Below are 144,179 nucleotides of genomic sequence, written 5' to 3'. Positions count from 1 at the left end.
AGGGTAGAGATCATTGTCCCACAGTACTCCCCCCCCCCTTTTTTTAAAGAACTCTGAATCAAATCTCCTTTTTTTAGTTTTTTTCCTGACCATTATCCATAACAACTTGTAACCAACATTCTGAACAAAGACAAACATCCATAATCCATTTTTTGGAAATGTGTACATAGTTTTCTAGGATATTTCCTACTGATTGGAGGCACTGATAATCTTATGGGGACCTAAAGAAAATTTATAATTGTGGTCAAGTCCTGACTGGAGGGTTCTGTGAGGCTTGATCATCTCAGCCAACAGTCTTGAAACTGTTCTGGATGTAGAACTCAGAGGAAACTCCAACAGAGGTCCTCTGAAATGTTGGACCATCTGAGCCATTTGCTCCTATTGGAGATTTTTCAGAAGGCCTTTCTTTATCAGACTTGATTTTCTTAACCCAGAATGAACCATTTCCTGTGGATACAAAAGTAAAACCTATTCTCCAAAGAACATATAAATTTTGACTTAAATTTTGAAGTCAAGCCATTTTCAAAATGCATATGTTGGATGAATCCAGTAGCATTTATAATCAAATGTCTTTTAGCAGCTGTTTTTCCTTCCTCAGTAGTCATACAATTCAAAGACAACACAATAACATAGAGTATCCAGACTCTCTGTGTATTTTCCATTGTTATGTGGGCTTTAATTTTAAACTCTATTTATTTTCTTTTTAGTTTTAATTTATAGTTTTTTTGAGATAGGGTTTCTCTATGTATCTTTGGCTGTCCTGGAACTCACTCTGTAGACCAGGCTGTCCTCACAGAACTCACAGAGATCCACCTGCCTCTACCTCCCAAGTGCTAGGATTAAAGGTATGTGCCATCATACCCAACTTCTCTCTCTCTCTCTCTCTCTCTCTCTCTCTCTCTCTCTCTCTCTCTCTCTCTCAACTTTAGTCTTTTACTTTTCTCTTCCAAGTCTATTTCTTTAATGCATATCCCTTTTTCTGACCATATTAGTCTTTAAGTTGCTAAGTGAGCTGTGGTTTTGTCAGCTGGATCCACCCTATTCCTTGGCATTCTGAAAGTCTAGCCTCATGGTTAGAGGTACCAGCTAGAGCTATGTTTATTGCCACAACTCTATGGAGTATTAAGTTCCCTGCCACCACCAAAAAGCATGTGGTCAGCTATTCATCAACACCATTTAAGTGTTCCATGGTGGGGCTGAGTCAGGAAATCTCTCTTAAGTGAGACATGCTTACCTCTAGCAGAGCCCAACCGAGAAAATGTTGCTACCAAGAAGCCAAGCTTAACTCTGTTCTTTTATATCTAGAATTACTTCCCAAGCTCTCTCAGTTTTTAAGTGGATTTAGCTGTCCATATTGGTGCCACGTTTTGGCAGAGATTTCTGTCCCGCCCCATTCCAACTATTCTCTTTCTTTCCATCTAATAAGCCAACCAGTTTATAATTAATGTAGACCTCTGTGTGTTCCTTTGGGACTGAATGACTGCAGGAGCAGGTGGGATAGAAACATCTGTCAACAGTTGTCTTTAGAACCAACAGCTACATAGGCACATGTCTCGGCAGGTTTGTGTTAACCTATATCCTTCATCAGAGGAGAAAAGTCTTCTGCCTCCAGGTCTTTGGGTCTACTCGAGCTGCATAGCTGTCCCAGCCATGATCATGGTCCTTGGAGATCAACCTATACCAGGACAGGCCGGGTTACTTCTGTACTGTTGACAGCACAGCTGTCTCTTTGTGGTCCAGAGAGACTGATTCTAGGATCAGTCTCCCTGAGTACCTGAATCCTAGCAACCTTAAATCCCTTGTATGAAATGGGAGATATTTGCATGAAACCTGCATATCTTCCCAAACACACCAAATCATCTCTAGCTGACTGAGAATATTTAATACAATATAAATGTTATACAAATAGCTGTTGCACTATGTTGCTTAGAAAATCATGATCAGAAAACCCATCTTTATACATTCCATATGGTTTTAATAAGTCTCTAATTTCTGACCCAAATGTGGTTGCATCAGTATGGCCATTCTGCAGACATCAAGCCCCTCCACTGCTTCTGACCCTTCTACTGGAATGAGGGGTCTTTGTTGGTCATGCAAAACACCTCAGCCCATATTCTTTTCTGTTTTTTCAATGGAGTTGAAGCTTAACAAAGAAACAAGCAAAAATGCATATCTAGGGATCTGCTTCTAGAAAGCCCACACTGTGACAGCCTGGGGCCCCAGGAGCTTGGTTAAGTATGGCAGGCAGAAAAAAACTATACTGTGAGTATCTGATTGCAAATTTATGCCAATTAATAGTGATACTATGGGTTGGAAACTAGAGGATACTACCCACATGTGGGATGTGGCAACACAGCCTCACACATTAACTCACTGGAATGCCCACAGTACTCAGTGTTTTAGGGGCCATGAGTAGAGAACAGGGACAGACACCTTGAGCAACTGGCCTGAAGTCCCATATATACACAGTATAAACAAGATCCAGATACTTGGAGTCTGGATTCAGAGTCTATTCTTCCTTATCCACCCATTCACACCATCACCACCCCACTGGTCTGAAGTAATTATGCCCCTAGGCTTCAGTTTCTTCTTTTATGTCATGTTTGGATAGGACAGCCCCTAGAGCTCTCCAAAGCCACTGTTGGGTGTTCTTGCTCAGTGTATCCATAGTAACAGAGTGAGTAAAAGGCTTAGGCCATGAAATCAGAGGTCACTACTGTCACCATGCCTGGAAATCTTGGTGCCATTCTGGTTTGGCTTTACAGGAAGAAAGACGAAGGACTCTGAAGGAGGTTTTTACCTTGCTTCATGCTCTTTGGGAGCAGGAGGAAGACACTCCAAAGTCCACCCCAGTGCCTCCTCCAGGACACAAAGAGAGACTCTCCCTAACTTTGCACTTAGGATCAGACGATCAGCCAGGCACTGAATGCTTATGCAATCATTAAATTCAATGGCGGGGGCTTTTTTTCTCATTTTTTTATTAAAAATTTCCATCTCCTCCCCTCCTCCTCCCCCTTCCCTCCCCTCCCTTCCACCCATACCCCCACTCCACCCCTCTCCAAGACAAAGAGCCATCAGGGTTCCCTTCACTATGTTAAGTCCAAGGTCCTCCCAGCGCCCCCTAAGTCCAGGAAGGTGAGCAACCAAACTGACAAGGCTCACAGTGAGCCCCTCCATGCTGTAGAGTTCATGCTCATCACCGTTGTCCTTGGTTTCTCAGTCCTCCTCCACCGTCAGCCACATTCAGAGAGTCCGGTTTGGTCCCCTGTTCCATCAGTCCCATTCCAACTGGACTTGGTGGTCTCCCGTTAGATCTGTCCCACCGTCTCAATGGGTAAACGCACTCTTCACGGTCCTGACTTCCTTGCTCATAATCTCCCTCCTTTTGCTCCTCATCGGGACCTTGGGAGCTCAGTCCGGTGCTCCAATGTGGGGCTCTGTCATTTTCTCTATCCAACACCAGGTGAAGGTTCTATGGTGATATGCAAGATATTCATGAGTATGGCAATAGGATCTGGACATTTCTGGCACCCTCTCCTCAGCTGCCCAAGGAACTAGCTGGGGGCGTCTTCCTGGATACCTGGGAACCCCTCTAGGGTCAAGTCTCTGCCAACCCTAGAATGGCTCCCTTAATTAAGATATATAATTCCTTGTTCCCATATCCACCCTTCCTATATCCCAACCGTCCTATTCCCCCAAGCTCTTCCCATCCTCCACTTCACACTTTTCTCTCCCCATCCTCCCATCCCCCCATCCCTCATCCCACCCCACCCCCAAGTTCCCATTTTTTGTCCGGCAATCTTGTCTACTTCCAATATCCAGGAGGATAAATATATGTTTTTCTTTGGATTCACCTTCTTATATATCTTCTCTAGGATTTTTTTTTACAAATTATAGGGGCTTAAAGTGGTAAAGTCACTTCCCTAAGGCTACAAAGATGGTCACCAAGTCAGCATGGGCTCATAACCCAGCAGGCTCCCATATGAGTGCTCACCGTCTCTGCCATCTTTTGCATATGGTTTGAGTTTGTCACCCAGGGTTTTACATGGAAAGTTTTCATCCTAGAGGTAGTGTGTTTAGAAGTGGGACCTAGTAAGAGGTTCTTAGATCATTAGGGCCGTTCACCTAGAGGACATTAGAGTTCAGGAAATTCCTAGGGTAATTATCTCAAGCAGGGCTTTAGAGATGGGCCAAGTCTCTGCCTACCATCCCCTTGCTCTGGCTTCTGGATTTTCCTTATAATCCCTCCCTCCCTCTTGCAGGCGTTTCCCCTACAATGGCATCACCATTAGGCACGTCTTTTTCTCATTCACAGAATGATCTGGTGATACTAACTGAGGCACTACTCTCAGGATTAGAACAGCCATGAAGATGGGTGTTGCTCAAAGTAGAACGACAGAGATAGCAGTTGTAATACAGTTATAGAGAAGAGGAATGGTTAGAGGCAATGATTGAAACAGTCTCAAAAGACTAGAGGACCACTTAAAAGGAGGAGGAAGCAGGGAGGAGAAAGGGGGAAAGGGGAAGGGAGAGAAGGAAGAAGAGGAAGATGAAAAGTCACAAAACACAGAAAAGACCTGAGAATCCGTCACTGCACAGAGTGTGTCCTCTAGACTCAATCCTCACGCCTGTCTTGTTAGAGAGCTCAGAATCATTATGCCTACTTTACAGATAAGCAAACAAAGGTCTAAACTCAGAAATATCACCCTGTGCCAAGAGGCAGTAGAGTGTAAACCGGTGCATCTCACACTCCCAGCTGCCTCATTGTAGCCAACCAAACAGCACTCCCACGGGAATGGCCATGTCCTTCCAACTTTGCAATGCCCATTCCAAATGACTTGTTATAGCTAATGAGTTGACCCTCCTGTCCTCTGAATTAGAAGAAAGCCTAGAATTAACTTCCCTCAGATAAGAGCCTTTATAAATAGTTTCCAAGGAATGGCCTCTGCTTTATTGGAAAGGTCAGCGTGAGACTGGTTGTCACCATTTGTTGACATTTCCTTTTAAAAGAACATAGCATACATTCTTGGGCAGGACTCACACATTCTTACATTTTGCTTTCTTTTTTGAACTATTTATGGCAAAAAAATGATTATTAGAAATGCTAGGTGGAAGCCCAGAGTTCCTTCTCTCTGTGACGGAGGCACCAAATGTCAGCCCTCCAGAACCCTGGAAGTAGCTTCTCCCTCCTCCCGGCCCTAAAGACCTCACAAATGTTCATAATGATATGCAAAAGCACGGAATAGGTGGTTAGAGCATGATGAGGGGCAGGGGGCACTATGCAAAACATTCTGCATGCAGTGTGCATTGAAATTTCACTATTACCTTATGACCTAAGTCATACATTAATCGTATTTTATTAAGGTAAGTAGTAGGCCAGGAGCACTCTGCCCTTATGAATGGATTTATCTATTCATGAATACATGGATGAATGGATTCTTGACAAAACAGTTGTGTTATAAAAACAAATACTATATGGCTCTCTTGTTCTCTGTCATCACATAAAGTCACTACTATTAAGATATTAAGCCAGGCCGGGTGGTGGTGGCGCACGCCTTTAATCCCAGCACTTGGGAGGCAGAGGCAGGCGGATCTCTGTGAGTTCGAGACCAGCCTGGTCTACAAGAGCTAGCTCCAGGACAGGCTCTAAAAAGCTGCAGAGAAACCCTGTGCAGAGAAACCCTGTCTCAAAAACCCAAAATAAATAAATAAATAAATAAATAAATAAATAAATAAATAAATAAGATATTAAGCCAGGAAGCCCGCCACCTGGAAGCTGAAGACATGTTGGCTCTTTTCCCTTGGACTTTCCAGTCTCCAGAACTGAGAACCACGTGAACTTACTTCTATTTTTCATACACAGCTATGTCCCACATATCTTTTTACCAAAAAATGAACTCTGTCACCCAGGAAGCAAATGTAAAGAACTCTTAAACACAGTCCTCCATGAATCCAAACAAGGATTCCCAGACTGGGAGTAGCTGGAAGTCACTTGCCAAAGGAAGCACATGCATGTGGGAGCCTGGGGAGTCCAGAAGAAGGCATCAGATCCCCTGGAACTGGAGTTACAGGCATGTAGGCGTTAGGAACTGAATCCTGGTCCTCCACAAAAGCAATAGACCCTCTTAACTGCTGAACCATCTCTCTAGCCCCCATCTAAGAATTTTTTACACAACCATAAATATGCAAGCATATAAAATAAGTATGCCGATCAATTACCAATAATAAATCGTAAATAATTTTATTGTAAAACCATATTTTGACATATATATAATTTTAGAATTTATTAAATATAGGTTATGGGCAGTAGGGTGGTAGGTGTAGCGGTATGAGGTAGAAGACCTAGGAAGTTTGTTGATTCAATGAAAATAATAAGACAAATCAGTACGAAGATTATGCTCATCTTTTAGGGGAATGGATAAGTACTACCTGTTTTAGAATAAGGTAGATTAGTCTTTGTTGGAATGAGTGGAACTTGTTAGTGATGAGACCTTTGGAAGGAGATAACATTGAGGAAAACATAATGATAACAATAATGATTGGAAGTCCTATTATTCTAAGGATAATGAAAGAGATAAATAAATTTCATTCATTTTGTTTCTCATGGATTGTTGTTTGTAGTGTTCTATAAGTTTAGGAAGTTGAGCTCTTGGGTAAATTTGGGAAGAAATTTTTAATTGGAATAAAATAAAACATGTAATAGTTTAGAACAGGACAATAAAAACTCATGTAGATGTATCTAGTTTTTTTTCACATTGTGGAGGATTTGGGTCTTGAACTTTACACACTAGTGAGGAGAATGTGCTTGTTTATTTTTACATAAAGAATTAAATTTTGGCCGAATACTTAAAATTGCAGAGCAGGGAGAATCACCAATGTTTTTCATAGTTGATCAACATCTTTACTTAATAACTGTCCATTCCTTTTTGAATAAAAACATATTATGCAATGGTCGAAGTATGTGTAGGGCCGTTTCAGACATTGTTGGAAGTTTTATCTTAATCTCAAGTCAAAATTAATTTAGTGATTTTGCATGTATGTATGTGTGTGTGAGAGACTCAACTCACTGACTTAAACAACAACTTTTTAAAACAAGCATTTTTTGCACAAAACAATTCAAAAATACACTCACTTGATCCTTACATGGTAAAGAATGATGGTAGAAAATATTTCAAAATCCTTTGTTTTCTATAGTTAAACCATTAAGTTTCTGAAAGCTTGGAAAAGTTTTAAGGCACAATACAAAATCCTGCAATTTATAATATATGAGAATCTTGAATCTGAGAGGAGACCTGCCTTTCAGGCCGCTTCCATCATCATGGGACATGATGGGCACACAAGGTCAAAAGTGCACTCGTTCCATGTACAGAATCAAGGCTGTAGTGAATGAGAGCTGTTTGATTTTGAATTTAATTTTGGTTGCTGAGATTTTTTTCTCTGCCAGTGCCTTGCTGTGGTCCTAAGGTATCACATGAAATTGACAGTCATTAGGATTCTCCTGTCTTGTTTTTGTTTCTGATAACACTCCTGCCTTCGCTCCAGTACCTTTCTCCTCACACTCCATTGCAGCGGGGACAGAAAGATGCCTCTTTTTAACTAGCCAAAACTTGTTTAAAAGATACAAAACAAAAAGAAAGGAAAATAAGAAAAACGAAACACACTTGAAAGACGGGGCTAATTGGATACAGTCTACCATGGGGAATAAAGTTTGACAATGGCTCCATGGAGAAGCCAGCACTGAGCATCAGAGGCTCTGCTGGCTAGGAAGGGGATAGAAGAAGGAGAAAAGGACTTGGCCACTGTGCTTTCGTGACTGTGTGCCTGACATTCAGCAGGTTTTCTGAGTCAAGAGGAAAACACCAGCAAGGGCAGGTGTAAGCTTCAAGAAACAGCAACTAGCACTTAAACTGGCTTCCAAGTTAGATTAATTGGTTCATATAGTAGAGAAACCCATGTTTGTCTGGTTTCAAGTTTTCATTAGCTGACATTTGGGTCAGCAACAAACAATAAATGGAACACTGGTTTCAAAAGATGACATCATCTAGTGACATCATTGCTGCCTTAAGTTTTCTAAGCACATTCTATGACATTCACACAAAGATTGAGTCACCATGCAATGAGTGTCTCAGAATGCATCCCCATTGTTAAGATCTCTAAAATTGAACATAAAGAAAGAAAAATAAACTTTCAATAGTGACTCAGTCTCTCAATTCTACTTTAAAGAATGCAGTATCCAAACAACGGCAGGTCTATCTACATCCTTCCCAGCTCATCAACAGAAAGGGAGGTTCTCTTCTTCAGTCTTCCAGCACCAGACCTCACCCCAGGCCCTGAAGCCTCACCCAGATTACCTGCCCATAGTTTCCCACAAGGCTAAGGCTCGTAAGGTGGTATTGGTCAGCAATAGATCACATATTCATTGGTTCTGGCTCACATGACCTCCAATGACAGCAAAGAGAAGAGGAGGGTTAATGAGAGGCAAGGCAGAGGGGGTCTTGCAACAAGGCCTAGGACTGAAGGAGCTGGGAGAGAACTATGACTTGGCTCTGTCACTTCCTCTTGATTCCTGGTGGTTTTTCTTTGGCAGGTAGGAGTCAACTGAGAAGTCTATGCAGTACTCTTGTCTCCTCATTCTGCTAAACAAGAATCTGTTCCAAGAATGGCAGACCAGGAGCAAGTAGGTGGATACAAAAAGGCATCCTGTTTTGTTAATGAGAATCGGCAGCCCTGAGATGATGTCAGTGAAGAAAACTTCCCCCCACCTAGGGAGACTGCTAATGAAGTTTTACTTTTCACAGCCCCAGTGAAAACAAAGCAACAGCATGAAATGGCATCCTTTGTTGAGAAGGTCTCAAGTCCAGAGAGGGCCATTTGGCATGGGACCACAGCAGAATGAATGCAGCAGGCACCTTGCAACAAATACTGGCATCATCAAGCATGCCAAGTTGACTAAGAGTTTTGAAAAGAGTGGCTAAGATCCTAAATGGCTTTGTGGAAGTGAGAACCCATAAGAGACCCCAATTATGAGTCTCCTGCACAAATCTACAGGAGACACAACACAAAACACATCACACCTCTACAAAGATCATGTGATAAACATAGGAACATATGCTATGAACATTTGATTTGGAAGTAGTCTGTAGCCCCATGCTCCCTCTGTCTTTCCTTTTCCCTTGCTGTTCAACACAGCTGATTCTTGCACAGCTACTTCAGGCTTCATCTTCAGACCCCAACTTGAATGTTACTTTGTCAGAGAGGTCGGGCCCATCATGGATTTCATAAGGTCTTCTTATTAGTTGCTTTTCTATTGCTGTGATAAAATACCATGACCATAGAAACACACAGAAGAGAAGGTTTGATTGGGCTTTTGGTTCCAGAGGATTAGAATCCATAATGGCAGAGCAAAGGGTCAAGAACCTGGAACAGTAGCTGAGACAGAACAACTCTGGCCACAGACAGGAGCAGAGAGAAAACTGCAAATAGTCTTGGAAAGTCTATCCCCAAGTCATAAGACAATGATCTTATAGGCTCTAAAAATTTGTTATTTGTATTTTAATAAAACACTCATTGTCCAGTAGCCAGGCAGGAAGTATAGGTGGGGCAATTAGGCTGGAAGTATAGGCAGGACAATGAGAATTGGAGAATTCTGAGAAGAGGAAAGAGTCAGTCTGCAGTCGTAACACAGACACAGAAGAAGAAAGATGAGAATGCCTCGCTGATAAAAAGTACCAAGCCACATGGCTAATATGGACAAGAATAATGGGCTAATTTAATATATAAGAATTAGTTAATAAGAAAGGCCTGAGCTACTAGGTCAACTAGTTTATAATTAATGTAAGTCTCTGTGTGTTTCTTTGGGACTAAGGCAGGACAGAAACCTCTATCAACATGTTCCTGATGACATACTTCCTCCAGCAAGGCCATTATCCCTGAGTCTCCCCAGACAGCACCAGTCGGGCACCAAGTATGCAAATACCAGACAATAAGGAGCATTTATCAGTCTGATTTCTCATAAGAGTGTCATATGATATTTGCTTAATGACATGTGCACAACCTGCTTCAGAAGGAACTCCATAAGAGCAGGGCCTTGGTCTAACCTTAGTTATTCATAGATGGCCGGCAATAGATGGTCACCAAGATATGGTCTTTAGCAGCATCTGACCCTCAAAGACTTGTTGTAAATGCAATCATTCATCCATGGCCTCTTCTCACAGATACTTGAGCTATGCCAGACTCTTTTAAAAATACTTTCATCTTTTATTTAAATATATGTGTGAATTCAACACATGAAATCACTGGACCTAGAGCTACAGATAGTTGTGAGCCACTCAGCATGAGGTCTGGGGACCAAACCAGAGTTCTCTAGAAGAGTAGCAAATTTTCTTACCTACTGAGTCATCTCTCCAGCCCCTCACAACAAACAGACTCTTTGCATATGCTCCAAACTCTTGCAGAGGCTGTTTCTCTATCAAAGGCAGACTTGCTCTCCACTGCCATAGGTCTGGACTACCTAGTAAGTAACATTCCTTCTCCAAGGCCACTATGGCCTTGTTTCTATAGCCTACATACACCCCCAGCTCTTCTACAAGAATAAATGATAAAACACACACACATCATGGAGACAGACAGTCCATGTTCAACCTTTGCTCCCATACATACTAATATGAAAGCATAGGAGAGTCTTTAGGCTTTCAGGACCTATTTCCTGTGGGAAATGGTAGTAATAATAACTTTGACTAATAGCAGTTCTATGAGAACTAAATGGGAAAAAGTATTCAGCTCCAGGACCTATGACATGGCAGGATCTGACATTAATGGCAGTCCATATCTACACATCACAGTTAAGGGGGCAGCTTAAAGCAGTTTCTCTTTACATTCTCCAGACTTTCACTTTGCCTAGAACATAATAGATACTCACCAAGTGAGCACTGAATTACATTGGATGCCATTCTAGCACTATGCAGGCATTTAATGGCCTTCTACATAGTGCCTTGCCTACAGCTATCCCAAGAAAGAATCCCCATGTGGCCCATGTCTTCCACAAAAATCTAAGAAGATGCATCACCAGCCATGAGAATATAATCCCACCCATGTTCCCACTGTGAAATGAATTGCTGTCCATTGACTTCTAGCCTGTGCCCTCTGCCCTTCAGGCCCATTTTTTATCAGTGTGAACTAGCAAAAGGAACTACAAAAGACAGGCAGGAAGTAACCCTGGCGTGGTATCCATCTCTCTCTCAGATGGGCACTTCATAGGCAGGAAGTAACACTGGGACGGTATACATCAATCTCTCAGATGGGCGCTTCACAGACTGAACTTCTTAAGCTGTTCAGAAAATACAAGACTTAATGCTTCAGCCTTTTGCTGCCTGGAACTGCCAATGCCTCCTGTCCTCAGCCTTAAGGACTGTGTCACATTTAAGGTCATGACTACGGGTCATAGAGGAGCCAGGAGTCCTAACAAAATATTATTTGCTTCCCTGGTTTCTGGTGCATTCAGCAGGAGCCTTCAGTTCCCAGAGGTCAAGGGTTCTAATTGGTTCTTGTTCGAACCCATAACATCACTAGTACCACAGAACTGATCATTTTATCAGACACCTAGGTTGGGTCCAGCAATGCTGTCCGAGTTCTGACTCTGCTTTCCTTATCCCGACATTATGGATATTTTTCTTTTTAAAACTGTGTTTTTGTTGGAAAGTTCCGTATGTCCTCTCTGAAGTCTTCCAGAATTTACTGGCACCTAAGGAGGCCCCTTAAAAAGTCAATGGCAACAGATGAAATATACCTGCAATGGATACACTTGACAGACAGGAAATGAGATGAACGAAATCAAACCAAAAGGTGATGGAATGGGAGGGGAACGTGGCGACAGTCCTCAGGCTGCAGAGATACCACCCAAGGACCACTCCTCATTCAGCAAGTGGTTGTTTGCTTGGCCAGTGTCCTCCATTCCATGGATTTTAGACATGTTTGCACACTCAATGGGAAAATGGAAGAAATAGGTCATTGAGACCTTTCATTTTTCTCATTCCTCTCATATAAACATGAAGAAATTAAAACGCTGCTAAGTTAGGATAACCCAAAGATAGTTCAAGCCTTCATTTTGGCCACTTCTTTCTGTTTGATGCAGATTTCTGCTCTTGCAACAGATGAAAATACTTCTTTCCATGGCAACACCATGTAGAGATATGGCAGTTTTTATTTTAAAAAGAAAAAAAAAAAGGCCGTGCTGTTTATCCTGAATCTAAATCAGACTCTCTTTCCACTTTTCTCTCATCCACAGCTACACCAGTGTTGGCAGGTTCCCTCAAGGGCATGTGAGGATGCTTTCAACATTGGGTACTCAAGGCCAAGTTCTCAGCTTACTGTCCATGGCACCCCACCATTGTCATGACTCCCTCTTTATTTTCATATCCTTCAATGGCTCACGTATTACCCTCTGTGCTAACACTACTGAGCTGTTTAACATAGGCACCTCAATGTATTTGGCTTTCATGGAAACCTGCTGTTTTATTACAGTCAAGTTCAACCTGACTTCACCACTACATCCATAAGCTGACACACTCATGTGTGGAAATACATAGACACACATATCTCTTCCCTATCACAAGCAACCAGACAAAAAAAGTCAAATTTTACTGAAGGTCTAAGAAGAGTACACTGCCAAGGGGATATCACTTGTCATGTGTACTTTATAAATTCCTCAGAATTCAGGGGTTACCTGATGTATCCTTTCGCAAAACTGTCTAGTTGACATCACCTCTTCCTCCTTATCCCTTCCGCAGTCTCACAGCCTACTGAACAGAATGAAATCCAGGGACTGAGCTGAGAACTCTCCATGACACCAGATCATTGGGCAAATTCTGACAATCCATCAATCCAAGACCAGAGAAACGTGGACACTGATCTCAGTTCATTGGCACCACTGACTGCATGAGGGAACATGCTAGTTCCTTTTTACTGGAATAGTCTTTCACATTGCCTAAGTGATGTAACATTCAAGGTTTCAAGAGTCAAGGAGAAAAATAAATAAAATAAATCACTATTGAGAAAACTTGGGCATTTCAGGTACTTTGTTGTTGTTCAAAGAGAAAATGGTAATAGTGTCAATCCCTCTGTGGTGCACTGAGATTTACACAACACACACATGCTAGCGCACATAGAAATTCATCTTAGCAAAAGAATCACTGTTCATGAGACCTATATTTGTGACAGATAGAAATCAGCACTAAAAATCACAGCCAATAAAAATGCAGAGTTATAGATCATATTCCCAGAGGATACATCTCTAACACAACACCTATACCCAAGGCTTGGGAGTCATTGCTGAAAATGGGCAGAAAGATTGTAAGAGCAAGAAGAACAGTAAGTTTGCTGCAAGAGTGTGTCTCCTAGGAATGTCAGAAGCTACACCCATAAAGTCTCAGCATTACTGTCTAAATATGAGCTGAATATAGATAATAATACAATAATAATAATAAAAATAATAGACATGCTAATATGGACGGGGCCAGGGGAGCTCAGGAGACCTTGAACCTACACGAAGAACTACAGGCAACTAAGAGATGCTGAGAGTAAGAACAAATAGTCTTCCCTAGGAAAGGGCACACCAACTGATTATCCAACACCAAATAACAAGTAACAGTATGAAGATTAGCATGTTGGATTTATGTATTTGTGTATGTATGTCTTTGTGTAACAACAATTAATGAAATAGGCAATTAATATGAAGGGGAGCAAGGAAGGGTATGTGGTAGGGGTTTGAGTGAGGAAAGGGAATGAGGAATGATATAATTATACCATCATCTCAAGTAATCATCATCATCATCATCATCATCATCCTACTACTAATAATAATAACAAATAGCAAAAATGATCAGCTCATGATTGGCTCTGTCTTCTTTCTTCTGGGATCTTTCTCTCCTCCATCATCCTGAGGCCCAGTGTAGAGATGGGGGGGGCAGAAATAAATCTCACCCAGTGTATAGCACTTTATTCTGTAAGCCTCTGATATTTCAGGGTTATATAATATCTGTCTCAGATAACTGACAATTTGACATAACCTAAAGCATCTGGGAAAAGACTCACAGTTGAGAAAATGCCTAGATCAGGATGGTCGGTGGACATGTCTGAGGGGAATAGCTTTAATTATTAATTGATGTAAAAGGTTCAAGCCCACTATGGGTAGCACCATTCCCTAGATGAATGGTCTGGAACTGTGTAAGAAAGTCTTGACATGAGTCTTCCTTCCAGCCTCCATGCAACACCCTCCATAATTTCCTTCTGTGTATTTGGCTATAAAGGAATTCCTTGGTCAGAAGTAATAATGTGTGGAATAGCAGGCAGGCCTACCTTCCTGTTCCTAGCTTGACTTCCCTCAATAAAGGACTGTGACCTACAATTGTAAATGAAATAAAATTTTTCAACTCCAAAGCCTCTTTGCCCCAATAATAGAAATGAGGCTAGAACATTACCTTGGTATAAAGTAGTCTAAGAATACTAATGAATTCTAATACACATCTGGTCTTTTTGTAGTGCTCAAATGTCAAACAAAAAGATCAACATCTATCTCTTTATACAAGCATTAACATATTATAGCATCATTCACATTATCATGGTGTTAAAAAGTCATTGGTGCCTCTCAATTGTTCTACCTTGGTCTCCCAGGACCTGACTGAGACTTCCTCACTGATTGCTTCCTGTCCCATATTCTCATTTGCATTCAACAGTCCACCATGATAATCTTCTCACTCTCAAAGAAGCCATATTATTTTTAACCTTGTCTATGCTCCTACCTGGAATTCTCTGGCCTACCCACCTTCATTCTCCACTGCATTATTCAAATGGCACCTCTTTGTTGAAGTCTTTGGGCACCCCCAATGAGAATTATGAGCAGCTCCAGTTATTGGGTGTGTTCTTTGAAGCGTGCATTTTCTTTTTCAGTAATTTGCAATATTAGATGTGTTTATAAGGTTCTTTAATGAAATCACTTCCCCAGATAGACTATGTTCCTGGCCAATGGAACTGCATCTAATTTATCCAGCCACCTAGACTGCCAAATGCTTAACCATGGTAGATATCCACGGTATGTTATGGATGAAGGAACGAGTGAACTGTGAATGAGGAAGTTTTTCTAGTCTTTGACTCCTTACTATTCTTGAGAAATAAAGTTGCTGTTTCCATTGAGCAAGAATTCAGAGAACTCTCCTCATTCAATCTGTTACGTCAGAAAACACAAAGTCATTATATTTCTGGCACTGTTGATACAAGTACCTCAGGATGGCACCTCATTCTCTTAGGCTTTCTGGCCATGCAGATAAAGAAGTAAAATCCAGAACTTCTTTGAACACAGGCTCAGACCCAAAAGCTCGTAAGAGGAATGTGAGCACTCACCAAGCTGGGCTGCTTTTCCACGGCTCACAGTTAACGCGTTCATGAGCTAAAATGGACTGTTCATGTTTTGGAATGTGTCCGGATGATGCCCAGAAATGGAGTACTGGATGCTATTTTCTCTCCACAGCCGACTATGGCTTCAGGCATTCCGGGGGCATAGTCTGAGCAGTTCCATATAAACAACCCCAGAGGCCCAGAGCAGGACCCCTCTGTTTTTTTAGGCCACTAGTCAAGACATTGGCTGTGCCACTGGTCTTATGGCCAGGGGTTAGAGGGCAAGGGGCTGGGCCAGCTGCCACGAGATGCACCGTGATCAGCAGGTCTCTGCTTGTTGTTTCACAGGGCTCTCGGATGAGTCCTAAAAAAACACCCTCATCACAAGTCACAAGAAAGAGGAGCCCAGGTGAGATAAATTGATACCACCAAGGGGTCACATTCTCTCGGATCTTTGGATTCAAATCCAGCACAGCCAATGACTAGTGATGTGAAGTTGGGCCTGTCACCACACTTCCCGAAGTCATATTATCTTCAAACAGGAAGTGAGAGAGAGAGCTGGGGAGATGTCTCAGTCAGTGAAGTGTTTGCTTTGTAATATGAGGATCTGACTTCAGTTCTCAGGACTCATGGACAAACAGCCAGGCATGGCAGCTTGAATTTATAACCACAACACTGGGGATGTAGAAACTGGTAGATCCCTGGGTTCACTAGCCATCCAGTCTAGCCAATTAGGTGCGCTTCTGGCCAATGAGAGACCCTATTTCAAAACTCATGATGGCTGGCTCCTGAGGAAATTTCACCAGGGGAAGTATCACACACATACACACACAAAGGTAAAAAAATCCTTTCTCCTTGCAAGCATATTAAGTGATGCAATGTTTAGGAAGTACCTACCATATAGCAGGCTCCTCCTGATAGTAAACATCCCTCCACTTGTGTTTGTGACTTTTCTCATGACCAGCAGCAACAGCTTAAAGGAGATAACATTTTGGCCCTTGGTTTCAGAAGGAATAGTCCAGCATAGTAAAGAAGGTATGGTAGCATAGTGGATCTGTCCATGGTGTCAGGAACATGTGGTGTCTGCTTGTTAAAGCTTGGTAGACCAGGAAGCAGAAAGTTCAATAGGAATTGATATAACCTTCAAGGCCTGTCCCCAACAACTCACTTCTGCTAGCTAGATCCTACCTCCTAAAGGTCCAAAGACACTCAGACTTAAACCATGAAGTATTCCTACTCCTTCTTCTGATCAGGCAGTGGACTCAAATCGTCAACCTAAGTCTCAATAAGTAACAGGATATTCTAGTTTTATTCTGTTGCTATGAAAGAATTGATAAAAACCAACTTGGGAAGTATGGTGTTTATTTCAGCTTATGCTTTCTGGTCACAGTTCGTAATCAAGGCAAGCCAGAGCAGAAACTCAAGAAGGACCTGAAGAAGAAACGACAGGGGAGTGCTGTATACTGCCTTGCTCTCTGGCTCATGCCCATAGCTTTCTTGTATAACCTAGACTCAACCTACCCAGGGATGATGCTACCCACAGTGGACTGGTCCCTCCTACCACATTTGGAAATCAAGACAGGCATGGTTACAGGCCAATCTGATTGAATCAATTCTGCAATTAAGTTTCCTTCTTCCCAGGTGACCCAGGTTTTGTCAATTCAGCAATAAAAACTAACCATGACAGAGTATAAGTCAGGCTCTCATTCTTACTTTAGCAGAAGGGACCAAGTTTTATGACAGTTAGGGGTGAGCTCCATGATAAGCAATATAACATGGTAGAGATGGCAAAAATATTAATCAATGGACCACCCTCTTCTGCAAAGAGCATCTCCTAAGGACCAGGCACTGGGGGTGCATAATTTACACTCCTGTTGGTAGTATGGCCTTAATAAGTTGTTGATTTTTACAACTACTCTAATAGAAACAGGGGATACCATCGTCATTGGGGTGGGAGGTGTTCGCGCGTGCGCACACATGCATGAACATGTGAAAAAATGCTTAAGATCAACCTTCACCTTGATTTTTGAGACAAGGTATGGTGTTTGCATGAGATGTGCCCATAGCCTCATGTATTTGATTACAGGAAAGGACAAGGAAGCAACTCGTTTAATCAATTGTGTGTTATGGCCTAGATGTGAAATGCTCCCCCAGAACTCATGTGTTGCACATTCAGTCACCACTTCATAGAACTGTTTGGGAGATTCTGGAAACACTAGGGTATGGGGCCTAGGTGAAGAAGAAAGTCCATCTGTGCCCCAGACCCTTCCCTCAGGCCTCTGATTCTTGTTACTCTTAGATCAACAGCTTTCTCCTCCACAGCTTCCTACTTCCATGATGCTCTGGTCTCTCCATGAGCCCAGAATGAAGAAAGACAATAACTGTAGACTAAAATCTCCAGGACCATGAGACAAAATGTATCTCTCCCCCTTATGTTAATTATGTTAACTATTTTGCTAAGTTTTATATCATTTTTCTTGAAGATTAAACTTTCCATCTGGAAAGAAACTTTAATAGACACAAAGTGGTTTACAAAGAGATATAACAGGATATGCTAAGAGAAGATGAAGCATTCTACCTTGCAAGGAAGCTCCATAAGACTAAGAAGGTAAACAACCCAAATACTTCAGAAGTGCCTGAAACTGACCAGTTGTTCGCGATGCCCTGCCTCTCCGGCATATGTTAATAGTAAGGACTTGCTGAGAGACACTCTCTGACAGATTAGCTGCCTAGAAGAACTGACCTGCATACAACTGATCTATATGGAAATAATACTCTCCAACCTGTTAAGCTGCCTATAGACTGTAATGATATGCCCCATGGTTCCAGCTTTCATAAGCAATAACCTATGCTGGGACAGGCTTTGGTTATGCAACCTGTCTGTGTCATTTCTGCTCATTTAAGTCACCCCTCACCCACATTCCTGTAAGTACCCCAAGAAAACTCATTGGTTTACCAACTTGTACTTTGGTGGTATCCATACTTTGGTCTGTCATTGGTTCCCTACCTGGAATGAGTAGACATTTATTTATGTCTTCCCAGGAACAGTGCCACACAACATACCAGAAAGAAAAACCTAACACAACCAACAGGTTTCTTACATCTTATATAAGGATCTCAGAAAGAATCAACATGTCTGGCCTGTTGGTCAGATATTTTCCAGATGCCTTATAATAAGCGTTTTTCTTTCACTCTCTCATGGTGCTTTGCCACGTGGGACTGGTTTAATCCTAATGACATCCTAGAATGTGCTTATGTAATTGTCTACCGACTTTAAAGATGTAGCAACTGAGCTTCATGGAAGCTGTGTGGTCATCCAGCACAGCATGTCTAGTTGATGTCTAACTCCAGCCACTGCATTCTCAGTCATGGTCAGAGACTATGTCTCCATGATAGCCAGTATTTGTTCCAACTCTCAACACAAGATCTGACCCCCCTCTTTGGCCTGGGAATTTAGTGGCACTTTTTCCAAATATTTATGGAACAGCCTCAAACTTCACCATGGGAGCAGAAGCCAGCTTACACATGGGTCGAGCATGTGGATTTTATTCTGTCACGGAAATTCTGATCATCTCCTGGGACTCTCCTTCAGAGGAGCTGGGTGTTGATAGCTGAATCTCGAAGGGACAGTCCCCAGGCTGGTGTGTGGGAAAAGATCGGCAAAGTGGCTAAATCTTTCGGCATTTGCACATTGAATAAACTGATCCTTATTGATTCAAGAACCAGGTTTTTATTTCTGCCACTTTTTTATTTTCCTTATTTGTTATTTTCTAAGAAATCGGTTCTTAAATACTATGTGGTTGATGCTGTCCTTGAACTCATGGTCCTTCTTGCCTCAGTCTCTCAAGCCTTGGATTACAGATATGTCCACCACACAACAACTAAAGACTGAAACCTAGAGAGTTCTCAGTTCACAAGGTTAGGAGAATGAGATAACATCAGTATGATCTGATTCCAAACACTTCTCCAGCCCTGAGCACAAACCTATAGCATCATGAGAGGCCTAGTATAGAATTTGAGGGGTGTTCAGAGGCTTTTGCTCATGTGCCCTAAATTCTGTTCCCCAACAAAGTAGCCACAGTGGGCTTAGCCAAATGCAATAGTACCCAGCTGAAAACCCGTGCAGCTTTTCAGTGTTGAAAAAAAACCATCCATGTCCTTTAGTGCAGTCCATAAATATTGTGAGATCTTTCTTGCCTGTGTTTACAACATCCTCATCCACCATCTCTCCCTAGTTTTACATATCCAACCCATTAAACAGCTAAATTCTGGCTCCTCAGATAGAGAAAATTATCTTCCTGCCTTGGGGCCTTTGCACTTCCTACTTCTACTTTCAGACAGACTTTCTGAATCACTCCATTGAAGGCCCTCTTCTTCCTGCTCCATCCATAATTTAGTACTGCACAACACTAGACACTTACTTGGTGCATTGCTTTGTTTGGTTGTTTATTGTCTCTTTCACCTTCTAGAATGTAAATTCCAGGAGAGCAGTGACTTTGTGGAGCTCGCAAGTGTCTTGTCAGCATGTAGAGTGGTGACACAGTTAACGTGTGCTGATAAACTAATGAGCGATGGAAATCCAACACACAACCCATGTGTGATGGTATACACATGTAATTCTGGGACTTGGGAGGCTGAAATAACAGGCAGCAACAGGACTATGGACCTTAGGCCAGCCTGGGATGTATAGAGAGTTTCAGAACAGCCTGAACAGCATAGAGAGACTTTGTCTCAAAAAAAAAAAATCTAGAAAGAAAGAGAGTGAACAGGAGGGAGGAAAGAAATAAGGGAGGTTTCACCACTGGAACTTGTGGGAAAAGGAAGCAATAAGCCCTGATTTTCACAGCGTGTGCCCCAGAGTAAAAGGGGGGATTGACAAAAAAGAAGCCACTCATGGTTCGGGGGGCAGCAGGTGATCTCATTTCTGTGCCTCTCTTGGAATGAGCTATAAGTATCCTCACAGCACCAGCTGCTTGGGGCAGGGACTTAGAGTACAAACAGGGCACTTGCTGGTGTCCCAGCTCAGTGAGTTGAGCTGAGCCCCCTGGAAGTCCTGCTGTGGTACTAGATCATGCTAATCCTGGGTCAAACTCTAAGTGCAAACTGGGTTTGAAGTTGCTATTCATCAAACTCTTGGTTAAGTTTAATGACACACTTGTAATGGTCTTGGGGGAACATTTTCATTTTGCTTAAGTCAATCAAGCTGCTGTCTTGTGATGGCTGCCTCCAGGCACTACACTTACTTTTTAAATGAAAGTACAAAGATGTAGGACAGTTCCAAGATAAGATAAACCATCAGGACTAATCAGGAGAGCCACATTCTTCCTATAAGTCATTTTTATATGACCACTCATCTCCACTCTGAGAATGCACTGCTTGACATGGACCTCTTTTGGGTAGACCCCAACCACACTCTGGGTTCTAGTATCTTCTCAGAGTAAGGAGAAGTGAACCCAAGACAGAAATAAAGGGGTTCTTGGAGCAGGGTGGAGTAATGGGGATATTTACAGAATCAATAAAACATGTGTGTATGATGAGAGAGCTGCTTGTTCGTCCCAGCTGGCCGCCCAGAACCAAAATAATCACACAGAAACTATGTTAATTAAATCACTGCTTGGCCCATTTGCTCTAACTTCTTATTGGCTAACTCCTACATTTTACTTTAACCCATATCTATTAATCTGTGCATCACCACAAGGTCGTGGCCTACCAGCAAAGTTTCAGCACATATAACTCCGGCAGTGGCAGCTCTTCACAACATCCCTGACACCGCCCTTCTTTCTCCCAGCAATCAGTTCCGTCTTCCCCGCCTACCTAAGTTCTGCCCTATCAACAGGCCAAGGCAGTTTCTTTATTCATTAATGATAATCACAGAACACAGAGGGGACTCTCATATCACATGTGAAAATGGAAGAGCATGTGTTGGGATGGGATAAAGATGAAATGAAAGGGAGAGAGGGCACTGCATTCATGCAAGACCCATAATCTCTCTCCAGTAGTGGTCAGCTGTCCTGCAAACTACAACACCATGGAAGGTTTCTGCATGAGTAGCATCAGTCCTATCTACAAGTCTACTGAAAGCACAAATTCTCAAGCACTGCTGCAAACCTACTGCTTGAGAACACCAGATGGTGTACTGGTTACTTTTCCATTGCACTAATGAAACACCATGACCATGGCAACTTGTAGAAGAAAGAGTTCACTGGGGCTCATGGTTCCAGAGATAAGATTCAGGACAACAGAGTAGAAGCATGGAGCTTAGAATAGGAAGCTGATCCACAATCAGGAAACAGACTGGAAACTAGAAATTGTGCAAGACTTTAATCTCTCATTGTCGCTCCCCTTGCAGTGGTATTATTATTCCTGCAAAGCTACACCTTCTAATGCTACACAAAAAGCATCACCAATTGGGGACAAAATATTGAAATATATGAGATTGTGGGAGTCATTTCATTCAAACCACCAAAGATGAGTTCACTATTCCATGCAAGAAAGCCTTGCAGGTGATCCTGATGCATGACCAAGTTTGAGGGATACAGTTTCTGTCTCTAGTACCCTCTCACTCCAAGTATCCAGCTTACAAGCCTGTCTGGAGAATCTATTGCCTTTTTGTATCCCTTCATAAATCTTATGAGTCCTGTTTACTAGACCCCTTCATTCCTGCTATGCCTAGACTGAGCCATATAGCTGATGCAAACATGTTAACGATAGTCATCAAGTGAACTATTGACCCTAGTTCTTTAGCCCTCCCTATTTCCAGAGCCCTTTTCTCATGAAGCCGTGAAGTTCTTCCACAAAAGGCAGACTGGTAATGCTACCCCCTCTGTGTGATTTGCACTTTGGTCAAAAGGATACTAGCAAATGTATTTGAGCAAGGCCTTGAGATATACATACACTTATGCAGGCATACCTTAGTCATCCCTGCATTTCTCCAGGGACGTGATTCCCCTTCAGCCTGGTCCCAGAAGGAACCCAGGTGAAACAGACCTAACTTGTCCATTTAAGCTGATGTATGATTCCTAGTGTAATGTATGATTCCTACTTCTTGTTTGCAAAACGTAAGACTCTGGGCTTATTTGTTACCCAGTAATAACAGCCTGGTGCATTGAGCATCAGTGGGCTTGGTTGCCTGACTAAACTTGCAGCATAGGCCTTCTGATATCCCGTGCCTTATGGTGAAGGAGGATTTTTTTACGTGTTTTTGTAATAAGATTTTAAAAATACAATGTTTTCTCTCATTTTACATGCTATCCCCATTCCCACTTCCTCCCTCCTTCTGCCTCATTCTTATCTCCACCCCACTCCCCCATCTACTCCTTAGAAAGGGTAAGCTTCCAAAGGGGAGTCAGCAAGTCTGACACTTTCTTCAGGCAAGACCAAGGCCCTCCCCCATATATCTAGGCTTAGCAAGGTATCCTCCAAAGAGAATGGGCTCCTAGATGCCAGTTCAAGCAACAGGGATAAATCCGGTCCCACTGCCAGTGGCCCCACAGACCACCCAAGCCTCACATTCAGTGGGGCCTAGTTGGTCCTATGTGAGTTCCCCTGCTATCAGTCCAGAGTCAGTGAGCTCTCACTAGCTCCAGCTGTTTTTTGTGGGTATCACCATCATGGTCTTGGAATTTTAGAACTTAATTAGATGGGAAGAAATATATTTGGGGAAACCATGCTGGCAGTGGGGAGGGTTCTTCTCTCCAGCAAGCTGAGTCCTGGAGTCAGGTGATACAGAAGATGCTAAGGGTAGAATGAGAGATAAGATGTAAAAAAAGAATAATGTTTTGGGCATTAGCATCAGAAGGTAGAGATATAGTAATGGACCAGGTTAATTAGGGTTGAAAATAAAGGATATAGTGTCAGACTAGAGTATCCCCGTCTGGCAGAAGCTGATGGGATGCTATTCACCTGAAGGGAAAGATTTGCTTCAGGCTCAGATCATCCACCCAGTTTTGCTATACAACTAGTTGTTCCCTGGGTTCTTTCTTAGATGGGGGACATGTTAGTAAAGTGCCATATGTGCTTTCAACCAGCTGTTTGGAGACCTGGATGATGAGACAAGGCATGGGAGTTTAAACCACGGTATGGTGATAGGGGGGAAGGAGGCTACTCCTGGTCATCGGTCACTTGGCCTCCTGTTGACATCCCAGAGGCATGCATCTTTTAGGTTGAATGCTCTTGAAAGAAGAAATTAAAGAAATCTCTGGGTAGCCAGACGTAGGTACACAGATATTTTCAGTATTAATTGGACAGAGCCTTAGACGTACAGTAATAGACCCTTCATTCTCAGTCCCAATTATCCAAGCTTGTCTGGGACATAACAGTATTGTAGCATGACTAATAGAAACCCAGAGACAGATATTGGGATTCAACCTGAAGGTCAGAAAAGCAAAACAGTCAGCCACTGGTTTTTACCTCAATCTGGAACGGCGATCCTGCCTCCAGGAATCTCAGAATGAGGCTGTACTATCCACCTCACCTCAGTGCCATAATCAGGGGATACTTAGCTATGAGATAAGAAAGTATGGAATAACAACTAGAGGGAGAGAGGGAGGAAGAGAGAGAAGAGAGAGAGAGAGAGAGAACTGTTGACTGAGGGCTTGCTGTACACTAGGCACTATAGCTAGTAGTTTATATAAATTACCTTAATCATATTCCTGATGTTGTATATTTACACTCAGTTTATAGATAAGAGTCTTAAAACTCAGGAACGTGAAGCAATACTCTGTCCAAGTTTGCTTTCTGCTGCTGGAATAAAAACACTGAACCAAAAGCAACTTGGAAGAAGAAAAAGTTAATCTGGATTATACTTCTATGCCACAGTCCATCAGTGAACTATGCCAGGACAGAAACTCAGGCAGGAACCTGGAGGCAGGAACTGAAGCAGAGGCTGTGAGAGCAATTCCACTTACTGGCTTGCTCCCCATAGTTTGTTGGGCCTGATTTCTTTACAATCAAGGGACCATCTTTTATGCCCAGGGTGGCACCTCTCACAGTTGACTGAACTCTCTGCCACCAATCATTAATCAAGAAAATTTTCTATAGACATACCAATAGGTCAATCAGATGAGGGAAGTTTCTCAGTTGAGGTTTCCTTCCTCCAGGTGACTTTAGCTTATAGCAAATTTGACCAAACCTAACTAGCACTAACTAAGAGTACACAGTTGCCTGAGCAGAGGACCTAGAGTGGAAGCCAGGCTTACCTAAAGTCAAGGTTCCACACTGGTGCTACCATCCATCACAAGAGCTTCTCAATTGTTCAACTGCAGGGTAGCTCTGTCTCTCTCCTGGGTTAAGTTTTATAAACAAGCATATCAAGTATCTTCTCATACCTGGTGTCATCCTCATTTCATACATGGAAATAATAAGCTAAGTGAGGACTGAATGACCGAACATACAATGTGGTAATTTGAAAGAAAATGGCCCCAAAAGGGAATGGCGCTGTTAGAGGGTGTGGTTTTGTCGAAGTAGGTAGTGTCTTGTTAGAGGAAGTGTATCAGGGGCCATTTCGGGCCTCTCCTTTCTTACAGGGTTTTGAAGTAAAACCATTGAGAACCGAAAATTTTAATGTAACTAAAACATTGAGTGCTAATCTTAGAGACTCAAGGTCCAAAAAGCACCATAGAGTGCCCCCATTGTTCCTTGCTTATCGCTAACCGCAGGTGTTCTAACCACTGACCTTGCAACTACACCCCAGCATAGCTGCCGAGGCTGCCGAGTCCCTCCTTCCCTTCCGCCCTCCCTCTGCCCACAGTTCCTCACTGGAGAACTATTTAAGAATGAAAAGCTTGCTTCAATAAACTGAGACCTTGACAAGTAAACTCTGCTTGGTCCCGTTCTCTCTCTCAACCCATGTCTTTTCAGATAGCGCCTCTTCAGACCCTGAATAACTGACCCACTGGGCGGGTTACAGAAGTGTGTCTCTGGGGAGCAGTCTTGGAGGTCTCTTTTTGCTCAAGCTTCCCTCAGTGTGACACCCAGATCCACTTCCTATTACCTTCAGATCAAGGATGTAACCAGCACTATGTCTGACTGAATTACTGCCGTTCCTTTCTTGCCATGATGATAATGGACTAAGCCTCTTTAAAACTGTGAGCCACAGCCAGTTAAATGTTTCTCTGCTCATGGTGTCACTTCACAGCAAGAGAAACCCTAACTAGATACACAAGTAGCAACACAGTCAAGATTTGAATCTGTCTCATTTCAGAACCCCTATCCCTAATCAGTAGGCCATCCTTCATGTTGTCAGTGTCCACACACTATGGTCAAATCACATTCTCAAAAATGCAAATTATAAGTTATTTAAAAAGTACTCTGAAGAATACAGCTTTCATGGAGCCACAATATACACCCAAAATCTCACAGTTGCAAGTGACTCTGGTGACATATGCATCTATGGCAACCTTGAAGCATAGAATATACTTTGGTAATGAACTCTGTCCCCAGACATATCTATACTGGGCCAGCATCACAGTTTACTTCTGAAAACATCAATCATAAAAGATCATGGCTTCTGAGTGTGTCTGTCTTCCATCATGGTCTCCCCATTTAGCAGTTTTATCCTCTTAGGGCACATAATAATAGGCTTTTTGGCCAACTTGACACAAGGTAGCATTGTCTGGGGAAGGGAACCCCCTCAGTTGAGGAATTGCCTCCATTGGTGATACCAGAATACCAGAATGACCCCCTGTGAAACAAAATCCAGCCCAGACAAAGTGGTATAAGCCAGTCCATCCAACATCAGGAGGTCTAGGCAAGAGGATTGCAAGTTCAAAGCCAGCTTGAGATAGACAGAGATCCTGTCTGAGTAAAGCAAGTGCTGGAGGTGTAGCACAGTGGTTGAGTGCTTGCCTGCCACATGCAAGGTGCCAGGTTCTAGTCCAGAAAAAGTCAACAGAAAAGTAAGTCACTGTAGCTGAGAAGCAATTTTTAAAATATATTTCAGAGGTCCCTGAAAAAGTTATGTTCATAGGCATGACCCAGAAAGGTGTCTGGCAGGGACTGGAGAGAAGAAAGCACTGGAAAGTTAGTGTGTAATGCACTTGGAGGTTCATGTTGGGAAGATAAGGAACATTCTAGATATAAATAGTGCTACATAACACTAAGTACATTTAATGTCACTGAATAGTAAACTGGAAAATGGCCAGTGTGGGGATTGGAGAGAATACTCAGTGATTGAGAGTACTGGCTGCTCTTTCAGAGGACCTGGGTCAGGATCCCAGCACACATGTGGTGGGTCAAATCATCTGTATCGCCAGGCCCCAGGAATCTGACACCTTTTTCTAATGTCCACAAGTACTGGGCATGCACAAGGTACACATACATACATACATACATACATATATACATACATACAAACATACATACAAGCAAAACACTCATAACATTCAGTAAATAAATTGTCAAAAGTTTAAAAAGCAAGAAACTTTTTTTTCTCTTGACACAGCTCTCAATCTGTCTATGGCTCTCCTGAGCTTACAAATAAATGTAGTTTTTCCCTTCTTGTGGGGTATGTGCTTTTAAACAGCCCTCAGCTCTTGTCTATGGATAACAAGACCCAGTTACTTTGGGAGCAGCCTGTTTGAATAGGGAACTTGTGAAGCTGCCTAGATGCATGGGCCCTCCTCTTTCCTTCCTCCCACATGCCCAGCCTGCACTCTGCCCTGGTCTTTCTGTGGGATTTGACCTGGCCTGGCCTCTGGCTTCCACCCAGCTGTTGGTAAAAGTTTGCTTGCTCCTCCCACGTGACCCCAGGAACAGAGAAGCCATTTAAGCCATATAAATACTGGCAGGCTCAAAAAGTAAGTCTCCAGCCTCAAAAACATGTCTCTGTTTCCTTTGGCAGATTGGCAGATCCCGTAATATTTTCAGATAAGAAGGTAAACAGTGGGTGGAGGGGATTAAGGCGTCCTAACAAGGCCAGTGTCTTTATAGAGAGAGAAAGAAAACTTACTACTCAAATCATTTCCTTTGGGGGAAAAGGAAAGAACCAAGCCCATCAGAGCCCCCGAAGCTGAGAGAAGTGGGGGAGGGCTAAGTGGGCACTTCTCTCTGTTTTTTCAAGAAAAAAAAAATGAGGACAACGAGGACAGACTGGAAGATACAGTCTTGTACACGTCACCCTCAGAGCTTAGAAACAAGGACGAGGGTGAGAAAAGAAATTTACTCAAAGCCAGGCAGTGGTGGTGCATGTCTTTAATACCAGCAAGGCAGGCAGATCTCTGAGTTCGAGGCCAGCCTGGTCTACAGAGTGAGTTACAAGACAGCCAGATCTACACAGAGAAATCTTGTCTTGGGACAAAAAAGAAAGATAAAAAGAAAGAAAAGAAAAGAAACTGATTGAAACCTCAGTCTGAATTCTGGAGTGCAATGGTCTTTGAAAGTGCCAGCAAATCCACTCCTTACAAAAAGAAATAAGGAAGTCAGACCCTTGCTTTATGTTCAACCCTCAGAAGCTGGGGAGGCAGGGAAGATGGAGTCAAGTGTGGGTACTTGCCGAGCTTCTATGATAGTCGGGAAGAAAGATAATAAGCCATAGAAGATCTTCAGGTCTCTCACCCCCAAGCCTTCCTGTGTGTGTCACTGAATTCCAGCTCAGGGAAGCATGTATTTTTTAGGACTTATGATGCCCTCTACCTGGATAGGAGGTCTAGGGAGGAGGGCAATTCTGTGTGTTCTGTTTACTGTCTGTATGTCTTAGCACATACTAGGTACTTAGGAAAATATGTATGAAGTAGACGAACAACTCTAGCCAGAGCCTGACCTTTTATTTTCTTTCTTTCTTTCCTCTTTCTTTCTTTCTTTCTTTCTTTCTTTCTTTCTTTCTTTCTTTCTTTCTTTCTTTCTTTCTTTCTTGTTGTAGCTTGGTGTGACCACAGATGCCACTTTGTGGGACCTTAGGAAATACACATTTTCAGATCATATCTATTACTGAGCTGATGGGCTAATCCCCACCCCACGTTGTAATAATGTGTCAGGAATCCAACGTCTCACACCCCCACAGCAAGGCCACCTTCCCCGTGGCTCTGAAAGCCAGCTTTATAAACGGCTTGCCCTGTCCTGGGCTTGCAACCGCTCTGTTATGACATTGAAACCTAATTGTGTTGACCTTGGTCTCCAAGGTAAACAAAGTATGTGGAGGAAATGTTTGGACGTGAAGATCCTGTTTGTTTCCCGTTTGACCTACAGGCTGGGATCCTGAATGGTTCCCTTCTCTTCCTTTTAAAGTGCTTCTGATATGCAGCGAAAAGGGACAGTCCCTAACTACTGATCCTTTTCAAAATCAGACGCAGACATACAGTTGGGACTCTCAGTCTCATGAAATTGCACTTACAAAGAAACACCAGGAGCTATGCCTCTCCAGGGGCTCCAAGATACTGAGGAAGAGCTAAGGGGACATGAAGGAGGGATGAGTGTTGTGGTCAGTAGTTGCTGATATATTGTGGAGTTTTTGTTTGCATTTCTTATAGTGTGTATATATGTGTGTCTTGTGTGTGTGTGTGTGTGTGTGTGTGTGTGCATGTGTGTACAAACAGGAGCAAGAAGTCAATGCCACGGATGTTCCTCAGTTGCTCTCCACCTTATGTTTTTGAGAAAGGGTCTCTCACTGAGCCTGCCTCTCATTGATTGGCTAGATGGCTAGCCCAGTGAGCTTTAAGGATTCACCTAAGCCCCACCCTCAGCCCTGCAGGTGGGTTACAGACTTAAGCTGATGTGCCTGACTTTTAATGTGGATGATGGGTATGCAAACCTGGTCCCTCCTGTGAGGCAGGCACTTCATCAGCTGAGCCATTTTTCCAAAGTCGTGTGTGTGTGTGTGTGTGTGTGTGTGTGTGTGTGTGTGTGTGTGTGGTGCTAGCAATTGGAGATTGAACTTTGGACCTTGTGTGAGATCTTGCAAATCTGAACATTGATTACATACCTGGAGCAAAGTTAAGACTTTTCAGTGGTCTCACTGAATCCTTTCAGTGGGTCCAAGACAAAAGCCCATTTTCTCCCCTTTACATGTGAGAAAACAGAGGCCCAGGGATGGCCCAAGGACACACAGCTGAGGTGGGTAACAAGAGTATGTCTTGGTGCCAAAGCCTTAACCACAAGGTAATGTTGCCTCTCTAGGCTTGTTCTCCCTGGTACCGTAGCATTCCTTCCCCCAAGTATGAGGGTGGTTTCTTAATTAAACAGTCAGATCTTGGGCCTGGAGAGGAAAGACAATAAATGGTTGGATGAAGACCTTTCTTCTTAGAGTTTCCATCTGGGAGACAGCAGACAACAAAGGCTGGAGCTGGGAGTGGAGTTTGGAGACGGGCAAATGAGCTTGACCTTCTCCCGCAGGATACAGAGCCCAGAGCGGGGGTCCGATGGGTGCAGGGCATGGCCAGACCTGTGTGCTGGAAATCACATGCCAGAAGTGGCATGCCAGGCCTCCTGGTGTCCCAAGCAAGACACACACTGCTGAGCTGTGCTGAGCTGAGGAAGTTGTCTCGCCCCGCAATTGGCATTGTTGGTAAGGACCTGCCTGGCAAACCATGGCCTCCTCATAACCCAAGTCTGGAAAGCTGGCTTCTGTTGCATTTGGCAGAGAGGGCCCTTGATGAGCATCAGCAGCGAAGGAATGCAGAGTTTGTCATGCTTTCCAATGGTAAAAGGCTCTGCTTAATCAGGACCACAGCTGGACCATTGTATGGGGGCTTGGGAATGAATCCAGGGCTGCCTGTGTTTTCTCACACACGTGGTAACAGATGAGCTGAAGTTAGACTCATCCTTGGCACACAGGATCTTAAACCTCTGAGCATGATCCCTGGAAACCTTGGTATCCCACATGTGACCTGGGTATCAATCATGTGAGCAACTCCTGCCATCCATCAGAAATACAAACTCCCAGGCTGCGGATATGGCTTAATGGCTTAAAGAGCTGGCCACACAAGTTCTGAACCTAAGATCTGATTCTCCGAGCCTATGGGAAGTCAGACATGGTTTCATGCACCTCCAATCCCAGCAAGATGGGAGTTGAAGACAGGAAATCCGCAGGAGTTTGCAGGCCAGAGAACAAAAGGACTGCTTCAAAAATACACAAGGTTAGGTTAGCACCTGATGTTGTCCTCTGACCCCCACCACACACACACCACACACACACACACTAGCACATGTGTGAGCACCCTCCCTGCAACTCACAAAGATAAATTATAAAAGAAAGGAAAGAAGTTCAAACTCTGGGCTCCACACAGACCTACTCTATCCAAGCGTGGCTTTACCATGCTCCCACACGAAGGAAGTTTAGACATGCTGTCTTTGACCATTGCCCTGATCAGATGAGCCAGACTTCCTGAAGCCGTACTTCGCAGTATGTGTGCTCCTGAGACGGAGATGCATGGCGGAGTTTGTTTACCAGCACAGGAAACCTTTGAGACACCCTAAAAGACCAATCATGCTACCGTTGAGCAATATCTCATATGTGTCTCCACAGTAAACAGCGCCACAAAAATTCCCCTTTGAAGGCATGTAGAAAGCATCATCAGATGATTCTTTGACCCCTGCTAAGGCTGTCTATAAGCAGAGTGGGCGGCCTGGTGAAGAAGAAGAATAAAGGTATCCTGAGCAATCCAAGAGTTTCATTGCCATGCCTTAACTCTGGTGGAAACAGAGCCTGCCATCTTTTGATGGGTTACCTCTGTTATTCCTTGGGAAAATTAGCTGTGGGACTGGAGATAGCTTCAGTGGTTAGAGTGTGCTCTGCTCTTGCAGAGGACCTAAGTTTGGTTCCTAGTACCATGGTGGAAAGCTTAACTCCAGCTCTAGAGGACCTGACAAGTCTAGTCTCAATAGACACCTTTACTCATGTATGTACCTACACATACAAACATACATGCACAAACATAATTTTAAAAAAAGAAAAAAATCAAATTACTTTGTTTTTTTGGGATTTTCTTCTGGATAAAAAAGCATACTTACCCTAAAACTAAGTGTCTTAGTTGTGGTTTCTATTGCTGTGATAAAACACAAACACCTGACAAAAGCAACTTTGAAAGAAAGGTTTTATTAGTCTTATATTTAGAGGGTAACAGTCCCATCACTGAAGGATGTCAGGCAAGAACTCTTGCAGGGCAGGAACCTGGAGTTGGGAACTAATGCAGAGGTCATGAAGGAACACTGCTTACTGCCTTGCTTTTCATGACTTGCTCAGCCTGCTTTATTATAGCACCCAGATGCTCCTGCCCATAGGAGGAATTGCCGACAATGAGCTAGACTCTCTCACACCAATAATCAAGCAAGCAAATGGTCCCACAAGTTTATCAACTGGTCAGTCCAGTGAGGGAATTTTCTCTCAGTTGAGGTTCTCTTTCCCAAATGACTCTAGCCTGTGTCAAGTTGACGTAAGACTAGGGAATCACACTAAATCATTGTGAATCCAGAGTTTGGTCTGGTGTGTGTGTGTGTGTGTGTGTGTGTGTGTGTGTGTGTGTGTGTGTGTTTCATGTATGCACATGCATGTGCAGTATATATAGGTACATGTGTATGTGTGCAGAAGTGTACACAATGCATTTAGAGGCCAGGGATCAACATTAAGCATCTTCCTCAATGGCTCTCTATCTAAGATTCTGAGTCAGGGTCTCTCACTAAACTTGAAGTTTGCTGGTTTGACTAGACTGGTGGCCAGTAAGCCAGAAGAGTCTCCTGATTCCTCCTCCCCAGTTTTAGGATTTCAGATAAACATGCCATACTTCTCTTCTTATGTGAGCTTCTGGAGATCTGAGCTCAGGTCTTCCTGTTTTACACCATGCCCTTTACAACTGAGCCATGTCTCCACCCCAAAGTCTATTTTCTTGATGACACTCTCTCAGCCAACGGAAAACCCTAAGGGCTGTTTCCTTCCATCTTTCCCCACCCTTCACACCTTGCCTGCCAGGACCCACAAACTGATTCCCCTTCTGCTATGCCTGTTCCTCTGCTCTCTGCTCCATGAAGCAATCAGGAGGTCCCAGAAGACCAGAAACCAAAGATGCTTGAAGTCCGTGAAAGCTGAGACCAGCCTGGTCCAGCTGCTCAGCTGCTGTAAGTAATGACTACAAACACAAGTGGATCAAGACAACAAAAATTTATTGTCTCCCAGGTCTAGAGGCTGGGAAATACTAAATCAATACTCACTGGGCTAAAATTGTCCTGGAAAATCCAGAGCCTGTTGCTGACCTGTTCCAGCTTCTAGAAGTTACCATTATTGGCTAGCGTGTTGCTACATTCCTTACCCCTGCCTCCATCATTGTCATGACCCTCCCCCTCTGTTTATTGTGTCATATATCTTCCTCTTCCTCACGCTAACAAGGATGTGTGTCCTAGATTGAATACTTAGGGCCCACATGCTTAACCCATCACAACTGCAAAGCCTGGTTTGTCTTGGTCCTTCTGATATTTACTGGCTCAGGGATAGGATGGTGCGTATCTTTGGGGCAAGAGGCATTTTCTAACTACTGTATGGTCATTCCAATGCCCTTACCACACCTAAACTCCTCCTTTATTTACTGTAACCACTAAGGTGACATGGCTTCCTGCCCACCTCTGAACTCGATCTATTCCACCTCTTCTTCCTCTCATCACCATTTCTCTGGACTGCTTTTAGACCCCCAAACCAGTATGTGTCTGCCACAAGGACTTTGTTCTTATAGATTTCTTTGCTTATAGATTACTGCTTTTGATATCATTTCCTGAAGGAATACATGAATAATGAATGAGAATTTATGAGAGTGAACTCATAAATGAATGTCTTTTTACCCAAATATATCAAAATTATCAAGCAGCCTCATGGATTGAGTAACTTCATCTACTTCTTAGTTTTCTCAGTATGATAAAGACCTTACCAGATAATCATTTTTTTCAGTCATCAAACACTTCTAAACACCTGTAAGTTTTAGGCCATCTGCAGACTGGCTAGAAAGGAGCCACATTCTCTCCCATTGTGATGAAGCCTGAACTGAGAACTGACTGTTGTATGGCACCTTGCCCATCTCTCTGATCTTGCAGAAGAAAAGCCCTATGAGTAGAGTCTTCTTGGATATCCAGCAGTGGTTATCATGGGGCTTTGTCCAGGGGCCAGTAAATACTCATCACAAAGAGTGGTGGCTTTTTTACAAACACCACTGCTCATAGGCTTCATCCTTCCCTGGAGACAGAATGCCTGGTTGTGGTCAAATGACCTTGAATTTCTTTCTGACTCAGAGAGCAAGACTGTCATCAGGGAAATTCTAATAATACACCAAGATAAAAGCATAAACCAAGGTTGTTGAGGTTTTGTTGTTGTTGTTCCCAAAACAAGAATTCTAACATGTCTAGATCTATCATATTAGTAGCAGTTACTAGATTATAAACAGATCAAGAGAGAATAACTCAACTCCCTCTGATTTGTCTGGAACTTCCTCTATCAGCATTTTAAATCCTGTATCCCAGGGAAAACCCCCTTAGTCCCCAAACCAGGACAGCTGGTTACATAGTGGTGACATACAGGCCTATCCCTACCACTTGAGAGCTGGAACAAATGGTTAGAAGCAGGGTCCACACAATGTATGTCCAAATATGTACAAGTTGTAAATCAGCTAACATACTGTGGAACAAAAATATGCTTTCTCCTCCTGCCCATGACAAATGATCTCAAAGCAACATGGGGAAATCAGGTTTGAATGTCAAGTTCATGAGGGTCTCTCTAGTTTCTGCATGATTTTCACTTTTTCCTCCTACTCATAATTCCTGCCCTGTACCTTAAGGGGTATTACATAGGTGGGGATGTTCAAACTTCATCTACACACAGTAGGATGGCCTGCTCTTAGTTATTTGTTGGTCCTAGGGTAAACTGTGGTGGGCCTATAAAAGAGACTTAGTTATCTCTGAAGTGGGATTATGGTCCATTACACAGGGCTTCTAGAGTCCAAAGTCCTTAAATTCTGGCTGAGGAAAGCCAGATTGTGGTCCCCAGGACTGGAGAAATCCTTCCTAAGTCTCTTGGTCATACTGGTAAGCACTACTCAATGAAGTATCCACATAGTTGGAAACCATGGGTGACTTCTAATTCCCAAATGTACCAAAAGTTCCTCCACAGACTGAGGTCACAGTTATTCAACTAATGTAATAAATCCTACAGAAAACTTTACAGTTGCCCCCTCAGGCTATTCCTAGAAAAAAACTTTTTAAAAACAATTGAAGTTATGATAAGAGTCACAAAAAGTCATGTAGCCATTAAGAACTAAATGAAAATGATTCCCACCCCCATGAAATTCATAGAGAAAAGGCCTGCTGTGAAGAATCCAGAATTTTCCCCCACTCCCCATTCTGAGTCCACACAAGTGTTAACATTTCAATTTAATTCATGGAATTTATTTTACTAAATTACTTAGACTATGGCAAACACTGACAGGCAAAATGCCACATGATCAAAGTCTCGTCCTACATGCCTTACCACATGAGTTAATAAAAGTAAGAAAACAAGCACACAGCCTAATACAAGGTGGTAAAAAAAAGATGATTTCTTAGAGCTTCTATTGCTGTGATAAAACGTCATGACAAAAAGCAACTTGGGGGAGGAAATGGATTATTTATCTTATATTTCATTACCAGAGGCAGCAAGGCAGGAACCTGGAAGACAGGAATGAAGCAAAACCATAGAAGAGTGCTTGCTTACTGGACTGCTCATCCCACTGTTGGTGTTTTAATTTAACATCCAGACCACTTCTCCAGGAGAGGTACCATCTACAATGGTCGGACCCTCCTACATCAATGCTAATCAAGAAATGTCCCATAGGCTTGCCTACAGGTCAACCCTATGAAGTCCTGTTAAGGCATGTTGGCGAAGGGCTGCTTGTTGATTCCCTGGCTGCCCAATCCCTGAAATAATCATACAGAAACTGTATTAATTAAATCACTGCTTGGCCATTAGTTCTAGCTTCTTATTGGCTAACTCTTACATTAATTTAACCCATTTCTACTAATCTGTATATCACCACGAGGTCGTGGCCTACCAGCAAGTTTCAGCATGTCTATCTCTGGCAGTGACGCAATGGTGGCTCTCCTCTCCACTTTCCTTCTCCAGCATTCAGTTCATTTTCCCCGCCTACTTAAGCTCTGCCTTATCACAGGCCAAGGCAGTTTCTTTATTCATTAACCAGTAAAAGCAACATATAGACAGAAGGACCTCCCACACGAAAGGCATTTCTCAGTTGTGGTTCCTTCTTCTCAGATGACTCTAGCTTATGACAAATTGATTTTAAAAAAAAAACAATGATTAAAACCATCTAGGATATATGTTAAAGCCAAGAATATGGTTGTCGAGGTGAAGAGCGTGGACTCAAGGAGGTTGATTTTAGATATTGCCTCTAAAATTTGCCACCAGTATGATCCAAGGTGAGTTTCATTGCTCATGTGACCCTTGATTTCTTCTTCAACAGCATGTACTATACAGAATTGGAGGGAAGATGGGCAGAGATGGGACAGATAGAGGACATAACCAGTGTCTATGGCATCAAGTTTCAAATCACACGTCTTCATAGTAACAGACATGCTGGTGGCTGTTACTGGAAAACTACACTGATAGAGCAGTTCTAACAACCAACATGGCATGCTGTAGCCATAGTACTGTGAAGTAGATCAATTAACTCTGAGGCTTGCTGTTAAGGAGAAATGACTTCAATGAGGGCTGAGAAGTCAGGTAAAGAACCCAGCTAGGGCACTAAAGAAACAGCTCTATTGGCAAAGGACTTGCCTTGTAAACACCAAGACCCGAGGTTGATCTCCAGAGCCCATATAAAAAGCCAGGAGTAGTGGTAAACATCTGTGATTTCAGCTTAGGGAGGTGGAGACAGGGGCTCCCTAGGGCTGTCTGGCCATCCAGCCTAGCCAAATCAATATGCCACAGGTCCCTGAGAGAGACCCTGTCTAATATCCAAAGTGGGTGGCTTCTGAAGAATGGCATTAAGGTTGATCTCCAGCCCCCACACACCTACACATAATATACGTATACGAAAAGAAACCCCCTCGATTAGGAAGAGAGTTGATAGTCGTTAATAACTACAGAATGACCAAGAAGAACCCAAGGGTAGATCCTTGGAAACACAGATTGTTCAGTCTTCCTTGGAATACGTAGTACTGGATGAGCAGTGCCCATGAGGACAGATACACCTCAGCCTACATGGGAACATAAGAGCAGCTACGAAGACAGCTAACCATGGCATTCACAGTCACACTGACGCCACTTGTGTCATTAGCAAGCCATTCAGTCACCTCTCAAATAACAGAAGGCAGGTCACTCACGGCAAGCCCTAGTCACCTCCTCCACCTCGGTGACTGTCCCTAACTTTGGCCAGACATAGGCAACTACTCAAGTTGTGCATGAGTCATTTCTAAAGTAAATGTGAACATCACCAAATTAGCTCAAAAATGATCAAACATCTGGACCGATGGACCATATCACTAAGTTGACGGAAGGAGACATAAGGAATTAAGGGCCAAAAAATAGAAGCCTACATTCTTTGAAAAGTTTGTTTTCTTTTGAAATGCATGACTATTTTTGTAAAATGACTGACTCACTTCCTTTTTATCATTGTAAAGGAAAGAGAGTGTGTGTAATAGACTGCTTTATAAACCAGTGAAGTGTCATGTGGACATTAGCTCTCTAGTTTGGTTCACTTTATCCTAGCGACATCCAAATGTACACATAGCCATAAGAGTGATTCGTTTCTGGGTTACATTGCTTAAGGACTCTCCACGATTGCAAGGAACTTCCCGACAAACTTTCTCATCCCTTCTGGGAGGCAGAGCATGGTTTACCCCCCAAATACTCTCTTGCCTGGTCACCTACATTCATACATTTGTCCTCGTGGATGGAAACCTTATTGTGGATCTTGGGAGTAAACTAAGAAGGTCCAAAGATGCTTTCCTACCCTGAATTCTTGACACCCTTTGTCAAGTTTTTCCAATTCAAAGGACTGGGGCGGCAAAGAGAACAAAATCCGACTCATCAGAGCTCTGCTCCTAGTGGAAAAGCTGCTGTTCTCTCTGAGTTTAGGCTTCCTCATCTGCGAAATGGGGAGACTCAGGATTGTCAGGAGGATTAAGTGTGACTATCTTGTAGAGGGGTTTGGCTCTATGCCCAGCCACCTGGCACAAGCTGCGCAAATGGTTCACTCTTCTTTCTAAGGAGTGTTCGCGGTTATTTCATGTAGACACTCTAGAAGCTAAGCCACTGGAATCTCAACTTGGGGTAATAGAAAACTTTTAAAGCTCTGGCCAAAGTGAATTTTTGCCTGCAAGGCTCTTACCCTCCCTGTCACAATGCTCCCCATTCATCACCTTTTGTTGCAATTACTTGTTACCAGGGTCTGTCTTCTCCAGAAGAGCCGATCCTGTATCTGCCTTGTCACGGCTGCCTGCCCAATGCTCAGCACAGCAAGGCACACAGAAAGAAAGCACAAAAGCTATTTGTCCAGTTAGTGAAAGACTGGACAATTAATGGACCCACCCATGAAATGGCAGTGGAATGAAGCATGAAGCAAGGTTAGACCAATGAATGAATAGCTGTTTCCATTGATGGAATAATGAATGAACAGGTTGATCATGTCTGTGTAACTGAGTCAGATGAAGGTATTTTGCATTCATGACACAACACGAGCCTAACTAAATGTTCGATCTCAGCTTGGAGTGAGTTCTTCCAGGGATAGTGATGGTTATTTTTGAATATCATTGAGAGTTGGAGTCAGTACTGGGATAGGTGATAATGCCCTACTGGAAAGCATGACTCACTCCATGCTCACATGGTATACAATTTGCACGTCTCTCTCACCTTCCATCACAATCCAGGATCTATCTGGCAGCTTCTGGCTTTGGCACATCTATTCATGTCAGATGACATCACCAGCAAGCCATGTTTCTGGTTATGACAATGGGGACATCAACAGAAGTCCTCAACCCCCAGAGTTTTACAACTTGATTTCTGATAACTAAGAATCTTTCCTGAAATCTCTCACCCATCCCTTCTTCTGGGTGAGCTCATCTGGTCTTTCGAGAAGGATGATCATCGACAAAGCATTGCTGGACTTTGTCAGGGGGATTTGGTGTCTACATAGCTGTGCATCTGTGCATCAGCCATGGACACACTCATCTTTTACAGACTGCTCTGGAGTACTGCCCACAACTGTCTGGGCGTTCCACTGCTTCCCCAGAGGTCTCTACACAGCACCAGGGCTAGCCAAAGAAAGTCTGAATGATTTTTTTTAAATTGCAACTTGCCTTGAACTGATATGTTAAAGTGAACATTGGACTATCAAACTTCCTCTAAATATCTGTGACTATAATATAAGAGAGATACTTAATACCACTTTATGTCACAAAGAAAGAAAGACGCACCACACCCATGCTGAGTACGACCTTAAAAGTCACTAAGGAGATTTTTCCTAAAGTTAAACAAACAGGATGACCCACTCCTTACCTGACAATTAGCAAATCAGCCACCACTTGCATTCCCCAAGCGAAGCACTGCAGTGCCATGTTCTACAGACATCTGTACATGTGGCCCACATGCCCAGTGCCAGGAACTTGATAAGGCTGCCTCTATTTCACAGGTAGATGAACTGAGCAGGTGGCCAACAGAGATTTGAACCAGTCTTGCATGGCTTATAACAGACATTCTTACAACTCTGCACATAGTAGAATGGCCCTCCTCATCCAAAGTGGATGGAGCACACCTAAGAGAAAGAACACTATATATACATACCTGGAGGATACCTCCTGACAGCTGAAAGAGGGAAAAACTATTTCTATATCTGGAGTTAAATAGGAGGAAAGACCTCTTGAAGATACAATCACATTTTTCATGCATGCATGTGTGTGTTCATGCATGTGTGCATGTTTATCAGTGTGCAAGTACATGTGCACATATGTGTGCATGTGTATGGAGAAGAGTAGACAAGCTCAGTCGTTCTTTGTTGGATGCCTTGCATCTTGTTTTCTCTTAAAATAGGTTCTCTCCCTGACCAGGAACTCAACTAGTAGGCTTGGCTAGCTGACCAGTGAGCATCAGAGATCCATCTATCTCTCCCTTCTATATCACCACCACTGGCTATTTTATATGTGAGTTTCTGGGAAGTTAAACTCATGTCCTTGCGTTTGCAACATGAGCACTTTACCAACTGAGCTGTCTCCCAGCCCTGATCACAGTCTCTAGTAGATTCACGATCTTCATGTACATAAGAGCAAAGAAGCCTTTCAGATACACCATGAAGGCAGGAACGGGACAGATGAGTGACATTTTCTGAAAGGCAGATGGTTGCAGAATATTTAAGATGTGTAACATTTGTTAGTGGTCTGGAATATTACTTTAGCTGTGTAAAGGTGTGTTATATTTGCTTACGTTGCATTTGTTTAATGATGTAAGGATGCGTGCTTACTTATGTACAGACGTGTGGCTGTTTCACTTTGCTTGCCTAAGACAAGAGCTGAATGGCCAGTAGATGGGCAAGAGAAAGGATAGTCGGGGGTTGGCAGACGAAGAGAATAAATAGCAGGAGAAATGTAGTCCTCAAAAAGAAAGAGAATGAGAGACTAAGGACAGAAAATGAGGGAGAAAGAGAGGGACACACCTGGGGCCAGGGCCAGGCAGCCACGGGTCAGCCAGACATGAGAATCAGTGGAGTAAGATATACAGAGGGAAAGAAAGGCAAAATTCCCTGAGGCAAGCATAGATGAAGAGAATCAAGTTAAATTATAAGAGGTAGTGGGACAAGCATAAGATAAGGCCGAGCGTTCATAACTAATAGGTCTCTGTGTCGTGATTTGGGATCTTGTTGGTGACCCAACAGACAGACTGGTACAGCAGATATCAGCTCATACTAAAAAGGAAACTTAAAATAGTGAGATATTATGCTTACCTAAATTGTTCTTGTATTAATAAAACTCTGGAGTCAGAAATTGAGATAAAACCTTATAAACCCAAGGACAGCAGAGAGACAATCAGCTGACCTTATTCTCCACATTTTTCTGACCTAAAAACCCCAGAAATCTCCTCAGCCCCTCCTTCGTTTCTGCCTGTCCCTGTCTATCCAAACTTTCCTTAGTCCTCACAACATCTCTATGGATCATCCTGGTCCAGCCAATCAACCGACTCCATCCTTAATTCAAGGTGTCTTATTGGCACAGTGGGAAGTGGCAGTGCGAACAATCTCCAGCAACAGTGAAAGACCCCCAAATACCTGAAACAGGTCAGTAAGCAGAGGAATTCTCACAGATGGCGTCAAGCAGAGATGGCAGATGTTACCCAGGTGACACAGATAGATGTGGGAGACAGGATCCTGACAGGTTCTGCCAACTCTGTCTCCTCTTAGAGCATTAAGTATCAATACAATGGACCTTGCACTATATTAAGCAGTGGCTTCCTCAGTGGCTGTGTGGACACCACTGCTTATTATATCCATGTGTACAGGAACATCTTGGGGAATCTGGCCATGGTTGCAGTGTTGGGCACTAGGGAGAAAGATAACAACAGAGGCAAATGCTATTCTAAAATAAACCATTTGTAATCTAGGAATAACTGGGTGGATATTATAGGAGAAGAGATTTTTGGAAAAGGAGTAAATCATGGTGTCATATGGCTATTTTGTATGCCAACAGTAGTGGGGTACTTTGTATGCCACCCTCCTCTCAGCAGGTGCAGTCCCGCTCCTAGGCCAGGCTCACAAGCCCACTCCACAGCTAGAACAATGAGAATAAAATGAAAAGTGCCCACGATTGAATAGCTAGACCAGAAAAGCACGGATTCCACCTCAGGCATTCGTGCCTGAAAAGCCCACACTTTCCTCCCCAGCATCTGTCAGACCCAATGGAGGAAGACTGAAGAGGACCTAGAGTCAACAGTCGTCAGGGTGATCCAGCAGTCAGAAAAGGCAAAGGGAAGCTGAAGCATGGAGTGGGGCACAAAGGACTAGACCAGTGTGGGATCCTCAGGAAGGGACTCTAATCCCTAAAGAAAGCTGGGCAACAGGAAATGGCTGGATTACACACTCGACTCATCACTGTGTGACTTAGCTTCACTTCTGGGTATGAGCACTGACAAAAGCAACTTAAGGGAAGAAAGGAATTACGTCATCATATAACTTACATCACAGTCCATCACCGAAAGATGTCAGGGCAGGAACCCCAGATGGAGGAGCAGAGAGCTAGGCTGGAAGCAGAGCTGGCCACAACCCACAAAAGATCACCCTCAGTGACTCACCTCCACCAACCAACCCTGCAATTCTCCCAAACCACACCACCACTGGGGACAGCTGAGTTTGGTGGGGGACATCCAGAGTTAGCCATAATGTGGATCAAATCAGACATCCCCTCATTTAAAACAAGAGTTTAATTTGGTCCTCAAGGCCCAGTCATAGAAATGAATCTCAGTCATAAGTGATGCTAGTTCTGTGGTTGATACCTCACCTATCTGATAGCCACAGAGCATGTGCATGTCAGTCTTGGGACCAGATAATATACACAGGCATTTTTAGCAGGCATCCCAGGTGTTGGCCAGGTGAAAGTTTCAGGATGCCTGGAAAATTAAAATGCCAATATGGCGAACGGATGGAAAGTGCAGTCATGGAGGACGCTATGAATGAAGGGATCAGCATACTGATTTTTACGTCTTCTGTCTTTTCAGTTTGTCACAGAGTGAAGAATGCAACAATATTTACCTCTACCTCTCATAGATGAGGGATCTCTTAAGAAGCTGGATTTTCTCCATTACCTGTGTTCAGATTACTTCAAAAATATGAGGTTATTTTAAACAGTTCCCTAGAGCTGAATAGATAGCTCAGTACCTGCTGAGAAAGCACAAGGACCTCATCTCAATCCCCAGAATATACAGCCAAACCAAAGCCATTGTGTGTGGATGGTGTGTACTAGTAACCCCAGTCCTGAAGACAGGCTGAGAGACAGGCAGATCCCCGAGAAGCCACCTAGCCAAATCAGCAAGTCTCAGGCCAATGAGAGACCCTGCCTCAGAAAAACAATGTGGATGATGTCCTGAGGAATGACATTTGAGGTCAAACTTCTGTCCTCTTCATACATTACACACATGTGCACAACTGATTTCATAAATACATGCATGCACACTCATACCTGCACAGTAATGAATAAATGGTATCCATAATTAGGCAACTGAAGGATATATACAATCAGCCCATAGGTGGTAAGTGGCAAGAAGGAGAGAGATAGAACAAGGCTTTTCAATCGGCTACATGACCATGGGAAAATTACTTCGTTTCTCCAGGTATCCTAGTTAGCATTAACTGTCTATTCAACACACACAAGAATCCCCTGAAATGAGTCTCCACTGAGTAACTGTCTTTACCAGGTTGGTCTATAAAAGTGTCCGTAAGGAACAATCTTTATAATCTTTTTTTTCATGTTTGATAGCTTTATTTATTTATTTTTTTATATTATTAAAAATTTCCACCTCCTCCCCGCCTCCCATTTACCTCCTCCTCCCCCCTCCACTCCCCCTCCCTCTCCTGTCCGAAGAGCAGTAAGCGTTCCCTGCCCTGAGGGAAGTCCAAGTTCCTCTCCCACTCCATCCAGGTCTAGGAAGGTGAGCATCCAATCAGGCTAGGCCCTTCCAAAACCAGAATGTGTAGTTGGAGCCAAATCTAGTGCCATTGTCCTTGGTTTCTCAGGAGCCCTCATTGTCCGCCATGTTCAGGGATCCGGAAAAGGCCAGATCCTATAATCATACTGATGAAAATCTTGCATATCACCATAGAACCTTCATCTGGCGATGGATGGAAATAGAGACAGAGCCACACATTGGTGCACCGGACGGAGCACCCAAGATCCAAATGAGAAGCAGAAGGAGGGAGAACATGAGCAAGGAAGTCAGGACTACCAGGGGTGCTCCCACCCACGGAGATGGTAGGGCTTATCTAATCGGGGAGCTCACCAAGGCCAGCAGGACTGGGACTGAAAAATCTTTGTAATCTTAATGGAGGGAGGAGGGGCTAGCCTAACTGTACGTTGTACCGTGGTCTAGGCAGGCAATTGGGAAGCTTTATCAGACAGTGCTCCAGAGAGTAATTCAGCAAGCAGTGTCCTTCACGTTCCTGCCTCTGTTTCTGTCTTAACTACCCTCAAATGGATTGTGAACTGAAAATATAAAAACTCTTTCCTCCTCAAGCTGTTTTTTTTTTTTTTTTGATCAAAGTGTTTTTGCACAGCAACAGAAATCAAACTTTAATACCAGGGCTCAATGCAATGGGAACAGATCACTTTCCTAAAGGAGGTACCATAGGAAGATTCCAATGAAACTTTGCATGGATAGAAGCTGCTATGCCATTTCAGCATCAGCTCCGAAATCACACTTGGTATCAACTCTCTTGAGTATGTCTCCTTACCAAGCCACTGGAAATCTATGAGAACAGCTCCTTCTAAACTAGTCCCATCTCTACCACTACCCACTCCAGACCCCAAGGCTCCTAATGATTCCTAGACTAGGAATTTGGATCTCTATCACTGAACTTTAATCTTATGGAATGTTCTTTTCCCTTAGTGAGTCATGGCAACATCTCCTTCCCACTAGGTCACATAGAACATAAACAAGTATTTTCTACACATTGTTTGCAAGCTGCATGCCAGCTAATCACACAATGATTCAAGCTCAGATAGCCTCAGTGTCTCATACCCAAATCTAATCCCCAAAGAATCAAGATGAAATGAAAATGGAATCTATATCAGGAGGATGGGAACCCTGATGTGGGATTCCCCTCTGCATGCGGTGATTACCACTAATTAATAAAGAAACTGCTTGGCCTATAGGGTAGAGTAGAGCTAGGCTGGAAAAACTGAACTGAATGGTGGGAGAAAAGGAGGTGGAGTCGGGGAGAAGTCATGTAGCTCCATCAGAGACAGATGCCGGACAGACTTTACCTGGTAAGCCACAGCCAAGTGATAATACACAGATTAATGGAGATGGGTTAAAATTAATATGTAAGAGTTAGCAAATAAGAAGTTAGAGCTAATGGCCAAGCAATGCTTTAAATAGTACAGTTTCTGTGTGATTATTTCAGGGCTGAGTAGCCTGGAACCAACAAGTGGCCTCCTCCAACAGACCCCCACGGTGGCATCATATAAGAAGAAGGGAGGGTCAATGAGTTTGCTCTGTCATGCCTGATGGCTTTGATTTCTAAGATGCACAGAGGAGGAGGAGAAAATTAGCTCCTACATGTTGTCTCCAGATCTCTGCACATATGCTAAATAATTAAATATAATTAAAAAGAAAAAAGAAGAAGAGGAGGAGAAGAATGAAGAAAAAGAAAAGGTGGAGGAAGTAAGAGGGAGTAGAAAGGGAGACAGAATTGAAGAAGAAAAAAAGGAGAGAGAAGAGCAGAGCTGGGATGTTTTCTGTTTTACCACACAATGAGCTCCACAGTGTAATCATGTATCATGAGCCCCCTGTACTTACTATGTGCCAAATACATTGCAGTCCCCCACCCTAGGTTCTCCCAGCCCCTAAAACCACCAGCCAAAATAGTGCGTCCTTTATCAATTACCCTCGTTCAGGCATTTTGTTATAGCAACAGAAAATGGACAGTGACGCCAAGCTTGTACCTAAGCCCCACATTCCCACATCCACTCCTCAAGGAGGAAAATTTATTGACAGCTATTTTAGATAACTTTCCTCCTTGCACACCCTTCACTGAGTTTACACAGCAGTTCTGTGTATAGGCATTCCTGAGCATAAGGCCGACTGCCTAGGATTAAAATAGTTTTCAGCTAAGAGAAAACCATAAAGGAGGGAGGAAATTCCTGGTGAGCAAGAAGGCATTGTACACCTGTGGCCTTATCAGCCAGGGACTACAGTCTGTGGTACCTGGTGGTACCCTGAAGTGCCCTGGCGCCAGTTGCCATGCCTCATGGAAACGGTGACGGTGACAGCTGCCTGCATCTCCCATGTTCTTCACATCCTTCCGTCGTCTCTGCACTAGAGATGCTGTGTTTACAAATTAAATACTTTTTTTTTCTCACGATCCTGGGCATGGAACCCAGGGTCTCCAGCAGGCTAGGCAAATGCTCCAACACGTAGCCATATCCTGGACCCAGTTACATTATTTTTAATATAAGTAAACTGAGGTGTAAAAGACTTACATGCCTGAAGTAGTGCTCCATGGCTGAATAATTTCACAGTTGGTTTCCTTGTGACCTCAAAGCAACCAGCAAGCCAAGCTATAAGGTACCTCATTTCCCACCTTACCTTCCCAGCATTTCTAACTGGTTTTCATGTTCCCATTGACCACCAAGCCTCACATGCTTATCTTGAGTCATATATAATAGAGAACACAAAGAATCCAAAATTGACCACAGGGAGTCTGCCAAAGAGCTTTCAGACACCAAGCCAATGGAGGAGCATTGCATTTTGGGTCAGAGTTACAATTAGAAATCCTGGAAGGGATTGCTGAAGGGAACTAGTGAAAGGATTTCTTATAAAGAAGAAAACAGGGACCGGTAGTTTCTTCAAGAAGATGGGAGCATCCAAAGCCAGCAATAACTAAAAGCAGAAAACCAAAGTGGCAAAATGGGAACAATGCATATGTAGGTGCTCTGCTTTCATTTCTGTTGCGCTGTTAATAACACCCCAACAGAAAGCAATTTGGGGGAGAAAGGGCTTATTTTAGTTCACAATTCCAGGTTAAAGACTATGCCTTCTGAAAAGTCAAGGCAGCGGGAACTTGAAGCAACTAATCACATCATAGGCACAGTCAAGAGCAGAGAGAAAGAAATTCACGCATGCTTAGTGTTCAACTAGCCTTCTACACTTATGTAGTTCAGGACCCACTGCTTAGGGAATGATTCTGTCCAAAATGGACTACGTCTGCCCACATGAATTAACATAGACAAGACAACTCCCACAGACATGGACCACAGGCCAGCATGATGTAGACAAGTCTTCATTAATACTCTCTTTCTCAGGCTAGGGAAGATAGCTCAGCTGTTAATGGCTCCCAACCAAAACTTCAAGTCTCTCTTACTAGGTGATTCTGCATTGTCAGGTAGACATACAGAACTAGCTATCACAGTGGGAGACATGGCCAGCACAAAACCCTGCCAATGGAGGACAAGAGGAGAGTAAAAATATGCACATCTAATCCACCACTGTCTGGACCCGATGAGAAGACAGCAAAGTACACACGATTGGTGTCTCAGGATCTGCCTCTGGGCACAGAGCTAGAGGAAAAAGGGAAAATGAAGCCAAAGGCCATGCAAGAAACAAACACCAAAGGTTGGAGGACCCATCCTTGCCCAGAAGGTTCTCACCCAGAAATCAGGGACTCCCTGAGTGATCCCAGTGTGAACTTGTATCCCCACTAGCTGGGAGGCCTTCAGCAGCTAAACTGACATGGCTGAGCTCTGGAGTCTCATCTGGAAATACAAATGACAGCCTTTGATCATCTCAAGGACTTCATTCATCAAACGCTATGAATCCAAAGCAAGATAGACATGCGTTTACTTCCTTCCTTTGATTTTTTTCTCTTCCAGGCTGGAAGAGCCATTCTGAATGTGGGCAACAACATCCTGTGCAAGGGAAAAAGGAGAAGGAAAGAAGTCAGATAAGAACAAGCATTCACCTGTTTTTGCTTCTGGATATACACAGATGTTAAGTAGCATCATGCTCTAACTAAAAATGATGAAAGCCAATCCTACTGCCGTGCCCCCCCCCCTCTCTCTCTCTCTGCTTGTGTGTGGTATGGATCCCTGTTTATGTGTTTATGGATGCTGAGGATGACCGGCTGCATTTCTCAGGCTTGTGTGTCCTTTAGATCTCCTGTTCTAAAATGAGCATTTTTATGACTCTGTGTGTTTGCTTATTGGAGTATAGGAGATGGAACTCAGAGCCTCAAGCATGCTCAGCAATTTCAGGTGTATGAGTGTTCATGCAGGTATGTGTACATATGAAGGACGATCAGAGGTTGATGGTGGTATCTTTACCAATCATTCTTTACTTGATTTTTTTTTTTGAAATGGGGTCTCTGGCTAACCATGGAGCTCAGAAATTAGCTAGACTGGCTGACTAATAAGCTCCAAGACCCTTCTTGTTTCTGCCTCCCTAGTATTGAGGCATGCCCAGAATTTGAACTCAGGTTCTCATTACAGTGAGAACTCTTTCTCTTGGCAAAGACAGGAGTAATCCCCTAGACACTTGTGGACTAGCTGGTCCACAAACAAACTACCCCATCTCAATCAAGTTTATGAACTGAACTATCTCCCTAGTTCCTTAAGATGCCTTTCCTGGTTACACCAGTGAGAAAAGTAACTATCAGAGTAACTTAAGGACAAATGAAGCTGTTTAAGGAGATACTCGGGGCCAGAGGTATGGCTCAGTTGAATAACACCCACCTAGCATGTGAAAGTCCCTGAGGTACCATTCCCAGCACTGAAAAAAAAAGAACAACTAAATCAATCAATAAATCAATTAAAAGAATGGGTACCCCATTCACATGATTTTCTGCCCAAGGAAGTTATAAGACCTCACAGAAGTGTCACTTTTAAAGAGACAAAGCAAACTTGTTCTTCCTAAGAAGTAACAGAAAGCTAAAGCTTTAACACAAATTCAATAACTATGGAATGATGCTGCTTGGATCTTTTATTTGGTGTAACAAATAAGCAAAGATCCAGCACCTTCATGTTCTTTTCACATCTAGACATCCCTCAGCTTCCAGTGGGGTAGAGCCCTGTGTCCATTATGGCATATTGCCGTTAAGAGTCAATGTCGGGGAAGACGTGTTTGTTCTGTTTTACGGGTTGATGGGATACAGTCCATCACTGCATGGGAGGTTTGGAGGTAGGAGCTTCAGGTGGCTGCTCACATCGTATCTGGGGTCAGGAAACAGAGTCATGACTGTCAGCACTCAGCTGGCTATCTCCTCTGTATACAGCTTGAGAGTATATACAGCCCATGACGTGCTGTCATCGTCATTTAGGGTAGATCTCCCTATTTTAATTACCTTAATCTAGGCAATTCCTAACAGACATGCGCAGAGACGTGTCCCCTGGATGATTCTGGTTTCTGTCAAGTTGACCACATCAACAGTCCCAATCTATCCCAAGTAAGTCTAAATCAGTCACAACAAATTCATCCTAAACTGAAAATATTTTAAATCCAAAATGCATCGAATAGTCTAAATAAATGCCCCAGCTCAGCAATTATAGATATTCACTCACTCTTGAGATTGTGTGGCTGACCAAGAGCTGTAGGCTCCTGCCCAGCATCACCAGAAACTACTGGACCATCAACTGATACTCCAGGAAAAGATGAATATTCAAACACTGAAGTCAAGTTCATCACTTCCATACTATCATAATGTTTTGCTTGTTTGTTTTTGTTTTTGTTTTGTTTTGTTTTGTTTTTAAGTCGGAGGCTTGGTATATGTTTCATTGGGAGAAGATTTGCCACACAAGCGTGTGGATATGAATTCATGTAGTTAGGGCCTATGGAAGGCCAGATAGCATAGTGCATATCTGTAATCCCAATGCTCCTTCGGTGAAGTGGATGGCAGAACTTGGAAACTTGCAATGCAGCTAGCCTGGATAGTGCTGGAGCAAACAAGAAGTCTTGACTCAAGTGGGAAAGTGGGGGCTGATACCTGAGGTTGTCTTCTGACCTCCTCATGATGTGCACTGACACAGAGGAGCACACATGCGCACGCACGCACTCACACACATGCGTGTGCGTGCACACACACACAAGAGAAAGGGTAAAAAAGAAGTCTAAATCATTGTTACAATGCTTTGGGGGATTCAGGCACACTTAACTGGTTAATTGGGTCCCTGGCTCAGGGCCTCACATGACTGAGTTCCAGCTGTCAGCTGGCATGAGGTTTCCAAGGAGACCTCCTCTGAGACAGGAGACAGGCTCCATTCTTCGTCCAAGCTCATCTTTTGTTGGAAGAATTCATTTTCTTGCAGATGTAGAACTGATGGTGGCTGATTCCTCAGATCCAGCAAGACAGAAAGAAGGGCTATTTCTGTCAGCAGTGGGCTCTCTTCTCCTAGGCTCAGCCCAGGCTGGGTGCACATAGGAACAGCTCCCTCTGTAGCTTATTCTAGACCTTAATTCTAGCTGCAAAATCCCTTATCTATGCCCGAAGAAACAGCATAATCATGGCATGATTCCCAACCCCTTCACCATCTTGTATTTGTTAGAAGCAACTTTCAGGTACCACTTTAAACTTTTGTGTACTGCAAATGGAGCAAGAAAAATGTGGGTGCATTTGCAGTAAGAGGGCAACAACCATCATTATCCTCAGTTTTCAGAGACCATGAGATTCTCGAGTAGCTTCTAACCTCTTCATCCATGGTAGATGATAGAGCTGGAGTGAGCATGCATTCTCTCTCTCCCTCTCTCTCTCCCTTTCTCAGAGCTATTTCTAGGTATACATCCTTTTCTCTCTTGCCCAATTAAATGGGCAAAGGCTACTATTGCACCTTAAGGTAGATTGCAAAGCTGACACCAAGGACAAATTTACCAGTCACTTCTAGTAACTTACAGCAAACTTGAGTTGCAAGGTGGGGGTCAGGCACAGTGAATCAAGCTCAACATTATGCTCCTGGCATATTGTACTTTTCAAACAGAGTTGCCTCATGTCTTTCTCCACCCCGTCAAAGACTGTGAAGCAGAACGCTGGTTGGATCCAGTAATTGTGGTTTTTAATCCAGATGTTTTGACCCTATAGGCAAAGCTTTTCTGGATCTGGGAGGTTATCCAAAAATCTGGAGAAAATTAGATCTTTATTCTAAAATTAAAGTTCCTGTAAAAAGAAAATAGCAGGAAAGAAACCAAAAAATTTATGTTGTGGACAAGTCACAAAATATATGGCACAAATGTGGGCTGAAATTAATACAAATTAAGCGATCATATGTCACTTATGCATATTTATAACAGCTAATTAAAATAGACTATGTGGTCTGTGAATTATTTATATCTACTAATCCTTAAGTGTTAGGTGTTTTTAATGAATACAGGGTGTTCTTAAAACAAATAACCAAATAAAAGTCATTATTCATGTTCACCCATGGAGACAGCTTGGACCATGTTTACTACACCCTAACGGTAAAAACACTGTAATCAGTGGGGATGCATGACAGTATCTGGTGTACATCCAGGAAATCTGGGTTCAAATCTTGCTTCAACTTCCCTGTGCTTTTGTAACTTTGGCAAAATCACTTCTCCCTCTTAGTACAAGCTGCACCAGAGGCCACAGGAGACCCATCCATAACTGACTTCACAGCCCCATAATTTCACCAGGTGGCAATGGGGGAATGTCAGTTATCAGCTAAATTTCTTTTGCTGATCACGGGTTTGTTTAGTCTGCAGTGAAGCCCTGCTCTGTCTAACATGGTAGCCCTAGCCACGTGAGGCCACTGAACCTTTGCAGTACGGCTAATCTTGAGGGAGATGTACCGAGAGGATAAGATGTTTCAAAGACATAACACAAAACAATAACAGAAGAGGTTACAGAGATGGCTAAGTTGGTAAGGGCAACTGGATGCTGTTCCAGAGGACCCAGATTTAAATTCCAGCACCCACATGAACGCTCACAACTGTCCATAACTCATTCAGGGGATTGGATGTCCTCTTCTGGCCTCCAAGTGCATAAAGCATGCACATGGTTCACGGATGTGCACTTTGCACAGCCAAGATACCCATACACATAAAACAAATTAATTAACTTTTTAAATCAAGCACAGTTGGAGATGGCAGAACTTTGCTGATCAAGTTGAATAAAATTCAATGCAAGGATCAGGTCTCATCTGCTCCTTTTGGCTTTCTGTAAATATGGCTATCGGGAAGTTTTAAGTGTCACATATGGCGTGCACTGCATTCGTTTGGAAAGCAGGAATATGAGACATCTCTGTGTTTTCAGAGGTGTGGCTATCAGAGCAATCCAGCCCAGCCTGCCTGGCCCTGATCTCTTCTTGTTGCTTCCAGCTGTTAGTGCTGCTCTTCAGACACACTGGGCCTCCTATCCTCCCTCACCAAGCCAATGACCACCCGAGGACCTTTGCTCTTATAGCTCTGGGCTCCTGGAGTACTCTCTCCATGTTGGTACCACTTCCCACCTAACTTCTTCCCGTTTCAAGTCTCCGCTGATGTGCTGCTGCTTCTGTCAGGCTTTCCTGGAGCCTGTGGCACAACGACTTTCTCCTCCATGCATTTTCCCCTAGACACCTCAAGAAACCTGCAGTTTCCTTGTCTAAATATCTAGTCATTGGCTGAATATCACATCCATCCACCAGACAGCAACCTATGAGGACCAATCTCCCTCCCTGCTGTGTTTACCATTGTGTGCTCACTGCAGGACTGAGCCCACACTAGTTTCCAATTCCATGTTTGCATCTTTAGTTGATTCATTCGTGAATGAATGTGAGATTCATTCAAAAATCGCAGATAAGATAAAGGGAGGGATGGTGAGGGTATCAAAAGAACTGTCTTGAACCAAGTACTTAATTTCCCTGAGAGTGGCTCACGCCTCTGTTATAATGACCAGGGTCAGGGGAAGGTTACATGGAACAGGTGAAAACACCTAAAATTTGAAACTGTGAATTTGAATTTCAGTGCTGGCAATTTCTAGTTCTGTGATCTTTGATAAAGAAAGGCCTTTGAGTTTTCATTTTCTGAGTGGCCGAGATCTAGTAAGATACAAGTTTTAACAGGTAGAGTGGCCTAGCATTAGTAATTGGACCAACAATCTCCAAGCAGAAAGGATTTTCTTTAATGTATGGAGTATCCCAGCACGTAGGCCAGGGCTTGATTAAGGCAGGTGCTTGAGACTCCTTTGTGAATGAATCGGTGTTTCCAGCATCTCAAAACAATGAACCTTGAGAAAATCAGACCTCACTGCTTTTCCAGTCCCCCACCAAAAGATTTCCAGATTTCTATTTTCTTCCCCAAAGAAATAAAGAATTCAGTCCATAAAGTACACAAAGCCATAAAACTATACAAGCAAAAGAACCAGAATTCAATTCTCTGTACCCATGAAAAAAGCCAGGCATGGAAGCATACATGTTTATAATCCCTGCCCTAGAAAGGCGAAACAGAGAATCACTGGGACTTACCAGTCACCAACCCAGTCCAGTGTCAAGATCCAGGTTCAATGAGACACTATCTCAAAAAAAAAAAAAAAACAAACAAACAAAAAAAAAAAAAACTATGGCACACACAAGTGTGACCATGGACCATCTATGATAGAAATTGGCATTATAAGCTGGGATGGGAACAGGCTCTAGAGGACAGCAGGTATCTGTCATTTGCCCATAGTATTTCTCTAGGAAACAGTAGATTGGGCACCGAAGACAGCAGCTCTTGTATTCTATTCTGAGAAATAGACCCTTACCTCCTTACCTTTACCTCTGTCTCCAGGTACATTGAAGGATACTATGACATTTGCATCCTTCAATGTACCTGGAGACAGAGGTAAAAGTAAGGAGAAGTGGAGGGAATCTAGCTGAAACTATCAGTGTCAAGTTAATGCAGTTACCGTGATCCCCAGAACAATGATTTCTCAAGATGAGACAGGAAAAGTGCCTGAGAAGGGAGTGGGCAGTGACTTCACTGGGAAGGCCTCTGCCTGGTCGGAAAGGGATAAAGCTTGCCTTTGTTACACTCCTGGCTTCTGTTCGCATTGCTCTGAGACATGAAAACTTCTGACATGATGTCTTTCTTTAGCACTGTTGTTCTGAAAATTTGCTACTGAGAGAGCCGCTCAAGGGCCAGGCTTCTGTTGACCAGGTAGATGTCTAACATTTACATGGAGCCTGCCTTGGAAGTCTGAACAAAGTGGACAAAGCCAGCTCTTTTATCTCACCTGGCCTGATGAGTGTTAATGAAACGTCAGAATTTCAGCTAGGAAGACTGCCTAGTTCATAAAACTCTCAACTAGTAAACATGAGGAGCTGGGTTCAATCCTCAAAACTTATGTAAACAAGCCTGGTGTGGTAGCATGCTCATAATCCCAGCACTAGGGAGGCAGAGACAGGTGGATCCCTAACAGTTCACTAGCCAAGCAGCCAAACCTATTGGGCAAAGTCCAGGCCAGTAAGAAACATTGCCATAGATTGCCAGCCTTTGACAAACAGTCACCAATGATGTCCTCTGGCCTCCTCATGAACACACACACACACACACACACACATGCACGCACGCACCAGAACCAGATCTTTATTCATCTATCCAACTAATGGGCCCTCAACTTCCCTTACATGCTTGTGTAGAAAAGAAGCGGCGGGGCTGCGTCCCGCCACCCCGGCCACCGGCTAGCTTTACAACCCGAAATAATTACACGGAAATTGTATTCTTTTAAAACACTGCCTGGCCCATAGTTTCAGCCTCTTATTGGCTAATTCTCACATCTCCGTTAACCCATATTTAGTAATCTGTGTAGCACCACGAGGTGTGGCTTACCAGGAGAGATCTCTACCTGCGTCCATCTCGGAGAGGAGAAGCATGGAGACTCACTATGGCGACTGCCTGAAGCGTCTCCCCAACTCTGCTTCCTTTTTCCCACAATTCTGTTCTGTCTACTCCGCCTACCTAATTTTCTGTCTCTTAAAGGGTCCAAGGCAGTATCTTTATTAATAATGAAAGTAACAGACACTCCTCCACCATTTCCCCTTTTTCTGTTTAAACAAAAAGAAAGGCTTTAACTTTAACATAGCAAAATTACATATAACAAAACAGTTATCAAGCAAGTATTACAGTTACAATATTTAGATCTATTTTATCTTTTATCATAACTAAGGAAAGCTAATAACTATCTATTATTCTTCAACTCCATCAAACACTCCAGAAGGATATAATATTACCTAAGTAAACAAGTCATATGCAACTTTCAAACTCTAGAAATGACAGAGACAACTTGCTGCCTGGACAGTCACCCAAAGTTCCTCTGTACCGTTGGGGCATCCATCTTCAGCCTACAGGCCCATAAGTATCCAGCAGACATTCCATGAAGCAGGAAATTCCAAGACAGTTCAGTCACTTTCTGCTGTGTCCTGCAGAACGTCTCACAGACTCTTTAATGAATCAGGAATCCCAAAGGCCATCTCACCTTTAGGCAAGTTCAGCAGTCCTCTTCTGTGGGTTCCTTGTGTCCAGTTTATGCAACAGTCCAGGCAAGAGCAGTTTCTCTTGCCCAAAATGGCTAACAAACTCCATAAGTAGCCTCTTCGATGCCCATCTTCCTCTTGAAGTAGATTGGTGCTGCCAGGAGCAGACGTGTCTCATTGTCATGAAAAACCCTAAGTTATTAAAACATTAAATGCCATATTCTGCAGTCTTTGAAAGATATGAAGAATGCCTATCTGAAATATACCTATGCACATCTAGAAAATCTAACTAACATGACTATAAGTTTGACTATTAAAAAATATGAAGAATGACTATTTAACTAAAGTATATCTCTATATATCTAGAAAATCTAACTAACATGACTATAAGCTTGACAATTATCGATGATTATCCATTAACAACCTATATTTCCTAATTATACATTACAGTTTTTAAAATGAACTACGCAATCACAATACCTTAATCAAGAGCAGAAATACATATACATATAACAAAATTGACCTTAAAATCTATACCAATGCAAATTATTCATCTCTATATCATAACCCTCTTTAAATGTAAAAACATTTCGGCTAGCTTTACACCCGAAATAATTACACGGAAACTGTATTCTTTTAAACACTGCCTGGCCCATTAATTTGTAGTCTCTTATTGGTTAATTCTCACATCTTCCTTTAACCCATATTTAGTAATCCGTGTAGCGCCACGAGGTGTGGCTTACCAGGAGAGATCTTAACCTGCGTCCATCTCAGAGAGGAGAATCATGGAGACCCACTATGGCGGCTGCCTGAAGCTTCTCCCCAACTCTCCCAGAATTCTGTTCTGTTTATTCCGCCTACCTAATTTTCTGTTCTCTTAAAGGGCCAAGGCAGTTTTCTTTATTAATAATGAAAGTAACACATAAACACTCCTCCATCGTGCTTGATAGTTGTACTTGGAGCTAGGAATAAACAAAACTATTATAGCAGAAACCTGTGAGAAAGAAATAGGTTCTCTGTCATCTTAGGGCAGGAGGAAGGGGGAGGTAAAATCACCAATGCATAGTCTTTTCCGGGAATATGAAAGAGGAGTCACCGTTTGAGTCAGAAAGGGGTAGGGATGATTTGAGATTCTTGAAGAAGATGAAGGATTAGGCAATAGAAAGCTTCTGATAAGGAAGTTTCAGTATGTGACCCACATTCCCAACCCCCAAGGAGTCAACACTAAAGGATGTACTTTAAGGTCAGTATTGGGCCTCCTTCAACCAATCTTCCACTTAACATACTGGAGATCTTGTGGGTTGTAGAAAGACCACCTCACCTCATGGCAGATAAAGCAGGACTGCCTCATATAAAAGGGGACAGGAAAATCCAAGTCTGGGGAGTTTCCTCAGACAGCATTGTGGACTCAGAAACAAACAGCCTGACATAGCTAAGAAATCCTGGCCAACTTACAGGGTTTCTTTTTTTTTTTTTTTTTTTTTTTTTTTTTTGTTTTTTGAGACAGGGTTTCTCTGCAGCTTTAGAGCCTGTCCTGGAGCTAGCTCTTGTAGACCAGGCTGGTCTCGAACTCACAGAGATCCGCCTGCCTCTGCCTCCCGAGTGCTGGGATTAAAGGCGTGAGCCACCACCGCCCGGCGCCTTACAGGGTTTCTTATCAGATGTAACGTGGACAGTTCATTTCAAGGATGAGAAAAATCAGATAGACTCTTGCTCATCCAGACTTGCGAGACTCAATTTGTGTAAAAATTATGACTCTTCACAGTCAATCTTCTACAGTCTTGAGCTCCCCTGAGGCCAGTTCTTTTCTCGCCTTCACAGGTAAGGTCAAGTCTTGTTGCAGAGTGCAACTTTGGTGTCTCCTCATCTTTCTAGTTGGAGTGATAATCATACGACATGAAGTAATTCTGATGCTATAATATTGAAATAGCTCCCTGGGTGAGGTGCTTGCTGCCAAGCCTGATGATCTGAGTTGGATGCTAGGAATCCATGTAGTAGAAGGGGAGAACTGACTTCTCCAAGCCATTCCCTGACCTTCACATTAAGTGTAGTATTATACATACACATGTGCTCTCTCTCTCTCTCTCTCTCTCTCTCTCTCTCTCTCTCTCTCTCTCTCTCTCTCTCTCTCTCTCTCTCACACACACACACACACACACACACACACAGAAAGAGAGAGAAAGAGAAATGTAAAAACATATTGTATTCTCTTCCTCTGAGAAGGGAAGGCCAAACACATTATTAAAAAGTTATTTTAAACTTTTTTGTAATTATTGTTGTTTTTAAGAAATGTTAATTTACTAAAGTCTCTTCTCTCTGATAACTAGAGACCTTACCCAGCTTAGGGTTGATCCAGGCTTCTGCCGACCCCGTGCCTCATGTACCCCTAGGACAAGGAGGAAGAGGGTGGGCAGAGAGCACTGCTCAGCATTTATTTTTGGAACCAGCTCACTAAAAATACCTTGGCTCTTCTATTTGCTCTCTCTTTTGACCTGAATGGATCTGCCTGGGTCTCATCTGCCCCTCCCTCTGCTCCTTGCCCTTTAAAGGAGAAGGGCGTGGAAAGGGATTCCTGCCGCCTAGGAGACAGATGTGAGCCCTAGGTGGCAGAGCCGCCGGCTGCACTGACGTCAGGGTAGAACTTAGCTGCATTCTCAGCCTCCGTGCAGAGGCCACCCTAAGGGAGGGGAGCAGCCTTTTGCTCTGATTGGCTGGCCCCCAGTGGGCGCCCACTCGCATTGGCTGGCGACGTTTTAGAGGGAGTCCCGCTCTCCAATTAAAGCAGACGGCGGCTCTGTGCTGAGCCCAGAGCAGCCGACTGAGCGCACAAACCTGAACTTGACCCACCAGCTGCAGTGTCCCTTCTGCACACCCTCCCGCCCCTGTCTGAGAAGCCAGGAACTGTTTCTTCTGCATTCCTAGGATGGCGAAGGTGCTAAGGACCTCAACCCCAGAGTACAAAAGGTGAGCCGAGATCCCTTTGTATTGGTGTATCCTCCCATTCCCCTTGCTCTCAGTTGCACAGAGTACCTAGAAACACCCCAAGGGATGCGTCAAATCCACACAACGCACAAAAAAAAAAAAAAAAAAAAAAAAAACTGAATTAGGTGGTTATACTTATTTGAGTTAACAGACGCATGTCTCAAATCCACTCGTTAAGCCATCGTTAAGAAAAGTATTTACACTGAGTCTTGGTTCTTTATTGACTCTGATTAAAGGTGAATTAAAGTAAAAGTTTAGGAGGCAGGGACAAGCGCTTGTTTGTGATCATGGGAAATGCCCTAACTTTCCCCACCCTGTCCCCTTTGCTTCTCTGCTTTCCTGATGTGGCTTTAGTGAAGTTTGGGAGTCTGTGATACACACCCTCCCCCTTTGCTACCCTCCCAAAGCTGTGTGGTTTCTCCAGCACACAGAACAGTTTCTTTTGGTGCTGTTGGCAGTGGTAGCCATTCTAGCACAGGGAACTAATTTCTGTCCCTAGGGTCTGCACGTTTCCCTTTCAAGAAAAGCTGGCCCAGAGCCCAGAAGGTCACGGGTAGATTGCTGCAGGAGGGGCCAGCAGCAATGCCTACAGCTCCAAGCTGACTGCCTACTTACCTGAGGCACCCTGAAGGCAGCAGACTGGACTTTGAGAAGACACAGGGGACAGGAAGGCAGCAGTGACAAACCTATGCTTCCCACATGGAGAAATAGGAAGTACAGGGTCACAGGAAGGTAGCTCCTGGGGGCAGAAGTGTTCAAACCCTGGCCCTGGGTCTGCCACATTTTAGCTGTACAACAGCGAGCAAGTCGCAATTGCCCTCTTTATGCTATATGGAGGAGAGACACCCCAACAGTTTTAATAGCAATGCTGACGGTGTAGCTTAATCTCCCCCAAGCAGTCATTATTAAGCTCTGCTTTCAGAACATTTCATCTTGCAGGGCAAAATCCTCCTTTGCTGACACTTGGTGGGAGGTAGAGGGGTAAAGGAAAGAAAAAAAGAAAGGCATGAGTAGAGGACGCGAAGAAAAGAGGGAGAGAGAGGAAGCCCCAGGCCTCCTGCCCTCCCACTCCACGTCCCTGTGCACATGGCATCAAATCAGACTTAATCCAGGCATCTCCCTGATGCATTCACCAGACTATTTGCAGAATCAAGTGTCCCCTCTCCTCCAGAATTCGCGGAACAATGAAACCTGAGTGAGGGGGATGCCTGGTGGTTCCCGGTTGTATTCAGGCTTTGCTCTTACTGAACTGTGTTTTTCTTAAGGATTTGAGGACAGGCTTCACTCTTTCTCACCTCTGTTCCAATCTAGCATCTACATCACATGCCTACGGTGAGATTCAAAATAACTAAAGTGCAGACTGTCTGGCGGCTAAGCCCACAGTGGCTGCTCAGGGTGCCTGTGGGGTCATCTCTCCACTTGTAGCACTGTGGTATGGTATGTTCGGATTGCTGTCCCAAATTCGGTCAAAGTACCAGAATTCAGGGGTGTGACAGCCTTTCTCTGTCCTCAGAGAGGTCAAGTGATTTGGGGAGTGTTACTATAAGCTGGTTGACATCATAGAATGCGAGATGAAGTCTATAAAAGCACCTCCTCCCTTCATCAAAAGCCCAGGCCATGATTGGCGAGAGCCTTGTTTTGATTGTCCCTCGCATAGGAGGGTGTGATTCTCTGGGTCAGAGATGGAACATGTTCCTCTTCATGTCCCTGCCTAGTGCCAACTTCCTTGGTCTGCAAAGGTTTTATTTTCCATTTAGATCCAATTACAGGCTTAGAGAAAGAATGAAGTGGGTAGAGATGAAAGGGGTGCTATTTTTTTACCTCTTGGAATTTCAACCATTGGGGAAGATCACCGCGGGGTGGATTAACCAATGTCTTCAACCTCAAGAGTGGAGGGAAGGGAAGGGAAGGAGCCTGAGATAAGAGGGCCTTGCTGAATGGTGCGGTAGTGGCTAAATACTGTGCCCTATCAACAGCACACTGAAAGAGTTTACTGCATATTTATTTTAAAAATCTGCAACTGTGGGGGGTTTACAACATTTGGCCTCGGGGAGCATGATCACACTTAGACATTCTGAACCAGTTTCAGACTCAGAGTTGCAAAGGACTTATTTACAGAATGTGAAATGGATTGCAGTGTCCCCATTGCCCTGTCCCCCAAGGACTGGGAGGGATGGGAATCCCCAGCAGCAGGGAAGTCATAAAAAAGGTCTTCAAAAGAAAATATAAAATCCCAGACTGGAGTGGCCTTGGAGATCATGTGATTGAGCCCAGACAGGCTGCTGGCCTCTCTAGCTGTGGGATGCATGCTCTCATTCACAGGGGCAGAGGCTGGGGAGCAGTCCCAAGCCACTGGCTCTTGAGCCATTATTTGCTTTTCTCTTGGAAGAGAAGATATTCCCCCCCAGGACAGGCAGGTCCCTGGGCATGGTGAAACTGCCAACATTCCTTGGCAGAAAAAGAGCCTAGAAGGCCAAATGCCTGTCTCTAGGTGGAACCAATCACTAGGATAAATTTGTTCTTCTGATGCTTATTAAGAATTCTGCTTACTGCCACAGATTTTGGCATCAGATCTGAGTTCAAATCCCAGCTCCACCACTTATTAGATGTGCACTAGAGCAAGGTGATTAACTTCTGTGTTGGTGGTGTTGGTGTCCTAAAGTCAATAATGGCATTGACTTCTCACACTGACTGTGATAATTAGTGAGGTGATGTATATTAAAGGCGCAGCATCAAAGCACTCAGTGGAAATCACCCATCAGTGGGACTGGGAAGACTGTTAATTTGGTAAAGTGTTTGCCACACAATCATAAGGACCTGAGTTCAACCTTTAGTGCCCACATAAATAGTTATGGAATATCTGTGTAATCTCAGCACTGGAGAGGTAGAGAAAGACAGATCCCTGGGACTTGCTAGCCTCCGAGTCTAGCCTGCTTGACAAGTTCCAGGTTCCAGTGAGTGACCTTGTCTCAGAAACACAAAGTGGATGGCTCTGGAGAAAAAGCTAGCCAAGGTTGGCCTTAGGCCATCATCCACCACAACCACTTGTACAGACACACACACACACAAACACACACACCTGCGCACATGCGAACGTGTATAAATACTATACATATATTCACACACAGAGGCACACAAAATCAGCTATTAGGATGTTTAGTGGTGATTTTCATTTTGAAAGCATGTGGATACAAGAAGATACATGCTTTAATTTTTGCTGTCCCAAGGAAATAGTAACCAACTTGCATTCGGCTATACCTAAGCCAGTTGTGCCCACACCCCTTGGTAATCTGGAGCAAAGACCAATGATCTCATTTCCATTCCCAACCAACACATAGAAAGTGCGTCCGTGCAGAATCACGTCTCTCCTTCTGAACCTGGTCACTCAGTGAGCAGTTCGCCCCAGAGATATAGAGTTGGGGGTCTGGTGGGTAGCACTTGAAGCTCTTTATCACCTTTTAGATGTGGAAACTGAGGCTCAGAGGAGTCAAAGTACTGACCAGGCATTGCTGAAGTGGTGCCTAGAAGCCTAGTAGGCTCTGAAAGATGCCCTGATAGCCAGAAGACCTTTGTAGGGATTTAGAATGGACGAGATCAAAGAGATTTCAGACTGCTGCATGTGCCAATGTGCTGGCTCTAAAGAGCTCTGTTACTCCACATAACACCCATGCAGCAGTAAGAGATGGGATAACCAGTTTTATGTCCAGGTTCAACTAGACATCTTTCTCTACATATTATTGCTCCACATTATATGCTTCATGGCTATCTGGGCTATCCAGGATTGTTCTCATCTACGTCCAAAGCCCTTCCTGTTTTCACCTCTAATTCTAGCCGTGTGCAAAATTTCTGGCACATGGCTTGGGCAGCCCAGTCCAACACAAACAGGACTCTTCAAGAATGTCACTGGCTCCCCCACTCTTAAAAAACATATTAAGCTGTCACTTAAAGACCTTAATAGCCAACACGTTGGAGGTATGCCCATAGGTGTATAAAACAGCTTGTCCCCAAAAGGAGCTGAAAGGGGGAAATTAACCAAGGTTGTTTTTTATTTTATCTTATTTGTGCGTGTGTGCGCGCTTGCAAGCGTGTGTGTGTGTGCCACAGCACATGTGCAGAGGTCAGAGGACAACCCTCAGGCAGCAGTCATCCCCTTCCACTGTGAGTACAAAGGATCAGCCCCAGACAGTGAGGCTGGTGGGGCAAACACTTTCACCTGCTGGGTCATTTCGCCAGCCCTCTCTAAGTCTTTTTCAGAAAACCACTCCTCTGCACAGGGCAGGCGCTCATTCTAACACACAGGTGTGTCTAAAGAAGGTCAGTGAGGGGATCCCAGGTAACCCGCGGTAGCAGGGCATCAGCCACCTGCGGAGGTGGGAGCGGGGTCTTCAAGTCACATGACCGCAGGCTTGCCGAGGCAGGATAAGAACAAGCTGAGCTCCTCTGAGCAGAAAGCCAGCTCCTGCTGTGTGTCTCTTGTGCCTGTATTCTGGGCACTCTCAGGAGGACATGCTAGTGAGCCGACTGTGTTCCAGAAGAAGCCTAGTGCTGGCCTGGGGTGGGAGAATCAGCCTGCCTTCCCTACTCACATATTCAAAATAGCCTATGTATAATAAAGCAGAGACTCGCCATGACTCATAGCAGGCCTGGCATGCTCTTATCTCACCACTACTTACCCAACACCATCGAAACATTCATTTTGCTAGCAGGTGGCTGAATCACTGCAGTCAACACAGGCATGTGATGGGTTTGGGATGCACCTCAGAGGTAAAGCCTATGCCTAGCACACTTGAGACCCTGGATGCTATCCCAGGCACCTCAAAATCAATGAACTAATGAACAAGTAGTCATTATTCTTCTTCCGGGCATTTGCTCACTGGAGGACTAGTGCACAGATCATTTTCCTAAGAAGTGGCAGAAGTTAGATAAAATCCAGTTTCCTTCTACCTTCATTCTGCTGACTTTTACATCGGACTATCTCCTAAACAAGTGATTGTGGCAAAACAGGCCGCAATCTCCATTCTCAGGAAAGCAGACTTGTCCAGGAGCCTTCTAGAGCATTGCAGAGGAAGAGACAACTGCTGCCCTTCACGACTTTCCTTTGAGACTGTCCTCTTCTTCCTTTATCTTACAGCAAGAGGATCTGGTCTGCAGCTGTCACCCCCTTGACAGGTGTAGGGTCAAAAGCCACTTCTATAAGATTCCTGTCAATATCAGGGGACTTCCTTGACTACACTTGAAATATTTTTGGTGTTCTGAACATTCTTGATGTCATGCAAGTCAATAGCATACATTTCTTGGAGATTTAGGAAATGCTATCTGTGGAATTCCTCTTGGAGCCAAAGGTAAAGTAGGGGTCTGTGGAAGTTAAGATTCTTTTTAATAGTTGACACATATGTATTTGGTATCTAAGTTTAGATACTTGAGGGAGACATCTGTTATTTTTAATTATTTTTATTTATTTATTTGGTATGTGTGTGTGCATGTGTGTGTGTGTGTGTGTGTGTGTGTGTGTGTGTTATGTCATAGTGCAGATGTAGGAGGACAACTTTCAGAAGTTGATTCTCTCTGTTTGATTGGTTCTCAGTTCAGACTCAGGACTTCTGGTTTGATGGCAAGTACCCGCTGAGCCACTCTGCCAGCCCAGATCCCGGCTTTCACAAATTCAGAAATGACAAGGCAATCAATCACAAAGCGCCAAATTCTCACATTAGTTCTGTTGCTGGAGTCTGATCTTTTCTATGAGAAATGAACCTGTTCACCTTTTTTTTTCCCTCAAAAAAGACTGTTTGTTCTTACTGTTATCAACTATTTGGATTCCTTCCTCCCAGGAGACTTGTCTGTTCTCTGTTAAGACAGACAAGTTCGGGGGAAAAGCAAATGAGGGAAAGGGTAGACGCCCCTCCAGAATGCTCAGGATGCCTGACTTGGACTCTGACACCAACACGATCAGAACCACCAAGTGAATACAACAGTGTCCTTTCCACATATGAGTGGATTTAGACCAAGTGTTTAAATGACTTGCCTAACGTGAACAGGCTAAGAAGTCAAAACCGGGTCTCTCAGATCACAAAGCCGAAGCTCACCTATCCAAAGAGGGTAGTTTCACACATATACTAAGTTCTCCCAACTCACTAAACTCGGTGATAGTCTGAGGAACAACTTCCTAGAATTTGCCCAATGTCACCAGGCGTCTGATCTCCTGTGATATCTGTGAGCACTCCCAGATGTCATCCTCTTCAACTCACAGCCATTTCCAGGTTACAGCATGAACTTTGTGTGTTCTTCCTGATTTTCTAGAAAGCTGATGATATTCCATAGCTAAGAATCTTGTACAGGAACCATTTAAAGAATCACATCATTACCCTATTATCCTGATTCTTAAAATAAATCCTGGAGATACTAGACCCAAGGATTCCAGGCTATATTAGTGTGAATATTAGCTTCCCTGGAGAATGTACATCTCAACATGCTTGGTCAGCTTGACTCATGCTTTGCCCAGTAATATGTGAATCAGGACAAGAAAACCACAACCCAGGATCCCACAACGGCATGCTTTAAAAGGACATAATATTGCTAAAGGGGAAGAAATCAAATTAGCCACTCTCTACTTTAAAAGGACAAAGACTATGGATGTTCAGGCCTAGGTGGCTTTTGAAAATCCATGTGGTTTGTTCATAAATTTTTTTTCTATTATTTCAAAACATTTGATCCTGTGGGGGGTGGAACCTGTCTATGGAGACAAATGCAAACGAATCATTGTGCCAAAGAGATGAACAGACTCAAATGGTAGTCTCTCCTGTACTCCTAGGCCAAGGTCCAGACAAGAGAATCTCTGAGACTTACTGACTGGTCACTTAAGACCACTTGGTGAGCCTTTAGGTCCCAAAGAGAGATATTGTCTCATAAAATATGGTGGAGAGTGGCTAAAGGAAACACTTGATATTTATCTATTGCCTCTCTGTATGTGTGCACATACAGGTACATGCACACATTGGGTGGGGGAGATCCACGTATTTCAACTGTAGTGATCTAGAGATAAGACCTAATTCTGTCATTTACCAGGTCCACAATTTTTGCCCAGTTATTTATCCTTGCTGAACCTCTAACCCCTCATTTTAGAACACGGGCTAATAGTAGTTCTACATTTAAAAGCTAGTTTAATGAGGTAAGCAAGCAATAAACCTGTCCCCCTTGCTCTTATTGGCATTCCCTCTCATCAGCACAAAGCAAAAATCTCATAGGTCATTAAGCGCTGGAATGTTGGAAGAGCAAGTTCAGTTTGCCTACATCACATGTGGCGGCTTCTAAGCTATCAGATTGCAGGACCTTCTCTTTGTAGCTAAACTTGATCTGGCCATAAATATGCTCAGGCTGCACCATATGCAAAATCATGGAAATAGCAGCAGTCCGTCTTAATCCTCATTGCCAACCTTTCAACAGGAGACTTCGCCTGGTCCAACCCCACCCTCGTGACCCTACTCCGGCACTCACCCTTAGATCCTTTGCCTGCAAGGGCGAGTGAAATCCACTTATCTATTTCTGTGCAAATATTTATTTAACATTGACTAGGTTTCATCCACTATCTGGTCATACTATACAATGAATTTTAAAGCTCTGGGATTCCTACCATGCCGACTTTAATCGGGAGTTCATATGGTTAAAGAAAGGCCCGACATTATCAATATTCTAGATTCTGTGTATTTCTTGACTTCTCTCTCTCTCTCTCTCTCTCTCTCTCTCTCTCTCTCTCTCTCTCTCTCTCTCTCACACACACACACACACACACACACATTCACATGTATGTATGTGTGCACCATAATCCTCTCTATCCTCACATCTCCCAGACTGTGTACCTTCAGAGAACCCCTGAACATGCTACCTTACTTTAACAGTGGAGTGTGTCAATTCTTTACCCACTTTTTATATCCTAAACAGGACTCTTAGGAAAACAACCATCAGAAACAGAGTTAAAAAGTAGCTCCTGGGTCCCACCAGTACCTAGTTTTAGCATTCTTGCAGATAGAGAGGTAGACCAATTGTCTGTCTAAGTACATGTCCTCAAAGACTGCTGTTCCCTGGGTTGTATTTTTTTTTCATTGTGTTGATTTCAGGGACACCAAAGGATTAAGAAAAAAACAACAGAGAAAGGGCTACTGGCTGAGTAATGCCCTATAAGAAACCTGTCCTTAAGAAGACACCATCTATTTGGGCCACATGACTAAATGCCATTTCTAGCCACTGATTCATAAGCCTGACCATCAAGGTGACAGGCTCAAGTAATCTGCTGGCTACAGGAGGTAGAAGGAAAGAAGATCCCAGCTTTGTCCCCATCCTGGAGGACAGCCACCCACCTCCCAAGACACTCTTATGTTCCCCTCCTCAGCTGGCTTCTGCGGCCATCTAGATTCCTTCTTAAGAGTACTTTGACTCTAACAAGAGGGACAGTGGGTAAGGATTTATGTAAGGGAGATTCTTTTGGAATCCTCCTGGTAGATAAAGGCAGGGATACTTTTCTTTTTCTTTATTAAAATTGGGTCTCACCCATTTTAGTGGAGGCTGGTCTTGACTCATTTTTCTGCCTCGGTCATCCAAGTTCCAGGATTTCAGGTGTGTGCCACTATCCTGGGCTAAATCATTTTACTTTTATTTTTCAGTACTAAGGATCATACCCAGGGCCCTGAGGTTTCTAGACAGATTTTCTGTCACTGAACTATATTCTCAATCATTAGAAAGATGTGTTTTTAATGAGAGATCTGTGGCTACACCAGGGGCTACCAGGCAACTTAGTGAGCAAAACTATTGCATCTTTATATTTTTACTCTCTCATTGAAAGATAGGATTTTCTTATTAGGAATGAAGGCAAAGGCCCTGAAAGTTTATGAGTCCTGGGCCTTAAATACCAATGGATATCAGTGATTATTTAACTGAGTTGAATTTGGACATATCATTTATGTTCACCCTTGCTCTGAAAAGATATTGATGATAGCCACCAATATTAACTAATAATATTTGAAGTGGCTCATATATTATTATATCTACAGCTCTGAATTTATGTGTTTATATAATTTCAATAATACTGACTTTCTTTGGGATTTTAACTTGTGCATTTAAAACAGTATTGTGAGAAGAGATACTTTCCAATCAGATAGCCAGGAGGTTCCTTCCCTTCACAAATAAAACTTTAACAGCATTACACATATATATGTCTGTGTATGCACAGACATATATACATATATATGTAAAAGCATATATTCATATATGTGTGGTGATAGAGTAGACAAAGAAGACTCAATTGAGACCTGCTATTCATTTTATAATGTCTTGAGTAAGTCATTTTTGAAAGAAGCCTCAGTTTCTTCATCGGTAAATGTACCTTAAACCCCTTTCTTTACAATGATCTTTTGAGTCCTTAGCATAGTGCTTGACATGTAACAACTGTGTTAAATGTAGCTATCATCACCATTAGAAGACATTACAAGAGTGAAATCTTAAATAGACAATAAAATATTATGCTGGTGAAACTCTTTTACCCACATTTGATTTGATCAAATACAAGAATTTACTTTTTTAAGCTAAGCATGATTGTTCACACCTGTGATCCTAAGATTCAGGAAGTTGAAGTAAGAGGATTGCCACAAGTTCAAGGCCAGGCTAGGCTATATAACAAGTACTAGTTTGCTGGGGCAATATAGTCAGACTTTGTCGAAGGAAGGAAGGAAGGAAGGAAGGAAGGAAGGAAGGAAGGAAGGAAGGAAGGAAAAAGGAAGGAAAGAAAAGGAAGGAAGGAAAAAGGAAGGAAGGAAGGAAGGGAAAGGAAGGAAGGAAAAAAGGAAGGAAGGAAGGAAGGAAAAAAGGAAGGAAGGAAGGAAAAAGGAAGGAAGGAAGACAGGCAGGCAGGCAGGCAGAAAGAAAGAAAGAAAGAAAGAAAGAAAGAAAGAAAGAAAGAAAGAAAGAAAGAAAGAAAGAAAGAAAGAAAGAAAGAAAGAAAGAAAGAAAGAAAGAAAGAAAAAGAAGGGAGATGAGGGAATGAGCATTTAGTTTGTTCGTGTGTATTACACAGTTATTACTTGCTGGCCTGAGAGTGGAGAAGTGGAAGAAAAGGACTCACAAACTTGATGATTTCCAAAGAGAAACCATCCGAGCATCCCAGCATTGTCCTGACTGGAGGTAGAAAAGTGAGTCTGGGGAAGAGAGAGGAAGTTAATCTCCCCCAGGGTGGTCAGGGAAGTCTCTCCAAGAAGACAGTTTGAGCGGTGTATTGAAAGATGAGGATGGACACAGACCAGGCCACGATTCTGCTTTCTGCCTTCCAGATCTGATGCTAATATTCCCCATCACACTTGCTGCCTAACTTAGGGGTAGCAGCTGTCTCAACCTGTGAAGAAATGCATTCCATGGTAGTACTCAGTTCCAGCTGTGTGTCTTTTATTTATCTGAAAATGTGTTCCTTTTTCTCATGGAAGACACACCGGGCTGGTGAGATAGTAGGGATGGCCACTTTGGCAATGGAGAAGATGTCTTGATATACCCTGCAGATGACAATCAGCCTTCTGAAAGGCAGATCCATGGTCCTCAAGACTCAGAATCTTACACACCATGCTTTCTATCACATGGTTCTTTCTTCAGATCTGACTTGGATTCTTCCTTAAAGCACTTCAGAGCAAGTGACAGAACACAGTGAAATGTACAAGGGCTGAATATAAAAAAAAGTCACTAGCCTGACTGTTCTTGATTTTTGTTAGTTACGGGTGGTGGATGTGACTATATGACCCCGAAAAAACCCTGAGGATTTGCTGCCAAGTTTTTGGAAAATGAAAACACAGTCATCATAGTTATATTTGCAAGGACTTGAAAAAAGGGTAAGATTTAATAGAGGAACTCAAGTCTGTCCTCCTACACAACCAACAGGCCCCAACAGCTCAGGAGGAAAACACAGTCCCAGAATAAGATTTGTAGCTAATTAGACTTGTAATCACCACCTTTACCTTTCCTGGGGCCCAAGGTTAAGACCATCCCAGGGAAAAATCACTGTTTTCTTATTTCAATAATGCCGGTGCTCTGCGTTTACACAATTGAAATTAGTTTTAAAGGGTGGGAAAGACCTCAGAGAGTCTCAGTTTTCTTGCTGGATGGACGAGGCCATAGACCCAGCAAGGCCAAGTGACTTTTTCAAGGTCCCAAGGCTAGTTTGTTGAAGTACTAATAGGTCAGGAATGTAGCTCAGCAAACTATTTGTCTAGCATGGACAGGCCCAGCACAGAGACAAGGAGGAGGAAGAGGAATCGGAGAAATCAGGGTGCCACAGTATCTAGGCATGTGATTCAGTTGCTAACACGCCTGAAGCCCTGGGTTCTGTTGCTAGCACTGCATAAAGCAGGTGTGGTGACTCCGTTAGTAGAGACAGAAGCATCAGAAGTTCAACTAAATAATAAGTTGGAGGCCACTCAGGCTACCTGAGACCCTGACTCAAAAACAAAACACTATTCGGCCTAACCTCCATGGCCAGAACCATCAGTGCAGCAACGAGAATAGCTCATGAGTAGATCTGGTTTTCGTTTGCTTGCTTGCTTGTTTTATTAACTTCTCTAATCCTTAGAAAGCTCTTCCTTCTCTTGAACTAGAACCTCTGACTCTGTAGCTTCTCCCCAGCAGCTCTCTTTGCTTCCAGGTCATGGCCAGTTGTTTCCTAAAACTCTATTTCCAGTTCCTCTGCCAAGTCTTTCACACTGGTCAGGCTGAAAGTCGAGGCTTCCATTTCCAGGGTCACTTTTCAGGTCTAGGATACCTAGCATAAACTTTCCACAGACTTCCTTGAAGTTTGATCTGGGGACCACTTTTGCAAGCTGTGTCATTTCTCTGTCTGGGAGGGATTCTTTCCATCTATCTTCATGTACTTCTGTGCCACCAACAATCCTGTTCTTAGAAAAGGACTTTAAAATGGAAACTCCATTAATAATAATAATAACAATAATAATAATAATAATAATAATAATAATAATAATAAAATTGCCAGTGAATTACTAAGAGAAACCCTCCTACACTCCTGGGCAATACTTAAGAAAATTCAGTGCTGTTGTTCCCAATTCATCAAAAAGGTGGGGAAGCTGTGTACATAAAACCTGGGAAGAGTAAGGAAAGAAATAATAATTTCTGTTAAATCAAAGAGATAGCACAGAGGTTTTCAGGTGTGTGTGTGTGTGTGTGTGTGTGTGTGTGTGTGTGTGTGTATGCAATATACATGTAGAGCAGTGAGCCACAGGGATCCACCTATCTCCACTTCCCCAGAAGCATGCACCACCAGACCCAGCTTTTATATGTGTGCTTGGAATCAAACCTTCATGCTTGCACAGCAAATACCATCCCAAGTAAGACATCACTTAAGTCCATGCACATGCTATTTATTAACTGCAGAGTATTCATAGTTTATTACCATATGGAATGCTAGGATAGGATAGGATAGGATAGGATAGGATAGGATAGAATAGAGGTACAATACAAGACTGTGTACCCCTGTGACTTCTCTTCTGGAGGGAATATGCAACAAATAAATGAGAGATCTGTCAATCAAAATTACCTTGCTTTCTCTAAAAGATACCACCAAGAGATGAAAGGTAATGCACAAAAAGAAAAAGTTTCAAGTGTTACACACGTGGATGCATTTGACAAAGAGTTGTCAAATATATATATATATATATATATATATATATATATATATATATTTCACAAATTGATTCTAAATGTCTAACTTAAAAAATCTTTTTACTTAAATGATCAGCATATGTGTGGGTGCCTGCATATCAATATTGCATCGTGTGCATGCAGGTGCTTATAGAGGCCAGAAGAGGGCATCACATCCTCTGAGCCTGGAGTTCCAGGCAGCTGAGAGTTGCCATGTGGGTGCTGAGAACTGAACCTGGGTCAACTGCAAGAGCTGCAAGTGTTCATAATCGCTAAGCTATCTCTCCAGCCCCTAAAGATGAAGACTGGACAAAGTACATCAAGAAGAGGCCTAAATAGCTTGTACATGCAGAAAAGGGAGTCTGGCATTTTTATTTCAATTAGAAATACAGACTAAAAGCATAATGAGATTGTGTTGGATACACAGAAGAAGGCTGAAATGAAGTCAGATATTATCAGGTCTGGGAAAAAGTGGAGCAGCTAGAAGTCACATGATGTTGCCAGGGAGAATAAAAAAAATAAAATGATACTACCAGAAGCTGCAGGAAGCTTCTCGTGGGGTTTGACGGCTACCCCTGTGGCAGTTTCACTTTTAGATCTAGAATGATATTTACCTGCAATAGCCCTTGATTGGAAACCATTCAAATCTCCCATTAACATGAGAATGGCTATTTAGATAACAGAAACTACTAAAGTAATTTTTTAATATAATGTATGCAACCACCTGGGCAACCTCAAACAAGGAGTAAGAAACGAAATTTTATAGTACCATAGAATATCTTTTGTATGATGTTCAAGAAAGGGAGAAAAAGAAGTCTACATTGCTAGAACTCAGAATAGTAGCTATCTTTCTAAGAGAGGGTTAATACCAAGAAAGGGGAATTTTGAAACTTTCTGGAATGTAGGTTTTCTATATTTTATCTGGTTAGTGATCTTAGGGGATACACATATAAAGTAATCAAGCGAATACTTGAGATTTTTTTAATATTTTTAAAGTCCAAAGCCAGGCACAGTGGCAGACCCATCTGCAATCCCTGTGATCCTTCTGGAAGATGAGGTTGTGTGCAGGAGAACCAGAAGCTCACCACCCAGCTAGTCTGGCATATGCAGCAGTGAACAAGAGATGTTGTCTCTGTTGTCTCTCAAGGGGGGGAAGGGAAGGACCAGTACCCAAGGCCGCCCTCTGTCGTTCACATGCATGCCATGACAAACACACGTGCACACACATGTACATACAGCATGCACCCAGGCAACATAATACATGCACAAAGGGAGGAAAGGTCTGTGTGAGTTTTGTTTGGTTTTGAGAAACAATAATTAAGAATAAAGATGGATCTGTGAGCAGATGATTAGGGAACCGCAGGGCTGAGGGCTGAGTTCCTGCAGCAGCCTGGTGGATACCACTTTAAGGAAGAAGTCTGCCTCAAGGAGCTGCTGTTGTGGCTTTTAGATCTCCCTTCCATTAGTCTGGAATTACCATTTCAGTGATGCTCCCTCTTCACTCACAGACCTGACAATGGCCAGCCTGCCCTGAATGATCTGCCACCAGTTCCCCAAAGATACTTTTTTGTACACACACCTGCTTGTCGAGAGGGACTTAGTCTCCCTGCACCCATCTCTGTGAGGCCGGCAATTTAGACCAGGTCTCTCTTTTCTGAGCTGCTAACACTGATCTGCTTTCCTACTGGACACATGTGTCACCTTCCGAATGGTCCAGAGACATGTGCAGTTGTTGAGTTGCTTGCTTTAATGCCTGTACCAGGATATCCTGATTGTGCTGGAATCCCCCACCTCACCTCACTCTCCTCTGTGTGTTCCCTGTTAGTGCAGTCCACAGGAAGGCTCAGCAGTAAGGCAGTAATGGAGAAAAGTCAGGCAAGAAGGAGATGAGGGAATGGGAGAATTGCCCCCTCTCCTGACAGAGACAGTCATTCCTGAGAGGATACAAGAGAAAAAGGGAGCATGACAGTAGAGGGTCTGATACAGATGTATAAGAGAGAAAGAAAACCATGCTCCTCTCCCTTGGTGGGGCCCCATGCCACACTACCGACTCTCTGGCCTTTATAGTCATGAGCCAAACCAGAACCAGCAAATGAGGAGTGGGATGCAGGGGTAGAGGAAGGCAGACACCTTGATGCTGTCCTTGGTGGTACCCAAGATATATCTCAAGATGAAAAGGAAACTAGTGAGATGCATGCCAAACTGAACTCAGAATTTTTGATGACTATGTCCAAAGTCAGATTATCTTCCCTTATCTATGAAAGCAATGGCCACAGGATGCAGACGAGCCACACCTCCTTGATATATTTCCAGTTTCCTAAGAACCAATTCGGGCCTTCCTGTGAATTTAGCAGCCATCACTTCCCAGCCCAAGGTTCCCTGAAGACACACTCCAGGGATTTCCATAGGCTGGGAGACAGTTGGCCCTGGTCTCCAAACAACAGCAGTTACATCTTAGAAGAGCTGGTCCTCTTGAAGAATGACTGAAGGCTGGCTGAAATAGAGGCCAAGCAGCTTCTAGCTCAGACCCATATCTAGTTCAATTTTCTACCCCTTGATGAATATTTATACCAAAATAGGCCAGTGGAAATGTTCCATCTGTGAGGGTTTGCAGAAGTTTGACTTTCTGTAGCCACCTTGACCAAGCTTAGGGAAACAGTGGAATCACTGCCAGCTGCGGAGTCTTTGAAGTATGGGAGATGCTGAAACAGCTCCGGACCTTAGTATTTCTTCTTATCTTGAAGACTCGAAGTTGGCATTCCACCCTCTTTTTCTTTTTAATGCTTAGTATCAATGCGGCTTAGTGCTTTATAATTTTAGCCAAGCCTTCAGTACCACACTGATCATGGTGAAAAGTGTTTTGAAAGCGTGAATAACACTATTAAAATTTTTTCTGAGTGAGCTTGCTCAGTTAATTGTTGTTTTAAAATATTACTTTAAAAAGAGCAGGGGTGGGAGACAATTCAGTTGGTGCAATGCAAACATGAAGGCCTGAGTTCAATCCCCAGAACCCATGTTTTTTTTTAAAAAATGACCAAGCATGGTGTCATGCTCTTATAATCCCAGTAGTGGGGAAGCAGAGACAGGTGGCTCTCTGGGTCTTGTTCTCCAGCTAGCCTGGCCTACGCAAGTTGGGGCCCAGTGAGATATACCATCTCAAAATTAAGGTGAGAAATGAAATTCTGGGGTGTCCTCTGTCCTTTGTCCCCTTTTTCTCTATCTCTCTCACCCTCTCCCAATCTCTCTCCTTCTTCCCCTCTCCCTCCCTCTCTCTCATATGCACATGCATACATGTAGTAGGATTGGCGGGCTGCTTCCCACCACCCGGCTAGCTTTACCCAAAATAATTACATGGAAACTGTATTCATTTAGATATTGCCTGGCCCGTTATCTGTAGCCTCTTATTGGCTAATTCTCACATCTTGTTTTAACCCATATTTAGTAATCTGTATAGCACCACGAGGGGTGGCTTACCAGGAGAGATCTTAACCTGCGTCCGACTCAGCGAGGAGAGGCATGGCGACTGCCTGAAGAGTCTGCTTCACTCTGCTTTCTTTCTCCCACAATTCTGTTCTGTCTACTCTGCCTACCTAATTTTCTGTCCTATTAAAGGGCCAAGGCAGTTTCTTTATTAACCAATGAAAGTAACACATAGATGACCATCCTCCATCACATACACACATGTACCTGCACATCCATAAACAACCACTATACACTGACACCAGTTTCTTTCATTATCCTCTTTTTTTTTCCTACCCATTACACTTCAAGCCTCTCACATTCTAGGCAGCAGCCTTCTTTACCAGTAAAGAGATGTCTCCCAAACTGTATTCTTTGCTTCTTAGCAGCCCTCCTGTACTCCTCAGAGCCCAGGCTTCTCAACCCTATGCTGCCCTCCTCGTAAAAGGGTAAACTAGAATCCTTGCTCCTGCATAAAGAGTATTGACTTCTCTGGTGAAGCATGGGCAGTGGGCCATGCATTGCATTGGGTCAAAGTTTCTCACATCTTTACAGGAATCTAGTTTTACAAGAGGGTGAACTCAGGCTCAGATGCTTGACCTGGATGGCTTCAGTTGCACGCTCAATGGCTGACAAAGGTGAAGGACAGGAAATTCAGCCCTAGATCTTCCCTCCTCCCCTAGGATGTTTTCAGTTCCCTGAGGTCTAGGATATAAATTGGTTCATGGGTAGAATTTAGTCCATACACAAACATGAACATTTACCAGACTCTATCTCCTTTCAGATCGCAAACCCTTCTGATTCTATCGGGGAGAAAGTCTTCCCCTACTGACATGTCTGAGTTCTCAAACATTTAACCAGGTTTGTGCTAAAGTCATGTGAGCCAACCCAAAGTGCTTAGAAGGAAATTTTATAGAATTAGGATGTAATGAAACCGTTTCATTATTCACTCTATTCTTAAAGGATTATCTGTTTTTACTTTTTATGTGTACGACTGTTTTATCTACTTGCATGTCTGAATATGGTTGCATGCTTGGTGCCCACAGAGGTCAGAAGAGAGAGTTGGACCCTGTAACTGAAGTTACAGATGGTTATCAGCCATCATGTCGGTTCTAGGATCCAAACCCATGCCCTCTAGAAGAGCAGCCAGTACTCTTAACCAGTCCCCATTTGCCATGTCTTACGGCTGCTTTCTATTTTAAATACATTTCAGGGGTAAAGTTATTTTTCAAGAAACAAGTTCTCCAAAAGTGATCTGTGTAACTATAAATAAGCAGATAGTCACACAGATGGTATGTAGAGGACAAAGGCCATGAAGAAGGAAGACGGGGTTCTGTAAACAGCGATGTTTGATTTCTCCCGATCTCCAAAACACTTTGTGTTTTCCCAAAACATCTTATTTGTTTTATTATGTGTGATTCTCACAACGATGCCATGGAGCTGCTAAAGACTATAATTCACATTCAAAGATGAGAAAGGACTGGGAATTAGGTCAAGGGTAGAGTTGTATGCCTGTTATACATGGGATCCTAGGTTTCATTCTCAATACTATTATACAAAAAGTCTAATAAAGCTGAATGTGGTGGTGTAAACCTGTAATCCCAGCATCCAGCAGGGGAAGAGGGTCTAAAGTCCAAGGCTATTTGCAGCTACAGAGCCAATAGTTCAATGCCAGTCTGTGATACATGAGATCCTGTGTCCAGAAAGGAAAAAGTATAATGAAAATGCTAAAGTCTGAGATTGAAAGGGCAGAAAGAACTTTCTGGAGCTACATAGGTAGCATGAATAATATCCAGAGTTTACATTTAATGCCACAAACTCCAACATGCACAGAACTTCTCCAACACTCTGTGAGCCACCCACAGCAGGAGTGGATAAAGAGATAATCCCGAGCTGATGCACCAAGACCAGAAATGCCACGGAAAGCCTGCACAATTTCACAAAGCTCTCAGATTGGCCTGGGTTTTCACTATTTCCCAGTACTTGTATATATTCTATTTCCTAGAAGAGCCTGGGACAGACTCTTTCTACAAAACTATGCTCTGCTCTTCCCTCCATGAGAAGTCACTTTCCAGAAGACAGTGACGGAATGTGTTTTCCTGTGCAGGCAGTGTCTCTTACATTCTGGGTACTGGCATGTAAGCTACGGCCTGAAGTAGAAATGGACCACGCTGTGAGGAAACGTCCATCTCTGAAACAAGGAAAGCAGCTCTTTCCAAGTTGGCCTTGAGTGGTTGGCTGAGATTTGGCACTAGATCCAGGTGCCTAGACAGATAGATGGAGCTGGCATAAATGGAGATCAGGTGCCAGAGAAGAAAAGGGACAGTTTCATGTGTCTACACTCAAGAGTCCAGTAGCTGAGGAGGTTAGAGGCGGGAGCTGCAAGGGAGAGGTGAAACCACTTGATGGATGGAGTCCAGCGGGAGAGAAGAGCTGGTGCTAGAACCGGGGAGGAGAGGGGACAGCTGAGCAGGGCTCAGAAGGGCACTGAAAAGGACCATCGAACGTATTAGTTTTTGGTGCCAAGAAACACAGAAGACAGGAACTGAGAGGGCTGTTAAAGGGGCTTTCTAAAGCAAAGTGTGTTTTAAGGAGCTACCATGTGCAAGGCATTTGGGGACTAGTGGTAGACCAATTAACTAGACTCCGGCAACTCTGTCATCTTAGAATTTGCAATCTAGCAGGAAGAGTTGTTAGAAGTCATCAAAGTGGGCAGGAGATGAGGTCCACCGGGATGGGTACCACAAAGAAGTGAAAGGCACAAGCACTCCAAGAGCACATGACAAGGACACGTAAAATTTTTCTGCAAACTACCTTGGGTTCTATAGTTTTGATTTTCTCATTTGAATCACATCTAGTAAATTTCAAAGGTGAGACCTTGACAGTGAGTTATTTGAGGGTGAATGGCCACCTCTAATGTCAGTTTCTTGTTTGATTGATTGGTAAGGTTTTTTCTATGCTTGTCTTTACTTACTTTTATTTATCATTATGTGTGTGTGTGTGTGTGTGTGTGTGGTGTGGGTGTGAGTGTGCATGCATGTGTGGTATGTGTGATGCATGTGGGTATAAGTATAGGTGTGCACATGTTCCAGCACACATGTGGGAGTCGGAGGAAAACCTTTGAGAGTTGGTTTCTCCTTCTACCGGGGGTTCCGGGGGTTCCAGTAATCTCTTTTCAGGTCATAAAGTTTGTGTGACAACTGTTCTTACCCCCTAAGCCATTTCTTTGGCTTTTTGTTTGTTTGTTTGTTTGAAACACGATCCCCCTATGTAGACCAGGTGGGCCTCACACTCATATAGAGCCACCTGCCTCCACCTTCTCAGTACATGATTATAGGCATAAGCCACCATTCCTACATCTAATTTCTTCTTTATAAAATTAGACTTAGAAAAAAAATTGACCTATGACCTTCTTAAGGTCCTTTCATCTATGGCTTTCTAACATTCAGAAGCCAACTGTTCCTAGGGTACAATTAGGTCCTTATGCAGCGCAGAAGTCAAGGGAAGGGTGAAATACTTGGGCTCAAAGCTGTCTTTAATATTCAGTTTTTTAAAATGTCAGCAAAAAAGAGAGAAGAGGCATCATTTACAAGATGGGTGTCCTTTGAAACCAGAGAAACACCTCCCCAAAGGCAGCCTCGTGTGTGTGTGTGTGTGTGTGTGTGTGTGTGTGTGTGTGTAAAGCTTCCATTGTCAATAAGCTAACCAATTTAAGTTTGAGGTTCCTAGCAGGAGGTATTTGCATAGTGAAACCTGCAGACTTTTAATAACTGGGCTACAAAACACATTTAGACAGCATGTTTCCTTTCAAGGTATTAAGACTCAGACAGGCAAGATTTAAAACCTTCCTGCTTGATTTTCTCCAGACCCAGCCCCTTTCCTAAGCTAAGGCCAATGAAAGCATATCATTCTGAAAATTATAATTCACACACACACACACACACAAAATTATATTCTTATAAGATTACATTATTAAGCTAGCACAATGCTAAATACACAAGTGTCTCACCAAACTGGAAGGTATAATGAACAGATATAGCCAAACTTAAGATTAAAATTTATACTAGAAACAAAGTTTATGAAGAGTTGAAATCTAAGAACCATGAGATGAATTAGACTCTCAGTGTAACCTGAAGACATCAGGCCCAGAAACACCAGCAGCTTGTTCTCATTTAGGAGGTGTGGGTGCGGGGGAGGAAGGGATCCCATAAAAGGACCTTATTTTTCTTATCTTCACTTCCCCCAAGCTACTTGGATAAGATTCTCAAGGGAGTCCGATCAACTTCTGGTTCATAGTGAGGGTCATATAGCTGTGCTCTGTTATCCACAAAGCTGCAGGTCGTAGCCAAAGAAGGAAAACGTTCCTAGGCAGGGCTGCATTGGAGGAAGAAACACCAGGGAAGGGATCTGAAGTGCCAGGTCAGCTACCACCTCTAGGATTCCTCTTCATAACCTATGTCCATGCTGTGGAGATGGAACCATTAGAAAACACTGGGGTGTAAGATGGGCCAAGATCAAAAACACTGGTAACAAGTTATGCTGGAGAGGATGTGGGGTAAAGGGAACACTTCTTAATTGCTGGTGGGAGTGCAAACTGGTACAGCCACTTTGGAAATCAGTATGATGATTTCTCAGAAAATTAGGAAACAACCTACCTCAAGACCCAGTAATACCACTTTGACGTATATGCCCAAAGGATGCTCAATTGTACCACAAGGACATGTGTTCAACTGTGTTCATAACAGCATTATTTGTCATAGCCAGAACCTGGGAAAAAAAACTAAATGCCCCTCAACCAAAGAATGGATAAAGAAGATGTAGTACATTTATACAATGGAGTACTGTACAGCAGAAAAAATAATGACATCTTGAAATTTGCAGACAAATTTATGGATCTAGAAAACATGATATTGAGTGAGGTAACCCAGACCCAGAAAGACAAATATAATATGCACTCACTCATAAGTGGTTTTTAAACATAAAACAAAGAAAAACCAGGCTACAATTCATAATCCCAGAGAACCTAGACAACAAAGAGGGCCCTAAGAGAGACATACATGGATCTAATCTACATGGAAAGTATAAAGATCTCCTGAGTAAATAGGGAGCATGGTAATCATGTGAGAGGGTAGAAGGTGAGGAGGGGAGAAAGGAGGGGAGTAGAGAAAATATATATAGCTCAATAAAACAATTTTAAAAAGAAAAAGAAAACACCAGGGTATAGATTAGGAGATCTGTGGTAGAGGGCTTGTCTAGCTTTCATGAGGCCCTGAATTCAATTCCCCAGCACTTCCCAAAGCAACAACAAACACCCAAGTGAGGTATAGTAGAGTGAATGCCTGTAATTATAGAGTTCATGAGACAACTGAGACAGGAATATTAGCTTAAATTCAAGGTTAGCCTGGCTATAGCCCGGACTAGACTGGACTACTGTATAAGATACTGTCTTTTAAAGCAAAGTCCTATGGTGGGTAGGGATGTAGCTCAGTTGATAAAGTGCTTGCCTAGCACTCAGGAAGCCCTGGGTTCAATTCCCCAGTACAACATACACCATGAATAGTGATGCACTAAGGAGGTAGAGTCAAAGCTAATTCAAAGTCATCCTCTTCCATGCAGGGAATTATAGGCTAACCTGGGCTGCATTAGACTTGCAACCCCCACTAGAGGTAAGACAAAGAAGGAACTGATGAGAAGACCTTTTGCCTTATACATTTCTCTTTTCATGCTAGCCCATGCATTGGTAACTAGTTCAAAGGCAGTTGGTGCCAAAGGAAAATCTGAGTTCAGTCTTACAAACCTTGTCCCATCAATCTAGTGGGGTATCAAGAAATAAGATTTGTAGACCTGCTTTGGATACTGCAGTGTGTAAACACGGGCTATCAGCAAGCTGCTGGCAGCCAAGGAGGCTGGCTTCCTCTCTCCCTCCATCACCGTAGTTCTCACCCTGCCAATAGAAAGTTAAACAAAGCTGTCTGTGTCCAAGGTTTGAACGACTGAGTTCCTAGATTTTCCATGTGCTGTCACATGCAGCTGGTTGCTCAGCAACAAATTTCTCAGTTTAAGAGTTAAAACTTTGCACCTTGCCCTAATGCCTTTGTCAAAGTAACCCCAATCTCCTGACCTCTGGAAGATGAAGGGGTCTTTTGATGACCACATATAGGCATGTACTTTCAAGGGCACTTGCCGAGGCCTAGAAGAGAGGATCCATCTGTCCAGATCCATTCATAGAATTTTGATAACTCTCCTTTCTCAGTATCTCTCGTTTCAGGACTTTCTAAGAACAGCAAAACCTTGGGTGAGGGTCTCATCGTTTCCCCTATCTTTTAAAAAATACAAGAGCTAAAAGTACAAAGTAGTGAAACTGTAAAATAATAAATGACAGTGGGGAGAAAGAAAAGGGAATAGGTAACTTCTTACTTTGGTTAAGCAAGCACGTTCTCTGTTATAGCCTAGGGCGTGTGTGGGGAGGTAGACATTACTAGTAGACGTACGTGCAATTTCCGTCTGCCTGCTCTACCTCGGTGCGACTGAACTGAGCTCATCATGTTACCCATGGTGCATGGACTGCCCTTCATGGAGAGGAGTGTTTTCAGGAAGTCTGGCTTTGCTGTCATCTCAGGATGCTCACACCTTCCCTGACATGGCTCTAGCTTGGGAGTTTAAGTACAAAATGCAGTAATTGTCCTTCTAACCAGACACAGGGAAGCCACAGCCCTTCTTCTTCCCTGGAATTGTACTGACTGGCTGCCTCTTCTCCAGGCCACCACTGACTGAGACCCTCCATCCTCCCTGAGGCTGATAGCGGCCCCCACACCTCCCCAGCTCTAGGGTGGAGGGGATTGAGAAACTCTTCTAGAAGGAAGTACCCAAACTGGGCTCATATGAGCTCCGTGACTGCAAGCTGCATGGAGAGCCACCTATTATTTTCTTAAGAGGTGCAGTGTTTGGAGGGTGGGGAAGTGGTCTGGCTGAGAAAGCTTCTCTCATTCTTCTACCCAAGAATTTCTGGGGTCTTGACAAAGGTCTAGGCTTCCACACTGTTGGGAAGTGTCCCAACAATTAAAAAAGAAGAAATAAGTTTACCACAAAGTGCAAGGCCTTAGCACAGCTGCAGTAGTAATAATAACAACAGATGATGATGATGATGAAGAAGAAGGAGAAGAAGAAGAAGAAGAAGAAGAAGAAGAAGAAGAAGAAGAAGAAGAAGAAGAAGAAGAAGAAAGAGTAGGAATAGAGGAGGAGAGGGAAGAATAAGATAGGCTTAGCGTCAGAAACGCCGATGCACTACTCCTCCGCATAAGAAGAAGAAGAAGAAGAAGAAGAAGAAGAAGAAGAAGAAGAAGAAAAGAAATTACTCTTTCTCTATGGATGCCCACTGACCAGTCCCTCCTCCATGAGACAGATCCTGTGCCCCAGTGGCAGCTGACCAAGGGTGGGTTATGGAGGGAAGTTGATCCTATACATAATAGTGTTCCTTCGTATCCAGATGTTTTCCTCTAATGCACTGCAAAATGAATTCTCCCAATTCTTGCCTTTTCTGCTCTCAAGAACTGTTATTCTGTGTTCATCTTCTGGTTTGTTCCTCTCTTGACTCCCCAGGTTTTGGAAAATCCCTAAGGAAAAACTTTAGGCCATGGCCATAAAAAATTCTGTTTTCCCAAATATGGGAGGAGTGAGTATAGGCTGTGTTCTAGAGGGTTCCATCAGTCACTTCATCAGGCTTTGAGGGAACTGACTCAGAACATAACAGCAGGTAAGGGGAGACATAGAAATGGCTGCTGTCCTTCTCCTTAGCTGAGTGATTATCTGACCTGAGTTCTTTACCATGACAGGGAATCCAACCATGCCAATTACTTCTAGAACAATGCTGAATTTGACAAGACAGTGGCAAAGACCTTGTCTTTATTAGGGGACACATAACAGCATTCTTGGCAATCTTTAGTTCTCTCTCTCCCTCTCTCTCCCCGCTCTCCCTCTCCTCCTCCCCTGTGTGTGAGCATGGGCTTCTACAGTCTCCACACAGGGCAATTTAGGTTCGCATCGAGATAATTATGGATGAGAATAAATCGCTTCAGCTCTGATATCCTTTCACTGAACTGTGTAGTGAGGCTGAAAATTCACAGACTAAACAAACTGAGATTAGGTCTGTTGGTCCAGCGCTTAGAATTCTAGAAGTGGAAAACTTTGTGTGTTGTCTGTTAGAGACATTTGAAGCAACAGACGAGGATCACAATCAGTAGGTGGCAAGCTGACGGTCGCCATGCCTGACCTGGGCTTCACTGTTTTCCTTCTAGTTCATTTGGTTCATGTCTGTCACAATTATCCTGCGGACCAGCTGAGGTTGAATAGGGTAATTCTCACCTCCCTAAATGTTATTTTATTAATTTTGAGACCAAGGCCTTTAGCTCAAATGTGTTTCAAACTCCTTATGTGGCTGAGAATGGTAGACCTGGAGTTTACCGTTTTGGCTTGACTGGCTGGCCAGAAAGCTTCATAGTATCCATGACCACCCCACCCCAAGAACTGTGGTTACAGATGTCCCTTGCTGTGTCTGACTTTAGCTCTAAAATACAACTTTTAAAACCAACGCTGCACAAAACATACTTTACTCTGTATAAGGAATATTCCTTTGGAATTTCTTAGTTTCCATCCTTTTGTTCACTCACTCATTTTCCTCAGTAGAGTTTGTGCACATTCAGTCTGGAGTAAAATCAGATTCTCTTTGCCATCCTTCCCACCGTCAGTATGTCGTGTTTAACATGTAAGGACAGCTCACTGAGGTAGAACGGGCACACAGAAATTACATGTACATGAGGCCTGCAAGTTCTCACTCCTGTATCTGTGGACATTTTTAAACCCCTTGACTTGTGAGCCTCCCCCACAGTTACCTTTCTCCCTGTAATGAAAGTAACTAAGATCCACTCTCTTGGGAAATTCTAAGTACAAAATTATAATCAAAACACTACACTTTAGTTCTCCCAGATGTATTCTCATTGTATAGCTCATACTTAGTGCCCATTTAGGACCATGTCCCTGTTTCCCCAGCCCCAGACCCTGGCACTCAACATCCACTCTGTTTCTGTGGAACCCTCGTAAAATACCTACATGAGAACGAGCAATGCCTGCCTTTCTGTGCCAGGATTAATTCATTTAACCTAATGCTTCTGGGCCCATCTCAGTGGCCAAAACCAGCAGATATTATTATTGACTGAGCATTCATTAACTAATTAATAATTGATGATAAATAATATTAATTATTTATTGTGAGTACACACATGCGTACATGCATGCACACATGAGCATGCATGTGCAGAGCCTGTAGAGGTTAGGAGATAGCATCGGATCCCCTAGAGCTGGAGTTACAGGCTACTTTTAGCTGCACTATATGGCTGCTGTGAATGGAACTCAAGTCCTCGGGAAAGTAGCAATTTCCCTTTACCACTAAGTCATCTCCCTGGGGTTTCTTTTATTAAGGATGTACTAAGGATGACATATATAGCATTCTACTGGAGGAGTTCACACACCATTCTGTTGCTTATTCATCAACTGGTTGACACACATCTAGCTTGATTCCTTATCTTGGCTATTTTGAATAAAGCTGCAATAGACTAGGGGATGCAGACATCTCCTCTAGTAGTGACTGCTTTCTTTATTTCATTCTTATTTACATATACATATACATAAACATATACATAAACATATACATAAACACATACATATACATATACATATATATTCTCCTTCCAGATATATAGATATAGATACATAGTACTGGGATCCTAATACTGTTTTCCATAATGACTGTTCTTCTATTATGACTTATATTCCTATCAACTGTATCCAAGGGTTTAGAAAAGAAAATTATTAAACCAATGGGCTAAAGAATTGAACTCTGAGTTGGAGCAGCTGAGGGTTGGACTAAGACAGAAGGACTATGCTGAGACAGAAGGGCTCCCAAACTTGTCTATACCTTGGAACCCCCTGGGGAACTTCCAAATATAATGGCATCTATGACCAAGCCCTGTGTTTCAAAATAGGCCTTGGATGTATTAAAAGATTAGCAGGGATGGAGAGATGCCTCAGCTAGTACGGTGCCTGCCACAAACTCATGAGGACCTGAGTTCAGATCTCTAGTACCCATGTAAAAAGCCCATTTGTTGCTGTGTGAACCTGTAATCCCAGTGCTGGGTAGGCAAGACAGGGGGATCCCCAGAGCTCACTGACCAGCCGGTCTAGCAGAAGCAGTAAGCTCCAAGCTCAGTGAGAGACTTTGTGCCAAAAGATATAACAGAGATAAAGGAAGAAGTCTAAAGTCAACCTCTTGCCTCCACATGTGAACGCATAGGTATGCATACAAACACCGCCCCCCCCCCACACACACATACACACACACACACACAATTCCCAAGAACTCACAAGTTCCAAGGTGCTGCCACTGTGGTTACTGCCACAACGAGGAGACTACTTCTTGACAACCATGGCAATACACCTGCCTCTGAGACTTGCTATAGCATAGTGTCCAGAAAATTCTAAACCCAATACATCTGTACCTCAGTGTCTGTAAGAGACCAGTTACTGGATATGTGTCAGATACCAAAATTCCAGGGTTCTCGAGACCCTTCTAGGAAAACAATGTATCACCTTGCACAGAATCTGTGCTTACCTCTCAACGCCTCACACAGTACCATACTGTGCAAAATTGATAAAAATCTATACAAACGCACATTTTCTTCTATCCATGGTTCTTTATTTATGCTAATGTATATGGATGCTTTGCCTGCATGTATGTCTGTGCACCATGTGTGTGAATTGCCCTTGGAGGCCAGGAAAGGCACCAGATCCCTTGGGACTGAAATTATAGATGGTTGTGAGCCTGCATGTGGACCCTGGAAACAGAACCTAGGTCCTCTAGAAGAGAAAGAAGTGCTCTTAACCACTGAGCCATCCCACCAGGGCCTCTATTTAATATGTTCATCCAAGACTGGTTGAATCCGTGGTTGTGGTCTGCACAGGTAATGAAGAATAACTACACTTACTACAACTGTTATTATTCCTGTATATTATAAGAAAGGTGGAGCCTCAAGTCACTTGTAGGCTTGAAGGTCTCTGAGGGTTAGATAATTATGAAAAGAAGCTTAGAATGTGCATTGAAGACTTCCAGAGACCCAGATGCAAAGGCACTGTGAAAGGAATTTGAGTGGCAACAGTAAACGGAAATAGAAATGGATATATTTGAACTCGTGGCATGAACCTCATCCGGGAGCCCAAAGACATCAACCACCAGGGATCCTTACAAAGAGTTGGAAATGAACCCAGGAATGACTTCCTTATTGGCTAAGGAGGAAGTTTGTTAGCTCTTATTTTTGTTAAGCACTGACAATTTTGAGCAGTAGACTTTTAGCACATAGTCCCCAAACCACCGTCTGTCCCACCATCTCCACCATGTGGGTCCATGATCAAGCTCCAGTTCCATGAAGCTGTACTGGGTATTAACAACCTGGTCCCTTTCCAGGCTTCCAGGAAGGGCAGAATGTATGTGATCCATGACTCTGATACACTTCCCCTAACTATGACCTTTCCCTCTGTACTTGAAGTCTACCTGTTGCCTTGAGCATCTTTTAGTTTATTGATCCACACAAGAGAAGGTGGTAGAAATCTGAGGTTAAGGAAATTGTATCTGAGCCCAACTCTGTTTCTCATAAATCAAATCTTCCTAGGGCCTCATGTAGTTGTGTTTTTGTTTGTTTGTTGCCTTTGGGAACCCACTACCTAACTCCCAAATAAATATACAGAAACTTATTCTTACATATGAATGTCCAGCCTTAGCTTGATTTGTTTCTAGCCAGCCCTTCTAATTTAACTCATTTCTCTTCCTCTACATTTTGCCTCTGGGCTTTTTACCTTTCTTTATTCTATATGTTTTCCCTTCTTACTACATGGCTGGTTGTGCGGCTGGGTAGCTAGCCCCTGGCACCCTCCTTTTCGCACTCATCCCTCTTCCCTTTTATTCTCTCTGCCTGGCAGCCCCAACTATTTCTCTCTTGTCTAGCTATTGGTCATTCAGCCTGGTACACCATCATCGCTCAGTCACATATACTCTTGGATCTTCCAGAAGAGCCTTGATATTTCTGGACCTCGGTATTGAGATCTAGAAGTGAAAGTAATAAAAAAGTACCACTTTGGTACGGTTGGCAGAGTGCTTAGATGAAATATTATAGTATGTAAATGCTAGACATTTGCTCGGCACAAAGGGGTACTCAATAAATGTTAGCTACATTCATGGTCATCGAGAAAAACAGAGCATCACACAGAAGTGGATTTAGGAGCCCCTCCCTCCTCCAGAAGGCCATATTCCTGAACATTCTGAATGGGCAAGTAACTCTTCATCTGTAGACTAGGAATAACGGCAGTCTTCAAAGGCGGATCCTAAGTGTTAACAAAGAGTGATTAAGGAAGTGAAGGCACTTGGTGGAGTGCAGAGCTGTGGGTATTGGACTGTTTCTAGTAGTGGGATGGTTTTAGGACTGGTTTAGCTGAAGGTAATACTGGCTCTTTCTGGACCCTCTCAGAACTTCAGCCTGCTCCATTTGTCTCCATTCTCATTCCCTGTTTGCTATTGGAATTTTTATGAATTCAATTTAAGTAACCTAATACGTTAGCCAGTGACCCTCAATGACCTGTATTTATAGGACTTACCTGTAAAAATCCCCTGTCAGATCGAATCCAGCATTTATTTGAAAAATATTGCCTTAGGAAGAAGCACTGAGGAGAGTCACGGGGCATGTGCAGGCACTAATAGACCACTGTCAAAGGGTAAGACCATGACCATCACATAATCGCGAGCTCCTCCTCCTCATAAATGAAAGAACCTGGAAGGTTTTAGGACCAGCTCAAAACCCTTTAAGGAACCAGGTCTTTGATAGTAATTTAATGTTAGGACAAGGTGGGTGACCAATTACAAGACTAGTTAATTCTTATAGGATAATAAATCACAATCTGAGGAGTGAAATTTCCAAAAATAGAGAGATTATTTTTTATTTTCTTGTTTTTCCATCCAAATCAAAGCTTCCCCTCCCTCCCCTTTTTCCAGTCTACCCTACCTCCTTTAAAGACTTACTTAGGTCTTCAAAGGACTTAGGTAGTTACTGGATGTATAGGGAGCAAGAGGCAGCCTGGGGTCTCTAATCTCTTTTAAGCATTTGCTTTCTGGTGAAAGTCTCTCTCTCTCTCTCTCTCTCTCTCTCTCTCTCTCTCTCTCTCTCTCTCTCTCTCTCTGTGTGTGTGTGTATGTATGTGTGTGTGTGTGTATGTGTGTGTGTATGTGTGTGGTGTGTGTGTGTGTGTGTGTGTGTGTGTGTAAGGATCCATGACTGCAAGACAGCATGCAGGGTAACTAAGTCTTAGAGCTGAGGTCAATGGATGCCACTGAATGATATATGAGTCAAGCAAGCAAAAAACCAGTATCCTCTTGCACTGGAAGACTATGTCAGGCATCTTTATGACATATTACCAAAATCTGAACAATATTTTAGACAATGTTTCATACGTATCTGAATTTTCAAACAACTTTTTCATCTTATGCGGGTCCCACAAGGAGAAAGAAACTGAGCGGGACACCTCTTTTCTAATCCCCACGCTCACCCTGAACACTGCAGTCCTCCCTTTTAAATTCCTCTCCATCAGGGGAGGGAAGGGAAGGGGGAGGAGGAGGGGCGGAGATGGAAATTTTTAAATATAAAAAAATAAACCATAAAAAATTAAAAAAATTAAAAAAAATAAATTCCTCTCCATCCCAAGCCCATATTATTCTCCGCGGTAACATTTTGTTATTAGCACAGCTCCTGGGGAGTGAAGGAGAGGGTCTCGTCCATAAAGTAGCAAACACGAGGACCCAGGTTGGGGTCACCAGTACTCACATCCCATCCAGGCAGTGAAGAGGAGCGGTGATGCACACCTGTAACCCTGGTGGGGGCATGGGTGGGGAGAAGAGGGCCCCCAGAACTCAGTGGCCAGACACTCTAGCTGAATTAGTGAACTACTGTTCCAGTGATAGACAGTTGCTCAGAGAATAAGGTGGAGAACAGTAGAGAAAAGTACTCAGTGCCAGCCTCTGGCTCCACATGCGTGGGTACACACACACACACACACACACACACACACACGCACGCACGCACGCACGCGTAAGAGAGAGAGAGAGAGAGAGAGAGAGAGAGAGACTTCCCCTAGAAGTTCACCAGAAAGCAAATGCTTAAAGGAGATTAGAGACCCCAGGCTGTCTCTTGCTCCCTATATATCCAGTAACTACCTAAGTCCTTTGAAGACCTAAGTCTTTAAAGGAGGTAGGGTGGACTGGGAAAAGGGGAGGGAGGGGAAGCTTTGATTTGGATAAAGAAAATAAAAAAGAAATGCACGATTCAATTCTAAGAATTTATATTACATGTACCACATCCTACCAAACCAGAGCCAAAAACAGTTGTCAAAATGCATTTTCTTTCCCTCAAGAGAAAACGCTGATTAGATGCTAATTCTAAGAAACCTTTGTTAAAGGGATGGTCCCCTTAAGCATCTATACTCAGCTCCTGGGAGAGGCTGGGAGACACACAGTGCCATCCGTCAACAGCATCTCCTTCAGAGAAGGGCACTGTTTATAGACCAGAGGCTAGGCTCTTATTTGGAGCTCTGCTTAGGACTAATTCCCCTCCCCCTCCTCAATCAACAAGGTCATCATTTCCTCTGTGTTGAAGATCCTTGGGTCTGCCTAGATCCAGTGAATGGCATGCAGTGAACAAGTGACTGTTTACTGTGTAGAACAGTCAGCCAGAAAACTAGTTACATGCATGGCCTGACTGCCCAAATGTAGCTCTTCCTTGCAAGGGCATTTGTTTTGCTTTCCTAGAACTTTTGTTGTCATGGAAACTAGCCCACTGGCCTTCTGGAGACTAAGTTCTGCTTCCTGTGCCTACATAGCTGTGGCTACCTGGCCCAAGCATAGACCCTCCTCCATCATCACATGCTTGAAAACAGTGGCCTTTCTTGGTTAGGAACAGCCTGCTGAAGAGGTTATCAAGTATGACAGCCCTTTGCAGAGACCTACATTGGGCCTGCATGAGCCTGGCCTGTCTGCAGCCATGGATGGGGGAGGGGTTCATAGAGCCCTGGCCCTCTTGCTGAAATATCAACTACCGAGAGAGTCTAAGAAGTGGTGTTTCCTTGTTTTCAGCTGTGTACCCATCAGGCTCCAATGCACAGCTCCAAACAATGGTTATACACTACAACCCTAGTTAAAACACTAGCTCACAAACAAAATGACGTGATGTGGAAAACAGATTGGTAGGGAAGGGCAGGGGGGTTGACCTAGTAGAAGGGGAGATGAGAGAGGATTGGAGTGAAAGAGAATGCTTTCATTATACGTGTATGAGATTGCCAACAAACAAGTTTAATTAATAGAAAACAGAACAAAACCAAGAGTTTCTCAAGGACAAAGGCTAAAATCAGCCTCATTTAATAAGTTAATTACAAAGTATGGAGCCTGCTTTGGCCTTATGCTTTGTTTTGTTTGCTTGTTTTTTTTTTTTATTTTTCAAATCAAATCACAGAGACAACAAATAGGTAAGGAAGAAAGTAGAGAATGAAAAACATATGGGGTCTGCCCTTCCAAAAATAGTTTCCCTAGAAGTCCCCAAGGAAGTGAAAGCTTGAAAGAAAGTTCCAGAACAATCAATTCAAGGTTTTTCGAGCTGTCTTTCACAAGATCTAATGACAACAGTAAATACACAGTGCATAATAAGTGTGTGTTAAATCCTTCCCAGTTTCTCATTTAACCTTCTTGGCAACTCCATGAGGCATGTTGGGTTCCTCTTATCCCAGTAGGTCAGGAAAGGAAAGACTCAACAAGCCCAGCCATTGGTCCTGTACAATAAGAGAATGGGACAAAAGTGGCAAAACCAGCCCAGCCTGACCCCACACCAGGGCCCTTCTCCCTGAAACAGGGGCCCACTCTGCTACCCTCTTGTTGCAGCTAGCACAGGCTGGCAACTAAAGGTTAGCCGCCTTCGCACGTCTGGTGCCCGCCATTTGTGTTTGGTCACATGACCCTCACTTCCACTCTGCTGCCATGAGCTACTCTGTAACATCTCACAAATGAGTGCTGTCGGGGACACAAGCCAGGCAGCCCCACCCAGGTGGTTTTCTTGTTTGACAAAGCCGAAACCTAATCTAGGCAGAACAATGGCTTGCATCCAGTCACAGGCATAGCTGATAAATGCCAGACCTAGCACAGAGAGTCTGGTCACCACATCACAGGCTGTCACGCTGAGGAACAGCCCTGTCTTACATCAGTCTTTCTCAACCAAACAGGAGTTAGCAGCCACACCGAGGCTCGGCTCCAGATCAGTCCTCAAAACTAATCCTCTTCTGGGAGGGCTGTTAAATAGCCCCTCATTAGAAGATCAGCTCTGCTCAGGCCTGCCGTGCCACTTAGGAAATGCTTCCGTGAATGACTTCTTTCCAGGCCTCTGGGTGTAGCTGAAACACTCCAACAATGAAGCCTTATTTGTGAATTAAGTACACTTGGAACCATTTGAATAGTAAGTGTGGAAAGATTGCTATATTTCAGCTCGTATAATTCGAGGTGTGGGGGGGAGGAGGAGAAGTGGATGCAAACACAGACACAGGCAAATAACTTTAAGGAACAAAGTTCTGTCTATGGAACACGGCCCCCAACTTAGGAAGATGGTTAGTGACCTGAACCATCTCAATGCTCACACTTAGCCTAGATCTGTAATCTTAACCCTCAAGGGGGCTAAGGCAGGAGGATCTCATGCTTGGGGCCAAAATGGATCACATAGTAAGACCCATTTCTGGGGGCAGGGGGCATTTATAACATAATTTTAGTACTAATCAGACCCAAATATAAGTACACTGTTCTCTGAATGCCCACAAGACTGCTGATCTAGCTGTTGGGAGATGTGGGTGCAGGGCAGAGATTGTAAAGGATCACGGTGCAGAATCCTAACCCTGGCAGTGAGGGTAGGTTCACCTACAAACTTCACCAGGTCCCCTCCCCTCCCCCACCTCCACACACGCTTTTAAAACCAAAGGGCTATAGAAAAGTCCCCAAAATTCTTTTCTTACAAGCATGAGGACCTGAATTTTATCCCCAGGCCCCACATAAACAAAAGCCAGTGTGGTGGTACATGAGGTAGAAACAAATAGGAACCCTGGGCTCGCTAGACAGTCTAGCCTGCGCCTGTGCCTGCACTGTGAGTTCACCACAGGGTAAGACTCTTTCACATAAACAATGTGGGTCGTGCTTGAGAAGAAACAATACCCATCATGGTCTTCAGGCCTTCGTGTGTGTGTGTGTGTGTGTGTGTGTGTGCGCGCGCGCACACACACACACACACACACTATAACACAGTGAACCACAAATGTCCCCAGAAGCACACTCAAATTGTGACAGCACAATACATATTCCAGCATTTGTTCTCCTCACAGCTTGTCTCTTCCCACGGCCAGGCTTCCCTTCCCACTATTTTCTGTCTATTCAACCTGCACAGTCTAAATCTCCAAGGGGCCTAGTTGAAGAAACCACCCTGTTCCTCTCCCTCTCATATGGGTTTATGAATGGATGCCTTCATTAACACTTCCTTAATACATCTGCGTCTAAATCATAGCCGTTACCATTGCTAGACTTACAGTCTGGCACCGCAACCTTGCCCTCGCTGCTACTCAGCAGCGGTTCTCAAAATTGAGTGAGAAGTATGAGCTTCCCTCTCCAGAGCCTCTGGCTTGTGCATCCCATTTGGGCATACAGCCTCTAATATTAAAGCCCCCATGCACGGCACAGAGTGAACACTAAGTAAATGCTATGCCATCTGTGCATTTGTCAAGATGAAGAACTTATTCCTTTACGTTTCTAATGGGTTGAACCCTGATGGTCCACACACCTCTACCAAGTCTTCCCTCCCCCCACCCCCAGGGGAAAGCTAGGTTAAGTTTCTCAGCCTGCAGATCCCTAACCGGCCACCTCTCCAATTCTAACGTAATAAATGTCTGGGAATTCTGTTAAAGAGCAGTGTGATGAAAAGGGGCCAGGGATTTTGCATTTCCGGTGAGCTTGTGGGTAAAGATGCTGGTTCGAGGACCCCAGGAGAGCCACTGGATCTAACCACAGCAGCAATGGCAGCCAAAGGCACTGCTGTTTCCTAGGGCTTGTAGTGAATAACAAAACCTGCCCTGTGTGTTGCCCTCCCCCGAGAAAAGATTTCAAAGGCTCATGAGATTGTTTTTGGTACATTAGCAAAATATTTAAGTCCTGCTCTGAGCCATAAACAGCTAAGGCATGTTCCTTTGTTTGTGCCTGTAGTGTTGGTTCGGTCACATCCTACCAATAAATCAGAAGGCAATGAAGGAGACGCTGGAAGATTCCGTTCCAGTGATAGACGGATTAAGGAAGGAGTGAAGGAGGAGAAAGAAGCAGATGGCCCCTCGTAGCAATCTTTCCAGACATCCCTGGCACTCGGAGACAGCCTTGGAGCCTGGCAGGGAGCCCCAGTAGAGCTTTTATTAGGAAGGGCCCCACCCTTCAACACTTGCCGCCTATGGCCCCATTCCCGGATGTTCTTCTCTGTTCCCAGTAAACAGTGAGTGGCAGCATATTGATCAGGAGCCCTCTGAACCCCAAGCAGTCCCTTTGCTGTTATGCCAAGTCTCCCAGAGGTCAATGTGAAGGAAAACACCCTCTCTGTGCCTCCTTTTCCAGATGTCCCTGGGCCAGCAGCAGTCGGCAAGGGGAGTGGTTTGTCTGCGGTGCAAGGGAATGTGCTCCGGCTTCGAGCCTCATTCGTGGAGGTAATGGATTTGGTCAAGGGGACTCTGTCTGCTTTTGTTTCTCGACTGTCCTTTCCAAAAATGTGGGTGGTTCTCTCTGTTGGCACGGGGTAGGAGGATGCGTGCTAAGAAGGGCAGCTGGGGAATGAGGCCCTCTTCTTGTCCTGATTCAGGGATGGATAATGTTGTAAACATGGGAAGCAAAGATAGGGAAAGCTACTTTGCATTCCAGAAACCATTTTAAGGTAGATGCTATCAAGCCTGATCCAGCAAGAATTATTTTTTTTCTTTCTGTGATCAAACATCTAACAAGAAGTGATTTAAGGGAGGAAGAGTCTTCTTTTGGCTCATGATTGGAGGGGACACCATTAGCCATGCAAAGGAAGGCTTGGTGGCAGGAGTGTGCCATTGGTATTCCTCGCATCTTGGTGGAACAGGAAGCAAAGGCCAGACAGAAAGGAGAGAGCCTGGCTATGAGAACCCCAAGACCCAACTCCCATGGACCCATTTCCTCCAGCAAGGCCCCACCTCTTAACATTTCTATAACGTCATAAAACAGCTACCAGCTAGGACCACATATTTGAACATAGGAGCCTAATAGGGAGATTTTACATATAAGCCACAACAGATGACTATGGGAAGATGGATTTGGGGATGTCTATGGGGAAGGGCTGTCGACTCTCAGGTCTGAAGATGGCCTTGGTCTCACCTCACTGAAGTAGCATCTCTGGGGTGGATTTTAACCTAGGTGTGGCTCCTGAAATAGAGGCCAAAAGTAGAAGCAGAGAGAGAGTTCTGCCAGGAAAGTGCTTGGCTTGCAAGCATGAGGACTTGATCTCCCTTCCCGAAAGGCAAATGTCTCTGAGGAGGCAAAGAGAGGAGGATCCCTGGTGCTTCCTGGCCACCCAGCTAGTCTCCTCAGCAAATTCCAGTAGAACTTCCTCGCAACTTCTAAAGCAATCAGAAGCCTTGTCTCAAATAACAAGAAAGACGGCACCTGAAAAATGACCCCGAAAGTTGCCTTCTGACTTCACACAGAGACACACACACACACACATTCACATACACACACACACACACACACACACACACACACACACATGCACACACAGGCATGCACGCATGCACGTAGTCAGAGACATTCCATCCACAGTACTGGGAAACCAGAACCTGTGATTCCTAACCTTCCATGAGGAGTGTCGGGTCTGGCTAGAGTTCTGGAATTTGTCTTCTTCTTTTATCTCTGAGGACTTTGAAACAATGTGGAGGCTGCCAACAAACATAATGTCCCGGCAATCTCCACACCAGTATCTATGCGGACAGTTGTTCTAGAGTTATGCAGGGCACAAACTGGGTGACTGTGTCTGCCACCACAGAGATAGAGGCCACACTCCATAGAACACCATAGCAAACCAAGAGCTTTTATTATCAGTGTCTTATTATAGCTTGGACATTCAATGCAGATCAAAATTCCCCAGGGCTTTCCTAAGATGCTAACATTCATGGTGAGATTGTAGTTGCAAAATATCTGCTATGCATATGACCCTATCTCAAAAGAAAACAACCACTTATTAGTAAGCAAACTCTTCTATAAAGAAATGTTAATCAACATCATATATTAGATAATATTTCTCCTTTCTGCAAGTATGTACAGGGAAGGTGGGTAAGTGGAAAGAATTCCCTAACTGACGTGATTTGAACTTAGGCCTGAAAGAAACGCAGTCTCAAGCTTGTAAACATCTGCACTATGGTGAATTGTGAGCTTTGTAGCACTGCCCCATTCCTTTGCTCCATTCCATTTCCTGACCAGCCTCAGCCTTAGCCTCAGAGGAGCCCACGTGGTCTTCCACATCGTAGGGACCTTGGAAGTCATATAACCCAGGCCCCTTTCCCCTTTATAATGCCCCTCTTCAGCTGACTTGATCTCAGCAGCAAGGACTCCCTCCACCCATTCCTGTTTTAGCCATTTGAGTAGATTGTAGTCTGAAGGGAAGTTACCTTCTCCACCATATCAACTCTACTAGTTTGGAATCTTCCTTCCACCAGGGTCTCAGACAATATTGAGGAATCTCTGCAACCCTTTGTGGATCACTTTGTAAACTTCCTGAGACAGGGAGTAAATGCTGGCTCCATGCACAAGGGTCAATCCTGGGCTGCTGCCACCTACCATCTTAAAACAATCCTGTAGTGGATGTGGTTTGGTCGTCCAGTTGTTTACGGAAGCAGAGCAATCTGGCCCTATCCTTCATGCTTCCTAGGAATCTAAGTCTCCTTGCATTGTTTTAATCCCTTTGTTTTCTTGTCGTCCCGCCCGTGGGTTGAATAGCGAGTAAATTCCTTGAGAAACATAGATCGAATTTGGAGGTCCTACATAGAACATGTCATGTTACACTAGAATGACCACATGGGGAGTTTAAACTCAACCATGTTGATGCAGTGATGTCTCGGCCTCTCAGGAGGACACACTTCCACACATCTTCATGTCCCAGTCTTCACAGTCAATTGATGAAGATGCTGCATCCATTACGGCAACTAAAGCAACTTTAAGAAAAAGTTCATTTGGGCTCACAGTTCTAGAAGGTGTAAAGAGTCCATCTTGGTGGGGAAAGCATGGTAGCAGGAACATGAAGCTGGCCCATCACATTGTGCCAGCAGTCCAGAACTGAGAGAAAACAGGAAGTAGGGTCTGTCTATAAAATTTCAAAGCCCGCCCCCAGTGATACTCTTCCTTCTGCAAAGCTCGACTTCTGAAAGTTTTATAACCCCATAAACATCACCATCAGTTAGGGGTCAATTATCCAAACATCTGAGTCTGTGCAGGATATTTCATATACAAATCACAACAGTTATTTAAATGACTTAATTTCAGTCAATCTGGTTTGAAGGGAAAGCCAATGTCTATTCAAAAAGAGAAGAGGAACTGGCCACACTAATGCTACTTAGATACTTTGGGGTAGTGTATATGAACCTCACAATATGGGTACCTACCAAGAGCTAGGGCAGAGTAGAACGGTGTCTTCCTCAACTGTCACAGTGAAGCAGTGTGCCCAGCAGTAAGAGCATAACTATCAGAGGAATTATCCTGGACACATCCTCAAAGAATATCCTCATGTTCTCCATCTCAAATGGTTTGCATTCCCAGTGACTCGGGTAGCATCTTGGGATGCCACATTGACCAAAGCATCCCAGAACAGTTCCACATCCAGGTCCTCAAATAGGGTATAGGGAGACCAGGGGGCCAAGCAGAATGCAAAAGACTTGCAGACGCCGCTGCCCTGTGTCCCAACACACTGGGCTTTTCTTTCCACTTCTGCTGTTGTCACCTCTCAAGTGAAAATGACTAACACCATCCATCAACAGCCTTCCAGTCTGGCCTCTCATAAGGAGAGGTGAGAGAATCCAATGGACTGTGACTGAGATGTCCACTTGCACATAACAGGACGCTCCTTCCTGTGGGATCAAAGCGAAAAGACTTCTCATGTGCACCCTGCGGTGCCCTTAAGGTCCTTTTTCTCCCATGGTGCTGGGATGAATCCTTCAGGTCATACATTGAACTCTTCTCACGTGGCAGTACCCCAGATGTGCAGTACCCCAGATGTGAACAGTCTGTCCATCGTGCCACACAAGATGCAACCTGACACTAAACAAAAATTAGGGTTTTTTTTTCCCCATGTTTCCTGAACTCAACGGTGTCCAGACTCCAGAGCACAGAGCACTGAACTCTCTCACAGTTGAGGGTGAGTCAAGCAAAGTAGAAGTATCCCATGCCCTGTAACTTATTGCGGTTCAGCCTTCTCGTCTTTTGTGTTACACTTCTCTCTCCTGCCCTGCCAGTTGTGAGCTCCTTGGAGGTTCCAGTTAAACCTCCTCTAAATGAGATGCGCTTTTCAACCCCACTCCCACCACAGGCTTTTGAAGTACTGGGGCAGCTGATGCTTCACTGAGGGAGGCCGAACTAGAGGGTGTGTCTGCCCACATCCAAGGCTTTTATCAACTAGAAGACAAGGGCACCCTGCCTCCAACCATGATGATAAAAACTGCCAACATTGCTAACTACCCACTTAGGGACATGATCTGAAGCAAGTGACCATGGCTGTAAGACTGTCTATCCAATGATACCTGTGACGGCCAGGTGTAAAAGCAAACAGAGCTCTTTCAGGTTGCTGGGACCCCATAATGCATCCACAGCTAAGCCCCCTTGCCTTGCCCTAGTCCCTGCGGTTGGTCTTAACGTTGCTCACATTTTTTAAACAGTCTCTTAAATCACATGCACTGGGGCGTCTGAGACACTGCACAGCAAACCTATGGTGACAGGCCTGTGAGGAGAGGGGAGAACACTTTCCTTCTCACACCCTGGAACTCTCTGGAGTTCCAAACCTTAGCAACATGACACAAAACAGTCAAACACTTTCTTTTATTAATTGTCAGAGAGAGAGGCACCAGGGCTTTCAAGTGAACTTGAAACTTCCCCAGAATGTATTTCCTCCTCCTGTGCCCCTGACAGAGCCACCCTCCCTGGACATCAATCTCCCCAGCTGGAAGGTTTTACTCAGTTCACTCCCTTCCCCCTGGCTTCTATCCACAAAGCTGAAGAAAATTCCCACCAGATCTCACTTCAGTGGGCATGCTGAAGAATTTCAACCAGAGCTTAAACAGCTCATGAATCACAGGAGACAATTTTAATGATCCTTAAGAGTAGAGAACTTAGCATACCTTTTTTTGTAAGGGGCCAAATAATAAATATTTTGGGCTTTGAGGGTCAGAAGGCCTCTGTTGTAACTATTCAATTGTGCTGTTCTAGCCCCCAAAGCAACCAAGGGTAGACATACAAATAAATGTTGTATTTCAATAAAACTTTATTTATAAAAAGAAAGTCAGGGGCCAGGTTCAAACTACAGTCCACACACATTTTGAATAAATTTGCTTTTGCGGTGGTAACCACCAAGAGGAAACTGCGGCTCTTGTTTACAATAAACATGGAACACAATACCTTCTCAGATGGTATTTGCATTCTGAGTTCCCCAAAGCGAGACAAAAAGAGACAAGTGTGCTGCCCCAATGCTATTCTCTGTCCCAAAGACCTGTCTGTCTGCTGTCAGTCTTTTAAGGTTGATAAAGTGAAACTCTGTGCTTGGGTACAAAACGGTAAATAATGTTACTGCCAAAGCATGTCATCTCTGGAGGATGACCTCAATTCTTTCTACTGCCCCCCAGGAAAATATGCAAGTCTTGTAAGTGCAGCCAGGAGGAACACTGCCTGAGTTCCGACCTGGATGACGATCGGAAAATCGGGCGCCTGCTGATGGACTCCAAGTATGCCACTCTCACTGCCCGGGTGAAAGGTGGAGACGGCATCCGCATCTACAAGAGGAACCGCATGATCATGACCAATCCCATCGCCACTGGCAAAGACCCCACCTTTGACACCATTACCTATGAGTGGGCTCCTCCAGGAGTCACCCAGAAACTGGTAAGAATTGGTTCTTCCTACCCCGTTAAGTATGAGCTGTGTCATGGTTTCCTAAAACTCGGTGATGAGGTAGAAATGGCCACAGTTTTAGCTCTGTTCCTGTGACAGGTAATGACACAAAGACAGTCCGGGCCTCCGTTTTTCTCATTCACAGAATGCAGAGAGATCTTCATATGAACTCTTGAGGGCTTTCCAGGTCTGTACAGGGCCAATCACTATGTCTTTGGGGCTCCTCACTTCTGAACAGGGGATGGTTTATCACAGTTCTCTGAATGCTCCTTTTTTCTGCAAGATGTTTATTTCTGTATCAAATAATATGGAACTCTCAACAAGCCTATGGAAAAACAGAGGAGCCGTCCTCCCTCCTCAGACAAGGGAAGCCCCTCGATCTTAGATGAATGAATGAATGGATGGATGAATGAATGACTGAATACCTATTAAGTGTTCATGAACTCCGCCACCCTGCAAGGCAGAGATTCCTTTACACAAGACACAAAGAGTGGCTTTTGCAAATTGTCCAGGTGAAGCAGGGGCTGATGAATGGTCACAGATGATGGCATCAAAGGAGTGACAGAGCCAGGACATGCCAAGGGATCTGGAAATCCGGTCTACCCTCAGTTCTCTGGGTGTGCAAACCATCAGTTGGTGTTCACAAAGTCAGTTGGACACAAGCCATCAAGTCATAAAGAGCTGCCTTGAGGTATCGGGAAGCAGCTGGTGAAAGCCCGGGATATGCTGCTCCCCGTCTAATCAGGGGCAGCCATCAGAGGGTCATGGTGAAGGCTGCATTGTAAAACTGCCTGACTACAAAGCCCTCCTGTCTGCTCTGCAGCTGGCTGGTCTCAGTTCTGGCATTAACCAGCACTCTCTTTTAGTTCACCCTCCCTTCTCTGTTTTCATTTCCAAGTGGTCTAGCCTGATTGAATTTGGGAAGTGGGGCAGAATCTGGCAGCCCATCATCCTTCCCTACCAAAATGAAAGCTAGAGAACTCTATCAGACCTCCAAGTTGGTGCCCATCAGCCTGTCTGTGTCCCTGTATCAAGCACTGCTATGCACTGGTAACCAGACTAAGAGTATTTCACCCATAGCCTTGTATAATTTCCCAATGTGTTAAACAAATACTGTTATTGCAGTCAGGTACCTAAAGGGAAACTGGGACTCAGAGGGGACATGCAAGATTACATTACACTCCACCTGTTTTAAGTGTCCACCACCACCCAATAGCACCAAGAAGGAAAACAAATCCCTAACTCATTCATCTCTGGGGACAGTCACCACTCACAGTGTGGCACCCTTGCTCACTAGCATCTGACAGCAGCTTTGGCTGCTCACTGTGGTTTTCAGTGGAAGTTCACATGTTAATCCCCATAATTCCAAGTGAATCTAGCTCTGAATGGGGGCTAGACTTGGGCCAGCTGGGTTCACAGAGGAGGACCTGTGGGAGCCAGGCAAGTTGATGATGAGGTACAGGGAAGAGATGAAAAAGTCACCCAGAATCAGCAACTTGCCTCTCACTTTCTGGTACTGTGGCCTTGACCTTTGTCATGCCTCTGACCTTCCCTTCCCTGAGACCTACCAAGCAGATCTCTGGCTGTGAAGAAAACCATAGTCATCTGTAAACACATTAATATCCAGATAATTACCAGTCACAAAGACAGGGGAGTGCTATTGACTTGAGATCCTGTCGATTCTACTCTTAGAGGTGCTGACACATATTTTAAAATTAATAAATCATGAAATACCATAGTCCCATAATGATATAATTATGCTTTTTCTAAGAAAAGCTATTTTAAACTAGATTGATTTTTCTTTTAATCAGGGGTCTTGCCCATGAGGAAAATAAAATCAAAATGTTCCATTTGGAAGGGAATAAAATCCACCCTACAAAGCTGGCAAATCTAAAATGAGCTTTGTTTTCACCAAAAATGAGACTCTGTAGCAATGCCTCAGACAAGTAAAAGCTCATGCAAGCCCCTTTGAGGTGCTACCAACCAACAGTCATAGCATTTCTTCTTGGAGAATTCATGAGTTTTCAAAATCCCAAAGCACAAGGAACTTGCCTTGCCTCCGTTCTCCTGTTAGGTGTTTGGTGTCCAGCTTGATTCCTCTCACACATTTGTTTCTTGCTGGGGTTTCATTGAGAAGCAGTAATGGAAGGCATTTCCCTTTTTGCTGTGACAGAACAATGGCGGGATCAGCTCAAGAAGGAGGATTTATTGTGACTCACATTTTGAAAGGGTATAGTCATCAAGGCGGGAAAGGCATGGTGGCAGGACTGGCTCCTGGCTGTGGCAGTGAGAGCGAATGGCCAATGGCCATTCACGGTAGAGCAGGAAGCAGGGAGAGAGAATACTGGAACTCGAAGGCTGTAAATCCCAAGGCATATCTCCCTAAGTGACCGGCCTCCCAAAGCCTTCACAGCTTCCCCAAAGTAATGCCACCAGCAGGGAACCCAGTTTTTGGATGCATGAGCCATGGGAGACATTCCACATTCAAACCTTGACAGTAGTGTCATGTCTTGAATTTTCTGCCTCTGTGACTGAGACTCATAGCCAGCATGAAGTTTCTTGGATGCCACAACTGACCTGAGGAACTGGGGACTGCTGCTTTCTAACCTACATTTTGATGAGTTTTCCAACAGCTTCTTGCACACTGTTGACAAACATGGCAGCTAAGTAGAAATGCGTTTTCAAAGGAGGGAAGCCGCCAATAGGAAAGCAAGGGGAAAGGAAGCTAGATGGATGCTAGCAGCATGATGTAGGCGGTGTAGGCCTGTCACCTAACCCCAGAGCCTGCTGGACTTGCTCTGTGATCACTTTACAACTGAGAAATACGTGCACAGAGAGAGTGTGAAGGTGGCTGAAGCTAGCGTGCCTAGGACCAGAACCTCAACCTAAGATGGGATAAATTCAGAACCTTCATTCTTGCTGCTAAACTCTAAGAGACAACTGCCCTTACAGAGGAGATGGTTACCATTAGAAAGTAAACACACTGTGCACATGCACACACACACACACACACACACACACACACACTGGCCAAAGCTTCTAAGTATAGAAGAGATGACCAGGATTTTTCATTTATGAGCATCAGTCAAAGTAGCAATAAAGCACATCCACTGTAGGACCAGAGAGAAGACAGTCCCTTGTAGGCCCAGGTCAAGTGAGGTCAGCCTCTCTGCATTCCTGTTGCCATGATTCTGTAACAGTTTCGTCATCTGGTTACTGCCCAGCGAGTAATAACACAGAAGAGGTTGGAAGTAGTGACTTTGCTTTGGTGGTAGAAGCAAACTTACTTTCCTTCTATTTCTTGTTGTTGAAACAAAATACCGACTAAACACAGCTTAATGGAGGAAAGGGCTTCTTGTGTCTCATGGTTTGAGGGTACAGCCCATCAGAGTAGAAATGAAGCAGCAGAAACTCTAGGAGGTTGATCACATCGCTTCTGCAGCCAAGAAGCAGAGAGCGAGGGAAAGGCAGGTGCTCAGCTAGCTTTTTATTCTCTCTGAGACTCACAGCCCAAGGATGATACCACCCACATTCGGGGTAGACCTTCTTTCCTCAGTTAAACCTTCCTAGAAACACTCTCCTAGACACACCCCAAAATGTGTTTCCCTGTGACTCTAAGGCCAGTCAAGCTGACAATGCCTGTTAATTGTCTCACTTGTCACAATCATATCACCCCAGACGACAAAGCCGATTGATCTTCATTTCCATTCTGACGGAAATTGAAATGAGCAGACAGATACCCCTTCTCTTCCTAATGTCACCCCAAAGTGAAAATCACAGTAGCACATGGGGAATGAACAACAAAATAATGCAGTCATCAGCCAGCCTCGCCATGCCTAGTCGGTGAACGAATGGAGAGCCAGCTAACAGGTGTAAAAGTCTGTGCCTCTTTCTCACCTGTCAAAACTGGTCGCACCGCGGTAGAGCACCTGCCTGGCATGCATGCTGGCTTGGTAAAATCTCCAAGGAGAGTTCTTAAATTCTGTGTCAGTCAGAGGACGGCATCATACAGAGCAGGTATCCCCTGGGCCTACAGCTTGATGAATTCAGACACAGGCTCACATCCATGCCTCTAGCACCAAGGAAAAGATCCAGTAGCATCTCAGCACATACAAGTGACAGGGTGTGCACAGACAAGCGACAGGGTGTGCACAGACAAGCAACAGGGTGTGCACATACAAGCAACAGGGTGTGCACATACAAGTGACAGGGTGTGCACAGACAAGCGACAGGATGTGCACAGACAAACGACAGGGTGTGCACAGACAAGCGACAGGGTGTGCACAGACAAGCGACAGGGTGTGCATCTCCCCTTTGCATTCTTTCTCTCACCTATGTATTCTTACTGGAGATAAGAGACAGGTGTTGCTTTGTGACTTGTGAAAGAAAAACTGAAGTCAAAAATAAACACGATGAGGCTAAGGTGACAGTTCTGTAACCAAAATGCATGCCTTGCAAGTACAGAACTTGAGTTCAGTCCTGAAGAACCCATTATTTAAAAAAAAAAAAAAAAAAGCAGACATGGTGGCACATGGAACCCTAGTTCTGGAAGGGCAGAGATAAGTGGATCCCCGAGGCTTGATGACCAGCCAATCTGGCCTATGTGGTGAGTCCAAGGCCAATGAGAGGCCTTGTCTCAAACAGAAGGTGAATGGATGATCTCATTTACCTTCTGCTGCTGTTCTAGCACACTCCAGCCAAGAGCAACTTAGGGGAGGAAAGTGTTTATTTAGCTTACACTTTCCACATCATAGTTTATGATTAAGGGAAGTTAAGGCAGGAACTTAAGGGGGATTTCAGAGTAGAACCTGTGGGGAACATTTGCTTGTTAGCTTATTCAGGCACCTGCCTAAGGAATGGTGCTGCCCTCAATGAGCTGGACCCTCCTACATCCATTAACAGTCAAGACAATCCCTCAGTGCCCACACACCAACCTGATAAAGACAGTTACTCAACTGACTCTTTTAAGGGTGAGTCTAGGCTGTGTCAAGTCAACAGCTAATGCTACCTAGGACCATGGCACTTGAACAGCAGCCAAGGTTGGCCTCTGAATGCATCTACACACATGCAAATACATATTTGTAACACATGCAGGAAGGGAGGGAGGGAGATGGACAGGGAAGACATACTTATATTTCAATCCCGAATAACAGTGGAAGATCATCATTTTTGTTTTAAGTAGATTGTGTCTTAGCTTCTATGACCACGAACTATGATATTATCTCTTCCACTTTATCCTCCTAGGGCCTGCAGTACATGGAACTCATCCCCAAGGAGAAGCAGCCTGTGACAGGTACTGAAGGTGCCCTCTACCGCCGACGTCAGCTCATGCATCAGCTCCCTATATATGACCAGGACCCTTCTCGCTGCCGTGGACTTGTGGAAAGTGAGCTGAAAGCAATGGAAGACTTCGTCAAGCAGTACAAGAGTGAGGCCCTTGGGGTGGGCGAAGTGGCCCTCCCAGGCCAGGGAGGCTTGCCCAAAGAGGAAGGCAAGACACAGGAGAAGCCAGAGGGCACAGAGACCACTGCGCCAACCACCAATGGCAGCCTGGGTGACCCATCCAAGGAAGTGGAATATGTGAGTGCCCCTTGTCTCCTCTGGTCTGGCTGAAGCTCCCCAGGCCAGAGCTATGCTGCCAGGGTCCAGTCTTGCCATACTCTCCTCTTTTCATCTGTTTATTCGTGTTCAGTGAAGAAGGCAGGTACTTGTTACTCTGTATCAGACATGAAAATATGCATCAGACTCATGGAAAATACCACCAGCTTAGTGCCATGGAGCGGATAATAGTCTAGGACAGGGGTTCTCCACAGTCACAACCACCTTGACAAACCTCTATCTCCAAAAATATTTACATTAAAATCAATAACAGTAGTATAATTATAGTTAAGAAGTAGCAATGAAAATAATTTTACAGTTGGGGTCACCATGACATGAGGAACTATATTTAAGGGTTGCATCATTAGGAAGGCTGAGAACTATTGCTCTAGGAAAATGCCACTAATGAACAAATGGTAACAACTTATGGAAAAGCATATAGGCTTCCTTGGAGTAGGGCCAGGGTCTGACATTGTGGTAAGGTGCAACTTGACATGTGTGAAATAACTCAGAAACACAGAAACCATAGACTTTGAGAAAGAGCCTTGTACCCCCGTAAGGAGTGAGCATTTACAAAAACACACAGCTTATTTTTAAAAAATGAGGTACAATTGGCATATTAAAAGCAGTTCCATGTATATGATGGCATGACAATTTGGGGGAACCAAAAAGGGTGAGTTTCACACTGTTCATGTATGTATCTGTTAAGCCCCAGGAAGTCAAACAAGGGGAGGTCACTGTTCCCACATTGGTGTGAACTTTGGGCTGAGGACTTGATCTAAAGGAGAAAGTTGTGGGTCATATTATAGGACATGGTTCCAGCTGTGTGGTTACCAGCTTTCCCTAGCAACAGTACCAAAGATGCACATACCTGGGGCAGGAGGGGTGGGAGTGAGGCATTTTGAGAAAATACAAAAGAGAAACCGTGGTTTCAGAGGTGAAATTCCTGTGGATAGATTTTCTTCAAGCTATTCCTCGGGCCAAGAGTGGAACCATGGGGATGATGGCCACTATGCTTCTACCCAGAGGGGCTTATCCCTCCCCTTCATCCAGAGAGCCTTTTTTTTTTTTGCTCCTACTTAACCTTTGACTCTAAAAGTCCCAGCACAGGGACCCCTTTGTTTGCCAGATCATTGTCACTATGGTCATATTACCTGACATAAGCAATTTAAGAAAGGAAGGTTCTATTTTGCCTTTGGGTTTCTGAGGGTTTAATCAGTGGTCTTTGGGCACTGTATGCTTGAGCAGAACATCACAGGGGAGGGACACATAGGTGGATAAGAAGCACCCAGTTGACAGAAAGTGGAGAGAGGGAACAGAGGAAGGGACCAAGGCAAGATCTAGCCTCTAGGGACAGGTCCCCAGCGACTACTTCACATATCTAGCTAGGCCTTATTTCCTGCCTTTTGTCACCTCCCAACAATGTCATCAGACAGACTTAGGTCAAGGCTTTCATGATGTGCTCGTCTTTAGAAATGCCCTTGCAAACATTACCAGAGGAGTGTTTTATTAATCCCCTGGACAATCCTCAATCCAGCCAAATGGACACCAAGATTAGCCATCATGTCCCTGGTATATGTCTTAGAGGGAAGAGGCTAACAGTCTCTCGTAAACCGAGCAACCCTCAGAAAGATGGCCTAAGAGCCTGGCTACCCTGTCATTCCTGGCTGTGGGATCCTTAAGTACCTCCCAGTTCCATCCACCCCACCTTGACCCAACTTGGAATTGCCATCCAAGGAGCCACAGCCTCATAATCTTTTAGCTGAGAATTCCAAGATTTGGGTTTCTCCTTATTATTTGACAGAGAAACATGTTTTTCAAATATATATATATATATATATATATATATATATATATATATATATATAGTGTGTGTGTGTGTGTGTGTCTGTTTAGGTATGTATATGTGGGAATGAAGGTGCCTGTGGAGTCCAGAAGATAAGGTTGAATTCCCTGAAGTTAGAATTACAGGTAGTTGTAACTGACAGATGTGGGTGCTGGGAACTAAACTCAGGCACTGGGGCCATCTCTCCAAGCCCTGTCAATAATACTTAAAGACTCATATCTGTGAAAGACTGTTCAAAGAAACTAAATCTCGTTACCATAGTAGTTGTTAGTTTTATAAACTCTTCTCCCCCACACCACTCCAATCCTGCCCGGTATCCACCCTTTAATAGCTGTCTGTCCTTAAAGAACAAGTTTTAAAGAATTCCGACTTGGAAGAGAATCTCTTGATGTCATTGTGACTTCTCTGAATTGCCATTCCCAGGGGAGAGATGCTGTTCTGAGTGCATATCTTGTCCTTAGCTAAACCCCGCATGTTTGTTCAACATGGAACTAGAGCAAAGATGCTCTGAGATTCTGGGGCCTTGCCTGTACTTAACTCTGGGGAATATCTGTGGTATTTTGGAAGCATTTAAGTAACAATATTGGCCATTAAGGGGCATATTCCACACTCAGAAATGAGCAGGAATGAGGAGGAAACTGTTAGGATGAATTTGTCTGATGCTTGTGAAAGATGTAGTTTGCTGCCCAATCACAAACACAGTTTTAACTAGAAACTCACTTGTCATTAGTGGGGTCGCATCTGTCCCCCTCTGTAGATTCTGAGAGCTTGTTCATTTCTACATCTACAGTGGGTATCTTTGATGTAGACAGCTGGTGCTCAACAAGTAAATCAATGTTCAAACTGCATCTGGGCTCTGGAAGATGGGAACAATTTGGGTAGTGTTTTGCCTAAGAAGATAGTGGCATTCCCTTTTCACAGTGCTTAAGCACCAAGTTTTACTCAGACTTTCAGGATCTCTTTAAATTCACACAGTTGCCTGATAGAGCAATTCACGAGAGTCAGGTGAGTTGTAGACTCTCTCAGGGGCACAAACAATATGTAGATTGTCCAAGATCCCATTTCCATAACAGTATACAGAAGATGCTGAGTTAAAGCACCCTGATTGCTATTTGTTCCAAAAGAAAACAACTGGGTTCTCTGACTGTCTCCTCAAAGCAGGAGAAAGAGTTGCAATTAAGGCAACTCAGGAGAAAAGCAGGCCATAAAGCTGTGTCTCCAACAGCCTCACTGTCAAGTGTGGGCCTGTACCACTCTCTGAAGCCCATGCATGCATGCATGCATGCATGAACGGATGGACAGATGATGGATGGATGCATGCATGCATGCATGGGTGACCTTAAAGGATCCCTGCTTTAAAAAAAATACTACCTGGTACTCTTAGGGTTCTTTGAATTGTATTCTAGAAACACAAGCTTAGAATCCAACACTATTTTTGATCCCCCTACCACCCACTACAGCCCTTGACACTGAATCGTGATCCTCTTCCACCCAAGATCTCCCTCCATGCAATAATGCATTCTACTATACAGCCTTCACAGCCCCAAAGGCTTCAGATGCTAAGCCATGCCCTTCCTCTAAAACCTCATTATAGCATCAATGGCTATAAGTAGAAACTATTCTTTTGTTTTTCCGGCCACCCAGACCCAAATAATCACACAGAAACTATAGTAATTATTACACTGTTTGGCCCATTAGCTCGGGCTTCTTTTTAACTAAACTTTTACATCTTAAATTAACCCATTTCTATTACTTTATATTTTACCACAAGGCTCATGATTTGTTACCTCTTGCTTCTTGGGCAGCTACATGGCATCTGCCTGACTCCACCTTCTTTCTCCCTGCATTCACTTTAGTTTTCCCACCTACCTATATTCCGCCCTGCCATAGGCCAAAGCAGCTTCTTCATTAACCAATGGTAATAAAACATATTCAGACCATACAGAGGAGAATTCCACATCAAATGGCCATTAAACTGCTTAGTTCTCCCCACCCCCAGCATTCCACTCTCACAGAGGAGTGTCATGCCAGCGTCCTTTCTAAACTGCCTCTGGAGAACTTAGTCAAATCTACAAAGCCAATTAAATGTCGTTAAGTCTTTGTGATGACCATGAGACGGATTGAGGTTGTCAGACCAATTTCCCAGATAAGAAGCCTAGGACACAGCCAGGGTAGTTCGCTAAGGAGTGGTAGGCTGATTCGAACCCAGGTCTTGTCGTTACTAGCAGTGTGGTGTGAGCAGTCCTGAGAGGAGCCCCCTAGAAAGGAAAATACATTTGAGTGCTAATGTCTGGAGTGAGCCACAGCATCTGACACCCCCCAAAGGCCTGCCTGCTGGAGAATGAGCCCCTTTTCTCTGTGTGCTGAAGAGCAGAAGGACACCCTGCCCCAGAACAAGTCTCTCCTCGTGGGTCTCAGGAGCATCTTGGAGCTCTGGCCAGGAGGCTGTGAACTCCAGCAACATACTGGACTCTACCAGTCTGCTCAAAGCCCCTCACCCACCGTCTGAACGACAACCCTCACCTCTCCCAGCAGGACAGAATTTATACATGCCAGTGCTGGATGGGCCAGAGCCTGCTTGCTCTGTCTGCTGACTGTTCCGCAGGCAGTTTTGCCGTATTTAGAGAGCTCAGTGAATGTTCCCTCAGAAATTGAATATACAGGGTTCCCAGGCATGGTCACTGTGCCCAGGCATTTCCGCCTTTCCACCATCCCACACTTGAAACCCAAGAAAGGGAAGAGGATGCCAGAACAGAGCATGAAACGTACTCTCTGCTCTGATGCTGACAGTTCTTAGCACAGGCCCCCACCACTCCCGCCATCACCTTGTCCCTTCCTCAGGTCAGGTGATCATCCCCAAACCTCAAGCCACAGAGAGTCAATGAAGAGGAATGGAGGCTCCCCACAGTCCTGAGAATGTATTCCTAAGATCCCGAGATACCCAGTGAGATGCCAGAAGTGGGCAAACTCTTTTTCCTCCACCTCCCCACAAAAATGCAAAGGGAGGCACAGAAGGCCTTGGACCCCACCCTCCTACATAGGACGGCCTCTCAGATGGAAACTTACAGCTGCCGGCAGCTCAGGCTGCTGCCCATCCCAGAAGGGACATATTTGTGGGCAAGGGACTTACTTCCAAGTCTTTGTCGGAGCAGATGTTTGGCTTGTGGGCTGTGCAGGCTGGCTGCCTTTCCTGCCAGCTCTGCTTGGGGACTTGAAGCCACCCTAGCCCCTCTGTGGGCCACTTCTTTCTGAGCTTGGAATAAAGTGGCAGAGATCAATGTGAGACCACTAAGCCACAGCCAACCTTGGTCCCTTCAGCTTCCCTGACCCATGGGTGGGAACTTAGGAACAGCCCTCAAGATCACCATGGTAACCAGGCTCCTCAGTCTCTGCCTGCTTCCTTCTCAGTGGGGATATTTTAATGACATTCAAAAAGATCATTTTTCCAAGGAAAAAAAATCTCTTTATTCTACTTTTTATACGATAAATACTTTCCCATATGACCATGTGACTTTTACAGTCATTTTTCTTCCCTCTTTTGAGTGGGCTGCATAATATTCCATTGACTAAAACAGCCACTGGTAAGCTATTTTCAATAAAGGACAGAGAGAGAATATATAGAAGTTGGCAGGCCCTATTGTCCCTGTCGCCTCTACTCAACTCAGCCCCTGTAGCACATTGCCATAAACTCTATCTAAACAAGTGACTGGCTGTGAGCCAATAAAACTTTACTTACAAAAACAGGCAGTGGCCTGGAGTTAATCCATGGAGAAATGGAGTATGCTAACCCTGAGCAAGAAAAAAACATCTTCAGCTTTTCCCTAATTGGGGTTTGTCTCTCTCTTTTTTTTTTCTTCTGCTTTTTGCTTTTGTAGGCTAATCAATGATGTTGATTGTGATGGTGGTACTAATGATGGTGTTGGTGATGATGGTGGTGATGGTCATAGGAATGGTGATGATGATGGTGTAGATGATAAAGATGGTGATGACCATAGCAATGATGATGATAAGGGTGCCAGTGATGATGATGGGGATGGTGGCGATGGTCCTAGTGATGATGATGTTGATCCTGGTGTCGGTGATGGTCCTAGTGATGATGATGTTGATCCTGGTGTCGGTGATGGTCCTAGTGATGATGATGAAATGGTGATGCTGATGATGTTGGTGACAATGCTGTGAGCTGCCATTCTTTACCTAAGTTATGTCAGGTACCATGCCAGGAAATTTCCAAGTCATTTTATCTAAATCTAAAAATTACCCTGTAATTTTCACACACACACACACACACACACACACACACACACTTTTCCAAGCTTAAAAATAATTTATTTTTAAACTTTTATGTGTATAGATGCTCACCTGCACATATATATGTGCACCATGTGTGTATCTAGTGACTGTCAAAACCAAAAGAAGACATCAGATCCCTTGTAACTTACTTTCTATAGCAAGCTGGTCCTTGAACTTATGTGAGAACAAATGCAGACTACCATTTGTCTCATGAGAGTAAGTTTATGTGCTTCATGCCCATCTCAGTGATATTTAGCTTCCCTGGGCAAAGACCTCATAGTTGCAACCTACTCCAAGAAAACACTGCTAAAAAGGGCTGTTAGCAGTAGTGGCCACCATGGATAACAAGTTTCCTATAAGCCAGAGACCACCATTACTGAGGCTTGAACAAGCCCCAATTTCCCCTCTGCTTCCCTAGGAATGAAGCCATTGTACTGACCACATTTCAGACCTGGGACCCTAACCACTGTGCACTCAATGTGCTCCTCCAGTGCCCTCTGTGGTCCGGGAAGATTCATGTATAAGAAAACAGAATTCAAGACAGCTAAGCCTGCAGAAACGATGCCAGGTCCGAAAATTGGGGGGAGTGGTACCATCTGTCAGACACAAGGCTGAGAGGCAAAGCTGGGGACTAAGCACCATAAGAGGACATGGGAGATGCTGTTTATAAATAAGTTGTTGAGTGTTTGCATGGGAGTGAAGCCAGTGCCTGAATTCAAGGCCTTGTGTTAATATTTACTGGAGTGCAATGGTAAGATTTTCACGAGGCACTCTGGATTTAGACTGGGGGTAGGCTTTCGGATAGGAGCCTTCCAGGAGAGAAACAGCAGGATTGGGATGTGCTTCTGACAAGCCCAAGGCTGAGATTACTGTAGCTACAGAGGTCTTTCTGTGCCCATGAGTCCCTCTGAACCTTGGTCTTTAGATACAGTTCTAAATAGCTGCATTGCCCTTGGCCATTGTCCTGAACCTACTATGACCTAAAACACATTGTGTCTTGCTGCAACCACATAACCCCATGTGTCCCTGTTGTCCCTGTTCAGTGTAGTTCTTTCATTATGCTGTAGAGCAAGCCGTCCTGGCCAAGTGGCTGATGTCAATGAGGTCCCTCTTGTTCTCAGATCAGTCATTTGATCAGAGCTTCATAGTGACATCTTGGCTCTATCCACTCAGCTTTACTTGGGCAGGGGTCTGTGCTTATGTTTGGACTGGACTGGGGGCAACACACAGCTAGGATGGTCGGGCAGGGTCTCCTTGGGACTCTTCCTCTGCTTTCTCCATGTGATGATCACCTTGGTATGGAAGCTTCCAGATGCTGTAACTTCTGTCTTCTCAAGAGTCCTTGGCGTGTGTCTTTAGAAATGGAGTCCAGGAAAAGCTGCATATATGATCCATAACTTATGGCAACTCTGCTTAAGATTGTACAAATTTACACTGTCATAAAAAAGGGGTAGGGATTTTGTAGACATTGAGTCTTGAAGCTTGATATTTTCCCAGATTCTCCATGGGTACTGTTTTCTCTCATGGCACTGAGCAGTACATACAGTAGGGCACAACTGCTGGTCAACAACACCATTGTGAGGGTGAACACTAAGACGCTGCTGAACTATGTTGCTGAGTCAGAAGGCTGATAGTTGACAGTGCTGGGTGCATGGCAACTTATATTTTCCACTTCTGAAGACCTAACTTTGTCGTAAGAACAGGACCCCTCTCCTGCTTTATGTGATATGGTGGCACTCCACCCATTCTGTTCCACTGGGCTGGGACATGATTCCTCAGGGAAAGGGATGTCATGCTGATTGAAAGAGTATCTAAGGCTATGCCAGTGTGATCTGAACACATCCCAAAGCAAGGAGTCCATGACCCAAGGGCTCAGCTACCAACAGTCTTGTTTGATCATCCTTGCCTTTCTCAAATCAGGTGTTTTAAACACTGCCTAGGCCCAAGCACAAAATACTCAAAATTGTTCATTTTGACTGTTTTTCTTTCTTTGGTTTCTTTTATCCTATTCATTTACTTGTTCTGTTGCCCTGGCTGGTCTCTAGCTTGTTGTGGAGATCCTTCTGCCTCAGTCTCCTGGGTGCTGGGATTATAAACATGAGTAACTGCTTTTGACTATTTAACTAAACACCTTACACTATGTGAGCAGGTCATAGAAAGCCGTGGGCATGGACAAAAGCCTCCTTCCTACTCATTCTACCTCTGAAAGGTTTTGTCCCACATCCCCTGTCTCAGGGGAAAGTGCTGTGCAGACAAGGTTCTCTGGCAGCTACTGGGAACACTCTCACAAGCAGGCTGAGTTTGGGCACTTGGGAACAGGAGCAAAATACAGCTGACAGGCTCAAGATAAATGACTTCCTAAATGCCTTTTACCCTAGTCCCAAGGAAATTCTGCCCGCCTGTACCACCTCCTTTACCAAAAAGTCCAAGGAGTAGCCAAATGGGCTTCCTTGGAAAGTGTTAAAATGTTAACTCCCCAGGAAATCAAATTAGCCTGTAGTCCCCAAGCCACAGGGCAGACTTTACACAAAGCTCACTCAGGTGTTCGTACTCCATGGCCGTTTCTCAACGTGCAGCCAGTGGCAGTACCCATATCTCCTTGAACCTTGCAAATTCCTGGCCTGCTGAATCAAATGATGTAGGGAAAGGGAGTGAAAGAGTGTGTGAGAGTGTGTGGCTGCAAGCCCTCCAGAGGACATGAGGCAGGATAAGCCTGGTAGCTAGGGTCTCCAACAGGTAGGGCTAGAGAAGTAGAGCGTGACCACAAGACCAGGGCTAAGAGTCAATGGGCATGGAACTTTGACATAAGACGATCAGCTTGGTGGAAGTTCTGACCTTGCTCAGCTGGAGAGAAGGGGGACAGGACATGCAAAGAATGGGAGGAGCATCCAGGGCAAGTCCACATGGTATAGCATCATGGGAACAGAGAGCCAGCTCCAACCCTGTCCTCACCATGGCATGGTCATCTTATGGGGGGAGGGGTGATTTAACCCTTCTGAGCCTCAACTTTCTGTCCTATGAGGGAAGCAGTTTGGACAATAAATGAGCCCTTCAGACTCCCCAGTAAATCCACTGAACTCATACAATAACCCTAAAATGCTGGTGCTGCTAACATTGCTCCTATTTGACAGATGGCAAAATTGAGACATAAAGAGGCTAGCTTGCCTGATGTCACACAGCAGTCATGCTGTCACCTGACCGTAGGACTTGGCTCCCCACCACCCTGAACAGGGGAAGTTTCACCAAGGATGGTGGTCGGGGAGGCCAGGATCATAATGCCCAAGTAGGTGTAGGGTCTGATCCTTCATTCCTGTTCCTGGTGGCTGAGAGCCCATGAGACTGCCAGACCCAGACAACCCCAGAGTCCTCAGCCTTTGAGATAACCAAGAAGACATAAGAAGTTGATGTGGGAGGGTCTTCTGTTTTAATAAAGAAACTGCCTTGGCCAGCCCTTAGGTGGGTAGAGTAGACAGAACAGGAAGAAGGAAGTGAGGTAGATGGCTCAGTCAGATGCCACGCCTCTCCTAAGTTAGTCAGACCGCCATGCCTCTCCTCAGAGAGATGCAAGATGTGATGGAGCCAGCTGCCAGGCCAGACATGCTGAAACTTTCCTGGTAAGACACCACTCCGTGGTGTTACATACATTATTAGATATGGGTTAGTCAAGATGTGAGTAAGAGGCTGAAAATAATGGACCAGGCAGTGTTTAAAAGAATACAGTTTCCGTGTAATTATTTCGGGGCATAAACTAGCCAGGCAGCCAGGAGCCGGGCAGGATGAAAAGCAGGCCTGCCCGCAGCTCCTCACTACAAGAAGTAGGAGGAGGAAAAGAGGAGGAGGAGGCCACCCAGAGGCAGAAGGGGCTCATTACACTATGTGTTTTTACAAACTGACAATGACATTGTTTGCTAAAAAAGAGCTGGTGAAGGGTAGTAACTGCCACACAAAAATCATGGCGGAGAGCACATTCCTCAGGCAAGGACCTGACAAAGCACTGTTGGATGGACAGGCTGCCACCAAGATCTATGAAACTGACCTTCTCATTCCTGCTCCCTGCCCTGGTTATTAGCCTACAGCTCAAATCACACCCCCTCACTCCTGGCCTCCAGAACCTGCAATGGTTCCCTATTGACTCCTGAATAAAGTTTCCATCTACCACATGCCTTCAGGGTCACCCTTGAGCACCCACTCAGACTGCCTTTCTTAAAAGCCCATATCAGCAGCTCCTTTCTATGTGTCACCAAGGCGCTTGCCAGCATCCCCAGGCTATTTCTCTATCCCTTTCCTCTCCTTCCATGTTAAGCAACATCTGGGAATCTGGCGTGTGGTCAGCCAACAGGAAGTCCCTTCAGTCCCTTCCATGTGGGAGGAAAGGACTGGAAATTTCATTCTACAAAACGTAGACGCCAGGCAGAAAATGTGCCGTGTGCTCCAGCAGCCCTGTCCATGTGGCTTTCAGGGCCCAAGAGGGCAAAGCAGGCAGCGTGTGAGACTAGAGCTGACTGCCATTTATGATTTTGACCCTCTGATCAGTCCCAGGCTGGTGGCACTCGGTCATGGGAAGAGGTAGAGCATTTTCAGTTAACTGAGGGGCTCCCCCACTTGCATTCAATGGAGAGAAGTGAAGCTGGAAAACTAGAATGTTCTAAAGTCCATTATCAAGCAGTGAGGGTCTACTTCAGATCTATCCAGATAATCAAATGCCTTCCATGCCTAGATATTAACTTGGCACCTACTGTGCTCCAGGAAGCTATGTTCCATGGTCTCACTTGGTTTCCTTATCCTAATTGTTATTGTTTTACTTATTTCCTCTCCAGTGTGCAGGAGTACACTGAGTAGATCACTAAGAGATAAGATGGGGATAGTGTTCACACTATCCAGTTTTCTGTTACTCTAACAAACACTTGGAGGAATCAACTTAACAAGGGAGGAATGTTCATTGAGATCACAGTTTTCTTGGTTTCTCTCTAGGGTGAGTTGCCCTTGTCACCTTGGGCATATGGTCAGGTGATGAGTCATGGTGAGTGTAGATGAATCGTGGTGGTGGAATAAAAACTGCTCATCACATGGTGACCGGAGAGCAGAGGAGTTAAGAAATGAGCTTCCCACCACGCCCTTCAAGGTCACATTCCTCTGATCTCTTATCAGGCCCCACCTCTCATCAATAATAACCACAGGCTGAGAACTAAGCCATTAACAAAGGGCTTGTAAGGAATATACTGATTCCAAAGTATAGTAAACTTTTATTTTTTTTCTAATTTATGCATATGTGTGGGTGCATGTGCCTGCAGAGGCCAGAAGAGGGCATAAGGTCTCCTGGAGCAGGAGATACTGGCAATTGTGAGCCAACAGACCTGGATGCTGGGAACCACACTTAATTCCTCTGAAAGAGCAGTAAGAGTTCTTACTCCGGTCCCTACAGTAGACTTTTAACATATACCTCCCCATCTAAAGATGGCAAAATATAAATATTTGGGAGTGGGACTGACAGGATTTATTAAGTTAAAATTAGCATCTGAAGAAAAAAAAACCAAAGACAGCAAACACTGTAGGGTCCTGAGCCAACAGCCAAAATTAAGCACCTTGTGAGCATTTTACACAATAAGAGAGAAAACAAATCTCCATGACATTTTTATTCATGCAATTGAAAATGTAGCCCTTAAACGTGGGTCTTTTTAAAACCTTAGGTCTAATAATAAGGGGAATGGAGTTCTTTTTGAGGACAAAATGTTTGCTGTACTGAAGCAGCCCAGGCAGCTGTTCCTGACCCCAGCTGTGAAAGCCACAGCACATAGTCCGCAGACCTAGCTGTGGAGGAGGTTGGCTAGGTTCTTATGCCAGCTTTGTCTTCTGAAAATGGTGCATCGCTGAGCATGTAACTGAGTCTCTCAGAGGCACAGTTGTCTCTGGAAGGGAAATAACCGTTTTCCTAACACAGAAACAACCACCAGGTATGTGTGAGGTTATTCATAATAAGCCAAACATCCCAAGCACACTGCAGGGTACAGATGTGCCCTAAGGACATGAGAGCCATCGTTATCCTAGGGCTTTGGGGAGTAGAAGAAGATTTAAAATGGCTCAAGAGAGTTTATGTTGTAGGTCTGTCAAATTCCCATTCCTGAGAGGATGGAAAAGACAACCTTACAAATATGGAAGGAAGAGAGGGAGGTGTGGAAGATGAATGGATGAATAGATGGATAGTTAGGTGGATGGATGGATGGATGGATGAATGGATAGATGGATGGATGGCTTGGTGGGTGGGTGCGTAAATACATGGATGAGTAGATGGACAGGTGGGTGGCTGGATAGATAGATGGATGGATGGATAAATGGATGGATAGAGTGGTGGATAGATGGATGGGTATGTAAGAAGAATGCTGTCCAACATTCACAAATCTAGGAGATAATGTCAAACAATGGTTCTCAAAGTACCTTTAGGAGAACCTGTGAGGTCAAAGTTTTATATGATTCCATATAGTGTATGTAGTTACTTAAACCCTGAGAAAGTGGAGGGTTCGTTACATGAGGAACATGGAGTATGCTTCTTGCAAAGAGGGCAGTATGGAAAGAGGAAGACATCTTTGCTGCGGAGAAACCTGACAATTAAGTCTCAACCAGAGGGTCAAGATCAACACCCTACTTCAGCAAAAGTCAGCAATCCTCCTTAGGAGGCATAGTGACAGCATATGACCCCTGGTAGCAGGTAAGGAGAGCCTGCTTGGCCCCTGGGGTCCTCATCTCAGTGTTACCCCATGATAGTGACATCAAGCAGATTGCAGTTAGCATACATTTTTACCTAATATCTGACCATGACTCCCTCAGACTGGCAAGGTTCCACAAACACAGAAACATATTAAGAAACTGTCACCCCTTCCCCCAAAGAGGAGCCTGCAAAAGCAGCAGAAGGCTAAGTGTGGTGTCCCAGAACAGAGGAAAGAGGTCACATGAAATCTAAAGGTACCTTAATGAAGTTCCTCAATGACATGTTAACCACTAGCTCATTGAGAAAAGTACTTGGTTAATACAAGTCAATCAGGAACAGAAAAAATGGAATGTGGTGTGTGGGAATTCTCTGCTTTTCTTTTCTTCTGTAAATCTCAAACTATTCAAGAACAAAAAGCTGATCAGAAGACAATGCAGGGCAAGAAATCTATTTAAAGTTGAGCAAAAAGAAGGGTTCCTGTGGTCTTATACTATATGTGGTGACATTTTTATTGATTTTTTGAGAGACATACACATGTTCCACAGCATACATGTCACACACGTATGATCAGAGGACAATTTGTTAGAGTTGGTTCTTTCCTTCCACTGTGTGGGTCATAGGGGTCAAATTCAGGTCATCAGGCTTGGCAGCAAGCTCCCTTACCCAGGGTCCATCTCAGGTCCATGACTAACTTCTGAGAAAAGGCACTTGTTAAATTTTGATGTAGAGTCAAAGACGCACATCCTGTTTTCTTGGACGGCTATTAAAATACTCCTCCCTTCCTAGTCCAACTTATCAGAGTGAGGCCAGAGTTCCTTTACAGTTTTTAACCAAAACGGCACAAGGCATACAAACATATGAGTAGTTAAGAGAATCCAGCCACTTTAAGTGAGTTATTTAAAAGATATTCAATTGTTCCTCTCACTAAATTTTTTGTTTTAGAAAACACAGTTGTTTTCAGGCATAAAACATATATGCTAACATGTCATGTAAGCTTTTCCTATCATTGTGAGGAAGCAAGTAGTTTAAATGTCTTCAGTTTTCATTTCTCTTAAGGTGACTATCAATCACTGTTTTAACCTTCAACAAAAACTTTGTGAAAATCCCAATAACTCCAAGGACACAAAGGGTGGTGAGACTTAGCAACCTGAGACTCAGGGATTGATAAGTCACTTTATTTAGCCCTCCAAAGATAGAAAATATATTTATCCCGCTTACCAAAGAACAGAGAAGTCTTTTAACTCGTTCAAAGTCACACAGGAGGTAGAGAGGGTGGAACTGGGATTCAAACCGACGTTACATGTCCCTCTTTCTCATATCCTTTCTAGGTCTGTGAGCTCTGCAAGGGAGCGGCCCCTGCTGACAGCCCTGTGGTCTATGCTGACAGAGCTGGCTACAGCAAGCAGTGGCACCCCACTTGCTTTGTGTGTATCAAGTGCTCAGAGCCTCTGGTCGACCTCATCTACTTCTGGAAGGATGGTGCACCCTGGTGTGGCCGCCACTACTGTGAGAGTTTACGACCCCGATGCTCAGGCTGTGATGAGGTGAGAGTAGGTCCATAGGCTGATGGGAGTAAGTGGGAGTGGCCATGCTGTACAGCGCAACCCCAAGGCGGATAGGTGCGGCTATGCTGATAGTGTGTTCTTCTTTAAGAAAACTGAGGTCGGCTTCACTGGGTACTCAAAGCCTCGAATTTCTCATCTACAAAATGGGCCTGAGCTGAAAATGGTGACACATGCTTACAATCTCAGAGCTTTGGAGTTTGGCTATAGGAGGACCACCCTGATAGCTCATCTAGTCAACTGTTTTCCCTGCAAGTATGAAGAATTGAGTTTGAATCCTTAGACAACAGCATTTTTTAAGCTAGGTTATGTATAAGTGGAGTGACCGGTGGTATAATCTGCCAAGTCACAAGACGGTCAGATGCCTCAGTGACAACTCAGGCTCACGTCCTGTTGTGCTCCGAGCCCGTTAAATCAGGTTTCCATTCTGTCTTTTCTCAGCTCCTGGATTTCTCCTAGGGTGTCACTTTATTCTGGGTCCAACAGACCACCCGCGGTTTCTTGTTTTTAGGAAATGGCCACTGTCTGCTTCTCCATTGTTAATTGTCTTCCAGGGTCACTCGAGTTATTTAATCCCAGCTCAGAAAATAACGGTCTTCTGGACCTGCCCCAAAAGTTTCAGTGACAGAAAAATAAAAACCTGCCTCTGGAAGAGTATTTTCTTTTTCATGTCTGAAAAACTGAGACACGGCCATGACCCTCAGATCATGTCAGAGTGCTTCGTGGGGCATTTAAAGGTCACAGTACAACATGGGATGGGATTAAACTAGCCCATAATTTATCCCCTACGCACTGCCTCTACTTAGGGCCAGAACTTCAGTCATGCCTTCGTTCCTCTGTCTCTCTCTCTCTCCAGATCATCTTCTCAGAAGACTACCAGCGCGTGGAAGACCTGGCCTGGCATCGGAAGCACTTCATCTGTGAGGGCTGTGAGCAGCTGCTGAGTGGCCGTGCATACATTGTCACCAAGGGCCAGCTCCTGTGCCCCACTTGTAGCAAGTCCAAACGGTCCTGAAGGGCTGCCTGCCCACAGCCAAAGTCTATTGGATCCCACCAGGAGACTGAAACCGTCCTCTGGGGCGAATGCAACAGCCAGCAAGCAGTGCATATTCTAGGTTGAGGGGTGGTAGATCCTTGGGGGTCCGTAGTTTTGAAACCAGAGGGATTCTAAGAAATCTTAGAATGAATTTATTGTTTCCCAACTGCAGCCAACAAAAGACACGCTGGTATCCCGCAAGGGAACCCTAGGAGAAATTTCCCAGAATGCATTTCTGAGGGATCCAATGAAGTAGCTGTAGGCTGTGCTTTTTTTTCCTTGGACAAGGGATCTCTCCAAGGGGCAGGATGGGATCTCAACTCTCTTTTGTTTGCCTCTTTTTCAAGTGGAATCTGAATCTGCAATAAACAATGCTGTTGGCATGATAAACATATCAATAAAAGGTTTATGAATTTCACACTTGCACACATTTTGTCTAATTATTTACACCATGACACTGATTCTGGAAAAGGTGGTTATTGCCAAGACCCTGATCTGGTACTGCCAAGAGATGAGTAAACACTAATAATAATCTTATACTAATACTATAAGACGGGCTTATTTCAGACTCTGGCTTCCTCTCCTCCATTGCTCTTCCCATGCTCTCAAATATCTGATAGAAACACATATCCATATTTCATGGTACCCAAAAATAAAAATGTCACTAGAATTAAGGATTGGGGCCTTGGCAGCGCTAACAAGCCAGGCTCAGCCATCCATCCTCAATAAGCCAATTAAATGAACCAAATTAATAGTGAAAAACATAAAAAGAAAATTTGTTTAACTTGGCCACACATGGGAAAGGGACAAAGAGAACTGGCAATCCCCCACAAAAATCCATCTTTGGGGTATTTAGAAGAGTCTTGGGTTTAAATAGGATGTAAGCAGTGTACATAATTAAGCAGCTCTGGCCAAGGTATGGCCCCACCCATTGTTGCATCATCACTGACTCTACATAGATCAAGTCATCTCTGCACTGTGTGAAATCTCTCTGGGTGACAGATTCCCTCCCTGGCTGGCATCAAACTTCATTCAGCCTTTTCCTTCTCCCAGGATAAGATTATTCCTGGGAGGAAATTCCAATCCCATGGAGTGCCTTGTTTAACAGTCTGGTAGGGGGTGGGGGATTACTTGAAGAACAGTCTCATTCCTTTCAGGCATGTGGGTCACTGGAGCTAATGATCTTTTTAGAGTCAAAGGCTCAACTCATCAGTCCTAGTATCTAGGCAGGTCACAAGTGAGCCTGTCTGGGGGCAAGACCTGGCAGAGTACTGGGAGCTGCCAAGGTACCTATGCTCAACCAGTGGGTGGGACATACATGGTGCCCAGTAAACATAAATCTTTCAAACTAATGGCATTTTATGAAAAATCTCTCAATTTTCACATGTTGCCAACTGAACATTTTGTGAGCAAAATACAAAGTCCGAGGGGCATGATTTTATCTCCCTTTTATGGTCTGAGTATTTTCAGTCCTCAAATTTATTACCTTCCCACAGTTACTAAGTACCATTTCTTTTTCTACCAGATAATACAAGAATGAAAAAGACACTGGCCCCAGGGGTGCACGTTCCAGTCATCAGTACTCTCCTTAAAATTTCCCATCTGTTGCCCTGACTCTTCTCTGCCCCAGTCCATTTGTGTGCTTTCCAATTCCAATGAAACTGTTAGGAGTTCTCCTACAGTGGTGGGTATCACCTCCAGCACATCCCTCCCACACTCCTGCATTTGACATTATTGGAAAATCTCAAAGACAAGTTCTAAGCACCTCTTTGCCCTCAATCCTAGGAACCAGACTTCAACTATAGCATTTGAAACCTTCTGAAACTTGGTCCCTCTGTCTCCAGCCTCAGAAAACAGTACTTCCCCCTTTTTCTTACATAGGTACAAACTCCACCTACTACCTCATGCTTCAGCTCCTTCTTGATTACCTGAAGATCAAGTTTGTTATCTATTGAAAGTTCACGTGCCCTAGAAGATGCTCCTGGGGCATCATCCATTTCACAGGCACTTCTCCTGAGTACAAAAGAATGGTCACATATCCGTCTATCAATCCATCCATCCATCTGCCTAGCCAACCAGCCAGCTATCCAGCCACCCATCCTAGAAATGTTCAATATGCACTATGGTTGTTGGTCTTTGTGCTGTGTACAGGGCATATCTCTCCCCACAAAACAATAACCACTTCTTCCATGAATTTTACAGACTATGGAGACCAGCTTCAGGAAAACACATCTACAGGTCAACATGAAACTGTAGTTACTGTACATGCTATAAAAAAAAGAGCCACACACACAAAAGAGAGAGAAACTAGGCCTAGTCAAAAAAATTTTTTTAAAAAAAGGTGTCCCTGCGACAGCTGACCTGACATGAGTCTATCCTGATCTGAAAAAGAGAGAAGGATCAAGGGTTAAAGATGGAAATCATGTACAAAGGCCCCATGGAGGAAGCCTTGTCCATTTATTCAATGCCCAGTTTTTGGTATTGGAAATACAGGGATGAATATGAAGCATAGATAGATAGGATGGATTGCACAATGTGTGACAGGAACACAGAAAGAAGAGTGAACAAGGCCAGTCTGCTTCTCCCCAGTGAACAACACAAAAGCTGAGACCCTGCCATAGGAACCATGGGAGCATTTAAACAGACTCAAGCCAGAGTTGGTGAGATATGGACCGGGAGATGGTGAGATGCATGATCTGTCCTATCGAAATCCAAAATGATTAGATTGCCTCTGGTGACCAGGAGGCCACCAAGTATGCCTTCCTGGAGCATAGCCCTGCTCCTCCTGCCCAGCAATAGCCCTGTCCTTGCATTTGGGGTGTCACTTAGTCCAGTGCCACCCCATCATTCTCTCCATCGTTTCTGATGTCATATCCTGCCTGGCACATATTCTAGCAGACAGACAATGATTTTTCGTGTTCTCTCTGGCAGGAACTTAGTATCTCTACACTGCTACACAGCTTCCAGACAAGCCACTAGCACACACACACACACACACACACACACACACACACACACACACTTCCCCTGTGTACTCTCGCCTTCAAGAACAATCAGGAACTACCTGATTCTTACATAGAAGTTGACATTTCTTTAACTTACATTCAGGTTTCTTAATTATGCTTAATTTCGGCTTCTTCTAGGAGGACCTGGAGCTGAGGGACACTGTACCAGCATCAGAAAGACATAAGTATTCAATGCCCAATGGCCCTTGTTGCATGGTATCATCCCTGAATCAGCATAGAGAGTAGCTGCCAACTTCATCACTCCATTCTCTTGGCCCCGTGGTCTGTGTACTCAGTCAGCCCCAGGCCGACAGCACTCTGTCACCCTTACCAAACTGCAATTATTTGAATTATTTGTTGATGAAAACCTCTATTTACAAACTTTTTTTTCTTATTTTATTCTTAATGAGCAAATAAGCATTGTGCATTTTTATGGGGAACAAAATGTGACATTTTGATAGATGTTTGCAATGTGGAATGAGCCATAGCCCTCCTTATAATAATCTCACCATCACGATTTCCCTCGCCCTCTATACACGGCCTGGCAAGGAACAGAAAGCACAAATAGCCCAGGATCTGCTGTGGTTCACTTTGCTAAAGTCACCGTGTTCCCACTGATGGAGATCACAGATAGAGACTTCAGACTGAAGCAGACACTGTTGGCTATGTATCCATTCCCAAGCAGCCGGCTTCCCACTTTGTGGGGGTGGGGTAATTTCTGTGGCATAAAGTGGCTCTCGTAGCCTTGTTCCCAGGGAAAGAAAGGGCTTGGTGCTAGCTGTGGTCTCCCCACCAAGGTGTTTCTTAACTTCCCTAATGAACAGAGAGCCTCTTTGGGGAATTCTGCTGTTGCTTTCTTTTTCTGCTGCTTCTAGAACTTCAAACTTACATGGAAAGTGCTGAGAAGAGAATGAAGAATGGCTGAAAAGCTTTTCAGACATCAGGCCCCACCATACCTGAACCTTCTTCACCATGCTAGGGATGGAGACAGGGCCTCCACGGGATAAGCAAGTGGTACCACTGAATCACACCCATAGCCTCCCATGAAAATGTTAGCATGTGACTTCTGACAAGGATGTTCTTATCCACAAGCCACTGCGTGGCCATCAGAATCAGGAAACGAATGCACAAGTATTGCTATCTTAGAATCCTCAGACTTAACCCACCATCACCAATGGTCACAATAATGGTTTATAAAAGAAAAATCGCAGTCCAGGGTCACACATCAATATTCTTACCCAACTACCCATTTCTGAAGCCATTATATTTTTCCAGTTTGTTTGAATTGTTTGATTGACAGATTTTAAAATGTTGATAATGTTCAGCATGAGGCTTTGATACAGGCATGAGTAACTTGGTTACCAGGAAACATTCTCAGAAAAGCATCAATACTGAATAGTTTGGAGAGCCTGCACTGTATGGTGCACTTCACAGACTCGGTGTGACTTCCTGTCACAAACAAGAGTTAGATAAGCAAATGCTGAGGCTGCTGCAGGTGTATGTGGCCACCACTTCATGATGAATTTGGGGTTTTATAGTAGAAGAAATACACAGTAACGATCTAAGTCCAGTGCACTAAACTAATAGAACAGTGATTGTTATCAGTTTTATTATTAACTGTAGTGATGAGCTGCAGGCAGGCCTACTTTTTGTCCCACCCGGCTCCCGCATAGCTAGCTTAGCCCCGGAAATAACAACACATAAATTGTATTCTTTTAAACACTGCCTGGCCCATTAGTTTCAGCTTCTAATTAGCTAATTCTCACATATCTTGCTTTAACCCATATTTAGTAATGTGTGTAGCACCTCGAGGGGAGGCTTACCGGGAAGATTCTAGCCTACGTCCATCTTGGGCTGGAGTTTCATTGCATCTGACTGACTTCCCTTCTTCCCAGCATTCTGTTCTGTCTACTCCACCCATCTATCTAACTCTTGCCCTATCAAAAAGCCAAGGCAGTTTCTTTATTAACCAATGAGAGTCCTCTATCAATTAACTAGTAATCAGTACGGTACAAAAGGCATGTGATTGTCTTAAATGACTGACAAAGCAAGAGAGTCTGGCTTTTGATAGTACATATGTGTGTATCATGCGTGAGGATGTGCACATGAGTGCAGGTACCTATAGAGGCCAGAAGCGAACATCAGCTCTCTTGGAATTTTAGTTAGAGGCAGTTGTGAGCTGCCCAGTACTGGGATCCAAATACTGATCTTCTACAAGGACAGCAAGTACTCTTAACTACTGAATTATCTCTTCATTCCCCAGTAGAGATTTCTTAATTATTTTTTCAGTGTAGAAAATAATGAGTTTACATATGATTTTGACATCAGGTTCACCAGAAATGCTTGAGAGATACTTTTGTGCTACTGAGGTGTCTCTAGGGAAGATGATGTCAACAACGTACAGCATAGATAGAGATAGAGATAGAGAGACAGAGAAACAGAGACAGAGACAGAGATAGAGATAGAGATGTTGCAGGGAAGCCGCTTGTTGGTTCCCAGCTGCTCAGCCCCAAAATAATCACACAGAAACTGTATTAATTAAATCACTGCTTGGCCCCTTATCTCTAACTTCTTATTGCTAACACTTACATCTTAATTTAACCCATTTCTAGTAATCTGTGTATCTCCACTAGGCTGTGGCTTACTGGGTAAAGTTCTGGCATCTCTCTCTCTAGCAGGGCTACATGGCTTCTCTCTGACTCTGCCTCCTTTCTCCCAGCATTCAGTTTAGTTTTCCCTGCCTATCTACCCTATCAGGCCAAGCCAGTTGTTTTATTAACCAATGGTATTCACAGCATACAGAGGGGAATCCCACATCATATAGATATGGATGTAGATATAGATGTAGATGTAGATATAGATAAGGATATAGATATACCTTGGATACCAGCTATGGATTGTGCCCAACTTTCTGTCATGAATGGAGGAAGTAGCCATGAAGCCCATGACCTTCCTAAGCATCTAGTGACTGTTAATCATGGCTGGAGGAATCTTCTTCTCTAATGGCATAGTCACAGAGGGACTGGCTGAGAAAATATGTCTCACAGAACAGGCAAGTAAAGCAGATATGAGAGGGTGATAGAGGGTAAATATAAATGGAGGCTATGACTTGTAAGTGGAGACTATTCATTCGTTCCCAGCCACCCAGACCTGAATAATCACATAGAAACTATATTAATTACAATACTGTCTTGCCAATAGCTTAGTCATATTCCTGGCTAGTTCTTACATCTTGAATTAACCCATTTCTATTAATCTGTGTATTACCAGGAAGCTGTGGCTTACCAGGTAAGGCTCCAGTGTGTCCTTCTCCTTCAACTCTGCCTACTCTCTCTATAGATCTCTTCCAGCCTGGCTATATTCTGCTAAGTCATTGGCCAAAACAGCTTTATTGGTTAGCCAATAAAAGTAAACACATATACGGAAGGACTTCCCACATCAGGTAAACATAACCACAATACATCTATATATGTAGGAGATCATCAAAACATAAAGAGAACAAAGTGTAAAAGGTTCTGGGGATGGGTGGTAGAACATGCCTAACACCTGAACACTTGGAAGTTTGAAAGAGGAAGACAGGAATGTGCAAGGACAGATGGACCACAGAGCAAGACCTTGTGCAAATAAATAATAAATAGACACAAAGACTAAAATAACTATTACAACAGTGAAATGATCTGAAGAGAGCAGCATCCTGGATGTGACCTCTTGTCACCTAGAACCTCATAGCACAGCGTACAACTATGCATGCATATGGTGTAGAGTATCTCCTGAAAGTTAGTCAGTGTATCTGACCTCACATACCAGTTCCTTGCAGGAGGACATCTAAAATCCACTGTCCTAAGTATCTTCCCAATTTATCATCAAATCTGTCCCATAGTCACACAAGCACTAGTGACACTGAAAGAAGGACTCCCTGGGTCATCTCACTTGTGCTCCAAAAGCTTGTCTTCCAACATGAGAAGGTGCTGAGAATAACAAGGAGCCATGGAGATGGCTAGTCACAGCTTCCTCTGCTTCTTACAAGTCAAGACTGCAGGTTCTGCTGAGGACTAGGCATTCTCTGGAAGAGTTGTTGGTTGGTTGGTTGGTTGGTTGGTTGGTTGGTTGGCAGGTAAGTAAATAGGTAAGTAGATAGTTTTGTTGGTTAGTTTGTTAGTTGATAGGTAGGTTGGTTAGTGGTAGGTAGGTAGGTAGGTAGGTAGGTAGGTTGTTTAGTGGTAGAGTTGGTAGGTAGGTAGGTGGGTTTGTTTGTTGGTATCTAGTTTGGCTGGTTGGTTTGTTGGTTGTTGGATAGGTTGTTTGGTTGATTGGTTTGTTGGTTGGTAGGTAGGTTGGCCAGTTTTGTTTTGTTTTGTTTCAGTCAGTGTTTACAGTGGGTCCTACTCTACTAGTCAGATGAAAAGTGATCCTGTGTTCAAACTCCTGGCTTTGAAATAGGAACTACAGATGCTGGCATTATGTTTCTTTGTTCTGTTTGAGGTAATGTTGGTTATTCATAGACAAAAAAGATTTGGATTTGTGGGCAGAAGAAATGTTTATATCTCTCTTGGTATAAGAGAAGATAGCCTAGTTCAAGTCAATATAAATAGACAAAAGAAGGTGAGAGATGATGTACATTCTAGAATCTATTTCATAGTCCAGCTTCAAGAGAAAGTCCAGCTTTAGGAAGAACTGGATCCAGGAGATTAAGTTTCAAACTTAGACTCAGCTTTTTTTCCTCCACCTATCCTTTGGGTTTATCATGATTTTCCTCCACATTGCCTTTGGTCTTCTCCATCAGGCTCACCCAGAGTGTTTTAGGCATAGCTGCAAGCACCGTATAGACTCATGATCCTTCTTGGAGCCAATGATCCCAGTGCAAATGGAATGCCTCTTTCTGGGGCTTTCTAGGAATGACTTTGGTCAGCTACTCTGGGTTAACCTATCCCTATGCCCAGAGCCCTATGGTACTCTAACTAACAGTGTCTCATCATCACCAGGAGGCCAACCTCTATTGGAGAGGGGAAGATTAGTAAAGACAGCTATAGCAGCTGGGGATGAAGCTGAGTTGGTAGAGAGCTGGCCTAGCATGCACAAAGAACTGTTAAACAGTCCTCACCACCACACAAACCAGATGTGATGGCATATGCCTGTAAGCCCAGCACTCAAGAGGTGGAAGCAGGACTCCAAAGTCATCCTCAGCTATATAAATTTGAGGCTAGCCTAATCTTATGAAAGCTTTATTTGATAAAGAGAGAGAGGGACAGACATCTCTGAGAGGCCAGGGATGGGGTAAGAAAACCATCTACCATCCAAGTGACAAGAAACTGGGTTCCTTTTAAAGACAGAGGCCCTATTAGAGGCAGCGATGAGAAAGAAAAACTTCCCGGGTGAAGTAGAGCCAACTCCACTTGCCAAAGTACCAGAAGGCAGCCCATATAAATAAAACAATAAGAACAAGGCACGTTGAAGTCAGAGCAAATGACCCTGGGAGAAGAGCACCTCATGGAAGCAGAGTCAGAGGGTAAGTCCCAAGATCAAGGAATGAGGCTCATAGGAGGCCCAGGGAAGCTGCAGCATGCACCCAGGCTGGAAGCCAAGTACCAGTGCTCATCTTGAAGTAATTAGAATTCTACTAAAATCTCATTTGTCTTGATATTTTAATTACTGGCAAGATAAGACAAATGTTTCTTTAAAGGCCTACATAAAATGGTAATCCCTGAAGTAAATATCTGAAAGGATTTTACTGTCCTGGACCTTTCTTTTTCAGCTGTGAGAAATGATGGATACTTACAAACCATTTTGTGGGAAAACTCTAATAGACTGGAAAGATGGGCTTCCACAAGTTCAAATATGGAAAGTTTTAAAATAGAGAAGTGACTTGCATAGCTAATGGATCCCAGGATGTTAGATTTTGCAGACTGCTGGCACAGGCTCTGGATCTTTATCAAATATATAAATTATGAAATATTGCTCCAAAGCAGTGTGAGCCTTTGCCCTAGAAGGGAATGATTTGGGCTGCACTAACAGAGAGCTGTGTAGAGTTCATCTTCAGCTGATAACAGGAAGGGGGAAGAATGGATGGGCAAGCATCCTGGGGACCTCTCGGTATCAGGGCTGGATGAGAACCATGTTCCTTGGGCCAGAGATCATGTAGTTTGTTCAATGCATTTCCTGTGTGGTCCTGTCCTGAGAGGAGGTGACTGTAACATCTTGGGTCACAGCATATAAACACACAGCGTTCTGTCTTCCTCTACCTAAAACAGGTCCCAGCTATTGCATCTGCCTTTAACTCTCAGCAGTGCAAAGCACTGCCTCTTCCAGGAAGGCTTTAGTGATTTTTTGAGATGTTGTCAGCTTCTTAGACTCTCAACCAACCATATGATTAATATGGCTATTAACTGGGCAGTACTCACTACTCATTATATGGTTGTCTCCAAAACAATGGACAGTTCATTCACTAGAAGGGTGGTTCTTTGATTTATCCACTTGCCAAGCACTTACTCAACATCTCCCTTGGCTAAAACATGATGCCAAGCCTTATAAATGCATAAACTATGTACCCCAAGAGAAGTAAATAGACTTGGTGTAATCAAAGACTATGTTCATTTCCCTGCTATCTAGACCTGAACAATCACACAGAAACTATCTTGATTACAACATTGCTTAGCCTACTTGCTCAGGCTTCTTATTAACTAACTCTTACATCTTAAATTAACCCATTTCTATTAACCTATCTATTGCCACGAGGTTGTGGCCTACCATAAGGTTCCCACATCTGTCTCTTTTGGCAGCTACGTGGTGTCTCTCTGACTCTGCCTACTCTCTCTATATCTCTGTTCAGATTTCCTGCCTGGATTTACTCTGCTAAGCCACTGGCCAATATAACTTTATTTATTAGCCAATAAAAGCAACACATATGCAGAAGGACATTTCACATTATCTCCCCTTTTCTGTCTAATTAAAAAGGAAAGTTTTAGCTTTAACATAGTAAAATTACATATAAAAACAGGTACCAAGCAAGAATTCCAGTTAACAATATTTTTGTGAGTCTAAAGTTTTATATCTAACTTATCTTTTATCATAACTAAGGAAATCTATAACTATAGCTATCTGTCTTCAATTCCATCAAAAACCTCAGAAGGATATATTACCTATGTTAACACGAAGTACATTGTAAGCAACTTTCAAAATTCTAGAATTGACAGAGACTTCTTGCTGCCTAGACAGTCACCCAAACAAAGTTCTTCTGTAACGTTGGGGCATCCATTTTCAGCCTTCGACAGACTTTTCCATGAAGCAGGAAATTTGAAATTCTGTTTCACTTCTATTGGCAGTTTATCAGTCACTTTCTTCTTTGTCCTGTAGAATGTCTGGCAAGCTGTTTCATGAAGCAGGAACCCTAAAGGACTGTCTCACCTTCTTTAGGCAATTCAGCAGTCATTTCTCTGTGGGTCCTGCATGTCCGGTTCATACAACCTAACATCAAGTTTCTTGCCCAAATGGCTAGCAGACTCCATAAGGAGCCTATTTGATGCCCATCATCCTCGTGAAGTAAGTGGTGCTGCCAGAAGCAGACATGTCTCACTGTTGAGAAAAGTCTAAGTTCTTAAAATATTTTAAATGTCATATTCTATAAGTCTTTGAAGTGTTGAAGATTGTCTATCTAACTGAAATTTATCTCTGCATATCTAGAAAAGCTAACATAATTAAAAGTTTGATTATTTTAGATGACTACCTATTAATCTGTATTTCTTAATTATACATTACATTTTTAAATGAGCTCCACAAACATAATACCTTTAAAAGAGAGAAATACATATACACAGTGTAGCAAATCAACCTTAAATTTCTATCCTTAGACCAGAGTCTATACCAATGTAAAGTATTTATCTCTATATATCATATCCTCCTCATTTTTTTCAGAAATTGACTGTGGCCATTAAACATTTATAACTAAACCTTTTTAAATGAAAATAAACATTTATAAACAGTCATTTTGGGAATTTCAGCATAATTTTCTTCAAACTGCTTCCTGCTTTTGTTGAGCAAAGTATTTTTAGGGTTCATGGAGACCGTTTGGGGGATCGTGTTCCATCAAACAACATTAGCCTGGAAGAAATCTACAGGTTTACATCTTCTGTGGAAGCAAAAGCAGAACCTCTTTTCCAAAGCAACATATTCTTAGACTCAAATTTTGAAGTCAAGATACCTTTATATTGGTTTAACTAACAGCCCCCAGAATCAAATGTCTTTCTGCAGTCAAAAAATTCAAAGAAGGAGGGAGAACATGAGAAAGAAAGTCAGGACCGTGAGGGAACCTTCATCTGGCGATGGATGGAGATAAAGACAGAGCCACACATTGGTGCACTGAACTGAGCGCCCAAGGTCCAAATGAGGAGCAGAAGGAAGGAAAACATGAGCAAGGAAGTCTGGACTGCGAGGAGTACTCCCACCCACTGAGATGGTGGGGCTGATCCATTCGAGCTTACCAAGCCCAGCTGGACTGGGACTGAAGAAGCATGAGATAAAACCGGTCTCCCTGAACATGGCAGACAATGAGGGCTGCTGAGAAGCCAAGGACAATAACACTGGATTTGGACCCTACTACTCATACTGGCTTTGGGGGTCCTGGCCTGTTTGGATGCTCACCTTCCTAGACCTGGATCGAAGGGGGAGGAACTTTGACTTCCCACAGGGCAGGGAACCCATACTGCTCTCTGGACAGGAGAGGGAGGGGGAGTGGAGGAAGGAGGGGGGTAATTGGGAGGCGGGGAGGAGGCAGAAATTTTTAATAAAAAAAATAAACTCTTTACAGGAAAAAAAATAAATTTGCAAGAAATAGATATTGCAGGTGTCAATTACCTGAATGTTGACACGTTGGTTTTAATCTTGGAAGTCATTATAAATAGGAGTCCCATGAATGATTGGAAAAGTAAAAGTCAGTATTAATCTAAAACCAGGACTTTTCAAACTCAACACCACTGAAATATGGTGCTGCATTCTTCTCTTTTGCAGTGCAAGTGGCAAGTTGTCCCATATAATGCAGGCTGTTACACAGTATCTTGACATCTATATGTGTACTGGATGGGTTTTTACCAGCTTGATATAACCTAGAGAGAGAGAAGGAGCCACAATTGAGAAGCTGCCTCTATCAGATCAGCATGTGGGCAAGTCTGTGTGTGTGGCAGGGGGAATGTTTTCTTGATTTATGTTTGGTGTAGGAGTGCCCAGCCCACTGTGAGCAATGCCATGCAATGGCAGGTGATTCTGGATTGTCTAAGAAAGGCAGAAGAGCAAGCTATTGGAGCAAGGCAATAAGCAGCATCCCTCCATGGTCTCTGCTTTGATTCCCACCCCCAGGTTTCTGTTTTGATTTTCTGCCCTCACTTCCCTTCTTGATGTACTGTAAGCTGTTAGGTAAATAAATCCATTCCTCCCCCCCAAAAAAAATTCAAAGAAAACACAATATACATAATTCAAACTCTCTGTGTATATTCCATATTTACATAGCTTATTTTTCTTTACTCCTTTAATCTATGACTGTCCATACTCTTGTCTATACTCTTTTTCCTCTTTCTCACAAACCTAAGTACATTTTTTAAACATATTGTAACACATTCAGAGGTTTATTTTTGTCTGAATCTGTTTTTATCACATATCTATAATCGTTTTCTGGCCAGAAGCACCTTTCTGTAAAATGCTAATTAAACATGGCTAGGACCAACTCCATGGCCCTACCTGTTGACTCTGCACCATCCAACATGGTAGACTTGTTCACTGCCTCTGCAAGGCATGCTCACAGCCCCAGCTCCAGGGATGCAGTAGGTCTATGTCACCAGTAAGCAATTTGTAACACGCTGCTCACAGACCCCATTTATTGTTCCATAATAGGACCAGCATGAACTAGGAAGCTGTCTCTTAAAGGAGCCTTAGAGATTTTGCTGTTAATGTGGAGTAAGGAAGTCTTCTCTTAAAGGAATCACATCTCTGCTTGCCTCTAGCAAATAAAGCCTATCTGAAAAAGAAATGAGACTACCAAGAAGCTGCACTTGGTTTTCATTTTTGTGGGTCTAGAGGCCCTCTTTCTTTTTCTTAAGCCTTTTTTTAGGTCTTATGTGGATCCTTGCCCCCAGACAGTGGGTAATCACTTTGGATTAAAAGACTGCACTTTCATTTCCCAGCTGCCCAGACCCAAATGATCACACAGAAACTGTATTAATTACAACACTGTTTGGCCTATTAGCTCAGGTTTCTTATTAACTCTTAAATCCTAAATTAAGCCATTTCTGTTAATCTATGTATCTCTATGAGGCTGTGGTCTACCTGTAAGGTTCTGGCATTTGTCTCCTCTGGCAGCTACATGGTGTCTTCCTGACTCCATCTACTCTCTATATAGCTCTCTTCAGATTTCCTACCTGGCTTTATTATGCTAAGTCATTGACTGAAACAGCTTCATTAATTAGCCAATAAAAGCAACACATATACAGAAGAACATCCCACATCAACTTGGCCTTCCCCACTCACCAGTACACATCGAATATGGCAAACAGTTCCTACACAGTGGGTAGTATAGATTCAACATGGGGGAAGCACAGTGGCAGGCACAAATTCAACATGGTAAACACTGTAGATACATCATGGTGGGCAGCACAGATTTGGCATGGTAGACAACACAGATCCAACACGGCAGTCAACACAGCCACAATATGTCTGGTAATGTAGAACTAACATGGTAAGCAACACAGATATTTTTGTTCTTATGGTGGTTGATTGAAGGCCTAAGAGCCAAAGTACCTTTATCAACATCACTCAAGCATAACACTGGGCCAAGGCTAAAACCTAGGTGTTGTCTGTTCTAATCCAAAGCCTTTTTTGAATCTCCTAAACCAGAGGTGGGGGTCTGTATGCCCAAGGAGCTAGGCAGTTTTGTAAACATGGGAAAGCCTGGTGCCAATAACTGGGGTCACAATGCTTATATGACTGCTGTCATCTCTCTTTTTCAGATTCTAATAAAACATTCCTGGATGCCAGTTTTTGGCTCACCTACTTCCCCAGAGCAGAGTCAGCAGGCCTTTCGATAGAGATCCTGATAGTGAATATTCTAGACTTTAGGTTGCAAGGTCTGTGTACCAACTATTAACTCTGATGCTGTAATGTGAAAGGAGGCACAGACAACATGCACAGTAGACACAGCTGTGTACCAAACCACAACTCAGGCCTTTCAGGATCAGTGGTGCTTCCTATACATCTCCATAAAGGGAAGACGGGAGGTAATGGTCTTATTTCCTTGATGCCAAAGGGGATGAAATAAGAACAATGTCCCTGATAGTCTCTTGTGTGTTGACAAGTAGTTTCTCTCCATGTCCTGCCAGGTCTTTGCTTAAGTAAGTGATGTGTCAGCGCTGATGGAAATCAGCAAAGAAAGTGACCTCTGGCTAACTGGAAACCACGTTGTGCAAAAATCAGCCTCCAAACCTGGTGAGACAGGTTAGCTGGCGAAAGCACTTATCACCCAAGTCTGATGGCCTGAGTTCAACCCCTAAAACCTACCGTGGAAAGAAAGAACTGACACCTGAAAGCTGTCCTCTGACCAATGCACACATGCACACACACACATGCGCACACATGCCACACGCACACATACACCACCACCTCCACACCAATAACAAACAAACACAATAACAAACAAACAATAATACCTAAATTTTATTTCATTTATTTATACATAAATAAAAAATAAACAAAAATCTTTTTAAATTTTTTTCAAAATTAAAGAAATCACCCCTGGGAGGGTTGGCTGGGACGGGAGGCTGTTTGGCCTCAGTTCACAACGTAACAGGTGGAATTTCAAGGTCCCAGCCACCAGCACCTTTCCATAGGGAAGAAGCATCCAAGCATGCTTTGCTGAGCTGCCTAAATTTGGGGAAGTTGGGGAGAGAACTACTGTTTCCTTTCAGAAGCTAAGGAGCACCTGTGGCCCGTGTTACTCAATCAACTCCAGACATACTGAACAGTCAAGTTCAAAGTGACAGGATAGGTTGAGAGGAGAATCCATGATTATACTTATATATTCACATTTGTAAAAGTGTGTGTGTATGTGTGTCTGTGCACACGCGAGCATGCATTGCTAATACAGGGGACTAGAAGAAAACACAAAGGTTCTAGAAGGAACACCCACAACCTAAAATGAAAGCATCTTATTTTCGGAATGACCACACCACACACTTAACTCCAGAGATGCTGCTTATTAACTATGAGAAGTGAAACCCTGGAGGCCTTACAGTCAGTGGCAGCTTGTGTGGCTTCTAGATGCCAGCTTCTCTTTTGACATCATTTTAATGTCACAGTGCCTCCTGACTAGGCCTATAGGTTTGGCTTTTACATGGTTTAGATTGCCAAGTCACAGTGTGACCCCAGGTGATCCAGGAGTCCCCTGTGTAGGAAAAGGCACAAATGGCTCTGTAGGCAGCCATCTTGCCGATGGAGAGCAACTCGCTGAGTGTCCTGGAGTCTTGTTCATATTTAACACAGATGGCAGTGAAGGGCATCACACGAGCCCCAGAACCTTCTTCCCTGTGTGCATCCAAAGTGAGGTGGCCCTGGCATGTAATGACAAAGAGGCTCTGAAGAACCACTTCACAAGGGTTTGCTGTGCTCTTCTGGAAAGTTGACTGTGTGCCTGGAGGACCCAGGGGCCTCATTTGGAAGATGGGGCTTGCAAAGCTAGCACAGGGGAAGACATACTGCTTGTGTGGCCTGTAGCCCCATAGGTCAGCTCTGTATGCTATAACCCCAGAGGACCAGGACCACAGGACCTTCATTACCTAGCAGCCCACTGTGCATTCAGAAGCGGCATGCCACTGAGCATTGTGCCCTAGCCAATTTCCAACTGGTCTCCACCCTCATGTCCCTCTGACCCATCCTATATCAGCTCATGACTAACAAGCACCAGCCTAGGTCACACTCGACAGCTCAGTGACGTTACAGAATAAAGCCCAGTCTCTTTAGCCTGGCCTGGAGAACCTGCAACATGCACACCTCTCCAAAGTCATCTCTTTCTACCTCCCTGGCTCACTTTCTTCCAGCACAGGGGCCTTTCCTCTGTGGCTGAGATAGCATGGGCAACCTCTGTTCCAACCCCAGGATCTCTATACTTGCTGCTCCTATGTCCAGATGCTCCCTCCATCCTTCTCCGGGTCCTTACATAGGTTCCGCATTGCCACCCCGGATCAACGTGGCTATGGCCCACTCGGAGAAGCCATTCCTGATTACTTCACGCACAACACTACTCCTCCCTGCTTTGCCTTCACGGTAAATCGGAGAGCTGTAGCAGCTTATCTTCTTTGTGCATCTGCTTTCTTATTATTGTCTCCCCAACAAGAAGATGAGATTCAAGAAACTGATTATGACATGAAAGTAGGATCGAGAGAGAGGGGGTGGGGGCATCGGTGTTAATGCTGGAAAGAAAACAATGGAGAAAAATCCCTGAATGCCTGAGTTTCAGAGACAGAACATGAACAAAAAAAGTGAGTGCTGCATATACTCAGGAGAAAGTGCATGCTGGGCAAATGACCCATAGAGGGCTGTGACTCATATGGCGGGGGACCTCTGAGCTTCCAACTGTTCCTGCTCTCTAGCTTGCTTCTGATCTTGGGGTGGGTTTTCTCCCTCCATAAGCTGCTCTTGTTCTACCAGTATCCATGTGTCCCTGGTCCAGTTCTTGTTTCAGAACTGAGAAACCTAGAGATCCCAGTGGGTTCCTTCCAGATGCCAATCCATGACTATTACAGGGAAGCTTTTCTATGCTTTCCCCACTAGCAATGAGCAAAGCCTGGCACAAAGGAGGCTATCAACAAATAAGTGCCTAGTGAATGAATGAGTGAATGGGCAAGTGAGTGAACAAATAAATGCTTAATAAAGGAGTTGATGAGACAAGAATCTTTGTAATCAACTCTACTGCTGCTTATTTTTCATAAGACTGCCCTGTAAACTAGCCTTGAAGTTTCTCTAGGGAAGAACCACATTTTCTCAATGTTAGTAAAACTGTCTGTGAATGAACTGTACCTTTGTGATGGTATCCAGGGCTTTGCTGACAAAAAGGAACAGCCCCTCCAAGACAGCACAGCCAACCCCATCAGGCATAGACTACTGTGGAATATGTAATTATGGAAAGATGTTTAACTAGAGAGGAAGGGTTGATTTTTAAACCGCTGTTTTAGAGACTTTAGTCCATCATGAAGGAGAGAGTATGGTCAAACAGAAACATCCCCATGAAAGCTAGGAAGAGGAACAGAAGCATGAAGGAGCCAGAACATAATGCACCTTCCAATGACACATCCACAATGACTCACTTTCTCCAAGGCCCCACCATCCAGTTGCCATTGCCTTCCAACAGCCTATTCAAATGTTGACTATATTAATGGATCAAACCACCCACTGGGTCCGATTGAATCGTTTCTAGAGTTTTCCTCAGAGCCACACCAGCATCTCCTAGGCATTTTTCAATCTCACCAAATAACAAGACTTATCACCTTACCCCTAGGAGAACAGAAAAGCAATAGCAAACACACAGAACAGCTGTAAATATGGACGCAATCTTACAAGCCAAGCACATAGATTAATGTTCACAGTCATCCTGTGTGATCCATTATACTTTATTGTTTTCTCTACCTAGGATCTCTGAAAAGTAGAGACGATTGTTCCCAATATGCAGGGGATAAAACATGTTCCAAGAAAGTGAGAAGTAGTTTGGCCAAGCTCACACACAAAGTAATTGGCAAAGCTGTGCCTTGACCATTGTTAGTCATATGTCCCGATCCAAGGTTCTCCCAAGTAAGGGCAGAAGAACGGGGCTTTATAACCCCATGGGACCCACAATTTCTCCTATCTCCTCACCCACCATACGTCCTGGTCTTGCCTCTGAGATGCTGTATCTTTTGCTGAACACATATAGCATTCAGAGTGATGCCTGGATTCCAGGCATTCAAGTGAAATTACAATTAATGCCTATGAAATCATAGTAGTATTATTCTTGGCTAGCATTACAAAGCTGCTGAGTGGGGAATCAGACCACAGCTGTCCCCACAATACAACTTCAACATTTTTTGTTAGTAAAAAAAAAACTGGTGCAAAAAATATTTAAATCTAGGCAGAACATCTAAATGTCCCTATTGTGCTGAAAATTTGTAAGGTCCAGCCACGCCAGCCTCCAGGGACCTGTTTCTCTAAGCCTACTGCCTCTCTAGCCACATCATCCACTCTCCCTCAGGCTCTAACAGCAGCCCAGACAGAAGTCCACTCTACCCCTACTCTCCAGTACTCCTTGTATACCTCTTCTCATTAAAGAGGAGCCCAAGGAATTCTATTCTCTGCTCTTGCACTGGGGTCTCTTAAATATTGATATTACCATGCAAGTCAGATCCTGGCTCTAAATTGCAGATTTTTTTTAATCTTTCTACAACATAATGTCCAACCTTCAAATTGAGTCATTTCAATCCTTGTCTGTCTACTCTCTGGTTACTATCTCAGCCTCAATTCTTTTCACTTCTTACAAAACCATCTTAAACTGTAATCATATTCTAGTGAGTGAAACATAAAATAAGCAAAAAAAAAAAGAATGCGGGAATAAGAATGTAAAAGAACTAAGATGGAGCATGACAGGCACTATGACAAGAAATGACTACAGGCCACCTTGAGATTTGGTGATCTGGAAAGGTTGCTTAGAGGAGGTAGCCTCTGAGTGGAGATTGGTGAATAAGAAGTGTCTGATGACTACTAACCCCCTCTCAGGATGCACTGTGGTGATGTGGGATTCCCCTCTGTATTCTGTGAATACCATTGGTTAATAAAGAAACTGTCTCAGCCTGATAGGGTAGAACAGAGCTAGGTGGGGAAAACTAAACTGAATAATGGGAGAAAGAAGGTGGAATCAGGAAGAAGTCATGGAGCTGCCACCAGAGACAGACATGCTGAAACTTTTCCAGTAAGTCACTGTCATGTGGTGATACACAGATTAATGGAGATGGGTTAAATTAATATGTAAGAGTTAGCCGATAAGAAGCCAGAGCTAATGGGCCAAGCAGTTATTTAATTAATACAGTTTCTGAGTGGTTATTTCAGGAGTCTGGGTGGCCAGGAAACAAACAAGCCACCTCTCACAACACTTCCCCAAAGCAATAAACAACAGGAAGCAGTTTGGAGAGAACTATGCCCAAATTTTCCAAATGATAGTTTATAAATGTTTGCTTACATTTAATGGGGGATATGTTATAGAGATCTGCATAGGTATAGATCTTGGCTTATTAATACAAATTTAAGGCCAATTTTTTATGTATATTTCTGCTCTTGATTAAGGTATTATGTTTATGCAGCTCATTTAAAATGTAATGTATAATTAAGAAATATAGGTTAATAGAGAGTCATCTATGATAGTCAAGCTTGTAGCCATGTTAGTTAGGTTTTCTAGATATATAGGGACATATTTTAGTTAGGTGGATAATCTTTAAACCTTTCAAAGACCTACACAATATGGCATTTAAAATGTTTTAAGAACTTAGGACTTTTCATGACATGAGACACATCTGCTCCTGGCAGCACCAATTACCTCAAGAGGAAGATGTGCATCAAAGAGACACCTTATGGAGTTTGTTAGCCATTTTGGCAAGAAACTGCTCTTGCCTGGACTGCTTGATGTTGTGCTGCATGAATGGGCATGCAGGACCCATAGAGAAATGACTGCTGAACTTGCCTAAAGGTGAGACAATCCTTCAGGGTACCTGCTTCATGAAAGAGTCTGCCAGACATTCTGCAAGACACAAAAAATGGTGACTAACAAACTGCTAATATAGGTGGAAGTGTCTTTGAAATTTCCTGCTTCATGGAAAAGTCTCTCAGACACTATGGGCCTGTAGGTTGAAGATTGGATGCCCCATTGATATGAAAGAATTTTGGGTAACTGTCCATTTAGTGAGGTCTCTGTCAATTCTACAGTTTTGGAAGTTGCTTACAGTGTACTTCCTGTTTATTTAGGTAACATTATATCCATCTGGGGTCTTTGATGGAGTTGAAGACTAGATAGTTATAATTAGTTTTTTTTAGTTATGATAAAAGATAAAGTAGATATAAATGTTGTAACTGTAATTCTTGCTTGATACCTGTTTTTATATGTAATTTTACTATGTTAAAGTTAAAAGCTTCCTTTCTATTTAAACAGAAAAGGTGAGATAATGTGGGAAGTCCTTCTGTATATGTATTGCTTTTATTGGTTGATGAATAAAGAATCTGCCTTGGCCTGTGATAGGATAGAGTAGAGCTAGGCGGGGAAAACTAAACTGAGTTCTGGTAGAAAGAAGGTGGATTTGGATAGATGCCATGAAGCCGTAGGGGACAGACGAGCTGGAAACTTGCCGGTAAGCCACAGCCACATGGCAATACACAGATTAATAGAAATGAGTTAAATTAAGATGTAAGAGCTTGACAATAAGAAGCTAAAGCTAATAGGCCAAGCAGTGATTTAATTAATATAGTTCCTGTATGGTTATTTCAAGTCTGGGCAGTTGGGAATGTACAATCAGATTCCCACAACACCGGCCCACAGTGATGTACTTCCTCTAGGAAAGCTCTACTTCTTAAAAGTTCTACAGCCTTCCAGAATAGCACTGTCAGCTGAGGACCAAGTGTCAAATGCAGAAGCCTGTGAAGGGTATTTCACATTCAATCCACACTAATCATTCTAACCCAAAGGCCACTGTGAGACTTCACCTCCAAATGTGAGTTTATCACAGGTCCTAGGCCTTGGGAATTCAACATGAATTGTTAGGGAGGAGAGGACACAATTAGCCCAGCACTGCTCCAACATGTTGATCTTTGAAGACTTAAGCTAATAGAAAAAGTCAGACTCTAAAGCACAGATACTTTCTGAATCTCTAAAGTGACCAAATCCATGAAGACAGAAAGTAGAATAGATGTTACCATGGTTTGGGGGAATATGCAATGAGAAGATGTATCTTCATAGGGACAATATATGATTAAAAATTCTAGAAAATAATGCTTGACTGCAGAATAGTAATGTGGATGTGTGTTGCCACTAAACCATACACTCCACAGTGATAAGAGTGGAAAATTCCATATTGTATATATTCCTTCACAGTCAGAAATAATACTCAAGGAAATCCACAAAAAGAAATTATCTGCAATTTATTCTCTCATGTCTGAAAACTGTTGTCACAGCAAAAATTATTTCTATTTTTCCTCACTTTCTAAGACAAGATATTTCTATTTTAATTTTTCCCCTTGGAATATCTGACACCAGCCATTAGTTTAAGATATGAGGCAGGTCCACTAAAAGCAAAAAGAGAAATAAGATGACTGATGAACAAATCATTTTTTAAATAAAATATTAGTCAGCTTTTGCAGCTGAAATGTTCAGTGTTTACTGCACCCTCCCTTAGATTCTGTCTCCTGGCATTTTTCCCCAGGCCCAAGCTGTCCAAATCCTTGCCAGTCCACTTTTGGGCCCTGCCTATAGCTCTAGTGGACTTCTGCCACCAGGAGCAGGTCACACCAGCCAGAAATGGTAAGTGACCTGCCAGCCAGAGGAACTGCATGCCTCTCTGGATTCAGCCCACATCATTGCAGCACAACACCACCATTGTTGTTGGGCCTGCCCCCAACCCCAGGAGACTTTTACCACTCAGAGGGAAGCCACCCCTATCAGAACCAGTAAGTGACCCACCTACAGGTAGAAGTGCTTCACTACCTAGATTCTGCATCCCAAGAACCTTCCCATGGTCCATGCCATCCCAGCTCAGTGCTGGTCTTTCTGCTGAACCCTGCCCCCAACCCCAGTGGACTTCCACCACTCAGGCCCACATAGTACCAGTCAAAACAGGCACAAGCCACACCCGCTTGAACAGACTTCAGCGACTCAGGTGCAAGCCATGCCAGTCAGAACAGGTGTAGGTCACACCACTCAGAAGAACAATGACTCCCTACTGCACCAAAGGCCAAGGTAACCACCAGAAGGCCAACTTCCAACTTGGACAGAGGCCACACCAGCCTCCAGAAATCCAGATCACAAAGACTAGAAAACCAAAGAGGAAACAAAAACCAAGAAACAAACCATCCATCTAGCAAAGACCAACTCAGAAACCAGGGACTAGAGCTAATCTTCCCAAATCTAGATGACTAAACACCAGTTGAAAAATGCAATCAAAAACAGTCAGGACCATATGGCACTACCAGAGTCCAACTATCATATAATGGCAAGACCTGAATATTCAAACACAGCAATGCACAAGAAAACAATATTAAAAATAACTTTATGAATATGATAGACATCCTTAAAAAAGAAATGAAAAGGTTTCTTAAAGAAATCCAGGAAAAGAAAACCAAAAACAAATCCCATAAAGAATGCCAAGAAAGCCAAGCGGTGGGAAGGAGTCAAAGAAACTGTTTATAACATGAAAATTAACATAGAAGCAATAAATAAAATAAACCTGAGGGAATTGAGGAAATGGAAAATCTGGGTAGGTGAAAGGGAACAATAGAAGCAAGCATCACCAACAGAATACAAGACATGCAGGTCAGAATCTCAGACACTGAAGACACAGTAGGTGAAATAGATTATCAGTCAAAGAAAATATTGTCTAAAAAACTCAACATAAAACATCTAGGAAATCTGGGATACTATAAAAAGATAAAACCTAAGAATAATAGCAATAGAAGAAGGAAAAAATCTCAATCCAAAACCAATAAAATATATTTAACAAAATCACAGAAGAAAATTTCCCTAGACATGCCTATAGAGGTACAAGAAACTTACAGAACATACAAGAAACTTACAGAACATCAAATAGATTGGATCAGAAAAGAAAGTCCCTGCATCATATAGTAATCAAAAAGAACAAAAAAAATAGAATATGAAAAACTGCAAGGGAAAAATGTCATGTAACATACAAAGGCAGACCTATCAGAATTACACACAACTTCCCAATAGAGACTCCAAAAGCCAGAAGGGCCAGGACAGATGTCTTGCAGACTCTAAGAGTCCATGGATGCCAGCCCAGACCAATACACCCAGCAAAACTTTCAATCTCCATAGGTGAAGAAAACAAGATATTTCATGACAAAGTCAGATTTAAACAATATCTATACACAAATCTAGCCTTACAGAAAGTACTAAAAGGAAAACTCCAACCCAAGGAAGTTAACTATACCCACAAAAACCTAAGCAATAGATAATCTCTCACACCAGCAAAACCCAAAGAAGGGAAACACACACATGCACACGCACACAAACGTGTGTGTGCGCATGCACAGGTACCCATAGAGGTTAAGCTAGAAAAGGGCGTCAGATCACTCAAAGCTGGAGTTACTGGTGATTGTGAACCATCTGATGTGGCTTCTAGGAACCAAGTTCAAGTCATTTGGAGAGCAGCAAGTGCTTTTAAGCACTAACCAATCTCTCCAGCCAAAGAGGATATCCTGTGATATAGTTATATATAGTTCACACCTATGATACAAGTTTGAAATGCCTTTTCTACTGTTTTAATCAATAATAACCTCACCACTTAGCCTTTCTTAGCGGTGGAAGGAGGATGATAACAGACATAATAAGGAACAAAGCATGCATCCAGTGAATCACTCAATAAGGAGAAGCCACTGTTTCATAGTGATGGGCTTTTCCCCATATCTTCCAGAGTTTTACCAAATGCTTAAACAAATTGACACCTACTTTATCTCTGTATCTACAGAGAGATACCCACAAAAGATGAAGCCAGGGGACTAAAACATTAAGTGAATTAACCAAAGCGCAGTGATTGCACCAATACCAGCTTATTGTTTTGAAGTCAAGGCTTTGAGGGAAAGATGTGAGCTTAAAGATCCAGTTCCAGTACCACTTAAGACCGTCGAACCTACTCTGTGTTTTCCTACCTATTTCTTCACCCAGAAGATGGTGATAATCAATCTCTTCCTCTTCTATAGTTTTTGCTATGAGTAGGGTAAAAAGTTGACTATAGCAACACTTGACATGATTAAAGTCTCTAAATACAGCAATGTCCTGGAGTGGGTACTGCATGTCTGTCTTGCTCATCACAGTGCTCTTGGGTACTAGTTGTTTGACTAGAATAAAGTAGGTACCCAATTAATATAGGTGGATGCAAGATGGACAAATGAATTATCATTGCTTCTACTGGGCAGGAGTTTCTCACAGCAAATATTTCCTGAATATCCTCAAGCTCTTGCAATCCTCAAGACAAGAACTTGAGAACGTGGTTGTCACTAACCTCCACTCCTATTTATCTTTGACTCCAATTATAAAATAGATCCCAGGTTCCAGAAGGGATCCAACAACTATAGAGAAGAATTGGGTTGCCAGATGACTATCATTGCAAAAGAGTTTGTCATTGAGTCCCAGAATGTTCAAAAGGCTCTTTCCCCAGGACAAATCTATTGACTGTCTCAAAAATCCAAGTTCACACAGAAAAATACATGCCTATGTCAATTAATGGTGTCAAGTCAGATCCTGGCCCCTCTCTTTTTGTCTTTGTTCAGGAGATAAAGAAGAGCACTCACCCAAAGTCACTCTCTGACTGCTATGTGGTCGTCCTGAAGTTCAACTTGGCCTCTCCTATGTTGTCCAACAGATCAGACTGCCCTGGGAAAACCTGCCTGGAACAATGAAGAAATCCTTCCAGGAGCCACCATTTACTTAGCTACAGAGAAGATTAATTAAGGCCTTTTTAAAATTTATATTCAACACCCAGTTCATTGCAGAAAATGGATAGAGAAGAAAATCAGCCAGAAGTACACAAGACAGAGTCCAGAGTATCAAATAAGATTGCCTACTATCTTTTTCCCATAGACTCATGGGCATTTTCCTCACTAAATCTCATTTTGTAACAAGCTTCATAGAGCATCTCAAACAGCAAAGCTCACTGGAGCCTCAGAATTCAGAGTATTTATGTAGGCATTATGTAAGATGGATGGATGGATGGATGGATGGATGGATGGATGGATGGATGGATATGAGGGTGGATGGGTTCATGAATACAGATAATATAAATTGTTTATAAATTCGTAGATAAGAGGCCAGTGAAATTGCTCAATGGGTAAAGGAGTTTGCCACTAAGATGGATGAGTTGAGCTTGATTCCCAGGCCCTGCATGGTAGAACCAATTCCTGAAAGTTGTCCTCTGGCCACCATGTCCATACCCACACCATACATAAGAACACACAAGTAAATAACTA

At 43.6% G+C, this 144,179-nt stretch overlaps 1 protein-coding gene across 1 annotated transcript; it reads left to right on the top strand.

The window, feature by feature from the left end:
- Positions 1–57,293: 57,293 nt before the first annotated feature.
- Positions 57,294–119,361, top strand: Lmcd1 (LIM and cysteine rich domains 1). The gene is made up of 6 exons (XM_038319780.1): positions 57,294–57,438; positions 92,357–92,445; positions 97,639–97,894; positions 103,148–103,483; positions 117,669–117,884; positions 118,759–119,361. The coding sequence occupies exons 2-6, from the start codon at positions 92,357–92,359 to the stop codon at positions 118,915–118,917; spliced, it is 1,056 nt and encodes a 351-aa protein (XP_038175708.1). The 5' UTR covers positions 57,294–57,438; the 3' UTR covers positions 118,918–119,361.
- The last annotated feature ends 24,818 nt before the right edge of the window (positions 119,362–144,179 follow it).

The sequence above is a fragment of the Arvicola amphibius genome, chromosome 2 (assembly GCF_903992535.2).
Source record: "Arvicola amphibius chromosome 2, mArvAmp1.2, whole genome shotgun sequence".
NCBI lineage: Eukaryota > Metazoa > Chordata > Mammalia > Rodentia > Cricetidae > Arvicola > Arvicola amphibius.
The sequence above is the reverse complement of the archived record's forward strand: the minus strand, read 5'-3'. Positions and strand labels throughout refer to the sequence as shown.

Bases quoted from the DNA above. Each gene is read 5' to 3' on its own strand.
- Lmcd1 (XM_038319780.1), top strand. From the start codon at position 92,357: ATGTCCCTGGGCCAGCAGCAGTCGGCAAGGGGAGTGGTTTGTCTGCGG. The intron at 92,446-97,638 runs GTAATGGATTTG...ACTGCCCCCCAG, and splicing joins TTCGAGCCTCATTCGTGGAG to GAAAATATGCAAGTCTTGTA. The intron at 97,895-103,147 runs GTAAGAATTGGT...TTATCCTCCTAG, and splicing joins CAGGAGTCACCCAGAAACTG to GGCCTGCAGTACATGGAACT.